Raw genomic sequence first — 122,248 nt, 5'->3', positions numbered from 1 at the left:
CAGCGAGCAACCCCTTTGAGAGGGAAGTCTGATTGAGTCTTGCCCAATAATTCCTTCGGATAGGGCTCTGCAGGGCCCACTGTGATGTATGAGTTTTATCCACGCCGTCCATCCATTTTGAAATATCATTTTAGGGTACTGACCTAAAAATGAGGCAGATCCAAGGTTCAACCGGACCACAGAGGGGAGATTGAACGATCACCATTAAAAACTTTTTGGGAGCCATAGAAGTTTTGGATCAAGCTGATATTTGCAATTTCCCTTCATCCAGGTCTATGTGACCTTATGAACAGGTTGGATGACAAATAAACAACAAGGTGGACCTTATGAAGGTTTCAACGGTGGGCATCATTGTCACTGCTGCTTCCAATGGTGTGGTCCATTTGAGTATTGAATCTGCTTCAATTTTTTTTTATTGATAAACTAAAATGATCAGGAAAAATGGATGAACGATGTGGATAAAACCCATAAATCATGGTGGACCCCACAGAGCTCCTGCCTGGACTGATTTTTCAATCAGGAAGCATGAAAACATTTTTAGAAAAAGGGATCCGTATGTAAATCCTATATTAACTAGGTATTTTTTTGAAAAGTTCCCCAGAAACGAACAAAGATGAAACACCAAATCAATCTCTATCATATCATGTTCATACCCTCAATTGGAAGAAGAAGAAAAAAGGAAAGAGAAGAAAGAAACATCCGTACCTTTTGCTTTTTCCGGTCGAAATAGAACCCTTTGGATAGACCAAAGACCCTTTTTTGAGAGGAAGGATCTTGAATTATATGATCTGAAATCTTTCAGACCTTAGTTCCAAGATGGGGTATTGATTATGAGCTATTAGTCCCATTATAAAAGTCTCCCATATTGAAAGCTGGTTGAGTAGGTGGTCATCGGAATAAAATAAAGCCATTGTCTCTTTTCAACCAAACAATGGTTTAGTATTATTCATCCAGTATCTTTCAATTTGGGCAACCTTTGGTGGATGAGTTGTCTATGGTGAGTCCCACCATATGAACGGTTTGGATCATTAGCCCTACTTGCACAAATTAAAATCACAAAAAGTGCCTACTTTGCTTAAGGGGCACGTTTTGGACCTACAAAACCAAACCCATTGACTTAATGGGGAGGAAGACCCACATTTGATATTTTTCTTGGCAATTGATTGGATGGCTTGGATCAATCGAATAGATTAATCAAAACCGGATGTGGAGCTTGTATGATGGATGGAATTGGTCAAATGAGCATAGACGGTGTTGATCTCATGTGGCTTATTTGTGGGCAACCATTAGTGGATGGGTCTCACTTACTTTTTTCTCTTGAATTTTCTCCTTAAACTTTTATCGAGTGCCCTTCAAACCCTTTCGTGCGTAGGAACTTGGGTCCCACCATGAGGCTTGGTTTTCAAGAAGCATGACCTCCTGTGATGAACCATGCCCTAAAAATTCCCCAAACTAAAAAATCCTAGTAATCCAATCTTTAGCTGTTTAACCAGTAGGTGGTGACCACGTAATTTTCTCATGACTGTTAATTTGCAGGCATAGTCAGCCAAATCATGGTCTTAATTAAGGGTTTGTTTGGAAGCATGGATTCGAAACCCCTAGATTTGAAATCCTCTTGTTGTGTTGGCACCTTAGATTGAGAATTAACTTTAAAAAGTAGCCATTCATAGTATATTTGAAGGGGTTTGAATTTAATTATTAAATCAGCTTTAATATTTCTAATTAGTGAACTTATGTAATTTTTGACACAATGGTTGTAATAAGCCCGCTGAAATATATACTTTGCCAAAAAATGATGAAATTCCATGACTCGGATAGGCCACAAGCATAAGAACACGTCCGAGTGACTAACCAATGATTTTAAACCATTGATTTACATGGATAGTGTTTGGACGGTGCTGATCATCGTATTAGAGTAATTATAGTAATGCAATTGATAATCTAATTATTTTAAGATATCATTAGTGGGCCATGTGTCCAATAAATTAATAGTCTAGTGACACACATGTTACACATGCAACTATGAGAATGATTTTAGATGCAATCCAAGGTCTCACCCTGGATTTCAAACCCCTCAAGGGGATTTGAAACCCATGGTTACTTTATGGTGCCAAACAACCTAGCGGATTTGAAATCCCCTTAGATCCCCCCAAATCCATGGTGCTAAATACCCCTAAAATCACAGCCCCACTTATGCAATGAAAGGGTTTCAGGTTGTATCACATCCTCTTGTTCTGAGCCCCTCTCTTAAGATTCATGTAGGTTAACTCGATGTGTTCCATCAGTCCTAGGGCTTTTGGTACGTTAGTTAAGTTCTTTACCGTTGTTTCCTACTTGTTTCCTACTGTACCTAGACCCAGACCCGGCCAAAGGTGATACAGACCGAGTTCAGGTCCAGGTACTATCTTTTGATGACCCAGACCCAAACTTGATCAGGTTCAAGTGCCTCTTGGGTTCTAGGACTCTGGCTTACAAATCGGGATCATCAACTCAGGGGCCACAATCATCCAAATGAAACTTTAGGGCAAGGGCCATCAACTGTGGGGCCCATCGAAGAACGGTGTAGATCATCTACCATGAGGACAATTTTACAATTGAATAAACAAAGATGCTATATAAAAAGGGCCAAACGTGGAATGTGCCCATTAAAAATTTTGATTTTTCCAAGCCCTAACCTGGCCTATTGACGGTCCTACGAGAAAGGGTAACCAATGCCAATAGGTGTTTTATAAAAGGGAATTTTACAAAAAAGAATTAAAAATTACCTAATTAATATAGCATTTACGTTCCCGTATTTTTTCCAATAAGATTTTTAATTAGTTATCTATATAATTATCATCCAACCATCTTCCATTACGCTTTCTTAACAACCTTCGTCATGCTTTCTTAATGTCTGCCATGTGACCAAATCAGTTGTAGGTCGAGTTAGTTTCCATTACGATGTTTATGTTCACCTTAATCACCAGGTGCTTTACCTCATAATTGGAAACAATGTATGAGGCAATGCTCACCCTTCAAACTGTTTCTCTTGGTGTGAACCACTTGAATTATGCATGGGCTTATTTTTGGGGCCAAGCCTTTTTAAAAACATTTTACGGAGTGGATTTTATAAAATCACCACTGTGGCCCTATAAAACTCATGGGTGGGTCTAGACTAGGTGTTTTCTTTAGTGTGGCCCATCAAAATTACAGGTCAACCTGATTTTTGGCCTTACATGTAATGTGTGATTACACATCTAATGAATCAAGTGAATTTTATATAATTATCATCCAACCATCTTCCATTACGGTTTCATAACAACCTTCATCATGCTTTCTTAATGCTTGTCATGCAACCAATTCGGTTGCGGCTCGGTTAGTTCCATTATGATGTTTATTTTCACCTTAATCACTAGGTGCTTGTTAATTGTAGTCCCAAAAATCAGCTCGCCGTAAAAATCATATGGACTAAACAATTGGAAACAATGTACAAGGCAATGCTCACCCTTCAAGCCATTTCTCTTGGTGTGAACCACTTGAATTATGGATGGGCTTAATTTTGGGGCCCAACCTTTTTAAAAACATTTTATGGCATCTTTTGGTTGGAGTGGATTTTATAAAATTACCATGGTGGCCCTATAAAAATCACAGGTGGATCTAGACAAGGTGTTTTCTCTGGTGTGGCCCCCCAAAATTATAGGTCAACCTGATTTTTGGCCCTAAGCGTAATGTGGGATTACATATCTAATGAATCAAGTGAATTTTACATGCACACCACATCACCGCAGGACTCATAAAAAATAAAGGGAGGGCTTCCCTCACCCTTACTTTTTTATCAACCACTGTGATGAGTACATGAGATCCACTTTTACTATTAGATGTTTAATCTCGCTTTAGGCCTAGAGTAACAAAAAGTAAATTAGGTTGACCTGAGATTTAGGTGGGCCACAACAAAGGAAACAATTAGCACGAGACATCCGCCCTTTATTTTGTAGGGCTCATCGCGATGATTATATGAAATCTTTTCTAATCATTAAATGCCACACCAAAATTTAGACATGTGGCCTAAAAATATGCACATCCGTCATTCAGTGAGCTATATGAAGGGAAAAATTTTGGGGGGAAAATGTTGCCTTGTACACTTATTTCCAATTGTGTGGCCCACCTGAATCACAAATAGGTTGAGTTTCAAATACTCGGCCTAAAATGAGGTGAAGCACCTAATAATTGGTGGATTTCATAAAATCATCATGGTGGAGCCTACTTGATTGGACAACCCTATTAAGAAATATAACAGTGATCTAAATGAAGGTATTGGGATCATAATTACTCAATTCAATGGGGTAGCTTATGAAAATTCTTTTTAACGAAGAACTAATGTCAAGCCAATCTCTATCATATCATATTATAAACTCAATTGAGAGGATAGGATTGATTCAAATCTACCCTTTGCCAGGTACAACTGAGATGAGTATGTTTTTATATTTATATTTCTTTTAAGAGGGAAGCTGAAATAATATAATGAAAGAAAGGAAAGAGAAGAAAGAAACATCTAATACTTCTGTAGAACGGTTATACTTGGAATGGATTGGCTATGGTATTTGCAATTATATTGAGTGATATGATTTGAAGTCTTTCCAATCTTCCGAATACAGCTGACTAGATGTTACTTGAGGTAGGTGTTACTCTAACAGTGTGGGGCCCACCTTGATGAATGTTTTGTATATTCATGCCATCCATCCTCTTTTTTTTTTTAAATTCATATCAGTACGTGATCCAAAAACATAAGAAGATCCAAATCTTTGGTGGACTGTACCAATGGAAACAATGTTTATTGACTATTAAAACTTTTTGTGGGCCACAAACATTTTGGATCAAGCTGATATTTATATTTTCCCTTCATCTAGGTCTGTATGACCTTATGAACAGGTTGGATGACAAAAAAACATCATAGTGGCCCTTGGATGGTTTCAACGGTGAGTGTCATTGTCCCCACTGCTTTCTATCGTGTATCCACTTGATTTTTGGATCTGGTTAATTTTTGAGCTTTCCTTGTAAAATGAGACGGAAAAACAGATGGATGGCATGGATATGCAACATATTCATCAAGATGGGCCCCACAGTCAGAGTGACACTGACTAGCGTGCTACCCGTGTAACACCCAATCCGCTCCTTATCAACCTCACTACACCAGAAGTTTCGAAAGTAGAAAATTCATTGAGTAGGTGGCATTGGAAGAAAATACGGCCATTGTTTCTATTAAACTAACAAAAGACTAAATATTATGGATCCAAGATCTTTTAATTTGGATAACCTTTGGTGCACGAGTCATCCATGGTGAGTCCCACCATATGAACGGTTTGGATCACCGGAACATCAGCCCTACTCGCACTAATTGAAATCACAAAATGTGTCTAGGATTGCTCAGCAGAGCATATTTTGATCCTACAGAATCATACCCGTTGACTTAATTGATAATTTTACTTGGCAATTGATTGGATAGTTTGGATTATTGGATTAAATTATTCAAAACCTTGGGCAACCACAGGCGCAACCTGCACAATGGATGTGATGTGTCAATGGGCAGGCATTTCTCTGCATATATGAGCATGTGGGACCCACTTGTTGGAAAACATTAGGAGTGTTTCAATTACATATGTAAATACTGGTAAGTAGTTAATAATTATTTTTGAAGGGTATTTGTTTAAGAGAGAAATATGTAACATTTTAAAACTCAACATTTGAGTACAAAGACTAAGATCTTGGATTTGAGGGTGTTGACACTATAATAGTAGGGTCCATTGACACCAACTTTGACCATGCTCCAATTTTCACTACTTGAGCACACCACTAGAGCTGGGCATCAGACCGAGTCGGATTGGATTGGGTCCAACTCAATTCGGTCCGAAATCTACATGAGCTGACCCGAACTCGACCCGATCCGGGACGGAGTCTAGGACATTTGACTTTAACCGATCTGATGCACGGTTAGCCTGACCCGAACCGAGTCTGACTTGGACAGGAAAATCGAGTCGAATCGGGTTGGGTACGATTCGAATCGAATTTCTTAACGGTGAAAATCATTGTCCCCGCTACTATTTTCGATGTGGTCCATTTGAGCTTTAGATATGATTCATTTTTTTTAAATGCTCTAAAATGATCACGAAAAATGGATAAACGGTATAGATATAATAAATACATTATTGTGGAGCCCATGTAATTTTGATCTCATTTGAACCGTTCATACAACTCAGAGCTCGAGGCGCGTCTCCGCTCGTCTTTGCATGACGCGGCTATAAGCAGCTGCCTGTGTTGACGGGATGCAGATTAGATATTGACAGGTTGAGCATGTCGGCTACTGAAGTGACATCACCGAGTTATGTGGGCCCCACTATGATGTATGTGTTGTATCCACACCATCCATCCATTTTGAAATATCATTTTAGGGCATGAGCCAAAGAATGATGTAGATAAAAAGCTGTAGTGGACCCCACCACAAAAAACAGTGGGGAGAGTTATTCTGTATATTTGAAAGTCAACCTTTTCAAAAGTTAAAAAAGACACGAAATAAGGGAAAACATAAATATCAGGTTGATCTAAAACTTTTGTGGCCTTTAGAAGTTTTTAATGGTGGGCGTCATTGTCCCCACTGCTTTCTGTGCTGGGGTCCACTGGAACTTTGGATTTAGTTCATCCTTTGGATATTGCCCTGAAATGATCTCTCCAAATGGATGGAAGGTGTGGATACTAAGCATACATCATGGTGGGGCCCACGGAACTTGGTGATGTCTCGCTACTCAACATTAGATACGGATAGGTTGAGTAGAGAGTCTGGACCTGTCAGTAGCAATCCGCTGAGTAGCTCGTCTTTACATGACACGTATCTACACTAACTGGCAGCTGTAAGATGCTGCCTGTGTTGACGTGCTGTGCACGTAACTCAGTGAGCTCTTATCTTATTGAGTAAACTCTGTTGGGGCCCACCGTGAATGCATGCGGTTTATCCATGCCGTCCATTCGTTTTTCCAGATCATTTTAGTGGTTGAACCCAAAATTGATGCATATCCAAAGCTCAAGTGGACCATACCATAGGAAAAAGTAGAAGTATTAATTTTCACTATTGAAAAATTTATAAGGCCCAAGTGATGTTTATTTGTCATCCAACCTATTCATAATATAAATATATGTGATAAATATTCATAAGAATCACTTCGGATCAGATCGGATCAGTCCGAATCGGATCCATTCGGTTCGGATCGGTCCATATTGACCACGATCCGAACTCGTTTCAAAAAACTGTCGGATCTGAATGGCCCTACTTGATCCGCCGTCAGTTCGGTTCGAATCGGGTCGGATCTGGTCGGATCGGGTTAGATCCATTGGATCGGGTCAGACATCTACACACCACTTTCGTTGCGTAAACCCGAGTATTGCCCAAGGATGCCGCACATGGGGAAAATCTCCCAAATGTCTACATAATCAGGTTAACATTCATCCCATTTACAACACAAATGAGGGTAACATATGACAATACAACAAATATCAAGAGACAAGCAAAGGTAACTAAGCCATAAGGGTAGCTGGGCAAGACCCTAAATAAAAGTGTACAAATCTAAATGTGCCTATAAGGATTATACAAACCACAATATAGATAATATATAGAATGCAAAATAACAAATGGGGAGAACTATAATTTACTATTGAGCTTGCGTATGTCTCAGCTTTAGGCTTTTCATTAGGCTTTAAAGGAGCACCCTCTAGCACTAATGCACTAACGCCCTAAGCTACTCCTGAACATCTGCATATGTTAAATTGAAGGTACCAGACACCAATGCAGTGATGAAATCCTGTCAAGATTATGCGCACAACATATTAGGTAAGCATAGTTTCTAATAAAGAAATAATGTGCAACATGTGGCTATAAGTGTTAATCTCATATATGAAATGAATGCAATAACATAATGAGTACTACACAAGTTAAGTCTTTGCATGAATGTTTGAAATGTACTAAGACCCGGGAGATGCACATCACAAGTGAATTCCGCAAGATGATTAGGAAATCATAACTAACACCAACACCACCTGAAAATCATAACAAACAAGTGAACTCTGCAATATTGCTATGAATTTACAAATGAATTCCAACTCCACCCAAAAATTAAATAGATAAGTAAATAAGATATGTGCTTGCAATGACTAGCACACGAAAGGGGTTGTTTAAACGATGGATTAGGAGCCAGTGAAAATACTTAAACGTATGTGCTACCACAATATCCAGCCATCCAATAACGCTCAGGTGCTATGAATGCATGATTAATCTAACATTTATTAGTCCGATTTGCAAATAGTCCATTCAAATAAATTTATATAACCAGCGGCCAACCTTGATCCAATGAGAAGACCCTACAATCACCAAGTCACATGTAATTTCAATGAAATAGTCCCTCCCAACAAAGCCAACAAGCCAACAAGGCACTAATTAAGTTCATTCAGTATCGTGAAAAAGGGATTCCACATAACAAAACCAATTAAGGTACAATGATTTACATGGATGGTAAGTATACAACCAATTTTATTTAATCAATTGCATAAGATGACCACTAATTTGAGGTACAACTTCATATATTCATGAAGCTGAACATTTTGGCATTTAAACACATACGACTTACACCAAAGCATGTTATAATTCATGTTTATATGAATCATACACGACAAAGGTTATATTCAAGTGGTTTAGAGCATTTTAAGGAGTGCACATAAATGGATCAACCTAGACAAAGGAGCTAAACATGTTATAAGTTCATATACAAGATTCTAGAGTTGAGGATTCTATAAATTCATCCTAAAACTAACACATGTAGTGTAGAGTACAATAGTTATCTCATGATTCACAAATCAAATAACAAGTTATTCAAATATAGAGACTATGGCTAGACTAAACATGTCGTCGAAAAGCTTGAAGAGAATTTCATCACCTTAGTATAGGGATTCTTTGATTCAGACGTTGCCTAGGCGTAAAGAATTGGGGAAAAGATCTAAACCCTAAGTTCGAGTACCATTAATGACTTAGATTTAATCGTAATTAAAAGTTTAACAAGGGTTTACCTGCCTCAATTATAACGACTCCTAATTTGATTCAGTGAATAAGGGCCCGAAATCAGTAGGAAACCAAAGCCTGCACAAAGTCGACCTTGCACATAACTCCCATATAAGAATGAGCTGCCTTTAATCACTTGTCGGGTCTTCGAAACCTAACATATGCAAACCCTAATATTAGAACTTCCGAGATGTGAAAGAACACAGAGATTTCTAACCTAACTAGCTTCACATGGCCAGAAAATTGAGGGAAGATACATATGCATGACTAAACGACCTCTTAGCTAGCAAGATGAGGATCCTGTTGGCTTATGATCGACAATTCTTGCCAGGAGAGACACGGGTAGCTTGTACGCTCCGAATGTGGAGATGCACAATCCAAATCGACGAATCTACCTCCCCCTTCTCTTCTTCCCTCTTACTTTCTCCTCTTTTTCTCTCTCAAACCCCTAATTTCTTAGTGGGTTGAACCAAATGGGGATAAATGGATATTTATACCCTAAGTTTTCCCCAATTCGAGTGGCCCACGTGTTAGATTTCTACAACTTAACACAAACCATCGATCAAACCAACAAATGCTGTTGTTTTGACCAACAGAAACTAACAATGTATCGGTCGGAACAACAACACTCACACATTTTTTCCTACTTCCTATGCTCCTCCTATCAATCGAACCGACAAAGCCTTAATTCTGCATATACTTAAATCATTTTCACTACTTCAAGATCCCAAGTGTGTCCGGATCGAAGAAATACATTCCAACTGCTCAAAATGCGAATTATAAATTGGCCATAACTTCTAATACAATATGATTTACAGGATATGTAACCTATAAATTTTAACTGGAACAAGTCATTTGGGGCTAACCAACCCTCATAAGTAGGTCGCGTTGCTCCGTTTTCACGAGAAAATGACACATTCCTATTCAAAATTACAATTTTATGAAAAGCTTATTATTTTCAGTAGGATTTATGTTAGATGTATCTCTTTCATTTTATGATTCTAGTATATGATGTCTTTGTAAGATTTGTTTCTTATAATACTAGGAATCATCAGGTAAAGTTAGAATAAGACTTATTGTTTTTAATAAGTTCTATTATTTTGGATAAGTTTGGATTGTTAGAATTAAGATTTCACCTATAATTTCTAAATTTCAAGCTTTAAGTATGTGCGCACAAGTACGATTACTTGATTATTTGAAAAAATTTCAGGTAACACCAGAAGACTTCCAATAACCAAGTATTGGAGGGGCTAGGGTGTTACAAATACATTTGTAATTTCACCTTGAAAATAACGTCATAAAGTATGAGATCCATCAAAGCTTTGATGCTATCAAAATTCATGGGTCCCACAATGATGTGTGTGTGTGTATATATATATATATATATATGATCTATATTGTCCATCCATTTTACCATCTTATTATAGGGCATGAGCCTCAAAATGAGGCTGATTGGAAGCTCAAGTGGACCACACCATAGGAAAGAATGGGGTTAATGACGTCCACCATTCAAAATGAAAACCTTCATAAGGCCACAAGAATGTATATCTATCATCCAACTCATTCATAAGATCACATTAACATGTATGAAGGGTATACACAAATATCAACTTGATCAAAAGCTTTTGTGGCTCCCAAAAAGTTTTTAACATTAAGCGTTCAATTCCCACCATTTTCTTATGGTGTGTGGTCCACTTGAGCTTCAAAGCGGCATCATTTTTGGGCCATGCCTTAAAAGGATTAGTTGGTAGAACAAATTGATGGCGTGGATAAGATACAAACATCCCGGTGGGCCCCACAATTTTTATATGTGAAAGTTGTATGAATTCAATGCTATGGAATAAGAAGCTTTCAAACAACCTCACTGTTGATGTCAACATTAAGCTTGATGCGGTAATTACATGGGTAAATAATCATTACCTATTTACTCCTCATTGGAAGGTCTGACGAGTTTTTCCCTCATATTTTTCTCTTTTAATTTCCTTTAATTTTAAATTGGAGATCAAGACAAAGGAGAATTATCTAAACTCCAAATGAATAGTACAAGTGTTGTTGCCAGACTATTTAAACCATTAACTGTGTATAAGGGCCATCTTAATAATAGAATTAGATGAGAGATTATATCCTCTCGACTCCTACAGTAGTTAATCTTAATTAAGGTTGGACATTTATCACCCACCTTTACTTTGAGTGAAGATCCTTGAGATGGTGCAGATACTGTCAGATCAAAACAACTATCCATTCAGCCATTTGAAGTGGTGTCAAAATGGTATCAAAGCAATCCACTATCGATCTCTAGTTTATATAGGCAAAAATCAAAATAAGTGGTATCTTTCTCATTTAGATCTAAAATTTAATTAATAATTGTTTGTCCATTTTCTAGTTAAAATTGCAAAACTGATTAGCATAAATGGCCATTGACTAATAAAAGACAGGAGGGGAGAGAGAAGGAAATTGAGAGGAACTTTAACAATGGATACTTGAACCCATGATCTCGTGTTGAAATTCTTTTGAGTCTACTATATTTTTGTTTACTTATTTAAGGTTTTACATGAAAATACATTCGATGAATAACTTTTTAAAATGTCTTGAGGTGCTTAACAACCCTGCAATGCATATAAAACAGCAGTACATAATAAAATCATTGTACTGGACAGAAGCAGCATCATCTACGCAAGGTTGTATGCGGATTTTCTGGTCATGACATAAGCATGTTCAAAATTCAAGATCTACATTCTCTATTATCTCTACGGTTTGGACGACAAACCTCAAGCTTCACTATGTTGTGTGATGCAGAATAACGTTCTAAGCACATCCCTACTGTAGAATGAACGATGGCAACGAATGTGGATTGCGTCCTACCCCCGGCCGTCTCCAGCTGGTGAGTATATTGGTAGGAGTGTTTGTTTTTTTTTTTTTAATTCACGGATGGAAATAGAAGTAAATAAATAATCATTATTTCCCGCTCATGCACAGTCACTCACGATTTCTATTATCAAAGAAAAAGTTCAAAATTTTGTGGGCCCTCCATGATATATGTGTATGATCCAAGCCGTTCATTCGTTTTAACAGATCATTTTAGGATATGAATATAAAATTGAGGAAAATATAGAGTGCAATGGACCACAACACAAGAAACAGAGGGAGTAAACACCCACCATTGAAAAATTCTTGTGGGCCATAGGAGTTTTGCATCAAGCTAAGATTTGTGTTTTCCCTTCATCTGTGTCCACATGATCATATGAACCGGTTGGATCAAAAATACACATCATCGTGTGACCCACGGATGGCTTCACATTTCAATGATTGATGTCAATATCCCTTTGTTTGCTGCGGTGTGGTCCACTTAAACTTATAATCTGCCTATTAATATCACTCGAGTGGGCCCGTGCTACAATATTCCGGAGTAATGGCCTGTGGTACCACAAACTTCCCTCACTCATTTCCACCCATTTTTTTAAAAAGCAAATTCCGAAAATCGAGGTGTAATTACCTTTGTATTTCCTCTCTTCCAAACAACAGGAATAAGTTATAATTGCCTATTTACCACCATTTACCATTGTAAATAAGAAAACAAATGGCTGGTGTACCACACACCAGATATATAGCTGGTGTATAGACGTCAGCAAGTTCTGTGGTTACCATAACGAGGTATGTGTTATATCCAAACCGTTCATCCATTTGGCGAGCTTCTTCTAAGGCTTGAGACAAAAAATAAGACAGATCTAAAGATAAAGTGGGCCACACTGCAAAAAAGGTCTACCATTGAAACCCTTTTAGGGTCACAGAAGTTTTGGATTAATATGAAATTTGTTTTTCCTCTTCATCTAGGTCGTTGTGACCGATTAGATGGAAAATAAACGTTATGATGAGCCCTGCAAATTTTTTAACTGTGAAAATCAATATCCCCGCTGCTATTTGAAGCGTTTCCATTTGAGTTTCGGATATGATTCATTTTTTGGATAATGATCTAAAATGATCTCGGAAAGTTGATGAACTGTGTGGATATAATAAATACATCGTTATGAGGCCCATGTAACTTTGATCTCCTTTGAACCGTCCGTATAACGGAGCTCGAGGAGCGTTGGCGCTCGTCTTCGCACGGCACATCTCTGCGCCAGGTGGGCGCGGATTAGATACTGACAATCGGAAACGGACTGGTTACTCTCCCCGCCACCAGTCAACGGCTAGTAGTTGGTTCTCTATGGGCCTCAACATAATGTATTTGTTTCATCCATTCCATCCATCTATTTTTATTGATCATTTTATAGTACGAGACCAAAAATGAGGTATATTCCAATCTCAAGTGGACCACATTATAGGAAATAGTGTTGAATTAGCATCAACCATTAAAAACCTTTTGGGGGCCATAAAAGTTTTGGATCAAGCTGATTTTTGTTTTTTCCCTTCATCTGAGCTATATGACCTAATCAGCATATTGGATGTCAAATAAAATGTATAGTAAGCCTTAGGAGGATTTTAATGTTCGATATCCAATCACTTCTTCTTTTCCTGTGGTGTAGTCCACCTGAGATTTATATCCTTCTCATTCTTTGGTTGAAGCCCTAAAATGATCTGTAAAAATGGATGAACATAATGGATGAAACACATACAGGACAGTGCCCCCACATGGCTTAGTCCAGCTAGGCTAATGGGCTGATTTCTAGTTCGGGCTCATTCATTGAGCCAAGATCAGGGTCCTAGCCCTGGCCCATTGTCACCTCTATTGAGGATGAACGGTTAGTTTCAGTAGCCTTGTAGCAGGGACTGTTTTACATGAACCCAGATCCAACGGCTATCACGGTCCGGAATCTACTGATGCAGCATTGATCATCTTAATTACTTAAATGCCCTTTTAATATCTTAATGCCCCTTGTCATCTCCATTCATTGTATTAAATGATTTAATAGGGACTTGGATTGGGTAGTAACCCCTTCTCGGTGGTGGAAAAGTTCTTTAGACCCCACCACGAAGTGTGTGTTTTATCCACGCCGTCCATCCTTTTTTCCAGTTCATTTTGAGGCATGAGCCGAAAAATGATACAGATCCAAAACTCAAGTGGACTACACCATAAGAAATAGTGAGGATTGAATGCCTGCCGTTGAAAGTTCTTATGGTGTGGTTCACTTGAGCTTTGGATCTGGCCCAAGAAAAATGGATGGACGGCATGGATTAAAACACATACATCATGGTGGGGCCACAAAGTTTTTCCACCATCAACTTTGGTAGTGGAGTCACTACCCAGTAATTGTTTTCAATGGCTTTTATTAGTATATCTTTCCCTGCTAGCAATCGTGCTTGCACGTTAAATCCAGATCATACGCCATTTGAAAATGGTTGTTATATCTTGGGTCCCACTTTTTCATTTTTGGAGTTATTTGATACTCTGATAGTGGATGAGCTTGATACACAGGCACTCAGAAATTATACACCACTCATTTTATTAAATAAAATTAAACCATCTAAATTGTGGAACCCACTGTCAAAGTCCCAAAAACAAGGTGGCTGAAAAGTTCTAACTAGTGATTATTTGGACGCTTGTTTACTGAAAGATGACCGTTGGATGTTTCATTTTCAACCGTCCAATGAATGTGCACCAATCCAATGGCTAGATAATTAGGAAAATATTCATTCTTGGTCCACCAAACATATAAATCAGGACCCGTAATTTGTACGGTTTATTTCGGATTACTTATGTCTCATGTACACATTTTCTGATTGAGTGCCTGCGTATCATCTACCACATTCTACCAGAGCATCGAAGTTTTTCTCCCATTCATTTCTCTATTCCATAACAGCCGTGATTCTACGTGGGGTGGAACGCGTGTCAGATATCGAGGCAGATGGGGCACGTGTCAGAGGCGAGTGTGAGCGATGAAAGCCGTTCACGAGGGAGTGGGCGTTGTGAACGTAATATGTACAAAGAAACACGGCCGTACACTTGTCAAGTGGGCCCCACATGTAAGTTTGAATTTGGACCGTTGAAACCATTTTCTTTAACGAGTTTGATCTGCCTGATCATTGGCCCACCAAAACTATATTAGTTTTGATCCATGCCACGTTCGCAGTATGCCTTACCTGATGAATGGCCCAGATCTATGCACGAGTGACATCACGACCTGTAATGGCAGCATGACGCTAGCACAATGTTGCCAGAGAGAGCTGATTTGACCACTTGAGTGCCGGCAGAGGCACGGCTGTTTCTTACGCCAGCATCATATCTGAACTCGTGGCATGTATAGATGAGATCTAAACCGTTGATTCTGCATTTTGAAATCTTTCGGGTCACATCGTGGACGCGAACGTAGGTTCGTATCAGTGCAGGTCATCCAAACCGTTCATTATGTGGACAGTAGCGTGCAGATAACGTGGACAATACGCTACCCAAATCAGATCATAAATGTGAACCACTTTAAAACTTATTTTCAACCGTCCATTGTATTCTTTCGTATGCACCCCACCAGATGTGGTGAACGGGCAGGGGGCCCACTTGATGTGCAAATAAAGTGTGAATATAATGTTGCTTGTGGATGGAGGATAGAGGTTGTTATAATGGGTTTGATAGGATTTGACAGGATTTGATTGAGCATTAGACTATTGTGAAAGTAGAATCCATACTTACATGCGGTCGTTAAAATGGACCTCTCTCTCTCTCTCTCTCTATATATATATATATATATATGGTTCCTCCATTTTGCCTTATATATTATTATTTTAGAGCATTAGGTAGAAATGGAAATACATCTAAATCTCATGTGCATTGTACCATAAGAAAAAATAATTATTGTTAGAGAACCGTTCTTCTAAGTAGATGTATCCAGCAAATTACATACAGTTGTATAATCAAAATCAAACACAAATAATTTAAATTTTACATTAAAAAAAATCATTTTAGAAAAAAACCTATGGAAATAAAAATTACAGTGTTACCGTTTTGAATAAGCTTCAAATCTACTTCACAAGCCCTAGCTATGTATTTAAAATTCTTTGAAAAGTTCAATAACACCCTACTACTCTTAGATCTCAATTACACTCGACATATAAAGTATTACAGAAAATGAGAAACTAATTTCACACTTATGCAACTCTGCTCGTGTGCTTGATGAGACTTTAATGGCATCGACCGTACACTGAGGAATTGTCGATAGCATCGAACTTACTTCGATCACATCGAGTAGCAACACTAAAGTATTCCACACAACCAATATAGATTATCTGAATTTGCCCGATGACATCGGGCATCTGTTGATGTCATTGATCTCTGCTTGATGACATCGAGTGATTTGCCGATAGTATCGATATATTCTGTTATTTACATATTTAAAACATTAACAATAATTATTAACTACCGAAAACTAATAAGCTACAAAAGTTTTAAATTATATATATATATATATATAATATATATATCTCTCTTCTTGGTCCAAATTCCTCTTACCTCGTGAACAGGTAGATAGCAAATGAACATAATTGCAGGCTTAAGAAATTTTCAACAATGGAGTGTACAATCACCATTGCTTTCTCTAGTACAGTCCCAGCTCATGCCTGCAATAACCTAGCAAAATAAATGAACGATATGGATATATATTACACACATCAAGGTTGGCTCCACAGCAAAGGCTGCATCATCTTGCAAAGCTAGGCCACACTTAATCCACTCTTGGATTGGAAAATTTCCACCCAGTGCTGACTTGGTAGGCTTGTCTTGGGAGAGTGGATTAAGTGAGACCCCATTTCACCTGAGGCAGTGCTACCATTTTGTGGGTCTACTTAATGTATGTATACTGAATCCATGCTGTCTATCCATTTTTCCAAATCATTTTAGGACATTAGCCAAGAACTGGATACAATTATAGGTGGAGCATACTATAGGCCCTGCCATTAAAAAATTCCCCTGCCACCAGCCCGATGGCTGATGGTTGGTGCTCTGTGGGCCCCACCATGATGTATGTATTTCATCCATTCGGTTCATCTATTATTACAGATCATTTTACGTTTTTGATTCCAAAAATCAACAGGAAATAAATCTCAGGTGGACCACAGGAAAACAATAGTGATTGGATATCCACCATTAAAATCCTCTTAGGCCCACTGTACTGTTTATTTGACATCCAATCTGTTGATTACATCATAAAGACCTAGATGAAAGGGAAAAAACAAATATCAGCTTGATCCAAAACTTTTATAGCCCCTAAAATTTTTTTAATGGTTGACGTTCATTCAACACTGTTTACTGTAATGTGGTACACTTGAGATTTGGATATAACTAATTTTTGGTACCATACCATAAAATGATCTAGAATAATAGATGAACGGAATGGATGAAAACATAAATAATGGTGAGGCCCACAAAGCACCGACCATTTGGCTGATGGCGGGGGAGTAGCCAATCCGTTTCCGGTGGATCCGGGTCTCACCTAATCCGCTCCCAATGTGGATAGTCCGGTGGACTTGAGGCCTATCAATAAGGCGTTTATCACCCTTTTGAAAAAGTGGTGACTCACCCTCTTCACACATGGCACCAATGTGCCGCTATCCAAGCCATTCAATTCGTGGGTCCTTGTCTTGTTGGAACATATCACCAAAACCGCATCGATCAAGCAATCAGAACCATCCAACAATAACTATCATATGGACGGTCAAAACTAAAATAGTGAGTGGTCAAAATTCAAAGGAAAAATGAGATCGTTAACGTTATATTCTTATTGAAATCCTCCGGTTGTGATCTGTCCATAGTTCAGTTTGTGGTTTGGATGGTATGGATTGCCTTTCAAATATTCCACGGTCGAAAAGTCACCGTCACTTTGCAGAGCTAACATGGTAGTTTCGACCCAGCAAGGACGCGGATTTCCCGCCAAAGTCTTTCGCAGCAAGACCTAGGTGGGCCCACCTTGATGTTTGTGATAAATCCACTCCGTTCATCCGTTTTTTGAGATTACTTTAGGACTCGAAACAAAAAGTGAGCAGGATCGAATACTCAAGTGTGCGGCACTAAAGGACAAGGTGGATTAGGAAATTCCTACCGTTGAAACCTCCCCGTGCTCGACAGTGATGTTTACGTACCATCCATACCGTTCGTAACGTAATCACTACTGGGATTAGTTGAAAACACAAATACTATCCTGATTCAAAACTTCTATGGCCCACGAATATTTCTACGGTGGACATTCAATCCTCACGTTTTCGGCCTGCTGAGTATTGGATCCGGATCATTTTGGCCCCATGTTCTAAAACGATCTCACAAAACTAATGTACGGGGTGGATTTCTTACAAACATCACGGTGGTAACTTCATGAACGCTATCCCAGGAAATCCGCGTCCCACCATCGATAAGATCGAAAGGCGAAGCGGATTGGCTAATGGCTAGTGAGCAGATGCTACGGGCGCGGATTGCGTACTACCTCCGCCCGTCGCTAGCTCCGAACGGGAAGGTCTGTGGGCTGGTCCACCGTAATGTATCTGTACATCCAAACCGTCTATCCTTATTATCAGATTATTTTAAGTCATTTATACAAAAATGAGGCAGATCCAACGACCAAGTGGACCACACCAAATAATAAGCTTGGTTGCATTAAAATGTACAAAGTAAATGCAAGTTACATTAAATGCAAAAGTCATACGTGGTATGGTACATTTGATCGTTGAATCTGACTAATTTTTAAATGACTTAAATAACGTGATAAAAGAGAGACGGTTTGGATGTATAGATACATCACGGTGGGCCCGCCCACAGAACTGCCCGTTCGGAGGTAGGGACGGACGGGGTTAGTACGCAATCCGCGTCCATTGGCTTGTGTACACACATCAGCGATACAGCTGGTGTGCGTACGTCTCGTGCGCGGACGAGCGGTGACTTTCCTCGTGCTCCGAGTTGTACGAACGATTTAAAGGGGATCAAAGTTACATGCCCCATAATGATGTATTTATTATATCCACACCTTTCATCCATTTTTCTAGATCATTTTAGAGCACGTAACAAAAAATGAATAATATACAAAGCTCAATTGAACCTCACCCCAAATGGCAACGAGATAATGATTTTTACTGTTAAAATATTCTTAGGGCCCATAACGATGTTTATTTTCCATTCAATATGTTAATAAAGTCACAAAAACCTGGACGAAGAGGAAAAACAAATACCATATTAATCCAAAACTTCTTTCACCTCCAAAAGGGTTTCAATGGTAGATGTTCAATCCTCCACTGATTATTTCAGTGTGGTCTACTTGATCTTTACATATGTCTTATTTTTCGTATCATGCCTTAAGACAAGCTCTCCAAATGGATGAACGGTTTGGATATAACACATACCTCATTATGGGACCCACAGAACTTGCTGACGTCAACACACGGCTATATCGCTGGTGTACCCCCTGGTGTGGGGTACACCAGCCAATCCGCTTCCAGCGAAACGCCTGCATCCGGTGATTGTGCACCGGACAACCAAATCTAACCTTCCATCACCACAATAGGTCTGCACGTGCGAACTTCCGGGATCCGAACCACTCATCAAATCCCACTCAGTCTCAATATCTGTTCGGTCTATTTGTAGGCCACACACGGACAATATAACTGGGCATTTTGAAGAATGAATAACCAATGGTCATTGATCAACTCACACCTGTGGTCCAGGTTCTTATAACCACTAATTATAACAATGGGGCCCACTCAACGAGCGGCTTGGATCTCGTAAGCTGGCACGTGTGTCTGTTAATCCACCGGCTAGTGAGATTACCTTATGCACTCGCGCGACTGCACATGGTATTGCCAACACCCCAAATTGCCGCTTTTTTCAACGCCTGCACAAACGATGAAACCTCCTTTCCGTCCTCAAGGTTCATCTCTGTCGGAAAACCGCTTTTCCGCCCCTCGAAACCGCAGGAAACCGGTTTTCCGCCTACCCCACCATAGAAAACCACCTTCTTCTTCTTCCAGGTAGACGGTTTCGTCCACAACCAGCGGTTTCCGTATATCTTATTGACCGCATTGTTTTCTCACGAAACCGCGTGCTGACGTGAATACGTTATTTTATTATTTATTGCCATTTCGATCTTGCTTTTTGTGGAAATTACAATCTAGGGTTCTTTTATCCTTCGGATTTCTGCTCCTACTTTTCGGAAATTAAGGTTTTGTTTTGTATTGATTTTGAAATCGAGTCTTTTAAATCGATTCTGATTAGGGGTTTTGGGGGAATTAGGGTTTTCCAGAAGCTAGCATCGGTGGAATTTGGGTTGTAGGGGTACTTATCAATCAGGAAATATTCGTTTCTTGTTAGAATTCTCATTAAAATGGGTTTTTTCTGTACAATTTCTCTTTCTGATTCTGGGTGTGTCGTTTTCCGGTGGAAATTAGGGTTTCGAGGGAGTGATCGGCGGTAAAAAAAATCAGGTATCGTTCTTTCTTCATTTCCTTTCTTGTAATCTATGTTGAATTGAGATTTGATCGGAATGAATTAGGTTTATATTTGTTGAATTCGTTGTTCTGCTTTTTGAAATGTTGCTTTATGGTTTTAGTGGAGAGATCATTGATTGTAGAAATGAGTCCTTTTCTTTCTGAAAGATTTTCCATATAAATTTTTTTGATGGTTTTTGGGAATGCTGTTTCAAGTGGAATTAGGGTTTTCAGGACTGAGAATCTTTTGGAAAATTCAGTCTTGTTTTCTAATTGACATCTGACTGTAACTTCTTCTTATGGTTGGCATTCTGATAAAAAAAACTGCCAAATTCTATTAAAATAACTCTCCTGGAATGTGGATTACCTAATAAAAAAACTAGGGTTTTGTTGGACCAATCATTGATTGAAAAAGTCATATACATGTATGTATATATTGGAATCGCACAAAATGTTCTTTGCAACTGGAATTCTATTGTTAGGGATTGAATTGTCTTGATACTCTTGGAAAGTCATGTTTTTTAGTTGCTTAATTTTCCAAAAGTTTAATGGGGAGTCTATGAACCGTTCTGGTTTTTGCAATTTGTAGGCCTAATTGCATTGATTATGTTTACTGTTTTGTCACTTTTCAATTTGTGGTAATTTGAAAATTTTCTTTGAATTCATGCACTTCAGAATATAAACTAAGAAGCAATTTTGTTATATTTACTCTTCTTTTTCTTTTCTTTTTTTCACATTTTAACTTGAGTTAATTAGGTTTTGTTTTGTTTTTTGTTTTTTTTTTTTCTGAATTTGTTCACTGCAGAAGATAAACCAAGCGGTAAATTTACCTTTCAAAAAAAAAAAAAAAACACAGTGATAAATTTGTGATTTTGGATTCTCTTTTTCTCTTCTGATCCTGTAAGGCACTGTATTTGGAATTTCTTACTTCAAATTGAGAAAATATTTTAAATTTTGCTCTTTGTTGGATTTTGGAAATTAATTGGTTGTTCAATTTGTGAAAAAAAAAAGTGTGGATGATGTGCAATTTGTGGGTTAAGCATTTTATTGCAATATTTGATTTTTCACATTTTCTGCATAAATTTCATGTGGGTTATGAAAGTATCTGAAACTGGAGCATGGGCCATGTTGACATTGTAACTGTTTTTTTTTTCCCCAAGAATAGATTTTGCATTTTCTTATATTTGAGCAATGCTGGACTTTAGCAGGGGATATTTGTAAGCTTCGTCTATGAGCTGGTGGCTTTTGTGTTTCTTAATCTGAGGTGGGCTTTTTAAGTGTAGTATCCGAAATTCAAGTCTATTGTGGACTTCCATGTTGGTGGTGTTAGAGGTCTGAATGTGGTGATGGGATTGGTGCTTTTTCGGGGAATGAATTTCTGCAATTCTAATTCTCTGATTTTATTGTTCATGTGCTCATGAAGGCCAGGCTTAAGTGAATGTGTCTGGCTGAGGTGGGTAGATGAAGAAGAACAGATTTTGTTTTCCGGTTGTTTTATTGACTGGAAAATCTGACTTATCCCAAAGGAAGTGGGAATCGATATGTGATTTGTTTCAGTGAATTATATCTGAAATCTGAACAGTGATGGCCTCAAGGGTCAGGCCAGTCCTGCTATTTTTGGTGATTTGTATAGCGCTCTATGGTTCTGCTGTAGCGGAACCTGAGAAGGAAGTCATACAAAGGATAAGGACTGCTCCTCGTAGGAACTTAGAAAGTAGTGTTATAGATGGTACTGGTACGGAGGCAGCTTTTAGTGGTACTGAAGATGGTCTCCATGGTCTTGATGAGAGGAAAGGTGGAAGTGGTAGAGTTTCTGCGTCCACGGTTGCGTGGTTTACTCTTGCAATGGCAGCGGCAACAGGGTTGGGTGCAATACCATTCTTCTTTGTGGAGCTAGAGCCGCAATGGGCGGGAGTGTGCAATGGAATGGCTGGTGGGGTGATGTTGGCTGCAAGCTTTGACCTCATACAGGAAGGGCAGACCTATGGTAGTGGCAACTGGGTTGTGATTGGGATCCTGTCTGGAGGCGTTTTCATTTGGCTCTGTAAGAAGGTGATGAATCCAGTAATTTTTATTGCTTTCTTGTCATTTTAAAATTGAGGAGCTGATTCTTTTCTTCAAAATTGAATTTCCATTTTGAGCTTTGATTTCCACCATATTCTCTTACTTTTGTTGACCTCTCTGATGTGGGATTTCCTATAACCCCATATTCCTAAAGACATTATGACTGTATTTTTGTGTTTGTTTATGTTTTTTTTTTCTCCCTCAATTCAATGTCTGCTGCTTTTATTCTTACTTGGCAATGCTTCTTTGTTAAGTTTACATCTAGTTGTGTGCTGAAGCTATTTTCAGTTCTTGTTGCCCTGAACTTATTAAATAAGTGAAAGATTATTTCTTTTATTGTGCTCTTTGTTTTTGCATTTCAGATTGCATTCCATTTCTAAGCTTCATTTTGAATATGTTTGTGGTTGACTAGTTTATTTTTTCACTGTTGTCAATGTCACGCTATGTACCCCACTACTCTTACTGGGCATGTTCATCTTCTGCGAAGCTATTTTCAACTAGTGTTTTCGTGTTCATCAATGCACTTAAATGTACCTTTTCTTGTGTGTCCACGTGATTATGGGGTTCACTTATCCATCCATTTTTAAAATTTTATTTTGGTTGTGTTTTGCTGAATCATGCTATCGTATTTGTATGTCCCGCCTCTATTCAAGGGCATTTTTCCTTTCTCAAGTGTAAACTTTATTGTTTGTGAAGTTGTTTAAGTTTTGTTTTTCCCCCTTTTTTTAGTAGCCAATGTAAAATTCTTTAAGAAAGCCAAAAAAGACAAGATTACAGAAACACCGAGGGCTGATAGTAAGTGACCTCTTGTTGCTATTACAAATACACTGCGGGCTGATAGCAAGTGACCTCTCGTTGCTTCCTCTTTGGCCAATCCATTGGCTACCTTGTTAGCAACAATGTTGTCAAATTACATAAATGATGGCAGGAGACCTAGGGGTCTATGCGCTTATGCAATCACATAATCACATATGTGGTCACATTACATAGGTCCCACTGAACGAATTTTTTTTTGAAAAGAAATAAAAAAATACTGAAAATGGGGAAAAATACTACAAGTATAGGGAGGAGTTATTTTTTACCTATTTCATTAATATTTTATACTGATTACATCTATTAGAATATTAAGGACTATAACATGTCAACTAACAAGTACTCAAATGAATATATATACTAAACAAAATGTGAAAAACAAAAACATTGAAATTTTATTGCTGTAGAAATACATTGTACAAATTCAAAATTTAAAGATTCAAAGTAGGCTTATATACATTGATCCCTAATCCATTGTGGCACATCTGTACCATCATTGGTATTATCGTAAGAGTTATCTCCTTCTTCAATGTATACTTCCTCTTCTTGTATTTCTTTTCATTGGTTCCCACTAGTTGCTTATCCAGATCCAATGGTTGACCTTCTTCTTGTATCTCCTTTGTCTCACCTTCTTGGCCTTGCCTGCCTTATCGGCCTTTGACTTGACATGCCCATTCAAATGCAAAATCTTCTACTTGGGCCCATATTAGGTCCTCGCCTGCAAATATTGGATTCTCTGTCTTTACAAGCCCCTAGAGAAAAAAGAAAGAAGGAAGCGATGTGGCTTGAATTTGCACACAGACCGGAGAGAATTTAAGACAATGCAGGACACCTTTCAGAAATTAACCTCCAAGGAAGCCCCGCATAGCAAAAGAGTATCATCTGAAAATCGAATATGGAAAACCACCCGGATCACCAACACCAAAACCTTTTACAAGGTCAATACCTAATCCTCTCTCCATGAGCAGACTCACACCCCCGACAACTAGTGAGAAAAAGGAGCAAGGCAGATCACCCTGCCTAAGACCTTTTAACCTAAAGAAGTAACCATCAAGAGAGCCATTCACCAAAATCAAGAATGATGCCGTTTAGATAGATTATTCACGATACCTATTTGCTTAAGGACAAAACACATCCTTGTAAGAGAGAACTCCAATTGATGTGCTTATAGGCCTTCTCCATATTAAGCTTGCAAAAGAATTTCTGCTTCGGTCCTCTTGGCTTTCCAATCAATGCATTTGTTGGCTATTAGAATGCTGTCAAGAGTTACTCTCCTTTACAAATGCTCCTTGGAATATGGGAAAAAAACAAAGCTTAAGACTCCCATAGTGTGAACAGAAGAACCTTTGCTATATTTATATAAATCTCCCCCCAACTAATTGGTCAAAGTATCCTTAAAATGAAAAAAGGAAAAAAACCTAATAGGTCTAAAGTTATTTTTCTGTTGCCTCTTCAATTTTCAGAATGAGCACGACAAATGTGGCATGGAGGCCCTCGCTCATACTTGACCACTTAGGAAATTCGCCACCTCGTTAGCCCTTTTTACCATCTCGTTCCTGTAAAGCCCGGGATAAAATTTCCAAATCTCGGAAGGCAATCCTGCCATGCTGCTGAGGTCCACCAAACAAATATATTCCTTTTTCTGCTGCATTCTATAATTTTCAACTTAGTAGGTTGTTCTGTGTTCTTGATGTGCTGTCACGTTGTTCTTTATATCAATAATCTACGGTTCTTACGTAGGCATGATTCCTTTATCATCTTAAAAGGTTCATTGACTTGTGAAGTTGTTTTCAGCCGTTGTTGTGTTGCAGTTGATAAATACACGTAGGTTTGACTTATTTGGAAGATCTAAAGCAATGTTTATTTCCTACAGTCACATACACGAACAAGTGCCCCAGCATTTGGAGTTGCTTATGTAGCCTTAGTATTGGAAAACCTTGACAACCCAATATTTTTAATCAGTTTCCATATTTGTGAACCAATTGCCTAATTCTATATTTGAGTAAAGTTTTCTACTTTTGTCTAAGGCTAACCCAAATTCACAGACTACACACAGATTGCCACTGAGTCATTTATGCAATGTTTGCACATCGTGATTTCTGCAGTTGGATCTTGTAAAATGTGGTATTGCTAAGCATTATTCTGCACCAATTAACTGATGAAGGTATTTATGGCATTATCTTTACTTCTGTGCAGTTTCTGGAACAATATGGGGAAGTAAGCATGTTGGACATAAAAGGTGCTGATGCAAGCAAGGTTATTCTTGTTATTGGGATAATGACTCTTCATTCGTTTGGGGAGGGATCAGGTGTTGGAGTCTCCTTTGCTGGCTCTAAAGGACTTTCTCAAGGCCTTCTAGTAACCTTGGCTATAGCTGTGCATAATATCCCGGAAGGACTAGCCGTGAGCATGGTTCTTGCATCTAGAGGGGTTTCTCCACAGAAGGCAATGTTGTGGAGCGTGATTACATCTCTACCTCAGGTAATACCCAGCCTATTCTTACTGTTGGGCTTTAAGCATTGATTATTGCAGCTTTTAATTATGGCGTATCTGTATAAGGTGTCACTGCTAGATCTGCACTTCTCATTCTGCATCTAAGGCCTTTTTGTACAGGGGAGGTTCATCCTAAAGGATTTGAATCTAAAAAATAAGGGCATTGACTTTCTCTGAAGTGTCCTGGGCAGAAGCAGAAGGTGCTAAAAGGGCACCCTTTTTAGATATTGGTCTCCTGACAGAACCTTTCGAAACAATAATAATAAATAAAATAAAATAAAATAACATAGAATAATATATATATAAAGAGAGGAGAAAAAATGGTCTCCTGCCAGATACCAAATGGGGAAGGGTTGTCCTTACCGATTTGTTCAATGTCACCTTCATCAAAACAGGCTCTTATGGCCTATTTGGACCGCATGATTAAATGGTATGGAATTGCATTAGATGGAATTAACACCATTATTGCACAATGATTACATGTCTGGAAATACCATGGTATTTTGACTGTCCAATCGCACATTTGGGATCAACTTCTTCTCCTAAGAAATACATTATATTAAGTGAAGCCTGCGTTTGGTGGACCATGAAATTGTAATCAACGGACCATATTTCACGATTGTTGCCGGTCACCTGTACACATGCAAGTTGAATGTCACTTGTAGAGGCCACAAATGGATGGATGGCATGGATAAAACACATGCATCAATGTGAGGCCCATAGATGTAGTGGACTTCGAAATCCACCAGAAATTCTGCTGTATCTGCATTTGGCTTTGGATGATATGATACCGGGATTAATCCAATCCTTCATGTTGTTTCCAAACGCTAGATGGAAATTACATGGGACCAAATGCAATTCCATACCACTTAATCTCACCTTATACCATGCACCAAATAAGCCTAGGATTTGTTATTGTTCTCATTCGTGAAATCAAAGCCTTTTGCATTCTAAATTAAATGAGCATGGCATCCCAATGGATAGAGTGGTGAAGAATAGCCATTATAGTCTTAATGTAGGGGCATTTTCACACCGGGCTCGAGTGGGGTAGCTCGTGGGATGCATGGACACACTCGGGGTGGGTGACCCATGTGATTTGGGGCCCACGAGGGGGGTTTGGCCGAGGTCCTAAGCCATGAGATGTGGGGCCTGGGCTATGAGATAAAAAGATTAATTCCCCAGCTTTAACAGTTCGGGCTTTTAGAGCAATTGGTTAATTGTCCTGCATCAAATTGGTATCAGAGCGAGAGGTCTCGTGTTCGAGACTTCTCACCGGGGGTGATTAATGTAGGGGGTATTTTCACACCAGGCTCGAGTGGGGTAGCCTGTGGGATGCGGGGACACACTTGGGGTGGGTGACCCATGTGATTTGGGGCCCACGGGAGAGGTCTCTTGTTCGAAACTCTTCATCGGGGGTGATTATTGCGCATTTCACGTTGGGCTCGAGTGAGATAGCCCGTGGGATGCGGGGACACTCGGGGTGGGCGGCCTATGTGATTTGGGGCCCACGAGGGGGGTTCGGCCGAGGTCCTAACTCATGAGATGTGGAGCTTGAGCTAATGAGATGAAGGGATTAATTCGCCATGCTCTAACAGTTCGAGCTTTTAGAGCAAGTAGTTAGTTGTCTTGCATCAGGTCTCTTTTTATCTCTTTAATTATATGGCATGAGTCCCTCCAATAATGTTGGGTTCTATTGAATTTTACAACTGAAATATTGAATCCTACTTATGAGCAGCCAAAAAGTTTTTTCTTTGTTTTGTTTTGTTTTTGTTTTTTCTTAATGGTGTTGTCCTTTAAGCTTTCCTCTTTCCTCACCGTTTTCATTAACATAACTACAAATGTTCTTCTTAATACTGTAGCCCATTGTTGCGGTCCCCTCATTCATATGTGCTGATGCTTTCCACAAGTTCTTGCCTTTCTGCACGGGCTTTGCTGCTGGGTGCATGATCTGGATGGTAATTGCAGAGGTTCTCCCGGATGGGTTCAAGGTGATATATTGGTTGAGTGAATTTGGTGGCCCTTTCAAAGTTGTGAACTTGTGAAAAGTTTACAATCCATACCTTGAAAAAAAATATATATATAATTCATCTACAGACCAGCAGTTTAATTTTCAAGAACAAGCATCTTTCATGATACCCCAATCTTATTGAGGAACACTAAATAGTGCAAGAGTTCCCAAAGGGACATGGGACTGATGTGTACAAGATCCAGATCACTCATTCAAAGGGCCTCATTATTTGCATGCTGTTGTGCATGGATGTTCCCACGTGCTCGATTTCATAAACAAAATGACCACCACTGCACTTTTGGGTCCTGTACCAGTTGAGCATTTAGGATTGTTTGGGTGGCCTCATTCTTGGACCACAGCCCATATATGGTGTCTTGCCGAACAAGTTGTCCGGATCTTGTATGTGCTTTGCCATTAGTACTATTGTGCAATTAGCATTCCACTTTTCGGAGGAATGATAAAGTTCATGGTTTTACCATTCGAAAGAAGAAAAAGCTCATGATTTCTTTTTCCTCCACCCCTTGTGGTCCTCTCTGCAGAAGTACGATTTTACTTATTTCTGTTGTTTGCAGGAAGCCTCACCATCTCAAGTTGCATCTGCCGCTACGCTTGCTGTCGCATTCATGGAAACTCTCAGCACAGTCCTCCAGTCTTTTAGCCATGGCTACAGGTCTCTCTCTCTCTCTCTCTCTCTCTCTCTCTCAATGCTTTGCGTTCCTTTCCATCTGTGTAGCAAGGATGCTTCCTTTCATTCATGCTTCTATTTCGGCTGCTCATAAAGTTAGTCATGCTTCCTAGTATTCGTAAATAGGAAGTGGCCCTCAAATAACATTAGTTTTTTTTTTCACTTCCTCCTTGAAAGTTGTAGTTTTATAGATTAAAAGGGAGAGAGGGAGTCTCCTTCTGATAATGAGTTTAGAGTCTCCTTCTGCAATGATCCCACCCAAAGAGGACTAATCAATTCTCATTTCCTCTCCAAGTGCTACCTCCTCTGTCAAGACTGATCACCATTAGCAATAGGCCCCTAGAACCATCTACAGATGGTATTTCTCAATACAACTCTAATACCCAAGAGCCATCTTCCAAACATCCCATAGGGGGAGGAGGCTAGTGTCTTACAAGGGTGACGGAAGCCTTCAACGACCACACTTAAGCACTTGGCCTTAGCTGCAAGATCCTTCTAACTAGGTGCCGCCCCCGCTCCAAATCTTGCTTGGACTTGCGATCCCACTTTTGTTTCCTACCTGTTATATACTTGGATATTGAGCTGGTCACTAAGCATGTGCGATGGAGCTTCGATACCATCAAGGATTCCCCTCTCCTCTCATATTCCCCAAATGACTGTAAATGGTACAAGCTTCCACAAAATCCTTCCCCTAGATTTTAAAGATCCTACTCCCAAGAGACTATACATTGGCAATAGACATGGGACGAGCCCAATTGTCATTAAAAACCATATAGAACGTCCCCAAATCTAAAATGCCATAATGCCTTTAACAACAAGGTGATTGTTGATTTGTTTCCTGCCCTTCCATATATGAAGTTCATATTGGCAAATCTTCCTATTGATTTTTCAAATTACCCACCATGAGTGTTTTGTTAGCCGCTGCATTCTAATGGGAAGTTTAAGGGCCCCATTTTGGATGCACCATCTGAAGGGGTGTTTGAGGCCTAAGTGCAATTTTGATCCAAACCATTGCTTATGTTGTGGGTTTGCGTGCACTTTGCAAACCCCCGTCTCATCTCCTGCTCGATGAAGTAGGCACTAAAACACAGACTCAGCAAAAACCAATCAGATTGGTTTTTGCAGAGTTGGCTGGAGAAGCAGGCTTGAGAGCGTGTGCATTCACACGTCTTTTTGATTTTTAATGGATTTTTGGGTTTGTTCATGTTGCAGCTCCGAGGATGCTTCGGGCTTCCTTGTTTCCTTACTCTTTGGTCTTGGGCCATTGCTTGGTGGCTTCATTCTCGTTGCTTTTGCCCTTTCCTTCTGTTGTCAACACTCCCTCCTAACTGCTCTGGCATCCGGCATTGCCTTCGTCCTTGCTGCCTGGCGGCCCCTGCAGCTATTTTTGTCTTCAAAAATGGGGTTCCTCACCATCTCATTGCTCCTAGCCGCAGGCTCCGTCTTCTACCATGTGTCAACCTCTGGTATCTTGAGCCTCGCACGGCGCAAAAAGGTTTCCGTCAATGACCTTTCATCGACCACCAGCCTCTCGGTGAGTGCTCTCACGCTCCAGTCATTCTTAGCATGCGGGGCCATTGCCTTGCATGCTTTGGCGGAGGGGCTTGCGCTCGGCGTAGCTGCGCCGAAAGCCTATGGCCTAGGCCGCCACATGGTCCTTCCAGTCTCTCTCCATGGCCTCCCCCGTGGCGCGGCCGTTGCGAGCTGCATCTTTGGGGCCACCGACAGTTGGCGCGGAGCCCTTGCCACCGCGGCCCTGACAGGCTTTGCAGGGCCGTCCTCGGCGATCGGGGCGATACTTGCAGGCATCGACTACAGTGGGCTCGACCATTGGATGATCTTTGCATGTGGGGCGCTGCTCCCGAGCTTTGGTGTCATTGTCAGGCGTGCTGTGAAGTTGGACCTGCGGAGGAGCATCTACGGACTCGTGATCGGGACGGGGTTCGCATGCGTGTGCCTAACGTGCACCAGGTTGGTTTGTTTGCACACACCTTACTGCAATTCGGCTCCGGAGGCCGTGACATGATGTGGCAAGTTGGTGAGAACCGTTGAGTGCCAATGCTTGTGGTGGGGTAAGATCACACCTCTGCTGAATTTGTAGAGTCAAAAAAAAAAAAGAAAAAAGAAAAAAAAAAGGGAGAGTATATTTCATTGTTCAGTTCTTGAGGATATTTGAAATTTATAGGAGGATTTGGCCTAATTTCGCTGGAATGATCATAGCCGTTGGTTTGATCTACTAATGTTATGATTTAAAAAAAAGAAACAAAAGAAAAAAATGGATCTACTGGTGGGTTGATCATGTCTCGGATCTGGAGGTAAGAGGATTCGTGGAGCACATGCTGTTGCGGGCATGCATGTGTAACATCTGGACCGTTAATCAGGTGGGACTCACTGTGAGGATGCAATGTAGTGAAAATTCGGCAGTCCGCTCGTTAGGTGGGCCGCATATGGAGTTGGGTTGACTCACTGTTCAGATTAGTTGTATGGCAATCCATCCCGTCTCAATTGCTTACACGGATGGAGCATAATCCAAAAGTTACACTGGGAAGCTGATACCATCTGTTTTGCAATTTGGACGGTCTAGATAGCTATATGTGCCTGCTCGTGTGCCACATGTGGGAGGTATGGTGGGGGATCTGGCCTGTTTAGCCGATGTTGAATATACGGTTGTCTTTATTTATTTTTGACCAGGGCGCCTTCGTGGTGGGACTTCCTTATGGATAGCTAGGGCTGAAAGTGGGGCGGGTTGGGTTGGGTTGGTGCTCAACCCTAGGCCAATACCCCAACCCAACCCAACCCCACCCCACCCCGAGTTGGGAATTCTCAATCCAAGCCCAACCCAAGCGGGCTTGGTCGGGTGTATACGTGCTAATATTACATTAGTTTATTATATTTCAATATAAGACCTATTTTTTGTATTTATGATTTTATTAATTATATATATGTGATTATTCATCATAAAGAACTTTATTTTTTTCTTTAAAAAAAACAAGTTAAAAATATAGGACAACTACTCATTTAAAAGTCATGTAGCAGAGGACGCAATCTATTTGGGAGAGAGAAATCCGGCGTATCTTGTTAGCTTCAGTTCTTGGAAATGACGTGGACAAATGAGACCTGACATCACTAGTGTGTCTTCGACACAAATGATCTACACTCAATTATAATTTATAAGTAACTTATATATTGATTGGGTTCGGTTGGGTCGGGCAACCCGAGACCTCAACCCGAGCCGAACCCAAGTTTTATCGAGTTGAACCCGCCCAACTTTCACCCCTAGGATAGCCCATTTTTCTCTTACGTGGGACGTCGGTACGTGTGCCACAAAGGGGAGTTATTTGATAAGTAGGCAAGAGCATGAGAGCGGTATGCGACGCTTAGCAATTGCATACTAGGTGAGCATGCTATTCGAATTTAACCGTCCAAATTGTGGGTCCCACCACAAAACGTACCTACAAAATCATAGCTGTCAAAAGGATCCTAACCGCTGATTAATTGGCATTCACTTGTTGCATTTGTATGGTTGACTATTATACGTGCAATAGATTTTCGCCAATTGGCGAGCTAGGATCAATGGGTGAAGTGTAAATTTAGGGTGATGGCCCACCTCAAGTGGGACCTACCGGATGGTTTTATACGAACGGCATTTTAAACCTGGCATATGAATGTAAGAGCATGAGGATGAGGCATGGCACCCAAACCCAGCTGGGCAGGTGTGAAAATGACGGTGGAGATGCATCGTTTAGCTATCCATGATAGGCCAACATGGCTGCATGGCTGGGTTGTCAAAGCAGCTGGGCCCAGCCGGAGGGTTTGAAAGTCCCATGACTGGGTTGGTTGAGAACAAAAAGGGCATGTTGGTGTGTACTTTGCACGGAGAGTCTGTGCGCACGGAGAATCTCAACACTATTTAGAAACGGGTATATGGAAGTTTCGCATTTGGCTCATTGAAATTGCTCCCAAAAAGATTGTAGGCCGTTCAAATTCAATTTTAAAAATTCACGGGTTTGATCACTCATGCACATGGGTCTATCGTGGATGATAAGGGCGGTGGTGGGTAGCGCCAATTAGGCAAAAGAGGATTTAAGGGTGGGGATCCAGACCGTTGATCTCCTGGGCCCCACCTTCCATGGAGTATTGCACATAACGAGACTTAACGGTGAAACCTAAAACCAATCAAAGGTGGGACCCATCAAATTCAACGGCATGTACCACTTAACGATAGGCCCCAAGGAAGCTCTGCGGAGATGCTACCATTGCAAGTGTGTTTGATCCGCACCGTTTATCTGATGGACCTTCTGTGAATATGTCCTAACCTGAAAATCAGGTCAGCGGATGGACGGCTACCTATTTTTCTCTCTAGAAATATGATGTTTACTGGACAGATCGTTGATCTAACACACATCCACCGTGGGCCTTTGCAAAAGACGTCTCGGATTCTTCACACGTGTGCTAACTCTGGAGGTGCGGAGCGCTTGCTCTTGGCGTTTGCAAGTGCGCGTGTGCAAGCATAGCAGGAAATTCAAAAGGAGGTATCTGCGTATCCCGCCCAGAGAGAGAATTCGTTCGTTGTCGGGGGAATGGCGAAAGAGGATGAGAACGCCTACGAAGAAACTCGCAAGAAAAGACTCGAAGACAATCTCAAGCGCTTCCAGGTCTCTCTCTCTCTCTCTCGCCTAAAGAGAAATGCAGGGAGAAGTTGTAGATGGATGTTTATATATCTGCATTTGCTAGGCCCAATCTCCTCCCATTGACAGCCCAAGTTGCTAATGTCTTTCGTTTGTTTCATCTGGAATTTATTTTTCTTTCTCACTCTGTTCTAGTAATCCTTTCTTCTTTCTATTCATGTAAAATATATGTGAAAAAAAATCTTTGTAAATCATGTTGCTTTTTCTTTGATTCTTCTATCTTCTGCAATGTGCATGTATCTATATTTTTAAAAACAAATTTCTATGAAGTTATAGAGGAGAAAAAGTACATCTTTGTCTATTCTAGATGAAAAGACTATCAAGTGAGCTCTTCTTGCAAATTCTTTTATTTGGTTGATTTATTTATAGTTTTTTCTTGAATTGAAGGACTTGGGGATTCTGAAGATTTCCAAAAGTCTCTCAGAGGTCACAAATTCTGGGAACAAGTTGGTGGTGAGTTTGAATCTTTGCTGGTTTTTTACTCACTAAGGAAATGTACTTGTTCATAATGCACTAAACGCATTTGATTGAGATTGATTTAGTTATTCATGATTCTTTTATTTGTAGTTTTTCAGTAATTATAATCTTGGAATATTTCTCTTTCTTACAATATTCTTGTTTCTTTGACTTGGTTATACAGTTTTTATATCTCAGTCCATAATTCTTTTCGTTTGTCGTTTCATATAGCATCGTCATGAGAAACCAAAATCAAAGGCAAGCCTAGAAACGTTGGAGCTAAGACGTTCTTCACGAGGAAGGAACACTGTTACTTCATACCGTGAAGTAAGACATCTATCTCTCTAGTGCCTCAAAGAATAAGCTGCATTTAAACTGTATTTAAGCACGTCCACAGGCATGGCAGTACAAACTTGACAAGCTTCAGATACTTCCATATGTATGCAGGGGTGCATGCTTACATGTATGTTTTATCAATTGATTCAATCCAATTCCTTAAACTAACTGCATATGTGATCCACCCACTTCTGTTATAATATTTATTCATCTGTTTTTTGTGCCATTATGGTTAGTGTTAATTGTTGAGTTTTTGCTTTGAAAAATAAAGTTAATTTTTTTAAAAATAATTTTATTATAGCTAGAAAAGAAAAGTATATTTTTCGTGTTACATTTTCAAAAGATTCAGTGTGGATTTGTGGTCAGGATTGTTTTTGCCCAAAATTCCTCTGTTCAAATTTTTTGAAGGTCGGTGCTTCATCATGTGAAGCACTATTTAAAGCACCATGCACACAGGGGTCATGGTGTGTTGTTAGTGGGCTATAGAGCTGCTTGGGGGCTTTTGGTGAACTTTGCACCTTGGATGTTCGTGGTCAAAGGTCCGGTTGTGGTGCGGGTTGGTGCTTAGGATATGGTATCGATCAGGCTCACTAGGATTCTGGTGGTGGTTATGTGTCTCACCATGTGGCAACAGATTGACTGTTGGGATGACTGTTCTTGTCTAGATGTAACATTGTGATAACTGCGATGCAAAATGGCATGTCTAGTGACATTGCATGCTGATTGGGCTGACATTACGTATGAAGGGCATGACAATGTCTAGATCAGTCATGAGTGATTGTCTAGGAAAGAGACAATGTCTCTGTAGAACCTATAAACCCTTGACATCTTATTTGGGAGCAGATGCACACAATTCCCAATTCATCTGAGAGTGTCTTTTCAGCACATTGGTGTTATACTTGACAGTTCCTTTCAGGAATATTGCTGTTGAAATCCAGAGTTGTGAGTCCATTGTATCCTAAAGACCATTTGTAATTTCCATCTTTTGAACTTGTTGGAACATTCATATTAGGGATATCGAACGCTTAACTCAAAGTTTGAAACCACAAATCTGTATTTTCTTCTATCTCAAATCTGATTATGTCCTCCATTTATACTGCTTAATTTTCAACATTAATGAGTTTATGTGCATGTATCTATGATGTAAATATGCAATTCCATACATAAACAGAAGTTATTTCCTCATGTAAACCATCCTTTGCAATAGCTCTTGATCCTGCTAGCGGTCTAGTTATTTAAAAATTTAACCAAAGCCAGATACTTGAGATTTTATTTTTTTGTTAATTATTTGTATCAGGTTGGTGAGGATTTCCGCCATTTCCGCCATTTCTGCACAAGGTTGAAGTTTTGGAGATGTATTCAATCATGAACTCTTTATCACTTAACTGGATGAAGTCCTTGAACTGCTAATACTTGTGTTGCGGTATTTTCAGTTATGGTAGAAGATCATCTACTGTGGATCATGCAGCTAGAACTGCATCATATGAAGAGCGTGTGTCTGCAACGAAGAGTGCAGAGAAGCTCCAAAGTAATTTAAAACCTGACCACCCATCTTTTGTCAAGTCAATGGTTCGATCGCATGTGTCTAGCTGTTTTTGGTTGGTAAGCTAACATTTTTTCCCTTTTCTTCAAATCGGAGGCAATCGGTTCAAAATAATGGTGAAAGAATTATTGGATTCTAATGTTTGAAATGTGCTCAGACCATACAGATGGGACTATGATAAGGTAGTCCAATCTGTTGATATGATGGATCCCCTGTAGATGGGAGATGCACCAAAAATCTGCCAAATTGGAAGATCCTAATCATTCAGTCATGACGAATATAGATGGATGATAAAGAAAATAAGAAGAGGAATATGGCTTTAGAGGTCTTTATTTAAGGCCTATATACAATAGATAAAGTCCTAAAAAGATCTCTCAAATGTAGAGTTTGCTGTCTTTAGATACAAATCATATCCTAAAGACTGGCATCTAAATTTCAATTTTTTTAAAAAAAAGGAAAATAACAACAAAAAAATTCTAAATCTTGAAAGATCTTTCCAAAATACAAATGTTCTAATGACTTAATGACGCATAAGATCCTAGTAAAGATTTCCTAAGACACAAACCTCCCAAATCACCAAATACCCAAAGGATGGGTTGTTTTACATCTTGCCCCATAATCAAAGCAGGTCCATGATGGATGGCCTAAGTGCATCACATATAGGTAATTGGTTAGGAGAAAGAATTACAAAGTCAGTAGAATCCCAAAGAACAGATGTTTATGATCTTCTAATTTGGAAGTTTTGGGTAATACTCTCATCCATTGTGGGGTCTATGAAATCGACAATCTGGATATCTGATTTAAGGGTCCCACTCGTATGAATTGGGGGAGTTGGGGAGTTTCATGTCCAAATGTAGTGAAACCTATTTATATGATAGTCTGTCATATGGTAAAGGTAAGAGAATTCAACTGTACATGCTTCATTTTGTTATGATCTCAGGGTCTTCCACATCAGTTTTGCAAAGATCACCTTCCTAGAAATGTGCTGAACATGATCTTGGAGGATGAAAATGGCTCAGAGTATGATACTGTCTACATTGGTAGCCGAACAGGTCTTAGTGGTGGGTGGAAAGGTTTTGCCATGGATCATAAACTGGGTGATGGTGATGCTTTAGTATTTGAATTGGTGGAGCCCACGAGATTCAAGGTAATAGCAATCTCTAAATATTTATTTACAAGAACCAATACATGTAACAATGTCGTTCCCACCATCAGTGGCAATTGTGAATGGTGTTTGCCACCACCAACTTACTGGACCACCACATGGATGGGACATGATCCAAAAGTTGTAATGATTTGAAGCTCCAATAGTTGGATTGTAGAGAAGTTTTGCTCATCAAATGTTGGATTTTGCCCATTGATTAACCATCCATATTTCGGGACACTTATTGGATGGATAAAATTGTATGATCTATATGGCCTTGCATATACGATCCATCCATATGGTGTCCAGCCACACTGACGGTCCAATCACCAAACACAACTGCCGTGTGTATGATAGAGATTTTCCAATAAGCACTTCATGGAAATCTACGAAGTGCATGCATCTTAGTAAGCATTCCTCTTTATTTCTTAGCTGATATGACTTTTTACCTGTTCATAGGTGGAGTTGTTTCTCAGTCATTTCTGTTTTCTCAGCGAAATTTCTACTATAATACCATAAGGTTTTTGAATATCATCAACACAATCACCATCACCATCTAAGCCTCATCCCAATTAATTGGGATCGGCTATATCAATCTTGTTCCACCATTCCACTCTATCAAGGGTCATGCCTTCAGTTAAACCATAGGCCATCAAGTCTTTCATTACTACCTCCATCCATGTCATTTTGGACCCTCCACTTGCTCTTTAGAGCCTTCATATAAAAGTTTTCACAAATCAATAATGTGCGATTCTTGTTTGCCGTTGCACATGACCTAACCATCGAAGTCTGCTTTTCCTTGTCTAATTACCTATTGGTGCCACTCCTAAGTTCCTTCGAATGCATTTATTTCTAATTCCATCCTTCCTCATCTTGCCACTCATCCATCTCAACATCCTCATTTCAGCTACACTCATCTTATGGACATTGTTCCTTAACTGCTTTGCCCAACATTCTGTCACATAAAGCATGGCTGTTCATAGAGCTATCATATAAAATTTCCCTTCTAGTTTGAGTGGTATATGACATCACATAAAACTCAAGAGGCACATCTCTATTTCTTCCACCCAACTTGAATTTTATGGGCAATATCCTTCTCAATCTCTCCACGCTCATGAATTATTGATCCAAGGTATCAAAAGTTGTCAATTTGGAAACTTCTTAGTCAACAATCTCTAACTAATTCCTCGTTTTCACTCCTATTGTTACTAAAATCACACTCCATATATTCTGTTTTAGTCCGACTAATTTTAGGGCTTGTTTATTTCACCAGTTGCCATGGAAACGTAAAGGAAATGTGCAATGATTACAAATTACTTTACCCGTCTCTTGACAACATTTGCATTTGACTGCCCATTCTTGTGTTTGGTTTATCGGCAGTAAAATTGTAGTGATGGTAATTTTACATCACTTTAATGTCCAATCATCCCCAAAGTACACCAATTTTGCTGTTTTGATTTGAGTTTTTCATGCTAGTGCCATTAAAAAGTGCAATGATTACAAATTGTTTTTCCTAAATACGATGATTCTCGTGTTTGGTTTGGCATTGGTAAATTTGTAATGATGACACTTTTCCTTTCAATTACTAAGGCAATTGGCGAAACAAACATGCCTTTAAGTTCTTCAGATTTTGAAGCATCCCTAAATCTTAGCTTGATTTTCTCTAGTTTTTGAACTTTATTTATCATAAATTCAACCATTAAGGATGAAAATGATCCATTCGATTTTTGAACATCATCATCATCATTGTCACCATCATCATCTAAGCCTCATCCCAATTAATTGGGATCGACTACATGGTTCCCGTTCTACTATTCCACTCTATCAAGGATCATACCTTCAATTAGACCATAGGTCATCAAGTATTTCCTTACTACCCCATCCACGTCATTTTGGACCCTCTCCTTGCCCTTTTAGATACTTCGTTTTATTTTGACTAATTTTAGGGCTTGTTTGTTTCACTAGTTGCTACGGAAATGTAAATGAAATGTACAATGATTACAAATTACTTTACCTGTCTCTTGGCAACATCTGCATTTGATTGCCCATTCTCGTGTTTCGTTTATTGGTGGTAAAATTATAATGATGCCAATTTTACATTACTTTAATGTCAAATCATCACCAAAACACATTGATACTGCCGTTTTGATTCAAGCTTTTCACGCTAATTGATGCAGGACAATTAACCACTTGCTCTAAAAGCTTGAACTGTTAGAGTATGACGAATTAATTCATTCATCTTATAGCCTAGGCCCCACATCTCATAGGTTAGGACCTTGGTCGGACCCCCTTTTTGGGCCCCAAATCACATGGGCCGCGCAACCCAAGTGTGTCCCTGCATCCCACGGGCTACCCCACTCGAGCCCGTGTGAAATGTGCATTAATCACCCCTGGTAAGGAGTCTCGAACACGAGACCTCCCTCATGGGTCCCAAATTGCATGGGTCACCCACCCCGAGTGTGCTCTTGAATCCCACAGACAACCCCACTCGAGCCCAGTGTGAAAATGCCCCTGCATTATTAATTGCATGAAAAATTGCAATGATTAAAAATACCTTGTCTCCTAAATACAATGATTCCCGTGTTTGGTTTGGTAGTGCTGAAATTGTATTGATGATACTTTTCTTTCCAATTATTGAGGTAATTAGCGTAATAAACATGCTCTTAAATCCATTAGATTTTGAAGCAACACTAAATCTAGCTTGATTATCCACAGTTTTTGAACTCAATTGTCATAAATACGACCATTGAATGTTGGTAGTCATTGTGGCCTTGATGATGCACTATTGTTATTTACTCTATCTTTCTGATTATGGTGGAACTATACCCAACTGAGGTAGGAATTGGTGAATGGATGCTTTTGTTGTCTTCCGCATTTCTTTCCCAAACTTGCATTGGAAGGATCCACATTCTTAATACCTTCTTGGAAAAATCTCCTCTTACTGATGCAAATTGTCAAGGTCATATGAAAGGCAAATTCACAATATTTAGTGTCATGATGCACCACTGTGTGCAAGTGGAATGGTTAGCTGATCATTGCCTATCTGATGGACCCATCGTCGATGGGGAATGCTAGCTCTTCGATGAGTGGCCTAGAAATAGATGGTAAGGAAAACAAAAGAAAAAAAATTACAAACAGCTGAGGAGAAGAGGTTGGATATTGGATGGCTAGGATTTTTCTTCAAGGCTATTGATTTTTATGCTATATTTCCAACCATTAGCATGTCTTATCAAGCAACATGTGAATGCAGGTTTACATAGTTAAAGCATCTGAGAGTTTGAATGAAGATGATGATGAGAAACCCATCATCAAGGAAGCAAAACGTACAGGTAAATCAAAGAAGAAAGACAAGCAAGATGAGATCAGTGATGGATCAGCTCCTAAGAAACTGCAATTAGAAACTGAATCCACCAAGCGGGTCAAGAGAGCAGCAAGACGTGGTAAGTTATAGTAGCTTCATGCTCACCTGCAATGGTTGCAACTGCAAGTGAAAACTCATGACGATACGAAGAATCTGTGGGCACTGGATGCGTGATTTTGCATTTGGCAACACAACAATCATCCATCCATTTTTTAATCCATGTTTTCCTGTGGACCCATTGTGCTACTGCTAAGTATTTGTTGGTATTCAAATATATTGCAATGATTATGAACAAAATATGGTGAAAACATCATGCATTAAATTTTGTCAATTTTCTATATCCTTTGAATGTTGGGCATTGAAACCCTTTCACGGGCACGGAAGCAACCTCAGAACAAATCAAACAATCAATAGAGAATGAAAAAGAACAAGCAAACACAAAGAATATAGAAATTTTTATGTAGAAAACCCTTGCGAGAAAAAACCACAACACAAAGCGGTGATCAATCCACTATATCAGAAGAATTACAAGAGATGGAACAACTTACAGATGGAAAATCCTAGATCCCTTTCAAAACCCTCTTTGGCTCTCAAGCTCTATTCGTCCGAACCCTAATAATGTATTAAGATCGTATATAAATACTCCCGTACACAATTAAAAACAAAACCCGCACTCATGCAAAACATGCGCGCATTGTCAATTGAATTGACAACGTCCAAAAATGTCTAGCGAGCAATCGGGAATTTTTGGGAATATTTTGATCGAATTGACATCCTGTCGATTGAATCGAAAACTTTGCTTTTGGCAATATGATTAAAGGCACTCAGTCAACAATGAAAACATCACGCGTTAAGTTCTATATTTCTATAAAAAAAACATGCATTAAGTTCCACATTTGATTGAGGAAAGCAGATTTTGTATGCATGTTACCAGTTATCTGAGAATTCATGCTTTCATGGATTTTTAAAATTAAGAAAAGAAAAGAAAAGAAAATGCCCCAATAACAAGGTGTTGATCAAAGTATCAATCCCTGTTTGATGGCCATGTAACAAAAAAATTAAAAAAAAATAAAATCCCTGACTTATTTTCAGCACGAAAAGATCACTCTTTGGTACATGTAGGGGTGTACATCGAGTCAAGCTGGCCTCAGCTCGACTCCGCTTCACTCAGTCCTTGAGCCTGACTGGCCAGATCTGCTCGGCTCAGTTCGGTCAGTAGCTCGGGCCAGTTTGAGTTGAGTTCGAGCTAAAATCAAGCCTAGTTTGCCTGTGCAGCATTTTCACAAACACTTAGACTGCACCTTCAAAATCTCACTGTATTTCAGACAACAGCAATGGTTTTACAGGTATTTTATCAAACACCTTCTAAGCAACATAAAAAATAAGAAAAAAAGGGTATTGGTTTCATATACATACCTTCCTTGCCACCAGCCACACTTTGTTGAGTCATTTCATCAAACACTTGGTGAGCAACGTCAATATCAAAGTAACCGAGTCACCAAACTGGTTCGATCCGAGTCGAGTCGGCTGGAACCCAGCTTCGAACCAAGTCGAATCGAGCGAACTAACCGAGCTAGCTAGGTTCGTGTACACCTCTAGGTACATGTATGGTGAAAGCCAAATTCTTGCTAGAGAATCACCTTTCCGGAGAGAGAAAAAAAATGCTCGAGAATTCTGGCTTCGGAGAATTGTGCGAAGGCAGGCTGGCTCATATGATTTTAACAGGGATAGTTGTTTTTCTTTTTGGCACAAAAAGACTAATGCCCGGCATCTTTAGGGCCTGTTAGGACACATTAGGGAAGGGAGTGGATTAGGAGCAGCCCTTCCCATGGGACCCATCTTGATGTATGTATTCTTTATCCATGCTGCCCTTCTATTACTATTATTTCAGATTATTTTAGGGCACAACCCCCAAAAATGAGATGAAATTCAATTCGAAATTTTCACGGCTTGGATCAGTGATCCACATGGGCCCATCGTGGATGATAAGGGCGGTGGGTAGCGCCAATTAGGCAAAAGAAGAATGAAGGGTCCAGATGATTTGGTGATCCAGACCGTTGATCTCCTGGGCCCCACCTTGCATGGAGTGTCCCACATTACAAGACCTTACTGGTGAACCTAAAACCAATCAAAGGTGGGACCCATCAAAATCAACGGCATGTACCACTTAACGATAGGCTTCGCGCAAGCTCTGCGGAGATGCCAGCATAGCAAGTGTGTTTGATCCGCACCGTTGATCAGATGGACCTTCTGTGAATATGTCCTAACCTGAAAATCAGGTCAGCGGATGGACGGCTACCTATTTTTCTCTCTAGACACATGATGTTTACTGGACAGATCGTTGATCTAACACACATCCACCGTGGGCCGTTGCAAAAGACGTCTGGGATTCGTCACACGTGTGCCAACTCTGGAGGTGCGGAGCACTTGTTGTTGGCGTTTGCAAGTGCGCGTGTGCAAGCAAAGCGGGCAATTCAAAAGAGGGTATTTGCATATCCCGCCCAGGGGAGAGCATTCATTCGCTGTCGGGGGAATGGCGAAAGAGGATGAGAACGCTTACGAAGAAGCTCGCAAGCAAAGACTCGAAGACAATCTCAAGCGCTTCCAGGTCTCTCTCTCTCTCTCTCTCTCTCTCTCTCTCTCTCTCTCTCTCTCTCCTCCTCCTCCTCCTCCTCCTCCTCCTCTCACAACCCTAGAAATCTCTCTCGTTCTTCTTCTCCTCTCACAACCCTAGGAATCTCTCTCTCTCTCTCTCTCTCTCTCTCTCACACACACACACACACACACACACACACACACAATCCTAGAAATCTCTCTCTCTCTCACACACACACACACACACAACGCTAGAAATCTCTCTCTCTCTCTCTCTCTCTCTCTCTCTCTCGTCTAAAGAGAAATGCAGGGAGAAATTCTAGATGAATGTATATATACTCAGATCTCTCTCTCTCTCTCTCTCTCTCTCTCTCTCTCTCGTCTAAAGAGAAATGCAGGGAGAAATTCTAGATGAATGTATATATACTCAGATAAAGTTTAGAAAAAGAAGATTCTATTTTTTTTTTCATCTTTCTGTCGTTGTTTTTGACAATTGTTTGTTTTTATTTTTTCAAATTTCTGATTAGGTAGATATCTTTGGAAATGGAAAGGAAGGGAGCAATCAGACAGGCGGAATTTATTGATTAACCAAAACCCATGAGTTTGTTTGAAAAAAAAAAAAAAAGTTTCAACATTTGCTTTTCAAGACAGTTTTTCTTATACAGAAGTACACACAATCGTATAATATTTTAGTTTTTATTTAAATTTTTATTAATAGAAGGTTTGCTCATTGCGTAGCTCAAACAAAAAAAAAGAAGAATTATTTGAATTTGTTTTTACCAGCAAAAGGATCCATAAAATCACCAATTTGATTAGGGGTCGTTTGGATGCCTGTGCATGGGGCTAAGTTGTAATGATTTACAGGGAAATCATTTACACTCTGTGTTTTGGATGACCTGTTTTGCCTAATGATTTACAACATTTACCCCCATCTCATTTACAGGCACAAAAGGTGAGATTTCATTTACAGCCTCTCCATTTAAGCTGCTTAAAGGCTATATTTTCAAAGACTGGCTCTCAATTTGTAGGATTTAAACAATTTACAGGCTATCCAAACATACAATCATTTACCTGTAAATCATTTACAGCTTACTGCCAAATAGGAGGCTGTAAATGGTTTACACCTGTAAATCATTTACCACTTAAACCATTTACAGGCACCCAAAGGACCCCTTGGGATTTGAGTTTTTTTTTTTTTCCCTTCCTTGCTGGAATTAAGAAAAATGAAATATCATTCTAGGTCCAATCTTTGGCCCATTGACAGCCCAAGTTGCTAACCTCTTTTGTTTGTTTCATCTGGAATATATTTTTCTTTCTCACTCTGATCTAGTAATCCTTTCTTCAGTCTATTTATGTAAAATAGATGTGAAAATAAATAAATTGTAAATCATATTGTTTTTCTTTTATTCTTCTATTTTGTTTCTCCTTTTAACACTAGTGCAATATGTCATGTGCATGTATCTATATTTTTAAAAACAGATTTCTATGAAGTTATAAAGAGGAGAAAATGATCCCTCCTTAATTTAGAGGCTTTATAATTAGTATGTGTGATTTATTCTTTGTTTCATTAATAGAAAGGTACATCTTTGTCTATTCTAGACGAAAAGGCTATCAAGTGAGCTCGTCTTTCAAATTCTTTTATGTGGTTGATTTATTTATAGTTCTTTCTTGAATTGAAGGACTTGGGGATTCTGAAGATTTCCAAAAGTCTCTTAGAGGTTACAAACTCTGGGAACAAGTTGGTGGTGAGCTTGAACCTTTGCTGTTTTTTTACTCACTAAGGAAATTTACTTGTTCATAATGCACTAAACACATTTGATAAAGATTGATTTAGTTCTGAAGGATTCTTTTATTTTTAGTTTGTCAGTAATTATAATCTTGGAATATTTTTCTTTCTTACTATACTCTTATTTCTTTGACTCGGTTATACAGTTTTTATATCTCAGTCCATAATTCTTTTCCTTGGTCTTTTCATATAGCATCGTCATGAGAAACCAAAATCAAAGGCAAGCCTAGAAACGTTGGAGCTAAGACGTTCTTCACGAGAAAGGAACACTGTTACTTCATACCATGAAGTAAGACATCCCTCTCTCTAATGTCTCAAAGAGTAAGCTGCATTTAAACTGTATTTAAGCATGTCCAGAGGCATGAGAGTACAAGCTTGACAAGCTTCAGGTACCTCCATATGTTGGCAGTGGTGCATGCTTACATGTATGTTTTATCAATTGATTCAATCCAATTAAACTAACTGCATCTGCGATCCACTTCTGTTATAATCTTTATTCATCTGTTTTTTGTACCATTTTGGTTAGTGTTAATTGTTGAGTTTTTTCTTTGAAAAGTAAAGTTAAAAAATATTATTATTTTATTATAACTAGAAAAGAAAAGTAATTTTTCTTGTTACTTATTCAAAAGACTCAATGTGGATTTGTGGTTAGAAGGGGTGTTCTTGTTCAATTTCTGGTAAGGACGGTGCTTCACCATGTGAAGCACTGTTTAAAGCATCATGCACAGAGGGTCGTGTTGCATGGTTATTGGGGGCTATGGAGCTGCTTGGGGGCATTTGGCGCACTTTGCATGTTTGTGGTTTGAGTCTATGTTCCAGTTGTGGTGTTGGTTGGGTACTTGGCATATGGCATCGATCATGCTTACCAGGATTCCGGTGGTAGTTACGTGTCTCACCATGTGGCAACAGATTGACTGTTGGGATGACTGTTCTTGTCTAGAGGTAACATTGTGATAACTGCCATGCGAAAAAGGCATGTCTAGTGACATTGCATGCTGATTGGGTTGACATTATGTATGAAGACAATCTTTTTGTAGAACCTATAAATCCTTGACATCTTTTTTAAGGAGCAGATGCACACAATTCCCAAATCATCTGACCTTTGTTCCCTAAAATCTATTTCTGCCTCCTTTTTCGTCCACTTGAGTGTGTTTTTTCAGAACATCAGTGTTATACTTGAGAGTTACTTTCAGGAGTATTGCTGTTGAATTCCAGAGTTGCGAGTCCATTGTATCCTGAAGACCATTTGTAATTTCCATCTTTGAACTTGTTGGAACATTCATATAAGGGCAGTAAATCTGTCTTAAGATATTGAATGCTCAAGTCAAAATTTGGAACCACAAATCTGTATTTTCTTCTATCTCAAATCTGATTATGTCCTCTATTTATACTGCTTAATTTTCAACATTAATTAGTTTATGTGCATGTAAATATGAAATTCCATACATAAACAGACATGCTACTTGTGTAAACTATCATTTGCAATATCTCTTGATTCTGCTAGCTGTCTGATTATTTAAAATTTTAACCGAATCCAGATACTAATGAGTTTTTTTTTTTTTTTTTTTTGAAAAAAAATTGTAACAGGTTGGTGAGTATTTCCAGCATTTCCGCACAAGAAAAAAAAATTGTAACAGGTTGGTGAGGATTTCCAGCATTTCCGCACAAGGTTGACATTTTAGACGAATGGGATGTATTCAATCATGAATTTCTTATCACTTACCTGTATGAAGTCCTTGAACTGCTAATGCTTGTGTTGTGGTATTTTCAGTTATGGTAGAAAATCATTTACTGTGGATCATACAATTAGAATTGCATCATATGAAGAGCGTGTGTCTGCAATGAAGAGTGCAGAGAAGCTCCAAAGTAATTTAAAATCTGACCACCCATCTTTCGTCAAGTCAATGGTTCGATCGCATGTGTCTAGCTGTTTTTGGTTGGTAAGCTAACATTTTTACCCTTTTTTTTTTTTCAAATCGGAGGCAATCAATTCAAATTAATGGTGAAAGAATTATTGGGTTCTAATGTGTCAAATGTGGACGTGACTATGATAAGGCAGTCCAATCTGTTGATATGATGGACCCCCTGTAGATGTGAGGTGCACCAAAAATCTGCCAAATTGGAAGAATTTTTTTTTTTAAAGGCAACTGAAAATCCATTAAAAGAGGGAAACAAACAAGAAGAAAAGCAAAAGAGAAACAAAAGGAACAGAACTGCTGAGATAGCAGAAAGCACCTAACTACCTAAAAAACTAAGATCAACACTATTCAAATCCTTTACATTGACAGCCCATTCTAAAATCATCTTTTTAGCCCTAGCCCCCACCGCTTTTGCAGTAGACGATCTATCATTGAAGCATCTTTCGTTTCTTTCTTTTCAAACCGCCCACCAAATCGCAAGAATGGTCATACGCCAGATCTTCAATTTGTTTTTTCCAAGCTTGACCCCGTTCCACACCATCAACATCTTCGCTGCTGACTCCGGAACACACCAGGAGAGAGAAAAAAGCTCGCAGAAATGAGAGAAAATGGAAGAAATAAAGGAGCAGTGAACCAGTAAATGGTTCACCGATTCTGCTTGACACATGCAACACAGGCATATGTTGACGATCTGCATGCCTCTCTTGGCCAGGTTATCAATTGTTAGAATTCTATTCCGAGCTGCTAACCACCCGAAACATCTGAACTTAGGAGGAGCGTGATATTTCCAAACAAAAGGAGTTGCATCACACGGAGACCTGTCCGTAGAGTAAATAGCGGCATAGAGGGACCTGACCGCAGGCAAATTGGAAGGTCTTAACCATTCAGTCACGAGGAATATAGATGGATGATAAAGAAAATAAGAAGAGGAATATGGTTTAGAGGTCTTTAGTTAAGGCCTAAATACAATATATAAAGTTCTAAAAAGATCTCTCAAATCTGGAGTTTACTGTCTTTAGATCTAAATCATATCCTAAAGACTGGCATCTAAATTTCATTTTTTTTTTTAAAGAGAAAAATAACAGCTAAAAAAAATTCTAAATCTTAAAAGATCTTAACAAAATAGAAATGTGCTTATGACTTAATGACACATAAGATCCTAGTAAAGATTTCCTAAGATACAAACCTCCCAAAATCACCAAAATACTCAGAAGGATGGGTTGTTTTACATCCTCCCCCATGATCAAAGCAGGTCCATGATGTATGGCCTAGATGCATCACATGTAGAGAATTGGTTAGGAGAAAGAAGTACAAAGTCTGTAGAATCCCAAAGAATGGATGTTTATGATCTTCTAATTTGGAAGTTTTGGTAATACTCTCATCCATTGTGGGGCCTATGAAATCAACAATCCGGATCTCTAATTTAAGGGTCTCACTTGTATGAATGGGGGAGTTGGGGACTTTCATGTCCAAATGCAATGAAACCTATTTACATATGGTCTGTTATATAGTAAAGGTAAGAGAATTCAATTGTTCGTGCTTCATTTTGTTATTATCTCAGGCTCTTCCACGTCGGTTTTGCAAAGATTACCTTCCTCGAAATGAGCTGAACATGATCTTGGAGGATGAAAATGGCTCAGAGTATGATGCCATCTACATTGGTAGCCGAACAGGTCTTAGTGGTGGGTGGAGAGGTTTTGCCGTGGATCATAAACTGGATGATGGTGATGCTTTGGTATTTGAACTGGCGGAGCCCACAAAATTCAAGGTAGTAACAATCTCTAAATATTTATTTACAAGAACCGAATTCATCAAGCATGTAAAAGTGTCATTCCCACCATCCATGGCAATTGTGAATGGTGTTTGCCACCACTAAACTTACTGGGCCACCTCATGGATGGGACATGGTCCAAAAGTTGTAGTGATTGGAAGCTCCAGCTGGATTGTAGGGAGTTTTGCTCATCGAATGTGGACTTCAACCATTGATTTTTTTTTATTTTTATTTTTTAAGGCAACACTACCAGGGCTTGAACCCCGGGTTACTCGCACACACGTCATTGTTTCTATCAGCTCATCTAAGGAGCAGGAGACTTTGCCCATTGATTAACCATCCATATCTCAGGAAACTTATTGGATGGATAGAACTGTATGATCTATATGCCTTTTCATATACGATCCATTATATGGTGTCCAACCACACTAATGGTCCAATCACCAAACGCAAGTGCCGCTGTGTGCATGATAGAGATTTTCCAGTAAGTACTTTGTGGAAATCTATGAAGTGTGTGCATCGTAGTAAGCATTCCTCTCAATTTCTTAACTGATATGACTTTTTACCCGTTCATAGGTGGAGTTGTTTCTCAGCCATTTTTGTTTTCTCAGCGAAATTTCTACTATAATAATATATGGTTTTTTTAACTTCATCAACACAATCATCATCATCATCAAAGCCTTATCCCATTTAATTGGGATCAGCTACATGAATCTTGTTCCACCATTCCACTCTATCAAGGGAGCTTCAATTAGACAGTAGGTTATCAAGTCTTTTCTTACTACCTCCATCCATGCCATTTTAGGCCCCCTCCTTGCCCTTTTAGGGCCTTCAACTTGTAAGAACTCAATCCTAATCTGCGCAATTCTTGTTCTCAGTTGCACTTGAGCTAACAATCTAAGTCTACTTTCACTTATTTAATTGCCTACTGGTGTCGCTCCTAAGTTCCCTCGAATGCATTATTTCTAATTCCATCCATCCTTGTATTGCCACTCATCATTTCAACATCCTCATTTTAGCTACACTCATCCTATGAACATCCTGTTCCTTAGTTGCCCAACATTTTGTCCCATAAAGCACGTCTATTCTTATATCTATCATATAAAATTTTCCTTCCAGTTTGAGTGGTACACAACATGACATGAAACTCTAGAAGCACGTCTATTTCTTCCACCTAGCTTAAATTTTATAGGCAACATCCTTCTCATTCTCTCCACTTATGAATTATTAAGGTATCAAAAGTTGTCATTTTAGGAACTTCTTGATCAATGGTCTCTAACTAATTTCACGTTTGTAATCCTATTATTACTAAAATTGCACTGCATATTCTTTACCTATTTCTTGACAACATCTGCATTTGACTGCCCATTGTCATGTTTGGTCTATCTTTAGTAAAATTGTAATGATGACAATTTTACATCAATGTCAAATCATTAACCAAAATACACTGATATCGTTGTTTTGATTACACATTTCCTTTCTATTACCGAGGTCATTAGCAAAACAAACAGGTCCTCAAAGTCATTTAGATTGTGAAACATCCCTTAAGCTAGTTTAGTTATGCATAATTTTTTAACTCAATTATCATAAATTCGACCATCGTATGTTGGTAGTTACTGTGGCCTTGATGATGCACTATCGTTATTTACTCTTTATCTCCTCTGATTGTGGTGGAACTATACCTAAAGTAGGAATTGGCGAATGGATGCTTTTGTTGTCAAGCTTACTTTGTTAGGATTGACATTCTTAGTACCTTCTTGGAAATATCTCCTCTTACTGACGCAAAATGTCTATGTCAATGAGAAAGACATTCACAGTATGAAGTGTCTTGTTGCACCACTTCATGCAAGTGGAATGTTAGCTGATCCAAATTGTTGATCTGATGGACCCATTGTCAATGAGGAATGCTAGCTCTTCAGTAAGTGGCCTAGAAATAGATGGTGAGTAAAGAAAAAAAAATGAAGATTACAAATGGCTGAGGAGGAGGTTGGATATGGGATGGCTAGGATCTTTCTTCAAGGGTATAATGTCTTATCAAGCAACATGTGAATGCAGGTTTACATGGTTAAAGCATCTGAGAGTTTGAAAGAAGATGATAGTGATGAAAAACCCATCATCAAGGAAGCAAAATGTTCAGGTAAATCAAAGAAGAACGAGAGTTTGAATGAAGATGATAATGATGAAAAACCCATCATCAAGGAAGCAAGACGTACAGGTAAATCAAAGAAGAACGACAAAGGAGATGACAACAGTGATGAATCTGCTCATAAGAAACTCCAATTAGAAACTGAATCCACCAAGCGGGCCAAGAGAGCAGCAAAACGTGGTAAGCTGTAGTAGCTTCATACCCAGCTGCAATGGTTGCAAGTGAAAACTCGTGACCATACAGAATCTGTGGGCTATTTTATTATTATTATTATTTTTTGAGTGATTTTGCATATTGCAATGTAACATCGTGCATTAAATTTTGTCACTGTTATATATCCCTTGAAAACATCATGCATTGAGGAAAGCAGTTTTTGTATGCATGTTAAAATCAAGTTCTAATCATCTGCATGTATTGGATGAATTAATATTTTTTTCCTTTTCTTTTTTTAAAGAAGAAACACCCCAATATCAAGGTGTTGATGCAACCAAATAAAAAATAAAAAATCCCCACTTTTACTGCATGAAAAAAAAGAGGATGGCTCCTTGGTACAGATTCTTGCCATGCAACAAAAAGCCAAAACCCCCTCTACTTATTGCTCATTACAAAAATATGGTGAAAGCCAATTTCTTGGTAGATCAAATAAGTTTTTAATAGTGGGTGCTTAATCCCCACTGTGGTCGGTCCCCTTGAACCTTGTGTTTGCCTCATTTTGGTGCTTACATCCTAAAATGATATATATATATATATATATATATATATATATATATATATATATATATATATCAGCATGTACACATGCATGCTATCCGTCTCTTTTCATTGACATTCAGTTGTGGGGACAGGAGAACATTCATCTTGGTGGCTTCAACTGGATATGTGCCATGGTAACATGGTTTAAAAATAAATCCAACAAACACAGGTGCTGCTATTTCAAACAAAACAGCAGAAAGACCTAAAATGTTAAACAGGAGTCATCTAATAACACCGACAAAATGCAAATTCAACAATGACAGCCCCTCAGACAGAGTTCACCACGCCTCTCTGGCAGGCACACATTCAAAACATATAGGAATTGTACGGCCAAAACATAGCTAACAGCAAATAATTTTTTCCTAGAAAGATATCAAGCAAATGGCGAGAATGGAGCCCTTCTTCCTCTTTGCAGAATGGACAGCTAAGTAGTCGCATCCAAAAATGCTCTTCCAGGCTGGCGATTGGTGAGAGGTCCATGGCAACCAAGAAGCTGCAGCCCAAAAGCAAAAGCAAGCAGGTCATGACATGTAGGGAACAACAAGAACTGCAATATATGTAGATGCTCAAAACCAATCCATCCAATCAATCAGGATTCAGCCAGGGTTCATCTGGGTGATCAATCAGGTTGAAAACAGGAACAAATTGAAAGTGTCTGCATTCATGTGAAAGCTCTTTTCAGCAAATGTAATTTCAGGACCCCTGGCACATCTTTAGTGGGGACCATTGATGGGCAGCCTGGACATCGCAAACATTGCAGCAACATGAACAGTGGTAATTGGCAACTGACCACATGGGCATGTGCCTTCTGTCCACACAAGTTACTGAACCACAGTGCACATGATGAGAAGAAACGCATTATTAGGTTGAGAGAGAAAACAGACCTTAGCATTGACGCCATCAGAGACGATGCGGTTCTCTTCCTTCCATTTAAGGTAATCAGTGCGGCTGTATTTGGTGAAACCCCTGAAAGCATAAGATAATGAGGTTGATGAGCAATCCTGTATAAAGGTGACTTAAGCATAACACTATAAAAATATAAAATCCTCCAACATGTCTAGACCAGATGTGACTTTTAATAGTTTCAGTAACACAGCATCAGATTCAAGGAAGAATACGTAGTTAAAGAGATCCAAAGAGCACTGCAGTGCAACCGGTACACCATAGTAAGCTATTGTGCCAACGGATAGAAGTGGAGCACACTAGGGATGTGTACTTGTGACATTCATCCACTACCATCAGATGCTTGACCTCAAGTTCTGTTACACAAATGTAAGCCTGATCCAAAACTAAGGAGGAACTAGTTGGAGGTGCACACCAACCGTAGATTTCAATAGAGGGCCCATCATCTAGTTTATATGTATAATCTATGATATTAGGATGCTTCATCTGGACCAAAATCAGGCTATTTTTCAACTCAGTGGACCCATGTGCAAATCAAGGTGGTCGTTTCCTCCCATTTTGTTACCCATGCTTGAGACCTACTGGAGTGTTGGATCAGATATATATATATATATATATATATATATATATATATATATATATATATATATATATATATATATATATATATATATATATATATATATATATATAATATGAGATGGTTGGGTTGGATGTCCTTCATACATCACGTGTGCCCCACATTTGCCTGGTAACATCATAGGCTTAACAGTGATACCAGTACCATAGGAGCACACCTCTAAAAATAATCTAGCCAATGTGAGGGGAAATAGACCCAGTACCATAGGCTTAAGAGTTTCACCCATTCCAATTTACTCAAATAGGATAAAAACTGCTTACTCCTTGGTAATCTAGTGGCTCGAAAAAAAAAAGCCCATATCTAATTTTCGAAATGTCAGTTTCTCATGTTTTGAAATCAGGCGACTAACAAAAATTTGCTGAGAAAACCAATGACGAGAAAACTTGTTATCAACCAGAACCTCAGTTGCATCAACTCAATTGGCCATATGGCCAGGTGTAATGTCCTGACTGACCATGAATTTTCGTTTTTTTTTTTAAAAAATTTTTTAATTTTTAATTTTTTTTTAAAAAATTTGACTGACCATGATCTTGGTGATCAAGAACCATGAGCTGATGGCCACATGATGATGTCCCAAATAACTTTATGCTGGAAGATCCTAGCAAATCCAATAATAACCTGCTATGTTCCCAGAAAATGGTAGCATTTTTTCTTATGTTCATAGGCCGTTGAACTAAGGATTAGGATGTTCCAATTTATGAGATTCTGGGCAACCTCATCCGTGGTGGGTCCATGGAATCAACAAATTCAAGTGACTAAGAAACTGGGTCCCACTTTCACGGTGCAGAAATCAGGCAATCATATCACAACATGCAGAACAGTTTTGTGGATTCTACAAGGAGAGTAGAGCGCAAATATATACCATTTCCTGCTGACGATGATCTTTTGGCGGCCGGGAAACTTGAACTTGGCACGACGGAGAGCTTCCTGAGCATTATGGCTGTTGGAATCTTTGCAGCGAACAGATAACAGGACCTGGCCAATGCTCACCCTGGCACACGTCCCTTGTGGCTTCCCAAATGCACCCCTCATTCCAGTCTGGAGCCTATCAGCCCCAGCACATGAGAGCATCTTGTTGATACGCAAGACATGGAAAGGATGGACCCTAACCCTTAGATGGAAGGCATCCTTCCCAGCAAACTTTGTCATGTACTTGTTGCAGGCAATACGCGCGGCCTCAAGAGCCTCACTCGAGACGTTTTCCTTCTCCCAACTTACCAGGTGAACACAGAAAGGGAACTCGTCAACTCCTTTTCTCTTCATACCAACATCATAGATCCTGATCTTTGGGTCGGGGACACCACGGCAGTACCGTGACTTTGGGTACGGCTTGTTTTTTATCTGCCGATAGCATCTTGCTGGTCCTGAGAATGATAAGGGAAACCCAGTCATTGAAGTTACAAATATGCCATTTCTCTAAAAACAAATAACAGTCTAAGACCTTAACATGATTGAATCATACACGTCATTTCTGGAAATTTTGGTGCATAAGACCTTAATATGGTTAGATCAAATACCATGTAATCAAGGCCACTTGCCAATTCAATTATTTTGATAAGCCTAGAATGTAGTGAAAAAGAGAACCACTAGTCTTCCCTGAGCAATCTTTAAGAAATAAGATCACCTGGTCTGACTAATAAATACAAATTTATAATGGTTTGATATGCATGAAATCATGACTTTCGCCAATTAAATGGTTCTTACAAAGTTACAAATACAAATGTATAATGGTTCGATTTTGGCATGCATGATTCTTGCAAAATATCTTTCAAGAACAAGAAGAAGGTCGATGCAAATTTCACTTGGTAATTGCCTAAACATGCAACATTTAACAATCCTACAGATAGTGATGTAGAGCGGGCCGTGGACACATTCATGGCAACGATGGATTAGAGAAGGCCCGATCGGAGGCGGAAGTGATCGGGACTGTCAAAACCCAAAAACAGGGGTATCTTGCAAATCCGAGTTATTCGATGTATAATATATGATTTTGGGGTAGAAGCTACTTTAGCTAACCAACCAACCCGCTACGCAGGGTTGCCCACACTGGATTTGCGAGATTCCATCATATCGACGGTCAAAATCCCATTGTATTTTCGTTTTTACTATTTATAGTAAGTTCTAGTTTGATCATAACTTTTGATCCATTGAGTTTTACGAGTAGTGCCCAACATGAAAAGGGCTTAGAAAAGTTGGGAGAATAACGTGGTTGGCCAAATTGTACACTTACTATTTTTGGCTGAAAACCATGAAGTCTAGTAGAAATCATGACCGCAGGTCACGTTTTTTTGGGAGTTTGGGTTGGAGTTTGATTTTGAAACTTCTTCCTAGGTTTGATATCACCATTTAAAGGATTGTAAATACATTTTTATCATCGATTAATTTATTTTCGAATTTATTATAATTTATTTCTATTTTCCTATTTTCCTAGGGGATTCGAGGAATCTTTGCGAGGAGTCCAGATAAGCTCTGTGGATTCAGAGTAATTATTCCTTGAGGAAGACGGTGATCAACCTCATCACATCCATCCCTCTGTTAGATCAACTAAGGAAAAAAGATTTTAACAGATCATTTTGAGGAAATGGTTTTAGTTGCTTTTTGAGAAATGCCTTGGAAAAGGAAATTGATTCCTTCCTCTTTTTTGGTTTCTCAAACAGAGGAACCAGTAAAATTAAAGGCATTCATCTTATTTTCCATGGTTGAACATGGTTCTCTCTAAACAAAAGGTTATAAGTAAAAGAAGAATACTCCCACAATATGGAGCACAAGCTCAAAGACAACAGAGTTCATGCCTCCCACCATGGGACTAACGAAATGTTTGCCTACCAACAAGAGTGCTCCCATGGCATCTGGGAAACCCCTCAACCAAACTGATCACATCCAAAATATTCCCTACAGCAATAATTTTCCACATCGTGAGATAAGTCTGACGAATCCTAACTGCCACACGCTGATAGCTAAGGATGGAAGCATGGATCACAAAGCACACGTCAAACCTGAGAAAGCCAAAGCACTTTCCCATTTTCTTCAACCAAATGCCAACCATCCCAAAAGACTGCAAATCGCAGATTTTTTGCCAACTTTCAATAACCAACTTCTACTCTAGATCGCAGACCCATTGGAAATTGGAATAAAACAGTCTATCCTACTCCAAGTAATCTTTCCACAAGGATATTTATTATGAGGAAGCCTTAAGGACGTAAACCTAAAAAATCTGTGGAAAAGAAATTGTTTTCCACTTATAGGACATTTTACCTTGTTTGTGGAAATAACAATAGAGCTTTTCCAGAAATATGTCATTTGTGGTCTAATCAGATAACACGTTGCTTCTAACATAGGGACTGCTAAAAGTAAAATTTGGGAAAAAGAACCAATTGTATGGGAGATACTTCAAGAAGTTATGCAGGGACATCCTTTATTGCTGAATAGAGGACCCACCCTGCATAAATTAGGTATACAGGCGTTCCAACCCATTTTAGTGGAGGGACACGTTATTTTTTTACGTCCATTAAGTTCACCCTTCCAAATAAAATATAAATTGATTTTCCACCCCCGATCCTAGATTTCAATTTCAATGAATCCAATCGGGACTTAACAAGATTTACATTTCAACAAACCAAAAACGAAGAGAATGGGTCGAAACCTTCACAGACTCCAATGCCAATTGATTTCTACTTAAGGAATAGAAACAAACATTCAAAACATCATCAGCTGATCTCCAGAATAAATTCCTCAACAGCAGAAATAGTGAAGTTTAGATTATGCATTTGATTCCCCTGAAATGAATATCCCATATTCCACTTTAAAACAGAGAAGCTCAAGCACCAAACGGACGGTAAATATTCAAGAACAAATCAAACAATGACAAAGCTTTTAAAAAAAAATCCAAGATTACAGATGTCATGAATAGCATATTCCTTACAATCCCTTCTACGTTCTAGATCAGACAATTACAACAAGCAATCAACTCATGAAAAAAATGATAATTCAAATGACATCAACCCTAGACCAGCATAAGAATCCCATTGACGCAAATCATTCACCGATTCAAAATCAAATAGCAGCAATCGAACCATCCATCACAGAAAAATCAAGATCCATCCAGAAAAAACAGACTGCGAAACTATCCATCGGATCGCATCCCTGCCCGAAATCAAACGAATGCACCAAAAGGAACAAATCCTTCTGAAATCCAGACCTTACGAAAGAAACAAATTGGGAACAAAATCGAATTTCCCATTAAAAAAAAAACTTAGAACAACAAAAAAAATCACATAAAAAACCGATTTCTTCCCAAAATTCTTGCATGATCTAAATCAAGAGAATGAGAATAGAGAAAGATGTAGAAGAAAGATCGCATCTGCTTACTTCGTCCCATGGCGGGTCTGTTCTCGTCGTCTACTAGGGTTTGTGAGATAGAAATGAATAGAAATGAGACGGTATGGAGGCTTATATAGGGAGAGGTTGCTTCAAGCCCTAGAGCCGTGTCCTTTTGGCCAAGGATTTTAAGAAAATTACCATTTTGACCTAATGACGCACGCACAAACGTCTTCGGAACGCAGCTTCCGTGCGCGCATGCGTAGTGCTACGTTCACATGAAAAGGAACGCGTATTGCATTGACCCGCCCACTGCCGACGTGTCTACAGGTCGGTGCTCTGCGGGCTCCATGATCTATGTGATTTATCAACGCCGTCCATCCATTTTTCCAGTTCATTTTAGAGAGCCCAAAAATAGCAGATCCAAATCTCAAGTGGACCAAACAATATCTTTATGGCTACGAAAGTTTTGGATGAAGCTGATATTTGTGTTTCCTTCATACGGGTACATGCGTTCTTAATCAACACGTTGAATGGCAAATAAACATTACAATGAACACTAGTAAGCTTTAAATGGCATGTGTGCAATCACCACTATTTTTCTGTGATGGGTCTACTTGAGATTTGGATTCACCTTAATCTTCGGCTCATGGCTTAAAATCAGCCTGCAATTGCATAAAACACATATATCACGGTGGGCTGCGGAGCACCACCAATAACGGCATTGGTACTAGCACGATCAAGGGTTCGAGAACCATAGGTGGTGAAATTCCACTACGAACGAACGGAGATAACGATTGCAATCATAGGGCACTGGAAATACCCCATTCCAACGATAAGCCAGTGTGTCACAAAAATTCCTAAAGAACCAATTGGATGAGAGTAAATGACCATTTAAAGTGTGATTAGATGGAAATAAATGCAATGGAATAAAATGAAATGAGAGTAAATAAATTCTAAATACATGAAAATGAAAAGAAATGGTTCGGAAATGAAATTATTTATCTATTTATAAAAAGAGTTGAAAGTAAATAGTGTTAAATGCCGTTTTGAGTTCACATGTTGATGATGCATTGGGATCCTTGCTCTTGCTCTAGTGGTAGACTCTCAAGAGTTATCTTGTGTGTTAAAAAATTAAAAAAAAAAAAAAAAAACTGGTTACATTATTAAAATCATACCAATAGAATGATTCAAACTATCCCAAAAGTAGGTCATTTAAGTAAATGATTAAAAACTGTTGACAAGGTGTTTGTTTGTGATCCATATGTTTGTGGTACACCCACGGTTTAAAAGTTTCTCCTTTTTTTGATAAAAGTATATATTTCAATAGGCTTATTCCATTAAATATCACACACGCACACTAATTTGAAATATTAAAATTGATTTCAGATATCAGGTAAGTTCCCATGAAGATATTGAAAATTTTCAATGTATTCTAATTCTTTACATTTACTCCTAATCCAAGTAGAATATTTGGAACTTAAATGCATTTCATTTACTCTTATCCAAATATAATCAAGTAAGCCATTTACTCCCACTTCATTTACCTTTAATTCCATTTCTCATTCAACTCCACTTACAGGCTATCAGTTGACCTATTATATAAAATGACCATTTTCCGCTTTCCATTATGGTACCCATGACTTTACGTGCATTTGGTGCTTTTTCATTGAGACGCTTGCCTGGTTACATCTAACAAAGTGTTAGGCGTAATCCACATCCTGAAAATGGAATTTGAAAATTTTATCATTGTGAATTGTATGTGACAAAGGTCGAGAGCCTCACACCATCAAATGACTTCTTCGTAAAAAGTATTTATGGTGCACGTGACCCTTTTATTGAGTGAAAATGATGTGAGGATTGCATTTAGAAAGGCGGCAGGTGTACTCCTAGTGCTAATAGAAAGCTCATGTGTATGTGATAAGTGCTAATAAAATTCTTATTTTACTAATAATCTCATGACTAACACACACACATCACACTTTTTCATTAGTGTAGATAAGTGCATTTAACATTGTATTAGGTACAATCCACAAATACATACCCACAAATTGACAATTAATGAGCCAAGTAAGCCGTAAATCAGCTGAAAATAATTGGAGCCTACTTTCACTAGCCTAAACACTTAACAAAATAGGATTGCTGAAAAAAGATATATCTTTAGAAGTTTTAAAATTTTACTTCTGTTTGCACAAATCTTACTAAACATTTTTGGAGAGAAGCTGTCCTTACCTAACGCATCTCATCCAATGCCAATGACAAAGTATGACACATGTATTTTATACAATAACAAGACTCATCATGCAGATTTTCTGCACGAAACGATGATTTTTTCCTCTCTCTCTCTATCTACACACACACACACACACAAACGTATAAGTGTGAGTCCCATGTTTGTAGTAGCACACGTGGCATTCTTTCATTGGTGAAGGCAGTCAAGGAAGTGACTCTTGGAAAGACACCCGAGCATGGTAATTCACGGTTTTTTTTTTTTTTTTTTTTAAATAAAAATGTTATGATGCTTGGTATACTAAGGGCATCCTTTGTTTAGTATCAGATTTTCAAATGTTAAGTGGGGCTCATGATTCAGTGATCCAAACCAGTAATAAGATGGGCCTCATCTAGGATGGCCCACGCACATCAAAAATCCCATGAATTAGAAGATCCTAGCCATCAAATATTAATTTCTTTTATTTGTTAAAAGCACACGGATGCTATATTTCCTTTTCCAGAAGCTTACTTGTTGGCTACTAATTCTAAGGGTTGGGAGTTCCAGATATAGACAGTTTTGCATCGTGGCCTGTAATACCAATGGCTTGATCAGTTAGGCCCACTGGCACAAACTAAAAAACCCAATCTGACCGTCCAAACTCTGGTGGGGCTTTGCAGAGTACTGCATCTGGCCAGATAGGTGGGGGTTCGCAGAATATATGCTGACGTGAGACATGTGAGATACAGACATTTCATCCCAGGTACGGACTCTGAGCACATGCCCAATATGGATTGGGTGACGCCCTAACCGTGGGGCCTACGTTGATGTATGTGTTGTATATCCCCACCGTCCATTTGTTTTTGCCCGCTCATTTTAGGGCATGAGCCCAAAAATGAAGCAGATCTAAATCTCAGGCGGACCACACCACAGGAAAGAGTAGTGATTGAACACACAATTAAAAACTTCCTAAGGCCCACCGTAATGTTCATTTGCCATCCAAACTGTTGATAATGAAGGGAAAACACAAATAGCAGCTTGATGCAAGACTTTTGTGGCCTGCAAGCAGTCAGTCACCACTGTTTCCTGTGGTGTGGTCCACTTGAGATTTGAATTTACTTTATTTTGGGGCATAACCCCCAAAATGAGCTGGCAAAACGGATGGACGGCGTGGATATACAACACGTACATGAAGGTGGGCCAGCCTCACCAAATAAACGTTCTAGCTGCCCCGGGCAGAAAGAGACTGGTCCCATCATCAGGCAGTTGAAGCTCGTAAGAAAAAGAAAAGAAGAGAAAAAAAACAAGGATGGTGAGGAAAAATGACCAATGGGTCACATCCTACATACGTGTGCGACTAACCCGGGTATGTTGGGCAAGTGCAGAGCCACACGTGCCAACTAACCGGAACATGGCACTCATGTTCCATATCCGGGTAGTTCATTAGGTGGGCCCATTGTTAAAGTGACTTGGGCTAAAAGTAAGCTCTTTGGCTCACCATGTTTGCTAACACATTTACAAAAGATGAACGGTCAAGAGAATACTGACATTCTGCATTCAACCGACATATATGGTCTACCTGGTGAGAAGACTGGCATGATCTGTGGGCCAGGAAATATTAAACAGTGAAGCCAGCTTGATGAACACTCCGGATCTCAAAACTGACACGTGAGAGTGTTGAATTTTGTTTATATATATATATATAAAATGAATTTCAAATATTTCAGTTTCCCTCCAAATTTAAAATTTTTGTTGGTTTTAAGTGGTGTGTTAAGAATCATCAAATTTATCAAAAAAAGAAGCTTGAGCTCCATTTAGAGAATTAGTACGTGAATTTAGTCTCGTAGGGGCTATGCCAATATTTCTAATCTATGTTATTAAGAGGCTATGCTAATATTTCTAATCTATGTCATTAATCGCACATGTGTGTGCACCGAGCTGAGCTGAGTCCATGTGCACATGTGCGGCCGGACAAGTCGCGGCTGTACTTACATGGGTGTGTGTATAGGTACTCGCAGGACTTTATTTGTGCAAGAAATGTACTTGCACTTGCGCCTTTTCATCTTAAACTAGAGAAATGTGACCAGTTAGTTGGTCACACATGTTAGGTTTAAATCCAACGGACTAAACCCTTTCGAAAGAGTACTTAATGCACCACTTTAAAGTCTATATAAAGACTTCTAGTCCGTTTTCAAACTACGGATTGTTTTTATTTTATTATTTTATTTTTTACTCTTATAAAAACTCTCTGTTTTCTAATTTACGAGTTTTGGCTCTTGAATTCATCGTTGAGTTAACTCAACACTTTAAGTTAAACTGCAAGTGGTTCAAGCCCGCATATATTGAATAGACTACTCGTACCGAGTTATAATCATCGTATCTTGAAGGTCGATTGCTCTGAAAACCTGCTGCCCTTGGAATGAACAGTTGTCCAAAAGAGCAAATTTGATTTCAAGCCGGGTGACTCACCTCACGCCTTAACTCAACTTTATAAGTCTTCTTATCTTAATTTTTATTTTCTTTTAGATTTTCGATTTTAAATAATCTATTTCATTCTACCAAATATTCGAAAGGGAGACCGTTGATTCCCATCGGCAACTACAATCCACGGTCCCTCTAAATAAAATCCTTTTTCACATACAACACCTTAGTGTTTCAATACCATCTAAAACACACACATAAGATCCTTTTTCACATACAACAGCTTAGTGTTTCAGTACCATCTAAAACACACACAAACCAAGGATTGATACTCCTGCTCTGGTGGTAGACTCCTAGGAGTTTCAGCACCTGGTCAAGGGTTCGAGTATCATAGGTGGTGAAATCCCGCTAGGGGGGTGGGGTGTATTAAAAAAAGAAAAGAAAAGAAAAAAATAAAAATCCATTACGGTGGATCACCAACCGACAGAGCTGTATCATTCATGGATGAAACTGGGATATAATGGTTTGGGACGGCACCTTAAACCTTTCATACAGCCGCATTTGAAATTGTACGAGTCCATGACCATGTCAACGAGGCCTGATGATGGGGGTCACAGAGCTTCGAAGGTCGCTGCCGGAGATCTCTGACGTAGTAAAAGGATCGGTAGTTGAGTATGACGACGATGGCAATGGTCTGCTTCCGGCATCAGTAGCTGTGAATTCTGATGGTGTGATGTCGGCTTCAGGCATCCTACGCCACATGATCTCCAGCTCCCTGACCACCTCAGCCATTGAAGGTCGCTCATCTGTCTCATCATGGCAACATCTGAGAGCTAATGAAACGAACTGCTCGACACATTCGGAGGGATACGAGCCCATTCGGCTGTCAATGACCGAGAACATCAAACCGGACTGGTATGCCAAGTTCACCTGTGATAGAAGAATAGAATATGAGACAACAACCATCAATCCAAAACAAAGAAGACCGCATTTGAGATGCATGTACAATAGGCCACATAGCATAGCAGCTGACATGGTTGCTGTACAAAGGACTTTGTTCAAAAACATCCATTGTGCCATGCACATGGGGCCCACCATGATCTCCATTTCTATAAAATCTGGGACATAACAACAATGAATAATCTATTTGAATGCTATTTATATTTGGTTCTTGTATTAATAAGGAAAGTGTTTGGTTGCACCAGGCATCATGAAATTTCATGATATTTTGCACCAAATTAGATTTTATTTTATTTACACTGGCACCCACACCCATGCCGTAGTGGGATTTCACCACCTATGGGTACTCGAACCCTTGACCTAGTGTTGAAACTCTTGCACCAAATTAGACTAATTATGAAATATCATGATTTTGGTGCAACCAAACACACCCTAAAGTTATTGTTTTCTGATCTTTCCAGCATGCTAGATTTAATCAAGTAGTTAATGTTTACAATTTTTACCGCACATATATACATATATAAATGTGTGCATGTGTGTATGTATTATGCCATGTAAAAGATTACCATATGATTCAGTTAAAACACATCCCACCAGTATCTGGTACTGGTATCAGTATCTAGTCTGTCCAGCATAATATATTATTTCATACATGCAAGCATCCAGATGGACTGTGATTAGTCTGGCTGTTACTGGGTGGTCCCTCCTTGGAATGCCCATGCTCCTAAAATCGCTATGATTGAACAATCCTGTCTGATCAAGAACCTGCAGATGGACAGTTACACATGCACTCATAGATCGCACATGCATCCATCCGCATTCGACAGCCAAAAATCCATTCTAAGGGCATTGTTTGTTAAATAAATAAATAAAATGCCAAATATTGTAATAACCAACCACTAGTACCTGGAACCAACTAAGGGGTTTGGGTTCAGGTTCAGGTACCATATTTGAGGTCCTGGACACGGATCCCATTGGGTATGGGTACCCATTAGGTTTTTTGGACCTTCACTCCAGGTCAGGTCCGGGTCAAGTAAAGGGAATCTACATGGTTGGACCCACCAAAAGGGCAGTTGGATCTCACACACATTTGCCACATTGACACTGGACACATCTCGTGTGTAGAAATGTTCTCCAAAACGTGTGGGCTAATTAAATTGTCAATTGTAACCAACTTGATGATTGTAATCAGCCTATGTAATATACTATAAGATCACACTTGATTGTAATCAACCTATGTAATAGTCTATTACATTGCACCTGCAGAAAGTTTTGTGCTCTCATTGCTGGTCCCCAACCCAGATAAAGGAGGGTTGTGTCAGGTTGGTGGCCATTGTTAAACTTACGTCATAACTTTCATCATGAATCTGAACAGAATAGGATTCATGTGGACGACCCCAATTAATTGGAATAGGGCTTAGATGATGAGGATGACACCGCTGATGCCACTCATGTGGGCTAATTGCTTAGAATAAAATACTATTAATATTAACTGGACCCAACCTGATTTTAACTGGGTCCAATATTTAGGCATGGATCTGTTTAAATTGGGCCAATACCTTGGGTATCCCTGGATAGGTACCTGTTGACAGTCCTAACAAGTGGCTAGCGATTCCATGAGAACATGAGCTAATGATAATGTAATATCATCTGTTGCAGGTTGCATGACTTAACGTTTCTATAAGAGGGCTGGTCTGTCACTAGATCAATTTAAGAGATGCCCTGATCCCACTGATGGAACCAACAAGACCTGCACATTTTTAGTTGGCATCAAAAGTATTTCAGGGGTGGGCCCTCATTTACACCAAATGGGAAATCATTTGAAATGGTGTGGTAGACTCATGGTATCCCAAATCAGTTATGTAACGGCCGACGGTCATAACCGTTATGCATTATGGGGCTGAGCTGTTACAGAAAAGGGGCCATAACAGCCCTGTAACGGACTGTAATAGTCTTGTAACAGTTATTTTTAAGAGCCGTTACAGCCTGTATCATAACGGTAACAGTGGTGGGCATTATAAAATACCTTGGGTAGACTCCCACCTCCTACATATAGGGCTGTTAATGGGTACCCAGACTTGCATATACCTGATGGACTGGGTCCAATTTTAATGGGTCTAGTTCCCATCTTTTGGACAAAAAAAATCGGGTCGGGCTCGGGTCTCACCTTTTGGACCCGGTGAAAAATTAGGTATCATCGGGTTCAGTTCAGGCCCATCGGGTTTAGCCGGATCCAGTTAGTTTTAACAGTTCACACACACAGACACAACTTTCTAGCAACAAAATGATGTGTCCTAAGCCACATGTGCAATCTAATCCATCCATCATGTGGGCTCAAATGCATGAATGTTCTTATTTGTCCCAAAACCAACTTGAAACCTAGACCTGATGGGTAACAAAACCCGATCAGATCCAGTTCCAGGTCTTCAAGAACTAGACCTAGACCCGGCAAGACTGAACCTGGTTAGGCCAGGTACGGGTACTGTAGGATCCAACCTGTTGACAGGCCTACCCATATATAATGTTTTTCGTTCTTTCTTTCTTTCTTAATATCATGAAATTTTATGATATTTTGTACCAATTAGATTGACTAATCATGAAATCATGATATTTGGTGCACCTGACACAACATAAGCCAAGATGGAACATGTCGTGCACCTAGAAAGGACAGATCAATCATACACGGTAATACTTGTAAGGGATATATTTGGAGTGAAAGGATGCAGTAAGAGCGTACCTCTCGGACTATGTTTTTGCCATGCGATATGGCCTGCATTCCTGTCAAGAGCTCGAGAAACACGACTCCGAGGCTATAGACATCGCTTTTGTCGGTCAGCTTATGGGTTAGGACGTATTCCGGATCAAGGTAGCCCTGTGAGGAAGATGCATTTATAAGTTCAAAGCAAACAGGGTGTAATAAACAGATCAATCAATGATCCTAGCCATCTTATCGGTGGCCTTCAAAGATGACAGTGGAAAACAAAAACAGTTAATGGTCAACATTCTGGAGAAATGCCGTAAAGTGATAGCTACAATTGTCTAATAGGTGTGATCTTGAACCACAGACCATCCATCATAACACCCACAAGATGGAAAGTCTTATTGACATGAGACCCTACTGCAGGTATTCTGGGAGAGAGCTCTACCATATTTCCATCCACTGGCTCTACCGTATCATTGTCCCCCATCTTTAAAAGCTAGGGAATTCAGACCATCCAAATGGCATACATCTATGGAAATCCAGACCATCCAAATCATGTGTTCTTGCGTGGATGCAGCACAGCCGTAAAATCACACTGATTTGACAATATTAACCATCTTTTTTTGCTGTTTGAATTTGGACTGCAGTGCCCAAACTGTACATATGCTGTACATATATGGTAGTGCCCTAAAATCACACGGTGATATTAACCATTTTTTACCATCCATTTGGTGGCTACAAATTATACATATACACCAATCCAGACCATCAAATCATGGGCCCCATTGTGGATGGATTGCAGACCTAAAACCACACTGACCATAATCTTAACCATGTGAATTCACCCTTTGAATTTGGACCTCCGACCATTCCATTTTAGTAGTCCAATTGATGGCCACATACTGTACATGTAGGGATTTCGTTTATGTATATATCCAAGTATCTGGATTAGGGTTGTTTTTCCTTTACAGTTAGGACCATCGAATCTGTAAAATTTCAGGTTATGCTACATCTACAATGGTCTGCATGATTGGATGGTTGGGACTTTTTCTTACATGTATGCAACGTGTACAGTTGATAGTCTCCACCATTTAAAAATGATGACAAATGAAGACCATATTGTTGTTCCATGATTGTTGGTCGAATTAGACAAAGCTATGTCAAGTTATAAACAAGAACCAACAATAACTCTCAAACTGGTATGGAGAAAGAACGGATCTCTATGAGATGGGATTATCAGAATTGCACTTACTGGTGTGCCCTTCACAATAGTGGATACATAACCAGGCACAGATCCATCAATTTCGGGAAGCGATGCAAGCCGCGAGAGCCCAAAATCAGCAACTTTGGCAGTGAAGTTGGAGTCCAGCAATATGTTGGTGGCTTTGATATCTCGGTGGAATATAGGGGGATCAGCTTCCATGTGGAGGTAGAGTATGCCCTTGGCAGAACATATTGCTATACGCAACCTCGTAGTAAAACTCAGAGGTAGTTTTGCTTTAGCTGTCATATCATGGATAACGTGTGTTTAGAGCTCATAAGGGGGGAAAAACAACTGAAATCATGAAGGACGTGTGGAGGCATAAGAGTCAGTAAAAAGCAGCATTATGGATGGGTAAGTTTAACCTGAGCACAGCGTACTGATTTCCTTCTCTGGTGAGGTGCACTTAAAGTGGACACGTGGCACAACAGTCCATGATTGGACTGTTAACCCAGTGGCTCCCACCATGAATGGACCACTTTCTATAAGTTGCACAGATTAGACAATCCTGTCCATCAGATTGAGGGATGTTGTCAGATTGTATACTGGCAGTTGCCAATTTAATCTTCTGACATCCTTTGCGGGTATCCGAATGGACAGTTAAGATCGTCTGATCAGTGAGATTTTCCACCATGATTGACCATGGAGAGTTACCCAATGAATGGTACAGATCATAGAGCATGGAGCCAACTGCCCAATCTTGTGGAAGGTCAAAAAAGGAGCACCAGCAAATATAGATAATTGTAATAAATCTACAGAAACATGTAATAGAATATTTATGGATACATGAATGCATTCAGGGTATGCATGAAATAGCCAGCATATTGAAGATGAATGGGAAATGCAAGTTTTTGTCAAATTTCTTGTTGGGACAATCATATGATGAAATTTTGATATCATCATTGTTATCACAGACTGGCTGGCGCAACACACTGGGCTGTGTTAAATATTGATTTTTAAATGCTGAGTTCTTGCTGATATCTAACCAATTTTTTCTTTTTCCATTCTAGATGCCAAGTCATTAGAAATTGTATGAAAGTGTTGTAAGAATGCAGATAGTTATTACTCCATCTCCGTGTAATAAAAATTAAAATATATTGGATGCTTGAACATCTGCTTGTATATAGGTATGAATGCATGCATGCATGGCAGCATACAAGGTTTATCCAGTATCAAATGGTAATAATGCACCGGTAATTTCTTGTTTTATGCAAGACCAACAATCACCTGTCTTTTACAGTGTAGAATTTGAAATTTTCACACTGTTATTCCAAGAGAAGAAAATCATGAAGCATGAGATTATATTGATCATAATAACTAAGGCAGCAAGAATGCTCAAAGAACAGTTTATTTTTTGCTTTCTTTTCTGTCCATCTGTCCAACTCATTGTTAGGCAGCAAGAATGTTCAATCTCTCTCTCTCTCTCTCTCTCTCTCTCTCTCTCTCTTTTCTGTCCATCTGTCCAACTCCTCGTTTGGTAGCAAGAATGTTCAAACTCTCCCTCCCTCCCTCCCTCGCTTTCTTTTCTGTCCATCTGTCCAACTCCTTGTGATGAGGACATCACGTCACATACACCCTTACATACGTATCAGAGGAGGCGGGCCGTGCCGATTTCCTTGTGGCTAGGCGAGTAACTGTGATAGTGCTGAAGACCCCATGTGCATGTGCGAGCATCTGGAAGACCCTACACTGGGAAAATGCACATGGGCTGCTTTATGGAGTGATCCAGACCGTTGGATCGGAGGGACGCGACGATCGGGCCATTGGATCGCATGGATCACATGATCGGGCCATTGATCGTTGATCGTCCACATCAATTTTAGACTTTATCATATTTTTTGATTATTTTATATTTGGACACATTATGAGTGTTTTAGTTGATTTTATTTAGACTAGAACTATTTTCGTTAAAGTTAACAAGATAAAGGGATTTTTGTAATCTTTGAAACTTCTTGGATCTATAAAAAGAGGAAGGCGTGTGACCTCTCCCCCATTGAATTTCGTGATTAAAAGAAAAAAGAAAAAAAGAAAAGCTCTTGCTTTTTTTTTTTGTTTTGAAGAGTCATGAAGATTATATTAAAAAAGGAAAAGAAACAAAAGGAGAAAGCGGGGCTGCTGAGAGGGTGGACCACCTAAACTCCCAAGAAAAGAAAATTACATCCCCTTAGGGAATCTACATTAACAACCCATTCAGACATAGACTTTTTAGCTTTGCTCGCAATAGACTCAACCGAATTAGAATCATCTATAAAACATCTACCATTCCTTTCTTCCCAAACAATCCACCAAATAGCAAGGAGGGCTATTCTCCGGATTGGAGTCCGTTGTTTACCAAGTTTAACCCCATGCCATGCCTTCAAAAGCCGACCTGAGGTGTCTGGGAAGCACCATGAAACTCTGAAGGGATTTAAGAGAAGAGGCCAAATCTGATTGATATACAGACAATGTAGGAACAAGTGATCGACCGTTTCTTTGGCAGCCATGCAGTAAAGACAAACGTTGGAGAGAATCATCCCCCTTCTTCTCAGATTGTCGACCGTAAGCACCTTTTTCTTTCCTACCAACCACCCAAAGAAAGCTATCTTAGAGGGGACCGCATATTGCCAAATGTGAATTGTCGATGTTTGATCTTCGAGAATGGGGATCCAAGATAGAGATCTGTAGAAAGACCTAACAGAAAAGAGACCCGATTTGTCAACTCTCCATGCTATCTTGTCTTCAGACGACAGGTTTGGCTTGAATCTTGAAATTCTATCGAGGGATGCGAACTCTGCAATCTACCAATCATGAAGGTTTCTTCTGCATTCCAGATTCCAAGCTCTTGCTTTCTTCTCCCATCTTCACGCGATTTGAAGATACTTCCATGCGATTTGGAAGAAAGATTAGTGCGAGGCTAATCTTCATCAACGTAGGTGCAAGGTCTCCAATTATCCCCACACCATTCTCTTTTCTTCCCCATCCAAGTATTTTCTTCAAATTCTTAATTCTCCCATCCCAAATTTTCGTCTTCTTCCAAACCCAACTTTCCCATACCCATCCACAATTAAAACCCTAACCGACCTAAACTCATCCGCCCATGCCACACGTGTGCCTGTACAGCGACACGTGTGAATCCTACCTGCCCCTTTTGGTTTCTCACCATCATTACATCAAAACCTCTTTTCTTCCATCCCCGAAACCCTAACCCTAAACCTAAAATTCATAATTTTCCTACTTTCCCAAAATACCCAAACTCTAATTTTCACTCTAGGTTGTATTAGGTTTCCTATTTTGAAATAGACTATACCCTATGCTAATTGGATGTCCCTACATCCATTAGATCTTAGTTTCTTTTTTATTTAATGATCTTGTGTTATGATGTTGGTACCTTAGGTCAGGATTATGCATGATTTTCTTTTAATTTTCATGATATTTGTGATGAATATAGCGACGTCTATGTTTTTTTGTTAAATATCTTAATTCGGTTATTTGATCTCACATGTTACTTAGTTCATGCATCGGTCCTGCATCACCTTGTTAGGCAGCAAGAATGTTCACTCACACTCTCTCTCTCTCTCTCACACACACACACGAAAAAAAAAGAAAAAAAAGAAAAAAAAGAAAATTTAAAAGAATGTAAAAAGGTTTACCAGAAAGGTGATCCCGCAGCGTGCCATTTGGCATGAACTCATAAACCAACATCTGCACATGATCAACAAAAAAAAAATGAAAGGTTAATTTTTCTTCTCCAAAGTAGAAATCTCAATTAGTGATATGAAGAATGTAGTTGACCTGGAAGAGCAAATTCTATGTATACTCTATAGCGAACACATTTGCTCATATCCTTAGGGAAAGATGCAATAATTGAAGCTTTGCTTAAATGGAATTAAAACTAACTTGAAGTTCTAGAAGAATAGTTAGGCCTGTTTGGGGCCACACTAAAATATTCAACTTTAAATCTGCAAGGGTCTGGTTTCATCAACTAGGTCAAATCAATGTCTATATATTCAAATGCCTATATCGATTAAAACTTTATCACCTTCCTCTCGAGGTTCATCATTCAGTGACACCATCAGGTTCTGAATATGGAAACTACTTTTTAAGTGTCGGAATTACAGTCCCCAGGACACTTGTGATCTTTCTAAAGCACCCAAACTACAGGTATGGCCTTGATCCTCATTGTTAGGACCATGGGCAGGCCAGGGTTAAGCTTACCTTAGCCAGCCCATCAACATGCCTGCCAAATAATGGTCCCAGCAATCCTTCCCATGGGATAATATTGGCAATAGATCAGTAATTCCTGAAGTGATTTTGTGCGATCATCTGTAACGTTATAAGGTTTCAAGAATGATTTTTTTTTTCTATAATGTGAAAGGAAGTATAAATATACTTGCTTAGGTAGAGCACAGCTATATTACTTTGACACTCCATAATCATATTAAGTTATTAAAATAGCTCCATATCACCGTCATCATCATCTTAGCCTTTCTCCCAGAAATTTAGCATTGGCTTTTAAATGGTATATTGGCACAGATTATACAGTCAGCTGCCCACCAGACATCAAATTCCTCTTTTACATGATCTCTGTATATGATATAAAAATATACACTATTATTCAAACACATCGTACATAGAGTGCTTTTATTTTTTTGAAGATGATATATAGTGCATTTTACTAACAATAGGAATGAAAATGAGGAATTAGTTAAGATTGTGACCAAGAAGTTTCGCAGAAATGACCACTTTCGATACCTTAGGTCAATAATTCATGAAAGTGGAGAGATGGAGAAGGATGTTGCCCATAGAATTCAAGCTGGGTGGAAGAAATGGAGATGTGCTCTAGAGTTTTATGCAATCGCCGCATGCCAATCAAATAAAAGGAGAAATTTTATAGGATAGCTATAAGACCAGCCACACTTTATTGGACAAAATGTTGAGCAGTTAAGGAACAACATGTTCATAGGTTGAGTGTAGCTCAAAATAAGGATGTTGAGATGAATGAATGGCAACACGAGGAAGGATAAAATCATAAGGAATCAATACGAGGGAATTTAGGAGTAGCACAAATAGGTAATAAGATGAGGGATATAGACTTAGATGTTTGGTCATGTGCAATGGAGACCAAGAAGTGCACCGGTTAGCAATGAGTTTGATGTAGGGACATGTGATGACCTAATCCTATATGCATGTATAATCAAGTTAAAGAATGTTCAAGTAAATACACGAATCAACTAACCGTTTCCAATCAAAGGGATTAGGTAAATTTCAACACGAAGATGAGGTCATTCCGTCAGGATTATGCCCCTTGGCATAAAATCGCGTAAACAGTAAAAGTGGAGGACCTAGGGATATGAGGATATCCCAGATCTAGCATAAGTCAGTCCACGGTCAAGTTTAGATCTGATTCTACTGACTAACCATCCCTCTTTTCCGTTCAAACTAGAAAGGGGTATCCAGAGAGGAACAAAATGGGTGAAGAATGAAGGGTTTGAGATGAAGAAAGTACGGGTCCTTTTGTCGTCAAAAGAAAAGGAGGATGATTCTTACATTTTCCTGCACCTCGAAGATCTAGAAAGAAGGAAACCTGAAATCGAGGTGGAATCCTTAACACCCAAGGGTCATTCTGAAACCCTAATCTCTTGAATAAAGAGGAAGAAAAATACGAATTTATATTAATCCAATAATAATGAAAATAAGATTTCTCACAACGTATATATAAGCTATGAAAAAAGTAAAAGTGCACTAAAGCCCCTGAAAACAAGAAAAATAACAAAAAAGACAAAAAATAAAGAAAGTGCAATAAAGCCCCTAAAACAAGAAAAAAAGAACAAAAACGACTAGAACTAAAATATCCGTGTGGTAGGGTGTGAAATCCGACCCATAAATCTATGGTCAGGGTGCGGTCATGCCGCTTCTACACTCATAGCGTGTCAGAAAATGGGTCTGATGGACCCAACATCCATTCACATCAACTCCTCCGCTCCGGTATTCTCTCGGCGACGCCTCCTCCTTTGGTACACTCTAAAGGGTGCACCACTGATGTTTATATCAATTCTCCCCGGGTAGGAAGAATTCGCCACTGGAGCATCAATTCTCCCTGGGTAGGAAGAATTCGTCACTGGCAAAAGTGAACTCTTGTTATCTCTCGAGCAAATCGGGGTTGACGTGCTGCAACTCTACCTCTGTGATCCAAGAGTTATTTGTAATGGGCCTGTTCCTCCATTTGACTAAGAATTTCTAGAAACCCCCGGAGCGAGTGGAAACCGCCTCGGAGTCCAAAATTTCCTCTATCTCGTCTCTTCTTGGTGCAGGTGGAAGAGAAGGTAAGATGGGTACAGGAAGATCAGGTTGTAGCCAAGGTCCATATATAGGGAGGGTCCAGGAAGAAACACGGGAACCAGCAGATAAAGGTAATGGGTTGTGCAAGGGAACTAGATCTTCCACATTAAATATGGTAGCAAGGATATCAACAACATAAGCAGTAGAAGACCCCAACCTTTTCACAATTTTATATAGGCCTATGCTACGGGCGAACACGAATCTCCCGGGTGAACACGAATTTGGTGATAACCACTCTTGAGGTCAATTTTTGAAAAGATAGTAGAGGTGACCATCATGTTAAGCATGTCATCAAGCCTCGGGATGGAAAACCGATACTTGACAGTAATCTTGTTTATGGCTCTACTATCAACATGCATACGCCGCGTGCCGTCTTTCTTGGGCGTAAGAAGTGCGGGCACGGCACACGGGCTCAGACTCTCACAAATGAATCCATTTTTAAGCAATTCATCCACCTACCTCTTCAACTCGGCATGCTTCGTGGAGTTCATTCTGTAGTGAGAGAGGTTTGGTAAGGTCGCCCCTGGGACGAGATCTATCGCATGCTGAATGTCTCGCATCGGTAGAAGCTCGTCTAGAAGATCTCAAGGAAGATATCCCGAAACTCCTCTAGGACCGGACAAGCCTCCTGGGGTATCCATAGCAACCACAGGTATACTCTCCCTAGCCAGTAAGTCGTACACCATAGTCCCCGCCTTAGTCTCTCTCTCAAACTCCTTAACATCTATGATGTGGAGAGACTTCGACTAAGGCGCCTTTTGACTCTTAGGACCGCCTAAGGACATAACATCTTTCGCTCCTGTTGACGATTTGGGAGGGAGCAGGCTCAAAACAAGCTTCTTTCCTTCATGCTTAAATACACAATTATTCATACACCCAAATATTGTCACATTTTTGTCATAGAGCCATAGCTTTCCCAAGATGATATGACCAACATCCATCGTGACCACATCACACCACAACTTGTCCTTGTATGGTCCAAACTCAATCGGAACAAGGCATCGCTGGGTTACAGGGAGGGATGTCGCATCCACCCAAGAAACTCTGTATGGGATGGGGTGAGGAACTGGCTTCAACCCTAGGCAACTCAAAGTAACTGGGAAAACTACATTCTTATAGCTCCCGCTGTCTATGATCACTCTACAACTCTTTCCTCCACACTTGACGTAAGTGTGAAAAATGGTGGTTCTGCACCAATCTTTGCTTTCCTTCATCCGAGTCAAGGCGCACCTCACCACTGCAAGTGGGATAGTCTCCACGGTATCATCTTTGGCATCACTAGCCGGTCAAGGGAAGAGATAATGATCTCCTCATCACCCTCGTCACCATCAACTTTATATGCCACTTCTTCTTCTGTGGGGTGTTCGGAAACAAAGGCAATGCGCCCACCCTAATTTGAACACTCGACAGCGATGTGACCCATGCCACCACAGCGGTAGCCCTACCCTGACATTGCGGGCCTATTACTTGGTCCAGCCATATTATTACTTCGATTTCTATTGACTGGCTGGGTACCAGGTTGAGCTCTGGGTTGAATTCCGACCTAGGGTCTCGCTCCTTGTGGAGCTACTCTAAGCATAGTAGGTCGAAAATAAATCCCCCTCACATTGGACTAGTGCACACAGTGCTCCAGTTCCTGCACCACTTGGTAAGCATGTTCCAGACTAGTGACCATGTGAAGCGTGAGCTCCCGCTGAAGCTCAAGCCTAAGGCACATACGGAAACGGGAAAGAACCACAGCAGGGTCCTTATCCACATCGCACCTCATCATATATTCATCGAACTTGGCGATATATTCCGTCACCGTCATGGATCCTTGGCGCAAAATGTGCCATTGATCCAACCTCTACCTGTAAGAAAGGGGAACATACTTCTCTCGCAACAACTCTTTCATCTCAATCCAAAAGAGAACTAGCCCCTCCCCAGATCGCTCACGACGACGCTCCACATTTCCCCAATATAGTTTTGCTTGGCCCACCAATTTCATCTTGGCGAATCTAACTTGTCGTGGGTTTAGTAGACCATGCCACTCAAAGAAGTGGTCCATGTCTGCTAACCAGTCGAAAAAAAACTTTGGGATCCAATCTCCCATCAAAACTGAGGGTGTTAACCTTGATGCCCTTCATGACCCTAGAAACAGGGTCCTTGTGCTAACGATATCTCCGGGGGTGTTAACGACGCACCCCATCATGGCCCTCCCATTGGGCGAGAATAATGGGATTACGATTTTATGTGGGTGGTAATGGATATACCCAATCATGTCCGTTGTCAGGCCCATGGGCCTGGCCTGCGCCCAAACCATCCCTAGGTGGATCAGAGCCCAAAACTTAAGACTGATCAACAATCCCGGTGTTGGGGGTCGCATGGGCTCCACCTACAGTGGCGGTTGGAATATCAGCCTCTAGACGCACAACTCTCCTCTAGACGCGTGAACCTACCATCCTGATGCACAAACTGTTGCACGATATCATTCCTCAAGGTTCGAAACTGTTGATACATTCTCTTATCTAGGCCCTTCAGAGCCTTGGCAAATTGATTGAAGTCCATGGTGTAATAGAGACCAAATCCATGACCAGTGCGCGTGGGCATACACCAGGAATGGCAAGTGAACGGTCCTAGATCTATGTGCAAGAAAGGGTAAAAACGATGATACCAATGCATTGCAACTACCCTATATGGCCTAGATCTATATGGGGACTCAACAAAACCTAGAAAAAGGGTTAACTAAACTCAACAAAATATGTCCCCTTCGCAGAGCCGGTCACGCGGGTCGAGCTGGAAGAGACCAAACATGCATAAATTGTTGCTTAAAATCTTGTTCATTTTTTTTTATAGTATTAATCACTAAATATCTTGAGATTAAAGAGATTGAAATCACCAATTGTAACGTCTCGGAAAAATCCGTACAAGGACCCAAGTACCACCTCAGACAGAAATCACCCAGGATCAAAACCTTTATAAATTAGGTTAATGTTAGCAAATGCTAAACTAGAGTGCTTATGAAATTAGCACTAATCACTTTAAATATGATCTGCAAGACCCAAACCGTGCAGTATCATTGACGTTACGTTACCCTGAAATCTAGAATCCATCCTTAAACCCGGTTGCTCTCGGGAGCACACCGAAACTCCGTATATGACCTGGACCGCACGTCGAAAATCCAATTACCCTGAAACTATACGGATATGACCGCATTACTGGACTTGACAACCCCCTCGGAAATCAAGTTCTAATTGTGTCTAGAAATGCACAACTTGAGCCTAGAGCAAAGTGTGTGAGAAACATGAAAATATTTAGAAATAAAAATCCGAATTTAAGTAATCTGAGTCGTGTCGCTTGCAGGTCAAATATAAGGATTCAGACCGTCAGAATCTGACCCAAATACACCCTCGGATCAGGAGAAATGTCCCCTACATGTCGATGTACTTGTGACCCTGATCGAGTGCCCGTGACCGTTAAACTGAAACTGGTCCGCCACGGCTGATCTGTAAACCCGATCGGAACGAAAACTCAGCCTAACCTAGATCCATGGTCAGAGAGCTTAAGTCCGACCGCACGTGGAAAAAGGGGCCACCAGAAGTGCTCCGTTGGACCGGAACAGTCCGTATTTTGATATAACCTAAGTATACCTTGGCCCTGGGGCCATTCCCATCAAACCTGGGCCTATATAAGGACCTTAAAACCCTCTCTCTCTCACCCCATACGAATTTGAGAAACCCTAGGAGAGAGAGGAGAGAAAAGAGAATGGAAAAGAGAGAAAGTGAGAGTGAGAGTTGGAGATTCGATCCCGCTACTCCACGCACTCAACCGTCGTTCCTGTATCGCTATACAGGCGATTCCGACTCCGTACTTAGGTAAGAAAACCTAACCCTAACCTGTTTTAGGGTTTCAGATAGTGTAAGTTATGAAATAGCTAACCTAATTTATGTTATAGGTTGCCAATACGCCGTTGACAAAGGCTAAGTGTTTAAAACGAATCCGTTACGCGTTTACCTGTGTAAGGTGCGGACTATAAACGTATAGGTTATGGTTTTCAAGGCTTTCAATGTCGGTTAATGGTTTATTACCGATGTGGGTGTTATTTCACATGCCAAATGTGATATTTGTTTCGCGTTTTAAATATATATGAACTATATGGAGTCTAGCGTATTCCATGTATTTGTAGAATGGGTCGTATACATATGGAATTTGAACGTGTTTGCCATGATTAATTGTCATGTATTTATGCTAGTTGTATGTGTAACAACTCCTTGGCGAAAGGATTTGCCCTAAGATGTGCGATCACCAACATACGTCATGTATGTTGGAATGTATAGTCTAAGTGTTTGTAGAAATGTCTGAATGAACAAGTGTGTGATAAATTGAACTTTATATGGGCGTTGAGAAGAGATTCTCAACTACCTTAACGATGTGTATGATTTCCTCCATGTAACTTATATTCTTTGTCTGTTTTACTTAGGCACTGCACATGTGTGAATTCATGTTTAAGTTGAAATCCATCAAATGCTCACATGCTTGTATGATTGGAATTGTTGATCCATTACTGTTCTGATTAGCTTGAATGTGTTTGGGACTACGGAATAGTCTAGACAATCAATAACAGGCATTGAATAGGTGGCTGAGGTAGTCTCGCCACATAGGACGTGATCGATGAATCCGAGCCGTACTTGGGATGTCGGCAGTGGTTAGGCCACACAGAGTGCTTACGCACTTCATGTCGATCAACTCAACGTGCGCTCGTACTAGTCAAGCTCGTCAAGTAACCCGATTGACCCGATGTATGTTCACCATGTATGGACGCTACTGCTTGAATCTAAGGTACCAAACTCACCAGTGAAAACCCCTTTAAACCTTAGTACCTCGATCTGCTAAGACTCATGAGCCGGACATGGTAGTATGGGATACCGTGGTCGAGTTGTCGGCCTACGCTGGGGTGACGAGCCTCCCCGTAGTGACCAGTGAGCAACCCAGACTCCTGAGCCGAATACGGTGGTATGGGACACTGTATTCGAGCTGTCGGCCTACATTGATAAGGTGACAAGCCCTTTGTAGTGACCTCGAGCGTATGCTAAGACTGCGTAGAGGCGACGAGCCCTTACGTAGCAACAGGAGTACAACTAGGCTTGCACTGATAGGGTGACGAGCCCTTTGCAGCAACCTAGAACCATATCATCGTATGAGATTTACTAGGATTGACGACCCTAGAATGGATCACCGTTTGGGAATTGATATAAGGGAAGTACTTTAGCTTCCCAATCCTGCTATATAAAAAGGACTAATAAGAACTTGGTAATCACGTTCATGCACCGCACTGCATGTGCCGTTTGGCGTTGGGTAGAGCACTGAGGAAGTGACTGACATGCGCGACCGTTAGATGAAGATCGCAAAGGGAGTGCAGGCGAGGGCATGCATCATTTATACATACCATTCTTGCATTAACCAGAGTACTTAGGAATGTTTGATTGTATTGGTTTATCATTACTACTTGACTGAATTGATAACATGCTAACCTTTACTTTATTGTTCCACTGAGTTGATCACTCACTCCCACGTTACAGGACGGTGTTGTACACACCAACCAGACTCTGTCTTAGTTACAGATGGAGACCCGACTGATGAGGCAGAGGCGGACTTCGCAGACGATAAGGATGCTTTCTTATATATGCAGTATTCAAGCGGATTCATATAGGCCGTTCTGATCGACGGGGCTTCAGGGTTACACTTGTAGAGGACTCACATTTTTGACATTTTGTAACTTAAAACAGTATTTGTAATATTTCACCTGGGAGGTATTTATACTCTAGAGATGTACCACAACTTATATGCTTTATATCCATCTATTATAGTCTTCCGCTTGCGTAATTTAACTGTCTGTGGAGTATGATACGCCGTTTTGGTATGATCTCATTCATGTTTTATGCACTAATACAGACAACATTTAATCATCATCAAATATGTTGCATAAGTGGTGCATTAGAACTCGAGAGTTGGACTTTTACTCGACTCCCGATTTCCAGGGCGTTACACCAATTGAGGATCGATACTCACTTATTGCAATCTTCACGATCGTTTATAGGATACACTGATATCAAGTATAGACATCTAGCTTTTAAAATTTGGGTAAAAGGTTTCTGTAGAAAATTTTCACCACAAAGACGGATTAACAATAAACTGACATACACTAAAACTGAGCTTTGATACCAAATTTGATGCAGGGACATGTGATGACCTAATCTTATATGCATGTATAATCAAGTTAAAGAATATTCAAGTAAATACATGAATCAACTAACCGTTTCCAATCAAAGAGATTAGGCTAATTTCAACATGAAGATGAGGTCATTCTGTCAAGATCAAGCCCCTTAGCATAAAATCGCGTAAACAGTAAAAATTGAGGACCTAGGGATATGAGAATATCCCAGATCTAGCATAAGTCAGTCTACAGTCAAGTTTGGATCTGATTCTACTGACTAACCATCCCTCTTTTCCATTCAAACTAGAAAGGGGTATCCAGATAGGAAAGAAATGGGTGAAAAATGAAGGGTTCGAGATGAAGAAAGTACGGGTCCTTTTGTCATCAAAAGAAAAGGAAGATGATTCTTACCTTTTCCTACACCTCAAAGATCTAGAAAGAAGGAAACCTAAAATCGAGGAATCCTCAACACCTAAGAGTCAATCCTGAAACCCTAATATCCTGAATAAAGAAGAAGAAAAATACGAATTTCCATTCATCCAATAATAATGAAAATAGGGTTTCTCACAACGTATATATAAGCTATGGAAAAAAAGTAAAAGTGCATTAAAGCCCCTTAAAACAAGAAAAATAACAAAAAAGACAAAAAATAAAGAAAGTACAATAAAGCCCCTGAAACAAGAAAAAAAGAACAAAAATGCTTAAAACTAAAACACCTGTGTGGTAGGGTATAAAATCCGACCCATGGATCTATGGTCAAGGTGCGATCATGCCGCTCCTACACTCATAGCGTGTCAGAAAATGGGTCCGATGGACCCAACATCCATCCACATCAACTCCTACGCTTCGGTACTCTGTCGGCGACGCCTCCTCCTCTGGTACACTCTAAAGGGTGCACCACTAATGTCCACATCAGAGTTGGTGCAGGTTGAAGGCTCTAAAAGGACAAGGGGGAGGCCCCAAAGGATGTAGGTGAGGCAGTAAGAAAAGACTTGATGAGCTATGGTCTAAATGAAGGTATGGCCCTTGATAGAGTGGTATGGCGGAACAGGATTCTTGCAACCAACCCCAAATAGTTGGGATAATGCTTAGATGATGATGATTCTATAGTATACGCAATGATAATATAGTATAACCTTTTCCAATTATAGTATAAGCAATGATAATATAGTATAACCTTTTCCAATTGGCATGTACATCTGCATGCTGATTGTCAAAAAAGAGCTGCTTGTCCACTCTTTGAAACCACCAAACAATGTCGAACATAATATATGGACTATCAGTTTAGTCTCAATATGACATTATATGATGCGAATATCTAATGTTTACAATTCCTTCTCATGTATTTCCCAAGGCCCGACTTCTCTTTTATTTCATTCAAAATAAATACTAAAAGAATCATACCCATCAAATGGTTGACTATCTTCGTCTTCTTTTTTCAAAATTCCATGCCATAAAACTTGCATTTGTGTCCTCACCACATGATTATTGAACTAACCAATGCAATCCCAGATCCCACGAAATTTTTAACCAAGCCAAGGGAGATACTGCATATAGCGTAGCTAAATCTTCTTTAATCGAGACAACAAAGTTAAAAAGAATAGCATAGCTAAATCTTATACAGGAAATATTAAAAAATAAAATAAAATTGGAAGGCCAAAAAAAAAATTGAGATAAGTACCTGTTCATCTTCTTCATTACAGTATCCTAACAGAGAGACCAGATTTCTGTGATGCAATCGCGACAGCAACTCTATCTCTGTCAAGAACTCTTTTGTACCCTGCAAGGAACCTTCCTGTGCACGCTTTATGGCAACAACTGTACCATCAGCTAGAATGCCTCTATAGACCTTCCCGTAGCCTCCTTGGCCAACTTGAGTGGAGAGGCTGAAATTGCTTGTAGCCAATGCCATTTCTCCAAAAGTGAAATCTTTCATGCCATCGATTTTGATTGAGATTTTTGATACTGCAGATAAGTGTAAAAAATAGATATTGACAGCTGTTATTCTAGTGAAGAGAAGTGCATAGCAAGATTTTCAGAAATTTGTGCTTTCAACAGACTGTCAAAGAAAGTTATACAGATTGGGACATTGTTAACCAGAAACAAGAGTTCATATCAAGAGTTTCAGAAACTAGATAGCCAATGTAGAATTCACAGTGGAACCTTAGTCGCATGAAGCAGGAGCTAGGATGGGAGCAGATTTGTGTGCGGGATCATGGAAGAAACAAATCTAAAATATTGAAGTAATTTCATCATCACCTAAACCTTATCCGAACTAACTGGGGTCAGCTACATGAATCCTGTTCCAACATTCCACTCTATTAAGGACTGACATAATGTTTGCATAATATTTAATATAGAATAGGAAGCGACTTACTGAGCAATCAAGTCAAAGCAGTGATAACAAGGGTAGCAGGTGGACGGTGGTAGTATAGCAAGCGGTTTGTTTAAAATATGGATTATATTCTCTTGATATTTAAGACTTGATTTGAGATTTAGCAACCAGGTTGCATAGGTTTGTCACCAGAACTTCCTCTAGAGTATCTTGAGGCATAGGATCGTTGTTAAAAGACAAAGGGAAGTGCAGATTGAGTTTGAATGGTGGAAGAAGATAGATGACCATGCGTGAACAAAGATCTTTCATTTATTTATATGGTGGATTCTTGAAATGACAGTCCTCAGTTTAGGAGGTAAGAATTCATCAATATATCACCAAAGATAAAGTTGTTTACAAAGGTTCTTGAGAATTCAGGAGTTTCGATGATTTTAACTCGAGGAGTGAAAGATCAAAACATAAGAGTTTCCATTGAGCCAGATTATTTGATCCTGTGATAAGCCGCAACAGTCTTCTGTATTAGGATTAAAATTCATGAACAATCTGATTTCCAAATAAAGGTGGCAGCGGCTGGTTCTGGTTTCAATCAGGGTCAGGCCAAGCCTCTCCCTACTATTAGTCAGGCTTAAAAGTCAGGTTCTGTCCTGGGCTTTTTAGGATTTGGGCCTTTGATTTCTGACCCAAGCCCTCCATTAATGTCATAAATGGGGCTTATCTCGGGCTCAGGCTGGGCCTGAATAGAAAACTTTTGTAAAACCTAGGCCCAGGCCTGGCCTGTTTATTAATAGGTTTCAAAATTAGGCCCATATTTGACCCACAGGCCACCATTACAGACCCAAGCCTGACCCATATTGGGCCGGGATTCAAAACCTGACAGGCCAGCCTGGCCTGTTGCCATCCCTATTTCCAGGATTCAGCTAGGTGTCGTGAGAAATATTCAGCAGTCTCCTTTATTGAGGTTATGCTAGGAATTATTTTGCAGTCCCCTTGGCTGAAATAAAGAGTGAAGAAGAAGGCACGAGCAATCTAATCCAAGTATCCAAATGCTACAAGCCTGTTTTGGGAGCTTGGAAAGAATTTGGGTGGAAAATACTTTCCAAGAAACATTTCAACTGATTGGGAGTCACTTTTCGGCAGAAAAACATTTTCCAAGAACGTGTTTTTATAGCAGAAGTCCCAAAAAAAATCCCAGCCCTCCCCTTGTGGTTTCTATTTTAAATTCTCTCTCCAAATGCTTTCTTGGACAATAACTTTCAAAGAAAATGCCACTTTCTCTCCTTTTATTTTCCAAGCTCCCACACAGGCCCTACAAGACATGTAACCTAGTAAGGAAGAATTCCCCTAATTTGGTCTTCATTTCATGTAGTATACTCGTCAACGAATGGTTGTTGTCAAAATCCTAGGATTTACGATTTACGATATATGATTTGAGTCGAATCTTAAGCAAAAAGATTTGAATCCCACCTTTGAATACCTTTTTATATGAATCCTACTATTTTATGATTTGAGTCCTACGATTTATGATTCAAATTATACTTATTTTCTTCTATTTTAAACTTCACTTGGCTTTCATTTTATGTTTTTAAATTGGTTGGGGCTTTAAGAATCATTTAGAAAAAACCTTTTAAAAAAATCGTTTAGAAAAGGTAAATTCTTTTATTTATTTAGTTTTTTTATGATTTCTTACTTCTTAACTGGTCGAAACACCAAATTGATGTATGACTTATCTAGAATGTTTTTATGGATGGTTATGATCATGCTGACTTATTTATTATGGAATGATGGTTAGAAATCAAAATATCTTTTTTTGTTAGTCTACATAATCAAATGCTGCTTTTCCAATGTGATTCTACATTCAAGAAAGGTAACAAGAACATAAATTATTAAAAGATCCTTGTATGTTTTTTAAGGAAAATTTCTTGAAAGACAAACAAAAAAAAAGAAAAAAGAAGAGGAAAGATAAGAATCCTTTAACACTACTATGACATGGTATTACTTGGTGCATATTGATGGAAAAAGGATGATTGTTAAATTTTTTATTTTTCCTGATTTATTTATATTTTTTACATTTTAAAGAAAATCATAAAAAAATCCTACACGATACAATTTGCAAATCGATACGATTCAACCCCTATTATGAGTTGTGATTCGATAACGATTTTGGCAACATTGATGGTAGAGCCAAGGTATTCAAAACCATTATGTAATGGCCATTACATAACGGTAACTGTGGGAACCATTACGCGTTATGGAGCTGTAACAGGCATTACAAAAATGGCCTATAGTGGCTCCATACTGGTACGTTATGGGGATGATATAGGTTATTGTAACAGTAACAGATACTGTTATTGAAAACCTTGGGTAGAGCAGTGAGAGTACATTGGTCAAACACAAATATTTTCAGAACATATTTTTTCCTTAAATAATAACCTTGGATATTAATGAGGAGACCTAACCTGTGCGAAATGGTTAACATTCGTTGCAACAGCATGAAAATAGGATACCCGGCACACAGGTCCAGTGATGAGGACCTTTCATATAGCTTGCTTGCCATGTATGACCCCATATTTAAAAAATTCCAATTTGAAAGTCCTACTCGCATGGCTGGTGGATTTGTACCCATTCAACATAAACCATTGATTGCATATATTTTTTTTCTAATTGTCCAGTTGTAAGTCAACAATTCTGGCCAATGATTTTTATTTTTTATTATTATTTTTAATACTGTGAGGCATTTATAGCAGGCCTACCTGATGAATGACTCAGATCATGGATCATCGTGCCACATGTCCAATCTTGTGCAGCACACAGGATAATTAAACTTGTACACCAGGCACAGGTTGGATATCCCTTTAAAATAACCAATAATGACCTTTGGAAATCTGGACATAATCAAGGAACTTACGCAGACGTCTTTTTGAACCCAAACGGTAGTGTCTAGTACGTCTCCTCATGATAAGAATTGAGATAATGGCAGATATAGTCAGTGTCCCAGCAACAGCGCCTAGTACAATGCCAGCTAAAACACCCTTGCTTATTCCTGATTTTGAAGACTCAACAATCACTGCAAACAAGAGGGGCAAAAAAAAGAAAAAAGAACCAGGCAACAGTTAGTATCAGAAACACGATGTATACTAATTTTTGGACTACGAAAAATACGCTCATAAGCACAACAAAATTTCTACATCAACCTAGTTTCAAAATGATTGTGAGATTGAAGCTGTCATTTATAAAGGGTGAGACCCATAGTCTAGAAAATGAAAGACCACATGCCTGGTTTTCTTGTAAATATTCACAATGATTTTGACAAACATTTTTTTTTAATGCAAGGACCCTTATTCATCATCATCATAGCCTTGCCCCAACTATTGGAGTTGGGCTTACAAATCTTGCTTCTTTGAAACAAGAATTCTCATGATTTGCTTCGAAAAAGTTTGACAAGCAGCTGCCCACCTGGTATCGACCCTCTACCCGAGCATGGGGGCATCCATTTTGTAATTGGAAGAGGAAAAAAAGAATTAAGTCGCAAGACAGCATATTAAGGTACATGCTCCATGATACTGGAGAGTGTATGGTATAATGATACTCCCTCTATGGTGGAATTACGACTCAACTGCTCTATCTTAACTTTTAAGAGGAGATACTACCATGTACCATGGTCTCAACCAAGTAATGCATTTGTTTCTCAAATTTCTAAATCAGATCTAGCAGTTGATTCCTGAATAGAGCCATCTCTTATACACTTCATGGAGCAAGAAGGCTTTTTACTAATCAAGTCCAACGTGACTGAACCTATCCCCTCAGGTTTATGTATTCAAATCTACAGTTAATTGACTGAAAATTCTCATTTCCAGCAATCTTGTGAGGAAACCGAAATGTCCAATGCTCCAAGTCCAAATCTACATCATATTTTCAATCTGTTAGCCATTTCTAACCTCAAAGGACCACATAAGAGCATGTTGGTCATTTCCAAAACCAAGACTAAAATCATCCGGCTTTCAGATATGTCTGTGGGCACCTTCACCATGGATCATGAGCCTAAAAAATGTACAGTTTGCTAATGTGCAGGATTCCTACATGCAAGGTGATCCAGACCATTGACCTGATTGGTCCCATCTTGTACGGGGACTGGCCAAAAGGCCTACTAGATTGATTGTTGACCTGTTTTTACATTGAATGTGGAGCATTACTTTCCCTTGCTTCCTAACCATCTATTTGTTGGTCACTGATCTAAGCTTTAGGATCTTCCTGCCTGGGAGGATTGGGGGGGCATCCTCCATCCACTGTGTGCCTAATCAGACCAACAGTCTGGAATCTGGATCAACAAACCATGGGCCCAACATGTATGGAATCCTAAGCATCAGCAAACTGTGTGAGGCTCCAGACCCTGTAATTCCTCCTTTCACCATTTACACTTTAAAGATGTGGTCTTGAAGACATACCATTTGAATAAGGTCCCAAAAGGGTAAAGTCGAGCAGTTCAGCTGGTCCAAAGAGATCGCTATTAGGAATGCTCCAATCTGTGAACATGTCTTTAATGCGCAAAATCTCGCTCTCATTAAATTTACTGCTTAAAACACCGGGACGATCATCATACACAGGAAAGAGCTTCAAATACATCCTTAACCTAGGACCTGCTTCCCAGGCAAATGAATCAATGACTAGCTGATAAGGATGCAAACTGAGATGAGAGGTTAGGAACCCCTCAAATAGGGGCTCGTATGGAGGAAAATCCGATACTCCAGGACTTTTCAAACGATATCCAACTCTAAGAGGCGCAGCACAAAAGCATGGACCTGGAGAGAATGCTGGGACATATTCAAAAAAGTTATCCGTAGGGCATGCTTGAATGGGGCAACCATTAGTGAGGTTTGTTGAGCCTCCAGGTGCCGGTCCACCTCCATTCTGAGATCCACAGAACTTGACTATGTTGAATTGGTTTGCGTTCGCGCAGACGGGATTTCCTTGAAGCCTGAACATGTCGAACTAATGATAATATGGCAACCAGTAACAGGACTTCTAATTTGAATTACATTTCAATTTTTCGATCATTTTACCAAACTAAATAAACTTTCAGATGATCAGATTCTATATTGGGCAAGAATGGACACATCACAAGTTTTGTCATTTACAAGCCACCCTGAGTATGAAGCACAATAAGCACATGAAATTGCCACAAAAATATAGGGAAATGACAAGAACATGGGAAGAGAAGTGCTTTAAAACATAGAACCAACATTAGCATCCCTGCATCCAAATTTCAAGGTAATATTTTACAATCCATGTCTTCTAGTATAAGAGTATAGCTATTATACTTCAAACCAAGTCATTCTATGAATATTAAGCGCATGAATGACTGAAGGTGAGCTTGTTTCTAGATGACATAGTTTTGATTGACAAGACGAAGAGCATAAACACAAAGCTAGATTTATGGAGGGGTGTGCTTTAGAATCTAAAGGATTTAAAATTAGTCAGACTAAAACAGTGTATGGAGTGCAAATTTAGTAACAATAAGAGTGGGAACGAGGAATTAGTTAAGATTGTTTCCCAACATGACCACTTTCAATATCTTGGGTCGATAATTCATGAGTGGAGAGATTGAGAAGGGTGTTACCCATAGAATTCAAGAGGGATGGAAGAAATGGAGATGTGCCTATGGAGTTTTATTTGGTCGTCGTGTACCACTCAAACTGAAAGGGAAAATTTATAAGATGGCTATAAGACCAACCATGCTTCATGGGACAGAATGTTGGGCAGTTACAGAACAACATGTTCATAGGATGTGTAGCTGAAGTGACGATGTTGAGAATGATGAGTGACAAGATGGAAGGATAGGATTAGAAATTAATCATACAAGGGAATTTAGGAGCAGCACCAGTAGGTTATAGGATGAGGGAAAGTAGACTTAGATGGTTTAATCATGTGCAGCAGAAATCAAGAACTGCAACTATTAGGAAAATATCCGAAATCTTTGGGAATGGAAGGGAAAATATCCGTAATTTAAATCTTTCCCAATAGAAACGGTTAGGAGTGAGTCGGTACAAGTTGAAGGCTCTAAAAGGGCAAGGGGAAGGCACAAAAGGATGCGGGTGGAGGTGGTAAGAAAGGACTCGATGACCTATCTTTTAACTGAAGTTATGACCCCTGATAGAGTGGAATGGTGGAAAAGGATTCATGTAGCCAACCCTGATTAGTTGAGATAAGGCTTAGATGATGATGATAATGAATGACTGTAGGTGAACAACGGGATAGGAGCATACATGTAGACAAAAATAGGGAAGCAAATGAGCCAATCTATTCTCACGAAACGTGTAGATAACCTGCTGGCAATGTAAGAAAGAAAGGCCTTGAGTATCCAATGTTAGACTTACAGTTTGATTGTGCCCTAGCTTGAACCACAAGCATGTTGATTTCATCAATATCCTGTGCCCAGGCTAGTCGGATTCGGATCTCGTCAGGTCCAAGTGCTGTTGTGTATCCATCGTGTCGTTGGACCTTGATTTTGAGTTGGGTCCAAGTCAAATAAGGGCATTTACATGATCGGGACCACCCGATGGATGGATTAGATCAACTAACATACATTCAAGATATATTAACTAGGTCCAAGACGGTGGACCGACCCAAACCTAATTAGACCAATTTTTACCTGGTCCAAAATAGTGGACCTGAACAAGGCCCGATTTCTGAACGGTTCAGCAAAATTGGGCCCATACCCACAAATATCGGGTCGGGTCTGACAATACCCATAGGGTCAGGGTACCTGTTCATAGCCCTATGTCTAGGACTTGAGGATTAACTCATTGTTGGGATAGATTGTTTAGTACTATGATTTAGATAAAGAACCCATCACATCTGATGGTGGATCTTATAGCTTTGGGTAGATGTGTTAGACAAGCCACATGCGTTGTATAGCTAATTTCCATGTTAGACAGGCCACATGCCTTGTATAGCTAATTTCCATGTATAGATAGATGATTTTGTTTTTATCATTTACCTTGTATAGATGATTGTAGATCTCTATATATTCAACCCTTTACGGTTGTCTCAAATACAAGAAACCAAATGAGGATTGTCTTCTCTTTGTTTACATGGTATCAAAGCCATACTGATCTCCAGCAATCCAACCTTGCTCCACCATCTTCAGCTGCACATCCTGATCTGGCACCTCCTTTGTCACCGGCACCACCTCCTGATAGATCCGGCCTCTCCTGCATCAGCAAACCCCTACGGCACCACCTCCTGACAGATCCGACATCTCCTTCGTCACCGGCACCACCCCCTGCGCCCCTTCTACGCCCCTGCTACGTCACCCAACTCCGTCTGACCACCCCTACTGCGTCAACCAGCCCCGTCTGACCACCCCTGCTGCGTCACCTAACCCCTTTCCTGTTGTTGCTGCTGTTGTTGCGACCAGATCTTCTCCCAGCTCTTGTTGCTGCTGTTGGACAATACATCCTTCTACTGCGACCTGCTCTTCTACTGCAAGCTACATCCTTCCTTGGCGTAGTTTACATCACTTCAGATCTATGGACAAAGACTCCTCCCGTACAGAGGCCCCACGATGTGGTTTCGATGGTACCAACTACAATCTATGGCCATCCACTTTCAGAGTTTCCTCAAGGGTCATGGTTTGTGGGGACTAATTGATGGATCCGTTCTTGTCCCCACTTCCACAGATGCCAACAAATTAGCTGAGTGGGCAATAAAAAATGGACGGATTATTACCTGGATTCTCGATTCGATCGATCAGTCAATTGTTGTTGGCCTCACGCCACACCGCACTGCTAAGGCAATGTGGGAGCATCTCCAGACAATTTATCAACAGAGTAATGCAGCTCAGTTATATTGTCTGGAACAAGATCTGGTTCACCTTACTCAAGGTGACGAAAGTATTCAAACATTCTACTATAAACTTGTTGCAATTTGGACAGAGATGGCTATGATGGATCCAGAATTTCCTCATGACTTTAAGATATTCCAAACAATGCGCGATAGTGCGCAAGTTTGATAGTTTCTTATGAAGCCCCGTCCGGAATTTGAGCATTGTAGGGCTGCTCTCCTGAATCGTAGCTCAACTCCTTCATTGAATTCGGTTATTAATGATTTATTACCTAAGGAACAATAACTGAAAGTTCTCTCTCACTTCCCTAACTCCAAGATCATCTAATCTGGTACTCGCTATATCCACCTATGCACCAAACCGTGGTTCCACTCCTTTAACTAGTCGCGACTGCAACAAAGTGGGACATGTCGTCGCTCAGTGCAAAGATTGGTGCGCTTATTGTCGACAGACTAGTCATGGTATTCAGGACTACCGTTCACATGCCTATGCATCCTCTTTCGGCAGTGGACGTGGTGGTCGAGGTCATGGCCGTGGTCGTGCTCTTTTTGCAACTTCTGCCACTATTTCTTCCGAACCTTCTGTTAGTGATACTGCATCTACTGTTTCTGCTGAAGGACTTTCCTCACATTTGACTCCTACGATACTCCAGCGGATCGTGCAGGCCCTTTTTGCTGCCGGTATGTAAGGTATATCCTCATCTTCTACATGGTTCTTCGATTCGGGTGCTTCCAATTATATAATTGGTGACATATCACATCTTCGCGACATTCATCCCTACATTGGCAATCAGGCTATTTCTACTGCGGATGGCACTAGACTACCCATTCAGTTCGTTGGTTCATTGACTTTCTCCTTCTGCCCATCGCCAGTTCACCCTTCGTGATGTATTTCATGTCCCTATACTCTCCTCAAATTTAATTTCTGTTGGTCAACTTACATCCAATAACTGCTTAGTCATATTTCTTCCAAACTGTTGTTTTTTGTAGGGTCTGGCAACGGGGAAGATACTTGGGAGGGGTAGGCGGCATGGTCGTCTGTATGTGCTAGACTTTGACCCATCTATCACTCCGGCTCGTTGTTTCTTTTTTCCATCTTCCTCAGATATTTGTTCGGCAAATAAAATGTGGAAACTCTGGCACTTTCGCCTAAGTCATCCACATTCCGATCGGTTGATTCAATTATTTTCTTCTAGCATGTTAAGCAATATTCCTATTAATAAAAGTAATTTGGATTATTCTTGTTCTTCCTGTTGTCTTTTAAAAAGTAAGTGTATTCTTTTTCCTCTAAGTACTACAAAATCATCATCTATGTTTGAGCTAGTGCATATGGATGTCTGAGGTCCTTCACCAATTATGTCACTCTCTGGGCTGCAATACTATGTTATATTCATTGATGATTTCACACGTTACACCTAGATTTACTTTCTACACTCTAAGTCACAGGTTTTTAAAAAATTCAAGATATTTCACTCTATGGTGGACACTCAATTTTGGGTAAAAATTCAAACTCCCCGCTCTGACTCAGGGGGAGAGTATCTCTCCACAAATTTTCGTACATATCTTCAGGGTCATGGGATTATTCATCAGACCACCTGTTCTGATACTCCACAACAGAACGGGGTGGTTGAACGAAAAAATCGCCATATTGTTGAAACTACCAACACCCTAATGACAGCTATGAGTGTTCCTCATTCTTTCTGCGCGGAAGCTATGATGCATTCAATCTACTTGAGTAACCGAATGCTAACCAAAATTCTGAACAGTAAATTTCCCTACTTTGTTCTCACCGGTTTACTTCCTACATATTCCACATTTCGTGTTTTTGGTTGTGTATGTTATGTTCACCTGGCATCACGTGAACGTAACAAACTCTCCTCAAAATCAGTCAAATGTATGTACTTGGGATTTAGAGAAACTCAGAAGGGTTTTCGATGCTATGATCCGGTCTCTCATCATGTTTGGGTGTCACGACATGTTGTTTTTCTTGAGCATATTGTCTTTCATTCATCTGTTCCTCCTCCGCACGCACCAAAATCTCCTGGTCTTACCATTTTTCCTGACATTCCTTTTGCCTAGCGTACACTCTCTCGTCCGTTGCAGGTTTACTCACGTCAACTACATACAACTCCACCACCTATTACTCTCCCTAGTGTACCTGTTGTCAATCCAAAACCCACCTTGATACGTTGTTCCACTCGTGTACATTAACAACCTGATCGCTTGATATACTCTGTCTGCCATGAATGCTACTCTGGATACTGTATATATTCCTACTTCATACCCTCAGGCAGCCACTCATAATTGTTGGACGAAAGCTATGACAGAAGAACTTGAAGCATTGGATGATAACCATACATGGGACATTGTCACTCGACCCACTGACCAACAATTAATTGGTAGTAAATGGATTTATTCTGTAAAGCTCAAGTCTGACGGATCATTGGATCGATACAAGACTCAGCTTGTCGCTCAAGAATACAAACAGGAACACGGAATTAATTATGATGAGACATTCGCTCCTGTGGCGAAGATGAAAACTGTTCGCACTCTTATGGCAATATCATCCGTTCATTCTTGGCCACTTGCTCATATGGATGTGAAAAATGATTTTCTTCATGGTGACCTCCAAGAAACAGTATATTTGAAACCTCCTCCTGGCTCTTTAATCCCTGCCAATAAGGTATGTCGCCTAAAGAAAGCTCTGTACGGCCTCAAACAGGCACCTCGGGCACGGTTCCAACGCTTTCACGATGTTATTACAGGTGTTGGCTTTACTCAAGGTGGTCATGACCCATCCTTATTTTTGCGCACCACTGTTCGCGGAAGTATCATTGTTCTCGTATATGTTGACAACCTACACCTGACTGGTAGCGATGCTACTGGCATCTCAGCATTAAAGGAAGTTCTGAAATCATCCTTCAAGATGAAGGACCTCGGCCATCTGACATACTTTCTTGGGCTTGAATTTTCTTGTTCTAAACGTGGGATCCTGGTCAGCCAGCGTAAATATACCAAGGATCTTCTCGCCTTGGCCTCATTGACGGATCAGAAGACAGTTCAGACTCCTTTTGAACTTAACGTTCAATATAGCCGTGATGATGGTGATCTCCTTGCGCAACCCACATTATACCGCCATTTGGTTGGGAGTCTGGTTTACTTAACAATGACTCGCCCTGATATTGCCTACGCTGTCCAAGTCGTCAGCCATTTTGTATCTGCTCCTCGAACGCTTCATATGACTGCGGTGTTGCACATCCTACGGTACCTACATGGAACTCTGGATCGATCACTGTTCTTCTCCTCCACGGCAACTCTAGACCTTCGTGCTTATTCGGATGCTGACTGGGCCGGTTGCGCTCTCACACGACGATCTACCACTAGCTATTGTGTTTTTCTCGGCACTTCTTTCATCTCTTAGAAGTGTAAGAAGCAGGCCACTGTTTCCAAATCAAGCACGGAAGCAGAGTATCGAGAGATGTCAGCTGCTTGTAGTGAGCTTATCTGGTTACATAGACTTCTTTCCGACTTGGGCGTTCATCTACAGAATCCTACTCCACTCCATGTAGATAATCTCAATGTCATTCAGATTGCCTCTAACCCTGTTTTTCATGAACGGACAAAGCATATTGAAGTTGACTATCACATCATCCGAGAGAAGTTTCAGTCTGGACTCATTTTTCTTCCACATGTCGCATCCCATGATCATATTACAGACATTCTCACAAAGTCCCTCACTTCTGCACGTCACTCATTTCTAGTTGGCAAACTCTTACTAGTCGATGACCAGCATCAGTTTGAGGGGGGATGTTAGACAGGCCGCATGCCTTGTATAGCTAATTTCCATGTATAGATAGATGATTCTGTTTTTATCATTTACCTTGTATAGATGATTGTAGATCTCTATATATTCAACCCTTTAGGGTTGTCTCAAATACAAGAAACCAAAGGAGGATTGTCTTCTCTTTATTTACAAGATGAATGGTAATCTTGAAGATCAAGAGGATTTGCTAGGAAAGTCACTTCCTTAGCCTTGATGATAATCAGATCATGGGATGAATTAAACTTCCTGAGTTAACAATTGAATACATCGAATGGATGTTTATTAACGACAACCAGACGCCTAATTGTTCTAAATTCTTGTTTTCACGAAAACAAATATTTCACAAAATGAGACCTGGATTTTCCATATTTTCTATGTATATAAATATAGTAATGCAATTTGGAGAGATACTACTATTATAATGATTGAATTTGAAAAACCAACGGTTTCTTGTTGAAGTATAGCAATTTGGAAAATATGGCATCAAAGTCAATTTCTCATAGGATGATGAATTGAATACCTTCATCATATGAGAAGACTTTCAGCTCTTACCAATAAGTGATGGGATTGATCTAGGGCTTGCCTAATAAGGAAAGTAACGGATAAAGATTCCATCTCCAAGGAGATCAGGGATAAGCTTAGGCTTCCCTAGTTAAAGTGAGACATGGACTGGGTGGGTTTTTTCTCCTCTATAGATGCTTCCTCGGATCATACTTCCAACAAAGTCGTCCACTGGATTTCTTCCACCCTGGAAAATTTGAGAGAAAGGGACACAGGTGCCTGGAGGTGGAGCAATAGGATCTGCAACCCAATAATTGTAATCATTTACGACAACTATCAAATTCCTCAAGATTTCTTCTAAGGGGAATCCAACATAAGATCCTAACTTATCTAAAGTTTTGGTGATTAATTTAATGGAAAAATCTGGTTACTGCAATATTCCGCTGCATGACCTTTGAAAAAACAATTCCAACATCCAGTGGTAATTATCCAAGCATTCACCACAGAAATTGGAGTTATCAAAAGCAACAGGAAGCAGAGCCAAGAACAGCAACAAATTGTTGATAGAAGTTACTTCACGACCTCAAGTAACCCGGGCTAGGGCCACAGGCTCCCAGAGCTGGTGTGACAGCCTAAGTAGAAGAACTGCAACTATAAGATACAAACATGGAAACAGATATCGACATGGTATTTCCAACACAATCCTCAGGCAATTGTACAGGAAACATTTTGGGGCATTGGGCGTGATGGTTTGGAACTTCCCTACCTTTCAGGGGACCCTTTTGTCTAACACATTGATCCCAATTAATGGGTATAAAAAATTCTAGCAACTGCAATTCACGAAACCTTTTGGAAAATGTTTGCTGCCAAAGATCCTAGAGTTTCCTATGGGAAGTAAGTGATACAAATCATTACCCTCCAACTGTTCCAACGCTGGAAGTTGGTACAGAGCACAGATTAAAATTCACATTCAGAATTCTTCAGAAAAATGCTCAAATATTTCAGCTTGGTGAGGTTCTAAAGGGTGGTGATAAAAATAACTGTATATGTAGCCAGAAATGCTAAAGCTTGATGGAATGCAGTGTATGACTTCAAGAATAATGATCTCACAATGAAAAGAAACAGACAAACTGTATTGAAAAATGGAACTTCAGTCACAACAAAAGCAGTTGACACAAGCCTAGAGTCGTACAACTACAGTTCATGAATAGGCATACAATACAAGAATATGGCATAAACATTTGGGCCAAAATAATGCACTAAATCATTGTTGTAAAATAATATGCACACGGTTATGGAGAAGATTAAACTGACTAATCCATGAACTTTTGTTCTGCAACTAAGTCTCTGGATATGTCTCAGCTTAGTCTCACTCTTAATTCTTGAATTGCCATTGTCTAGGAGGATGTGCTCTGATTTTTACATCATTAGACTGAAGATGGCATGAAACAAATGAAACCCAACACAAATTATTGGTTCATGAAAAGCGAGAAACACTAGGCTAAGATGACACGAGCCTAGAGTTGAACAAGGACAGTTCATGAATAGGCATACAAGACAGGAACGTGGCATAAACATTTGGGAAAAATAATGCACTAAATCATTGCTATAAAATAATATGCACATAGTTATGGACAAGATTAAACTGACTTATCAATGAACTCTTTTTTTTCGCAACAAAGTCACTGGAAATGTCTCAAGCTAGTCCCACTCTTAATTCTTGAATTGCCATCATCTAGGAGATGTGCTCTGATTTTTACATCGTTTGACTGAAAATGGACATGAAGCAAATGAAATCCAATACAAATGATTGGTTCATGAAAAAGGAGAAACACTACGTTAAGATGATCCAAGAAACTTGATGAAAGGAGCCACACAAGAACTGGTATTTTGTTAAACAAACTGATAGCACGAGGATCACAAATGACTTTTACTACCACGAAACATACCAAGTAGAAGGAGAATGATGTAAAAAACTAAACATAAGTCGTGGCCAATATATATCCCTTGGTCATAAATAAGTATATTGGATACATAGATGCAAGCATAAAAAGAAAATGGAAAAAGAAGGTGACCACAGCACTAAGAATGTATAGAAGCCAGTGATATTACAAAATCATAAATGGGCGGGACTTACAATATACTTCACTAGGTTGTTGTTGTCTTCTTTTTTAAAAAAAAACTAAATGAATGCATTGCAGATTAGTTGGGAGGATGAGCAAAGCCTGGAGAATAATTATTTGGCAACATTAGAACATATATGAAATTTAAGCATACATGATTGTGACGTTTGCAGGAGGATTAAGAATGCCTGAAATATTTGAAAGTAAATTATTCTGGAAATACCTGCAAAATCAAAGATCATAGAAAAAATTTAGCAAAAGATTCAAGCTAAAACTTCAAGTTAGACAAACATATAAAAGTCCATCCAGAGGACCGAAACAAATTTGATCTCAAGACCAGGGCAAAACCAGAACTACAAAACCATCATTGTGCTGCTTACTAAGATACACCAGAGGTTTTCTGAGAAGCAAACATAAGACTAGCAAAGAGAAATGGTGGTTTATGGTTTCAGGTCTTACAGAAAAAGTCTTCCCTTGCCACTGAATGTCATATTCTGCCAAATAGATGGAACAAAACCACTCAATGAGTTGTTCTCAAGGGACCTGCAATGGAAAATGGGTCGCTCAATCATCAGGAACATGCCAAAATTCAGTTAATATGCATAAAAGTTTTAACTACAACTGTTGGGTGAATATATAACATTTACAAATCATAACAAGTTTACCCAGCAGCCAGCACAGAGAACTAAAAACAATCAAGCGTCAAAATTAGATTAACCCACTTTTGAACTGCAATGATGTAAGGTACTCATAAAACTTATTGCCATGTACAGCCATACAATCAGCAAAGAAAAAGAAACAGTGGAAAGATAGTCTCACAATTTCTGCAGCAATGGAAGGTCCGAGAAGATTGTGGGAATAGATCCATTAAGATTGTTGTACGCCAGCTCACTGTAGTAATTGTTTAACAATATCAATTATCATATTGAAGTCAAGAAGACAAGTTACATGGAGGTTCAATCAATGTTCCTGGAAACATTGGGATACTTGTAATGGAAGAGAACTAGTAAGTGGAAGTTTAATGAATTGAACATATTCAACCAAGCAAACAGAAGTGGTTGCAGCAAGTGAATGCCTTAGAAACTCCAAGTGGGGAAGTTTACTTACATAGTAGTGATATTATCAGAAAGTTTGTTTGATGGGATGGATCCAGTGAGATGGTTCCAGCTAAGATCCCTGAAATATGAACAGCATCACCAAGTTAGACATGCACATTGACCTTAAACAGAATGAGTCTGTAAAATATGTAAACATGAACAGAGAGATTGTGACCCTAGCCCTGAGAAATTTATTACTACAAACTTACAAATAAAGAAGGTTTGTTATGCTGCTTAGGTCGGGAATAGCACCTTGCAAGCTGCAATTCCTAAGACTCCTGCCAATTCAGGAAAAGAAAACATATGCACAAGTTGCAAAAGGATTTCTGGAAACACGTAAACATGTGCTCTCTCTTTTTTTCGATAGGTTAGTATGGGCTCAAACCCAACACCTCTATGTTAAAATGCACTCTGCTACCATTGAAGCACGAGCTCAAACCCATAGGTACAAGCTACAAACGCTACATGTAAGGCTTCAAGTAACACATAGGCACAAGCACTGCATAAACATTGTCGATTAATAATGGCAGTAGAAGGACATGGAAAAAAGAAGAAGAAGAAGATTTCAAGCGTGATCTCTACAGCAATCAACAAAGAACAACAAAAGGAGCCTATAAGAAGTATTTTTTAAAAAGCCATGGAATCTGTTGTGGAAGATGCAAGTGGTGACAAACTCATGATGGCACTCAAATCGAGTTACATGCAGAATAAGGTTGATTCATAGGGGGAAACAAAAAACAGATCAAAGAGTAACTGATTGCATGCAGTCAAATAAAACGCTTGATCATAGTAAAAAGATCTGAGTTTGCCTATGTGATGGGAACGTATAGTCACCTAACTTTCCAGGTGATCTCCGTCAACTCGCAGCAGAAGCTACTGCTACAAGAAGGTTATAAAGGTCATTTTGTCTTGAATCTGTGGGTTATCTAGCTTGCTGGTTGCTATGATTTGGATTTCCAAGATTCTATTATAGTTTATACTTGAATGGTCTCCCAACAAACAAGTAAAAGAATTTGTGCAGCTTTATACCTTGCTACAATTATTGTGATAAACATCATATAATTTTGAAGCCCATTTTAAATGATAGTTCCATGGTTCCATCAAAAGTTCAAAGAGCAAGTATCCCACCTTCGATGCACACGCGCGCGCGTGCACACACACACACATATTATGGTCCCTTGGTTTTCTTACAAGTCTCCATCTACAATCACAACACTTATCCATCTAGAAATGTTCCATGCAGCAATGCTCTTTCTGTCTCCCTATTTGGCCATTGGCCTCCTGCATGTGTTAGATGCCCTGGATAAATAATTCATCACATTCCAGGCTTCTCATCTCATAGCATCACTTTGTTTTCATTTTCTTTTGACCCATAGAAGAGTAGAAGGTGAAAGTTTAGAAAACATATCACCAACTCGTCTAGAATATGACCATATACTGTGGGAAGAGAATATGAGCACATGAACATGCACGAGGGAGGGACAGAGGAAGTCATGACAATGCCAACACTGACACATATAGAGTCATGCACCTTGCGAAGCAAGATCTGCCACTCTGTCAGTGTTGTCACTTTATAGGGCAAAGCACAGAGGTCCGTTGCTTTTAGGAGGGTCAATTTTCCCAACAAGTACAGAGTAACCGAATAGATTCATCAGATTATTAGAATGCCAGCATGCTGAATAAGGATATTTAAGGACATTTTCCAAGAAATAATGATCAAGATAATGGAAGGAGCAAGACTATTACAAGAAAAGCAATCACACTCTGGCCAAATGGATGTGTCAGCTAGTGCCAAATTCATGCTTGTAAATTCAATTGTGGTCATTATGCATTGGAATTGGAACGTGAAAACTGATCTGATGTCACGACCCTTGCTAAAACCATAAAGGTGTGGCCCTAGGTTTGGTGATTCAGCCATTGAGCTGTAATCGCGGATTCCCAAATATCTTCCAGTTGAAAAGACACTAGATCATGGCTGTATTTTTCTTAACCCTCTATTTTGAAGCTACTTAATGAAGGGGTAGGATGTTCCAGCTGAGAAGACTTTTGGAGCATCTTCCATCCACAATGGAGCCCATGAGATCAATGGTGGATTAAAAAAACCATGAATCCCACTTACAAGGTCTGACACATTAGAATACTATTCATGCTTTGATGCATCACAGCCTATACTATTTCTTGAACTAGTCATTTTCCTAAGTTCCCATTTCAAATCTTCTCAAATATAAAAGCATTAACCATAATACAGCTTCAATCCAATACGAACAATTTACAGTGAACCAAAAAAGGACAACTTTCTTTCATTTTTTTTTTCTTTTTTGACAGATAACAAAACAAAGCACTGATTTCTAAGGTTATCCCATGGTTAGCAGCCATGTTAAACAAATGGTTGTACCATCGAATGTGTTAGACAGCTGATCAAATGAAGCCAATCCCCAAATATGCATTGAAATAGAAAGGAAGAGGTTGTGGGAAGAAATCCACCAAGCAGTCCCCATAATTCTCAAAACCCCAGTGGCCTTAAATGCCTAAGAAGAATGTACCTACATCCTCTGTAGCATTTTTCGTTTAAATGTATCCAGAATCGGGAATGTGCCTGATCCTCATTGTTTAACCAAAAATAAGGACAAAAACTATATTGAGTTTAAGAAATTGCACTTACAATTTCAACAGTTTTGACATGTTGCTGTAAGAAGCTGGAATTTCACTCCCATGGAAGTTATTGTTATCAAGTTGACTGCAACAAAGAAGTGGAAAAATGAAAAATGAAAAACATCAACCACAAGGCTCATAGAATAGACAAATGTGAGTACCAGTGGATAGATGGCATTTACAAATTTGACCATGATGCAGGACCGATGCATGAACCAAAGAACATGTGAGATCAAGTAGTAGAATTAAGACAATTAACAAAAAAGACACAAGCATTGCCATAATCATCACGAATCCCATGAAAACCAAAAGAACATCATGCATAATCCTAGCCTAAGTTACCAAAATCGTCACACAAGATCATTAAATAAGAAGAAACTAGGATCTAATGGATGTGGGGACATCCAATTAGCATAGGGTATAGTCTATTTCAAAGTAGAAAACCTAATACAACTGATGCAGGACATGAAAATTAAATATGATATGCGAGATTGCAGGCTTAAGATCACGTTAGTTCAGAAACAGTTACACAAATTCCATATCCTACATGAAAGTCCAAACATTCAATTAAGGAGAATCTATGCGGGTCCAGGCCTACGTATGATAGGGCTGGATCAATAAAAATTATGACCCAAACGATACTCAAAGATAAGAAATAATCATCCACACATGCATAGTAATCAGTCCCTAATCCAAGTGATTCACCAATTTCAAATCAAGGAACCCTAGGGTAAGAAAATGGGCATAAAATTGGGGATTTGAATAACTTAGAGTTAGGTTTAGGAATTTTGGGTGAAAACAAAGTGAAAGAGAGAAGAAAGACAAACCAGAGAAGTATCGCACGCGTGGACAACAACAATGGCCCAGACGCACGTGCGTGTGATCACCGCTGCACGTGTGTGAGGTCCACTATTCAGAAAAAGGCCACCTTGGCCCTAGTCGGCTAGGGATGGACTCCAAAACCTCCAAATCTCAGCTCAATCCGATGTACGGTTTGTGCGTGGTGCTCCGTCGAAGTTTCAGCCCTCCTATAGGGCCAGATTCTGAAATTCTGATGTGGAGAGGAGAATTGCTGCAATAGATGATTGATTCGAAGTGTAGATGATGGAGTGAGATGAGAAGAAGGGATGGTAAAAGATGGGTAGTAGAGATAGCGATGGTTGGGGGCGAATTGGGATAGATGTGGCTTCGCACCACGGTAGTTAACCCTTCGATGAAGGGAGGGCTTCGCACCCAATTAGGCTTCACAACTCAGAGAGTAGGAAAACGCAGAATTTTTATTAATCTTCAATGAATGAAAAGAACTACAAGGGGTGCCTATTTATAGGGAGAACCCTATACCTAAAGACTCACACATGTGCGATACCTATTACTTGGCGATAAAGTAAACTAAAATAAAAACCAAACAAGAAAATCTAAAGCGTTCATGGTGTTTTAAATAATAACAATAAGCAAAACCTAAAATATAAAACCAATCCGACGAGTGGGCCACGATCATGAGATCCCATGGTGGGCTTTTCTTGACTATTGGGCCACTTTTCTGAACCAAAACTTGACTTCTAGTTAGGAGGCCCTCCCTGAACGTCGTCATCGAGTCAGATCGATGGTGGGGTCCTCCTTTTACGTACGTACGTGCGTAGGGAGGGCGGCATGAGTGCGCGTGATGTCCCCATCAACAACCTAGGGTAAAAATTAGGGTTTGGGTAATTTGGGAAAGTAGGAAAGTTAGGGATTTTAGATTTAGGGTTAGGGTTTCAGGAATGGAAGAAAGGGGTTTAGGAGAAGACGAAAGCTTAGGTTGTGAGAATCGAAGAACTTGAAGACAATACCTTGATGGAGGGGAAAAGAGATGGTGGTGTGGGGATAGATGGAGACCTCGAACTTCCGTTGATGAAGATTAGCCTCGCACCAATCTCCCTTCCAAATCGCATAGAAGTATCTTCAAATCGCATGAAGATTGAAGAAGAAGAAAGCAAGAGCCTTTTCTCTTCTTTCTTTTTTTCACAAAACCTAACGAGGGAGAGGGTCACATGCCCACCCTCTTTTTATAGCTTTAAGAAAGTTGAAAATTTACAATTAACACCTTGTTTTGTGAATTTTAATGAAAATAGCCCTAATCTAACTAAAATCAACGAAAACACTCATAATGATCTCCAAACATAACGTAAACAAAACTAAATCCTATAATGGTGATAAAATCTAAGAAAACTAGTGTGGACGATTCACGATCACTGGCCCGATTGTCACGTCCCTCCGATCCAACGGTCTAGATCACTCCATAAAGCAGTCCATGTGCATCTTCCTAGTGTGGAGTCTTCCAGATGCTCGCACATGCACATGGGGTCTTCAGCACGATCACGGGTACTCGCCTAGCCACTAAGAAATCGATGTGGCCCGCCTCCTCTGATACGTACGCAAGGGTGTACGTGACGTGATGTCCTCATCAGACTATCAACAGGTAGCTTCTCATGAAATTTATAAATTCTAGTATTAGATAAAATGGATTTGTGAACTCATAACAAGAGGATCAAATAAATAAAAGGCCACATCAAATAATGAATGCAAGATAGAGAGTCAAATAAAGATTCCTAACTATGTGTAGTTTTGATAACTAAAATCAGATAAAGATGACATAAAGGTATAACTTTATAGAGAATATATATATATATATATATGGTTTCCGAATGGTGGTGTTCTTTCCTCCCTGAAGGTCAACCAGGCTTTATTCTTTTTAAGAAGCTCCAAATGTTGAAAGCGAAGCTCAAGTCCTGGCATAAGGAGTTCTTTGGGGCCAGAGAGGTAGAAATTTCCTCTTTACTCTCAGTTATTCAACAATTGGACATGAAGGAAGAGATTGAGCTCCTATCCGAAGAAGAACACGCTCTTAGGTTCCAACTCTCTGCCGACTATTGTGCGAGACTCAAGGAAGAGGAGATTAAATGGAAGCAACGATCCCAGGCGCTATGGCTAAAGGAGGGGGACCGCAATACAAAATTCTTCCACAATTATGCTTTTGCTCAATCCTCAACTCCATTGCCTCCCTTCATATTGATGGTCAGCTGGTAACGGATAAATCTGTTGTTTGTAATTCAATTGTTGACTTCTACTCTCAATTGTTGACTGTAGAGGATGTGGACCGGCCAAGGATCGATAATCTGGAATTCAAAAGCATATCGGAAGATGAAGCAATGCAGCTCGAAAAACCAGCGGAGCTCAAAGAAATAAAAGTGGCGGTTTGGGATCTTGGGAGTGATAAAGCCCCAAGCCCTGATGGATTCCCGATAGCGTTCTTTAAAGCCTTCTAGGATATGGTTAAGAAAGATCTATTTGCTTTTGTTTAGGAGTTGTTCGAGCACAACAGACTTTTTAAAGAGCTTGGAAGTACTTTCTTGGCCCTAATCCCGGAGATGGAAGGAACCCAAAGCATCAAAGACTTCCGTCCAACTAGCCTCTTAGGAAGCCCCTACAAGATCATTTCCAAAATTTTGGCTCAATGTTTGAGACAGGTGATATCTAGTGTTGTCTCCCCTTTCCAATTTGCATTTTTAGAGGGTAGGTAGATTGTTGATCCAATTCTTATTTCTAATGAATTCATTGATTCGTGTGACAAGGACAAGAAATCAAGTATCTTATGCAAGCTTGATCTCCAAAAGGCCTACAATCATGTAGACTGGTCTTTCCTGGATTATATGCTACAGAGATTAGGGTTTGGTTTTACATGGAGATCCTGAATGAGAATCTGTGTCTCTTCTCCTAAATTCTCGGTCCTGATTAATGGATCCCCCTTCGGATACTTCAGATCTTCTAGAGGTCTTCGCTAAGGGGACCCCCTCTCCCCCTTTCTGTTTGTTTTGGTGACAGAAACCGTTAGTGGAATGCTTTCTAGGGGTCAGGCTATGGGATTATATTGGGGGTTCTCGATTAGGAATTTTTCTATTTGTATTAATCATCTGCAATTTGCTAATGATACGCTCCTATTTTGTGATGCAGGACATGGAAAATTAAATATGATATGCAAGATTTCAGGCTTAGATCCTACCAATTCAGAAACAATCACACAAATTCCACGTCCCACATAAAAATCCAAACATTCAATTAAAAAGGGGAATCTATGCGGGTCCAAGATGACACAGGCTAGGACTGGACCAATAAAAATTATAAACCAAACGATGTCAAAGGGAAATAAAATCAACTACTCATGCATAAAAATCAGTCCCTAATCCAAGGGATTCTCTAATTTCAATTCAAGGAACCCTAAGGTGATAAAAAGGGGCAAATCAATTAGGGATCATGTAATCTAGGGTTAGGATTCATGAAAAACGGCTATGAGAGGATAAAAGAGGATAAAAACCTGAGCCAAAAGATGATCCCGAGTGTGGACAGCAACAATGGCCCAGACGGACGTGCGTGTGATCCCGGCCGCAAGTGTGTGGGGCCCACTATTCAGAAAAAGGCCACCTTGGCCCTGGTCGGCCAGGGATGGACTCCAAAACCCCCAAATCTCAGCTCGATCCGATGTACGGTTTGTGCGTGGTGCTCCGCCGAAGTTTCAGCTCGCCTGCGGGCCGAAATCTAGAAACCTTCTGTAATAAAGAAATCTGATGCAACAAAAGGACAAATTCGAAGTACGGATGGTGGGGGAAGATGGAAAAAAAAAAGATGATGGAAGATAGGGGTGAATTGGGATTGATGTGGCTTCGCACCACGGTAGTTAGCCCTTCAAAAAGGGAGGGCTTCGCACCCACTTTTGAATTCTTCCACAACTCACGAAGAGAGCAGAAAAATAAAGCAGGAATTTTTTATTAACTTCAATGAATGAAAAGAACTACAAAGGGTGCCTATTTATAGGGAGAACCCTATACCCAAAAACTCGCACCATGTGCGACACCTATTACTTGGCGATGAAGTAAACTAAAATAAAAACCAAAAAAGAAAATCTAAAGCGTTCACGATATTCTAAATAATAACAATAAGCAAAACCTAAAATATAAAACCAATCCGACGAGTGGGCCACGATCATGAGATCCCATGGTGGGCTTTTCTTGACTATCATGCCACTTTTCTGAACTAAAACTTGACTTCTAGCTAGGAGGCCCTCCTTGGACGTCGTCATCGAGCCAGATCGATGGTGGGGTCCTCCTACGTACGTACGTGCGTAGGGAGGGCGGCATGAGTGCGCGTGTGCGCGTGATGTCCCCATCAATTCTCCCCGGCTGCAAAGATTTCGCCACTGGCGAAATAAAACTCCTGAACCGCTCCAGAATGTCAGGATCAAGTCTCTGAAGCTCCTCCCCAGTGAGCCACGTGCTGTCTGAAGCTGGGCGTGACTTCCATTTAACCACGTACTTCTAAAACCCGCCGTCCAACGTTGAAACTATCTAATGGTCCAGGATATCCTCTATTTCCTTTTTAGGTGTGTGAATGTTAGGTATGAGCGATAGAGGCTGGGAAAATGAGTCGGGAAGGATAGGTATAGGAGGTAGAGGCTGGGAAGATGGGATGAGACGGGTAGGTATGGGAGGTAGAGGCTGGGAACATGGGTCGGGACGGGTAGATATGGGACATAGAGGCTGAAAAAATGGGTTGAGAAGGGTAGATATGGGAGGTAGAGGCTGAGAAAATGGGTCGGGACGGGTAGGTATGGGACGTAGAGGCCGGAAAAATGGGTCGAGAAGGGTGGGTATGGGAGGTAGAGGCTGGGAAGAAAGGTTGGGAAGGGGCCATAGTTCAAAGGATAAATATGGAGAATCAGGATGGGTGGGCGAAGGGCCGGACAAAGTATCAGTGGTCCCCTGAAAAGTAACTAAATCCTCCACATCGGATGTGAAACTAATTTCCATGGAAGGTGGAAGATCTACCTCATACGCATTGAGACCGTTTCGTTTTATAATTTTGACGGGTCCAACGCTATACGCGTGTAACTTACGAATGGCCCTCGAAAAATACCGCTCGGGCCTGATGCAGACCATCACAGAGTTCCCAATATTGAATCCTTTGAAACATTTATACTTGTCTGTAGAAAATGTGCAATGTTCATTATTAGTCATGATCTTTTGCCTGATTTCTTGATGCCATGAATGAATGTGATGTGCAAAGGACTCTGCAGACTCTGACGGCCTATGGGACAGTGACATAGGGACAAAATCAATAAGTTTCCTAGGTTTATAATCAATAACGATTTCACGAGGACTTAGACCTATGGACCTATTGATAAAATTATTCAACGTAAACTCTGTTGTAGGTATTACGGTGTCCCATGTTCTGGTGTACTCTATATCCCTCCTAGGGGACTCATCCGGTAGATCATCAGGATAAACACCACGAAACTCATCCACTACTGGAATAACCTCAGTGGGTAACTCTACACTAACATCTGGCGTACTCTCTCCAGTCACAAGGCTGCACATGTTGTACCCCTCAAAATAGTGGTCTTGATGTCCCTCATGGGGTGGGTACATGGGTGCACGCCCATAACTGATTCCTTGGCCAACTCCATTCATTGGTCTATGCTTCAGGCCACCTGCCTGAGATTGGACATCTACTCCAATGGTGGGGTTTGTCCTGGCGATAGTCTTTAGTCGGGCAATGCGTTCATCAAGCTGCTCAAAGCATTGGTTCATTTCCAAGCGCTTAATCATAAACTCTAACTTCTGAGACAACTTGTTTAGTGACTCTTGCAATTGTTCCATGTTTAGTGTAGGGTGCCACCAAAATTCAGCAATATAGTTGTCAAAATATAAGAGTTTTTTTTTTTTTTTAAAGAATCGACCTAGTTTCTAAAAAATGAAAAAGGAAAGTTTCTAAAGAAACAAATTAGGAAAGCTTCTAAAAAAAAAAAAAAACAAATTAGAAAAGTTTCTAAAAAAAACAACCTAGTTTCTAAAGAAAAAGAAAAAAAAAAGTTGCTAAAAATAGAAAGTAAGTTAGTTTCTAAAAAAGAAAAAGGAAAGTAAATTAGTTTCTAAAAAAGAAAAAGGAAAGTAAATTAGTTTCTAAAAACAGATTAAGAAAGTTTCTAAAAAATTAGTTTATAAAAAAAACAGAAAAGGAAAGTTTCTAAACCTAGAAATAGAAAACTAAGTTAATTTCTAAAATAATTCAAATAAGGGGATAACAGAAAATTTCAGTAGCTTATTTCAGGGTTTATGGACTTATAAACAACCATATATGATGAGAATTGATGCGTAATGGACATAAACAACCAAATCCTAAACATGTAATGAATTTCCCTACAAGAACCCTAGGCTTTGATACCAAATTTGATGCAGGACATGGAAAATTAAATATGATATGCAAGATATCAAGCTTAGATCCTACCAATTCAGAAACAATCACACAAATTCCACGTCCCACATGAAAATCCAAACATTCAATTAAAAAGGGGAATCTATGCGGGTCCAAGCCGACACAGGCTAGGACTGGACCAATAAAAATTATAAACCAAACGATGTCAAAGGGAAATAAAATTAACTACTCATGCATAAAAATCAGTCCCTAATCCAAGGTATTCCCTAATTTCAATTCAAGGAACCCTAAGGTGATAAAAAGGGGCAAATCAATTAGGGTCATGTAATCTAGGGTTAAGATTCATGAAAAACAGCTATGAGAGGATAAAAGAGGATAAAAACCTGAGCCAAAAGATGATCCCGCGTGTGGACAGCAACAATGGCCCAGACGGACGTGCGTGTGATCCCGGCCGCACGTGTGTGGGGCCCACTATTCAGAAAAAGGCCACCTTGGCCCTGGTCGACCAGGGATGGACTCCAAAACCCCCAAATCTCAGCTCGATCCGATGTACGGTTTGTACGTGGTGCTCCGCCGAAGTTTCAGCTCACCTGCGGGCCGAAATCTAGAAACCTTCTGTAATGAAGAAATCTGATGCAACAAAAGGACAAATTCGAAGTACGGATGGTGGGGGAAGATGGAAAAAAAAATGATAGAAAATGGGGGTGAATTGGGATCGATGTGGCTTCGCACCACGGTAGTTAGCCCTTCGAAAAGGGAGGGCTTCGCACCCACTTTTGAATTCTTCCACAACTCACGAAGAGAGCAGAAAAACAAAGCAGGAATTTTTTATTAACTTCAATGAATGAAAAGAACTACAAAGGGTGCATATTTATAGGGAGAACCCTATACCCAAAAACTCGCACCATGTGCGACACCTATTACTTGGCGATGAAGTAAACTAAAATAAAAACCAAAAAAGAAAATCTAAAGCGTTCACGATATTCTAAATAATAACAATAAGCAAAACCTAAAATATAAAACCAATCCGACGAGTGGGCCATGATCATGAGATCCCATGGTGGGCTTTTCTTGACTATCGTGCCACTTTTCTGAACTAAAACTTGACTTCTAGCTAGGAGGCCCTCCCTGGACGTCGTCATCGAGCCAGATCGATGGTGGGGTCCTCCTACGTACGTACGTGCGTAGGGGGGGCGGCATGAGTGCGCGTGATGTCCCCATCAGGGGGGAGAGAAATTTCAATGATGAGGAGATTCTTGAATTTACTTCATTGTTATCTCTCTTGCAGGGTATCAGTCCTAATCCCGCAGCTCAAGATTCAATGTCCTGGAAGCTATCCAGTTCAGGAACCTTCTCTGTCAAGTCGTTCTACAATCATCTATCCTCTCCGAGTATTTCCACTTCTTGCTGCCACACGAGGGCGATTTGGTCCTATGGTACCCCTCCCAAAGTGGTCGCTTTCGGTTGGCTGGATGGAAGGAATAGGATCCTTACTGTTGACAATCTCAGAAGGAGAGGCATGGTGCTAACCATCACCTACCTCTTATGCCTAAACGAGGAAGAAGCAATTGATCATCACTTTATCCATTGCAATTTTATCGCCGAAATTTGGTGGAGTGTTCTCCACCTTGCGAGTGTGACCTAGACCATGCCTTCCTCCCTCGATCAACTATTCTGCTCTTGGCATGCGGAGCCCGGTGGAATGTTAGGCAAGAGAAAATGGCGGTGTATCTTGTTAGCGGTGCTTTGGGCAGTCTAAGCAGAGAGATAATCGTGTTTTTAGGAACCAGAGCCTTTCCTCCACTGTAGCCAACAACCCGCAATGACGATAAAAAGGGGCTGCATGTTTACCAGAAAATCAAAAAAAAAAAAAAAAAAAAAGAAGAAGAAGAAGAAGAAGAAGAAGAAGAAGAAAGAGGAAAATTCGTAGAGTACCTATGGCCATAGCGATCGGAGATTCAGAGGTGGGCCATTCCATCAATTGACGGAGGTAAGTTCGATTTCCCTCCTTTTGCGAATTTTCTTCTATTTTTATTTCAAAATAGGATATCTCAGAGATTCCGGCAAGAAATTTCAATGATGAGGAGATTCTTGAATTTACTTCATTGTTATCTCTCTTGCAGGGTATCAGTCCTAATCTCGCAGCTCAAGATTCAATGTCCTGGAAGCTATCCAGTTCAGGAACCTTCTCTGTCAAGTCGTTCTACAACCATCTATCCTCTCCAAGTATTATTGCTGCCACATGAGGGCGATTTGGTCCTATGGTACCCCTGCTAAAGTGGTCACTTTCAGCTGGCTGGATGGAAAGAATAGGATCCTTACTGTTGACAATCTCAGAAGGAGAGGCATGGTGCTAACCATCATCTACCTCTTATGCCTAAACGAGGAAGAAGCAATTGATCATCACTTTATCCATTGCAATTTTATCGCCGAAATTTGGTGGAGTGTTCTCCGCCTTGCGAGTGTGACCTAGACCATGCCTTCCTCCCTCGATCAACTATTCTACTCTTGGCATGCGGAGCCCGATGGAATGTTAGGCAAGAGAAAATGGCGGTGTATCTTGTTAGCAGTGCTTTGGGCAGTATAAGCAGAGAGATAACCGTGTTTTTAGGAACCAGAGCCTTTCCTCCACTGTAGCCAACAACCCGTAACGACGATAAAAAGGGGCTACATGTTTAAAAAAAAAAAAAAAGAGAGAGGAAAAATCGTAGAGTACCTGTGGCCATGGCGATCGGAGATTCGGAGGTGGGCCATTCCATCGATTGACGGAGGTAAGTTCGATTTCCCTCCTTTTGCGAATTTTCTTCTATTTTTTCTTCAAAATAGGATATCTCAGAGATTCCAGCGAAAAATCGGGCCGGATTGAATGCAATTGAGGAATCCTCTTCCTTCTGAAACCCTTCACTTCTGGAACCCTCGCCGAAATCTTGCTGCCGTAACCCTCGCCGAAATCTCACTGCCATAACCCTCGTGGCCTTCTTTCATTTCGAAAGGGAGGGAGAGGGACGCGGATGAGGTTTTGACTGTTGAAGAGAAATCGGATTGGGTCCGAAGAGAAATCGGATTGGGTACTGAGTTACAGTACGCTCTTATCGTGCTAAGTAAACTCTGCTGGGCCCACTGTAAATGTTTGTGGTTGATCCACACCGTCCATCTGTTTTCCATATCATTTTAGGGGTTGATAAAAAAAAAATTTGAAGCTTATCCAGAGCTCAAGTGGACCATGCCACAGGAAACAGTGGAAATAATTATTTCCACCGTTGAAACATTTCTAGGCCGATATATCAGGTTTATTTGTCATCCCAACGGTTCATAAGATCACGTTAAACATGGATGAAGGGAAAAAACAAATATAATGTTATCCAAAACTTTCACGGGCCCCAAGAATTTTTCAACAGTAACATTCAATTCACACCGTTTCATGTGGTGTGGTCCATTTTAGCTCTATATACGCTTAGATTTCGATCTAAGGACCTAAAATTATCTGGTAAAATGGTTGAACAGATTGGATAAAATACATAAATAACACTGGACCCCACATAGTTTACTCACTAAGCTTATCGTACTGAGTTACACAGTACGCCATCCGCTTTCGTTTGAAGAAAGCTTATTATACTGAGTAAACTCCGTTGGGCCCTACAATAATGTATGTGTTTAATCCATGTCGTCCGTATATTTTAATAGATCATTTTATGGTATGGGCCCAAAAATGAGGTAAACAAAAATCTCAAGTGGACCACATTACAGGAAACGGTGTTGAATGAACTTCGACCATTAAAAACTTTTTTGGGGGACGGTTTTGGATCAAGCTGATCTTTGTTTTTTCCCTTCATCTGAGTCTGTATGACCTAATCAACAGGTTGGATGTCAAATGAGCTGACTCCAACTGAGTCAAACGAGCTTTTCGAGCTAGCTTAACTTGTGTACAGCCCTAGCTGTGGTCCACCTGAGATTTATATTCCTCTCATTTTTTAGATGAACCCCTAAAATGATCTGTAAAAATGGATGAACGGAATGGATGAAACACATACATCATGGTGGGGCCCACAGAGCACCGACCACCAGCCCCATGAACTTTGATCTCATTTGAGCCGTTCGTACAACTCGGAGCTCGAGGCGCGTACGCGCTCGTCTTCGCACGACACGTACCTACAATAGCTGGCTGTACAGCTAGCTTGCGTGGGACGTCGATTAGCTACTGGTTGAGTACGTGACCAAGTTCTGTGGGACCCGGCATGATATATGTGTTATATCCGCACCGTCCATTCATTCGGAGATGTCAATTTAGGGCAGGAGCCAAAGAATGAGTCAGATCTAAAGCTCAAATGGACCCCACCACAAAAAAAAAGTGGAGAGAGTGACGCCCACCATTAAAATTTTTTAAGGCCCACGAAAGTTTTCGATCAAACTGAAATTTGTGTTTTCCCTTCTTTCATGCCTGTATTAACCTGTGAACACGTTGGATCTCAAATAAACATCATAGTGGACATTTGGAAGGTTTCAACGGTAGGAGTTACTCTTCACACTGTTTTTTTGTGGTGGGGTCCACTCCAAACTTAGATCTGACTAATTCCTTCTCTCATGGCCTAAAATGATCTCTACAAATTGATGGACGGTGTGGATACAACACATACTCATGGTGGGTCCCACAGAACATGGTGACGTCACCTCAACGGAGAGTCCACTGGCTACTTAACCTGTCACCACTGTAACTCTGTCAGTACTAGCTGGCATGTGATACAAGCAAAAATTTGAATTCTATCCAATAGAGTTGGCTTTTAATATACGGTGAATACACGTGGGCCCACCGTGAATGCATGTGGTTGATCCACACCGTCCATTCGTTTTTCCAGATCATTTTAGGGGTTGAACCCAAAATTTATGCATATCCAAAGCTCAAGTGGACCATATCATCGGAAAAAGTAGTACTGATACTATATGACCGGATCGGATTGGATCAGCATATATGGATCAAAAGATCCAAAGACAATGGTGCAGATTTATTATTCAGCCCAGAAACAGTGCATCCAAGGGTCCACATTTAATGGCAGCCAAATCAGATGGCCAGGATGATCAATGGGAGAGATTTTTCAGGCTATTTCCCATCCAAGCTGGAGCCCACCACATGAACGGTTTGGATCACCATGTACCATCATCTACAGGGCCAAATGTATATTGCATGACAGAGTACGTTGATCCACATACATGCACACTGCTGTGCACCTAGCCTGCATTTAATTCAATCCTCGCCATCCAAATCATAGGCCCCGTCGAGATGGAGACAATGATTACGAGCCACCGCGCAGCTCTATGTGGGTCTAGGCCACAACCAGTCCCATCATTGATATGTATATTTTTCAATTTTTACTTCTTATTGCTTTTCAATGAACTGATTGTGTTTTCATACATGACTTTGATATATTTATAAATATCATACATTCAATTTAAATATAGTTGTATTAGTTCAGTTAAACAACGCATAGCTTAAGACCCAATACAAAGGAAATTTATTATGTGCATTTTTTTTTGAGATATTATGATTTAAAAGTGTGTATTAAGGGCTTTTTTAACAATCCCCAAAGTTTCATTAAAAAATTCAACCATTTTCTCAATGTTTCCCCATGTTTCCCAAAAAGTGCGATAAATTATGCGATACAAACGATATATCCCGTGCAATAACCGATACGTATCTGTATCCCAAGGGTGCGATACATGGTGCGATACCGATATTTCGAACATTGCTCTGCAAGACTGCAACGAACCCGTGACTCTATCAAGCTGAGGATATCATGAAGATATCGATGATATCGCACGAAATCTGCGATATATTGCGTGATATCGGCCGATATATCGTGCGATAACTGAAATTGCAGAATTTTTTAGGCTTCCGGTGGAAATATTGCGGGTTTCGTATCGCTGGGCTGCGATACCGATATTATCGGCCAATATATCAGCCAATATTATCGATATTGCAAACGCTGTTCTTATGTAACTCGGCCTCCAAGGAAAACAACATGCTAGATTTTCTAACTACTAACAATGTTCTTTGGAACTATAATGAGAAAGTTGGATACAAGGATAAAAACAAAAAAAACAAAAAAAAAAAAGATGATATGCATGAATCTGGAAGGGAATCAAGCATCAATTAATCAGTGAAAATCAAGAAACCAAATTAAGAGTTACACTTCAGAAAAGCTAGAAAGAACATACAGTATATGCAAGTTTGGCAACTGAGATAACTCTGGTGGAAGGCTCCCAGATAAGTTGTTATTGTCCAGAAGGCTGCAAAGATTCACTTCAATAATTAAAATTAAAAATAAAAAATGGACGCAACGAAACCAACATACCCTTAGCAACTAAAAATAATTGCCTGAGGGTATGTAACAACTCAAACTCAGAGCCAATAGCGTACTGTAATCATGGTATGCCAAAACGGTTATGTAACAATAACAGTGGTAACTGTTACGCATCCAAAACGGGCATTATAGAAAAATAAAAATAAAAAAAATGGCCCATAACGGCCCCATATCAGGGCAGAAACGGATTTTTTTTTTTTCAAAAAAAAGAACACCGTAACTGTTACAGCCCATATCATAACGGTAACAGTAGTGGCCGTTACGGCCACCGTTACCATTTTGGAATACCTTGAATGTAATACAAACAGAAAAAAACCATTAGCTTAACTTACAAGTGAACAAGAATTGGTAATTTGGAAAGCTCAGGTGGAATTTCCCCACTGATTGAATTATTGTTCATGTGCCTGCCAAAGAAAGCAGATTATTATATCAAAATGGTTAAACTTTTGTGCCACATAAAAGCAGCATTGCAAATCAAAGCCCACTCACAAATGCTTTAATTTCTCCAAGTTTGCAAATGATTTTGGTATTGGTCCCGATATATGGTTCTGATCTATTTGTATTCTGTCCAGGTTAGGAAGATAACCAAGCTCATCGGGCAAAGAACCTGATAATTGATTTCCATTCAAGAGCCTACAACGAATAGCACATAGAAAGGCAGGATTTAAACAAACCGAAATTTTTTAGTCAACAATCAGTAAGCGAACAAATGGACAAATAATCCCTTTATAATGCCCATAGAGTTGTAACATAAATAAAATAATTACTAAAGAAAACAAATGAATGATCCTTCCAGCATGTCTTCAAGCATTAAAAAGCATGTAAATTGAATGCAGTTTTTCCAAAAACTGAACATTTAAGACTTCAAATAGAAAATCAAAGAAATAATATTTACATCAATGTGGAATGAGATTTTGACTGTAAGTGTTAACTAGATCATGCAGCAAAAGCAACTAGACGAATAACGGAACTTTTGGAAACAAAGCAGAACTCCCAAGAAAGATCTTTGAAAGAGCAAAGAAGGAGAGTTATAGCCTCAGTTTTGGTTTTAAAATCATTCACAGGCTCAAAAAAGAAGACCTGCTATGGGATTGGCAGGATTTTTGTGATTTCAGCGATATTTTCTCTGGGGTTGGATGATTTTATCACTTTGTTTTTTGCTGAAGCTGCTTTTTTTACTTTCTAATAAAGTGCTTACTGATCAAAAAAGAATTCCAAGATCAAACTCTAGGCAAAAGGAACAGAAAAGACATGGAAAATCTTCAAGCTAACATTTACAATGAAAATACCAGTAATGGACTATAAAAGGAGTCAACAACAACTAAATTATGTAAATGATGTTCTTCAGTTGTCCAGAACTGCATTCCTTTGCCACATGTACAATCGCAAATTATAGGGGTGGCATGGCCTAGGCCAGGGTTGGCCCTAGCCTAATCCTACTCCCCTATGCCCTTGCCCTGGCCCAGCCCTGGTGCTAATCAAGGGCCTACATGGCTGACCTGAGCCAGGGCCAGTCTTCTAAGGGAAAGAGAGGAAAGAAAGTGGGCACCCTGTGGGTGCATGATCCTAGCCATCCCTCAGGTGGGTCCCATAGTGTAAATGCCTTGTCCAAAAAACCATGCCTATTAACAAATAAGGTGAGCCACAGTTTACAAAACAAGGGAACGGCCAAGAAAGAATTGACAAAGTTTTTCTTAGCTGTCCAGTTGTTTTTAACACTATGGCCCACCATTTGAATGAGCAGGGCTGACTTTTGTGCTGAGGCATCTATATTGCAGGACTCTCAAGATGGACGGACTAGATCTCACAATTAGTGCAACATAGCATGTCTCAGTGCCTGAGCTGGGCTGGCCATTCATCGTTGACCCAGACCTGGCCCTCAGGCCAAGTTTAGGGGCCCAGGCCCTGCCCTACAGTGCCTGGATACCTGGCCCATTACTACACCTAGCAGATTGTTCATATTCTCCTCAACGACCTTGTTCTAAAATATCCAACAGTCCATGCTTTTTGGCAAGGAAGCCCGGTGTACTAGAGGTTAGTTTATTTTTGTTGAAAATATGAAATGCTTTTTATTCACTGGAGAGAGAAGACACATGCATATTTCAAGAATACATTTAGCATTTTGACATGAGCTAAACAGTACTCGAAGGTCTTTTCCTTGACCAAGAGATAGAGAAAAGGGTTTGTGTTTTTCCCTTTTCACTATACAACACTTTTTTGAGGTGTGGTGTCCCATCACCTATGCAAGTTTGTACTCAACAAGCTTCTCCAGCACTGCTCGCCCCAGACAACAACTATTCCATGAATTTCCCTTTGTGGCAGTGCGCAATAGTTGTAGTTAGGTGCAGCATGGCCCTGCTCTTATTGACATGCATTCTGAGGCTTGCGACCCTTTAATTCCTCTAGATTGTATGTAATATTAACTAATGGCATCACCTGTCAAGTATGAAATTTACATGATTTTAAATTATATTCATTCATTCACAATGATCTTCAATCATTTAACTGTCAGCAAATCTAGTAATGCATACAGAACCCTGGCATCAACGTGCTACTCAAAGCTTTTGTCGATGTACCCATAGTAAGAAGGTGAAGGCACCATGTGATGGAATCATAGTGTAGCTGAAGGGTAGAAGTGACAGAACAAACCCCGTTGTTTTACTGCCCAAAGAAGTGAGAGATTGAATGTCGAGTGGATAAGAACATGTGTCCCTGGAAGATTCTATCATCAAAAACAGAGAATGGTACTGTGGAAGGGTACAAAGGAACTAGAAGGTAACTGGAGAGGTTAATGTCACCTTTATAAACAATAGGGCGATATTGTTCGAGTTAAGTCCATCAGTGGAGATAGAAAAGTTTTTTTCCCAGTAGAACATGATTATTTTTTTTTCCTTGAAAGATGATGAATTGTATTAAAAACCAAAAGGATTACAGAAAGGAAAGGAGAGAATCCGCAGAGAGGGCGGACGCAGCTAAACTCCTAAAAAGAGAAAATCACAGTCCTTCATAGAGTCTACATGACAGGCCCATTCGATCAATAAACGCTTAGCTCTGGATGAGACAGCTTCGGAGGAGTTGGAAATATCCCTGAAGCATCTGCCATTTCTTTCTTCCCAAATCAACCACCAAACCGCAAGAATTGCCATCCTCCAAAGCCTAGTCCTAACCTTACCAATGAAAACCCCGTGCCAGGCCTGTAGAACATGATTAATTAGGGGAAGATGGATGGTTCTACACGTGGAGATCTCCAAATCCTTGCCTGAGATGGTTTCTTTTTCTAAGGGTAAATGGGTGCAGATCCACAATCTATTGAATTTATGCAGTAACACGAACAAGACACTAGCTAATTGCTCGCATCATTTATCATTATCCTTTTTCCAGCCTATGTTTTCATAAGTAAGCTAATAGTTAGTAAAACAGCCAACTATGATGTCTCTATGGAGATTTTGAAACTTGGAATCACATCCCTTAATGCTTCTATTTCTAAATTAAACACTTTTGCCTCTATCACTATCAAAATATTCATCAGCCACAACAGTAATTTTTTGTATCTATGAGCCCATAATTGTAGAGAGTTCATTGATGCTTTTTAGTGCCTGTTTCAGTCCCAATTACAGTTAAGCATTTAATTGTTTATATTTTACAGAAATAAAGTTGTCTGTAAGAAGCCAAAAGTTCATAATCTTTCATTTGCTCCCAAGGATTCTGAATGACCAAAATAGAGAAATTATATGTCTGGCTACTGGCCCATCCTATTCATATATCATATATGTGGAAGCATCTGCATGTTTGCATGTCAAAATTGTCTCCATGTATGAAAACATTTACTGGGTGTGAAATAGCATCAGTTTGTGTGAGAATTGTTTCAATATACAAGAAAATTTACAGAGTCTGAAATAGTATAAATTCAACTTACAGGAGTGTCAAAGATTTAATATTGCCTATCTCCTTCGGTATGCTGCCACTGATCTCATTCCACATAAAATCCCTTCCAAAACCAAAAGAACGAAAAACATGAGACTATGGGAAGCTTGTATGCAATCATTGTATTGTTTAACAAATTAGATATTCATAGCAGTCAGAGGATGAATGTTGCTCTGTTGCATTTTTCTATTTTGAATTTGGAATAAGTTATGACTCACAATATTTGCAAATAAGATAGGCGACCAAGATCAGCAGCTAAAGTTCCCGAGAGATTCATGGTTAGCATCTGCCTGCAAAATGAAAAACATGGCATGGTCATGGAGAGTTGAATGATATGACAATAAATTATTAGATTCAAAGATTTTGCAATGTGTCGTTGATCTTTGTCATAACCTCAACACTTAAGCATCAAATTGTGATGTGGTTAAAATTTGCATTTGTAAATGCAATTGTGTTAGAATCTTTAAATATTAATTTCTTAAGTTTTTCAGTTAGTTCTAGATGGGATCATAACCCTGCATTCGTGAAATCATATTCTTGAAATTTAACCAAACTAAAAAGAAAGTGATGAAGCAAGATCAAAACAAACCTAACTCTGAAATTTTCTGTGCCACCTAGAAGTCCAAAAAAAATGTTTACAGCAATCATACAAATGGAATTAGAAGAATAAGATATATAATCCATAAATGGCATAGCACCATATAAGGTTATCAAGTGTAATCACACGACTGGAGGAAGGGCATCCACCCAGAAATTTCCCATCGCAGGAACCAGGCAATAAACTGCAGCTATATTTCACAAAAAATCATCATAACATCATGCATATGGATCTGCAATTTAGAGGTTGTATGCAGCCTTCTAGTACATTCTGGAATGTCTGTCTTTCTATCACAAGCTGAACAACTCCAAAACTCCAAATATAGAAATAAATTCTACAGAACAACTATTGCCCAAAAAACTGCATAGATACTTCTAAAACAGACTTACAGACAGACAGATGAATCGAAATGGTCATACAGTTGTGGTAGTCCTTCCAAATATAGTAACAAGCTCTCTCCTTCCCATAATATTTTCTGCCACATGCATAGAAGTCGAAGACCACAACTGCTGCTGACTGTGTTTTCTTCCAAAAACAGCTATTGGTTGTCATAAACTGCTAAGGCTAGAAAACGGACTGCTATTTTTTTATTTTATTTTTTGAAAGATAACGAAATTTTATTGAGAAAGCACTAAGCTACAGCAAAGAACTATAACCCCAAAAGAAAAGAAAAATTACAATCCTCCAATGGACTTTTAAATACAGAGCATATATTGCTGAAATTAGGATTAGATTGGACCTGTGGCCCCCAACAATCCAATCAATGGACGCATATACTCGTCTTGTTGGCACTGTGGACCCACAGTCCAACATGCGTCTTTGTCAATGTTGCATGGGGACGCTATGTCAATTGGGACCCAGATTGGTTATCCTTTTGCACAGTCAAGTCACGGATGGCCCAGCCCCAGATGCATCAGATAGCCATGTTATAAAACAATCCATGTCAATGAAATCAAATTGACTATCCTGGCAAAAGTAGCAACAACTTCCCAAATCTGCATAGACTGTTAAGAAGGCATGGAGTTGTGCCACATGTTAGTTGTTAGTAAATGTAAAGGCCTGTACAAGTCCCCAGAACAGTATACATTATGGGAGCTTAGTACAGTGCTCTTCCACCCTCCACTAAGTCTCCTTACACTAGGTGAATTTTTGGCAGATTAATTTTATGACAGAATGCACCCATGCATTGGATGCTTAGAGTTTTAGTCTGAACTCTGAATGTTGGGTGCTACTATGATCTAGACAGATAGTGCTAATTAATATCTTGAGGAAATTATGAGCAATTTGGCCATTTCTGATCATCCATAATACATGAACTGGTTTCCTAGGTCCCAACAAATTTTAGAAATAGTGAAAATACTTAACCCAAAATGGTCTTTTCTTTCAATATCTAAAATACGAAAACATTCATTCTACCAAGACAACACTTTCAAATGCAACTTAGGTCATTCGCAGGGACTTTTGGCGCCTTGGATTTAAACCAAAGGGAGGAAAACCATATAATTCAAATTACAAAACTTTCCCCGTATTTCTCGTCATGGCTGTAGAAAATATCACACTAATGCGCCTATCATTTTGGGCCAGTGCGGCATCCATTTCTAGGATCTTGTAGATTGTTGGATTTCTCTTTTTGTATGGTAGTGAGTTTTTTCCTTAGTTTCAGAGCTCTTCACCGTACGGCAACTGATTGTGACTCATACGTATTTGTATTAGATCTCTCCTGCTCAATTGTATGGCACTCTCTCTCCCTCTCCCTCTCCCTCCCTCTCTCTGAACCCAGTACATTCATAAATAATGTCTACTTTCCCAGAAATACCTTGAAACTAAACATTGCCAATAGTATCTGGGATAATGAACACTGATTTTTCTTCCCCTCCATAAGGTGTCATCCTAAAGGGAAATATTATTTTGTATATGGAACGTGCTTTACCTGCTTAAGAGTGGCATTGCTCCCACATATTTATCAAGACATCCCAGTTGGGTTGTGCTACGTGAACATTAAAAAACATCATTCCTTGTCCTATTTTGTCCATAATTACTCATTTGGCTTCTGTTATGTTATCTCATAGGCTATAGAACTAAGACTAAGAAAGCATCATTTACACAAGAAAGCAGTGCTAGTACACAGAAAGCTTAAAACTTGATGGTGACCAAATCATACAAATCAGGCAAATGAAACAATTTCAAAATCATGTTGAGCACAAAAAAATGTAACAAAATTCAAATATTTTAAAGCTAGGCCTTGGGACAGCACTCCCTTACTATAACAGGCACAGACAGAGAAACTCTGAAAGAAATAGACTAAAATGGAAAGGTAAACAGATAAGTATCAAAAGTATACAATTCTTTAATGTGAAGGTAACCATCATCCAGTGGTATATTGTAGCACAAAATCCCTGTCCAGTTCGACATACATGGATCTCCCTTATTCCAACTTTTAAGATTCTTCAGAGGATCTATCAAACTGCTCTTGATAGCTTCTAATGCAGCAACTGCAAATTAATACAATTTGTCACTAGATTTTCATAACCATCCTCAATGATAAAACAAAGAAGTAATCATACACATGCTACTTCATTGAACAACCCCTTGCTTTAACATCTACAAGTTCTTATGCATGACAATGGGAAATACATGCAATGACTGGAAAAGAAAAGGTGACTGCATTCCTTCTCCATTTATTATTCATCACATCACAATTTGAAAAAATTATAATTTGTAGCAAATACACAATTAGTACATCTAATAGATCGACATCCAAAGAAAAGCATAGCAACAACAAAAAGCAAGAATACCAACTAAAAGTTATTATAACATCAGAGCAAAACATGCTGAATTGCTGACAAGGATTCACTATCCGGTGAAGGAATGCATCAAATGCAAGCTAATGCCAAACACTGTGCAGTACTTGTGCATAAGAACAGTAAAATTCAAGCAAACTCGCCTTCAGATGGATCAGTTATCTGCGCTTTCACAAGTAGTGCAGAGCAACACAGATAAACAGCCAGAATGGCTCCCAAGAGACAAACTCTCACACCAGACATCACAGAATCCTTGAAGGCGGATGAAGCGATGAACATCTCTCAATATCCAATGCCCTAAACTAGTAGAGAGCTTGAAACCCCAGAAGCAAACTGAATTCTCAAACAGTTCCAATTGATTGAATGCTATAACTTGCTCCAGAATCCAAAAACCAATACAACGTCAAAGATCAAGATACCCCTCCTCAAGGCAACTCAAAACCCTAGAAACCCAATGAGTGCCAATATATTTCTGCAGAACTGATGCAGTACAAATATAGACTACTCAAGATTCTGAGCCGATACAAGTATATATTTCTGAGCTGATGCAATATAAGTATAGACTACTCAAGATTCTGAGCATCCACATGCAGTCAAGAAAAAGCACAATATCCAACTCCAGAGACCTCGAAATTCAAGAAATCAAACGAGTTGCAGCAGATTTTCACGTATACAATGTTTTAGATGTGTAAATTACTTCCTAAAGCAAGAACCCACCTATTTGCATCCGATGATGAGAAAAAACACACACACACAAAGGCTCCAAAACAAGCAGAAACCACGGTACTTAAACAAGTTGCGGAAATACAAGTCTAGTGCTCTAGAACATGAACAACTCCAGAAAGCAATTAATCCACATACTTTCATCGGATGCCTAGAAATATCTTTCAGACAGCCGAGAATCAATGTGTTTTCTTCCAAGACAGAAAAAAACACTAAATATCGCCCAAGAGAGCTCTAGAGCTCAGGAAATCAAATGAATTGCAGCAATAGGCAACTTCGGAAACCGAGGTCCATGTAGTTCTACAAAAACCTTTCACAGGAGAGCTCAAAAAGCCTGAAATGATATCAGATGAATTACTGCAATAAGCAACTTCAGAGATAAGGAATCCAGGTATTTTCATCCGACGTCAAGGAAAATGTCAGAAGCTCGCTCCAGAGAGCTCAAAACCCATAGGAACCTATCAAACTACTGAATTTTCCAATATAAACAACTCCAGAAAAAGAAGAATCCAGGTAATTTTCACCGGACGCCAAGAAAAACAGTGACAACCCTCTCCAGAGAGCTCAAAAACTCTAGAAATCTAACCCAAGTACACAGAAATTTTTACTCAAACAACTTCAGAGATCGAGAATCCACGTAATTTCATCCAAAACCGAGAGAGAAAAAAACAAGGTCTCATTCTAGAGAGCTCAAAAACCCTGGAAATCGATTGAAAGACAGCAAACAGCGACGAAATTTCATCTGGAAATCCTAGAAATCGGAGGGATTGGCGAGGTTTTCTTAAGCGTTTGTGCGGATTGGACGGTGCAGATGAGTTCAGTGATTGAAATTTCAATGATGATGAAATCTGAGGAGGAGAAGGATGAGAGGGTGTTGTCGATGGGAAGAGGCCAAAGCAGCTAATGCAGAGATCAGTAGATGACATGTTTTTATATATTGAAGCGATGCTTGACTTCTTCGGAGCTGTTGAGATTATTTTATTTGTCAGAGAGGGATCTTTGGCTTTTCGCAATTTAATAGCTGAAGGTGACTCGCGCCCTTTTCATACTTTATCAGAGCGGCAAGTCGAAGATAAAACACAAAAATCAGCCTGACTAAAAACTCACACGTGCCACAATATGTGAACTTGGCTTATCTGATAGCAACTTTACATTGTTTCCATTTATGTGGTCCATTTTAGTTTTTAGTCAGGCTTATCTTTTGGATGTACGGCTAAAATAATGGTTATCACTCCATGTACCCAATGGATTTTACATATGCAACATGGTGGACCCATGGG

The 122,248-nt window shown here is 39.7% G+C and overlaps 4 protein-coding genes and 1 long non-coding RNA gene across 12 annotated transcripts; 2 read left to right on the top strand and 3 right to left on the bottom strand.

The window, feature by feature from the left end:
• Positions 1-19,862: 19,862 nt before the first annotated feature.
• Positions 19,863-30,990, top strand: LOC131253670 (putative zinc transporter At3g08650). Of its 2 annotated transcripts, XM_058254778.1 has the most exons (7): positions 19,863-20,011; positions 20,429-20,464; positions 21,676-22,519; positions 25,541-25,825; positions 27,697-27,825; positions 28,418-28,515; positions 29,743-30,990. In XM_058254778.1, exons 3-7 carry the CDS (start codon positions 22,052-22,054, stop codon positions 30,554-30,556), a joined length of 1,794 nt encoding a protein of 597 aa, XP_058110761.1. In that variant the 5' UTR covers positions 19,863-20,011; positions 20,429-20,464; positions 21,676-22,051; the 3' UTR covers positions 30,557-30,990. The 2 variants fall into 2 exon arrangements, with proteins under 2 accessions (XP_058110761.1, XP_058110760.1); XM_058254777.1 differs by having other exon boundaries at positions 19,891-20,464.
• Positions 30,991-32,626: 1,636 nt separating this feature from the next.
• LOC131253669 (B3 domain-containing protein Os05g0481400-like) lies at positions 32,627-50,716 on the top strand. 4 transcript variants are annotated; one of them, XM_058254773.1, is made up of 12 exons: positions 32,627-33,185; positions 33,606-33,671; positions 33,906-34,001; positions 35,308-35,348; positions 35,444-35,612; positions 36,494-36,700; positions 39,948-40,022; positions 44,639-44,728; positions 46,027-46,076; positions 46,220-46,379; positions 47,920-48,126; positions 50,185-50,716. In XM_058254773.1, exons 1-12 carry the CDS (start codon positions 33,111-33,113, stop codon positions 50,464-50,466), a joined length of 1,518 nt encoding a protein of 505 aa, XP_058110756.1. In that variant the 5' UTR covers positions 32,627-33,110; the 3' UTR covers positions 50,467-50,716. The 4 variants fall into 4 exon arrangements, with proteins under 4 accessions (XP_058110756.1, XP_058110755.1, XP_058110757.1 ...); XM_058254772.1 differs by having other exon boundaries at positions 46,211-46,379; XM_058254774.1 differs by lacking the exon at positions 36,494-36,700 and having other exon boundaries at positions 46,211-46,379.
• Positions 50,717-51,252: 536 nt separating this feature from the next.
• Positions 51,253-57,081, bottom strand: LOC131253668 (large ribosomal subunit protein uL16). The gene is made up of 4 exons (XM_058254771.1): positions 56,940-57,081; positions 53,434-53,935; positions 51,913-51,994; positions 51,253-51,521 (listed from the first exon to the last, which is right to left on the bottom strand). Exons 1-4 carry the CDS (start codon positions 56,947-56,949, stop codon positions 51,453-51,455), a joined length of 663 nt encoding a protein of 220 aa, XP_058110754.1. The 5' UTR covers positions 56,950-57,081; the 3' UTR covers positions 51,253-51,452.
• A 4,492-nt stretch (positions 57,082-61,573) lies between these two features.
• On the bottom strand, positions 61,574-61,854 carry LOC131254113 (uncharacterized). The gene is made up of 2 exons (XR_009175502.1): positions 61,772-61,854; positions 61,574-61,713 (listed from the first exon to the last, which is right to left on the bottom strand). It is a non-coding gene; the product is annotated as an uncharacterized LOC131254113 (long non-coding RNA).
• A 94-nt stretch (positions 61,855-61,948) lies between these two features.
• Positions 61,949-121,971, bottom strand: LOC131253667 (probable LRR receptor-like serine/threonine-protein kinase At1g06840). 4 transcript variants are annotated; one of them, XM_058254768.1, is made up of 21 exons: positions 120,963-121,956; positions 120,389-120,871; positions 119,786-119,936; positions 117,065-117,136; positions 116,839-116,910; positions 113,412-113,555; positions 113,255-113,326; positions 112,777-112,848; positions 99,332-99,406; positions 96,879-96,947; positions 96,680-96,748; positions 96,392-96,463; positions 96,032-96,115; positions 95,727-95,795; positions 85,729-86,258; positions 84,192-84,350; positions 80,633-80,916; positions 70,070-70,121; positions 66,432-66,682; positions 65,216-65,350; positions 61,949-62,448 (listed from the first exon to the last, which is right to left on the bottom strand). In XM_058254768.1, exons 2-21 carry the CDS (start codon positions 120,522-120,524, stop codon positions 62,107-62,109), a joined length of 2,910 nt encoding a protein of 969 aa, XP_058110751.1. In that variant the 5' UTR covers positions 120,525-120,871; positions 120,963-121,956; the 3' UTR covers positions 61,949-62,106. The 4 variants fall into 4 exon arrangements, 3 of the variants coding, with proteins under 3 accessions (XP_058110751.1, XP_058110752.1, XP_058110753.1); XM_058254769.1 differs by lacking the exon at positions 120,389-120,871 and having other exon boundaries at positions 120,963-121,955; XM_058254770.1 differs by lacking the exon at positions 61,949-62,448 and adding an exon at positions 62,761-63,231 and having other exon boundaries at positions 120,389-121,965.
• Between the last annotated feature and the right edge of the window lie 277 nt (positions 121,972-122,248).

Source organism: Magnolia sinica, chromosome 8 (genome assembly GCF_029962835.1).
Source record: "Magnolia sinica isolate HGM2019 chromosome 8, MsV1, whole genome shotgun sequence".
NCBI classification, from domain to species: domain Eukaryota; kingdom Viridiplantae; phylum Streptophyta; class Magnoliopsida; order Magnoliales; family Magnoliaceae; genus Magnolia; species Magnolia sinica.
Note: the sequence above shows the minus strand (reverse complement) of the source record. Positions and strands in the feature narration are given on the sequence as shown.

Bases quoted from the DNA above. Each gene is read 5' to 3' on its own strand.
- LOC131253670 (XM_058254778.1), top strand. From the start codon at position 22,052: ATGGCCTCAAGGGTCAGGCCAGTCCTGCTATTTTTGGTGATTTGTATA. The intron at 27,826-28,417 runs GTGATATATTGG...TGTTGTTTGCAG, and splicing joins TTCTCCCGGATGGGTTCAAG to GAAGCCTCACCATCTCAAGT. The intron at 28,516-29,742 runs GTCTCTCTCTCT...TTCATGTTGCAG, and splicing joins TCTTTTAGCCATGGCTACAG to CTCCGAGGATGCTTCGGGCT.
- LOC131253669 (XM_058254772.1), top strand. From the start codon at position 33,111: ATGGCGAAAGAGGATGAGAACGCCTACGAAGAAACTCGCAAGAAAAGA. The intron at 33,672-33,905 runs GTGAGTTTGAAT...CGTTTCATATAG, and splicing joins ATTCTGGGAACAAGTTGGTG to CATCGTCATGAGAAACCAAA. The intron at 40,023-44,638 runs ACAGGTAAATCA...ATATAGCATCGT, and splicing joins TCATCAAGGAAGCAAAACGT to CATGAGAAACCAAAATCAAA.
- LOC131253668 (XM_058254771.1), bottom strand. The intron at 51,995-53,433 runs GTATATATTTGC...TTATGCTTTCAG, and splicing joins ATCATCGTCAGCAGGAAATG to GGGTTTCACCAAATACAGCC. The intron at 51,522-51,912 runs GTCTGTTTTCTC...TTTGGGCTGCAG, and splicing joins CTGATGGCGTCAATGCTAAG to CTTCTTGGTTGCCATGGACC.
- LOC131253667 (XM_058254768.1), bottom strand. From the start codon at position 120,524: ATGTTCATCGCTTCATCCGCCTTCAAGGATTCTGTGATGTCTGGTGTG. The intron at 116,911-117,064 runs GTGAGTCATAAC...TGGTTTTGGAAG, and splicing joins CTATCTTATTTGCAAATATT to GGATTTTATGTGGAATGAGA. The intron at 113,327-113,411 runs GTGAGTGGGCTT...TTTCTTTGGCAG, and splicing joins TTGGAGAAATTAAAGCATTT to GCACATGAACAATAATTCAA.